The sequence below is a fragment of the Leptinotarsa decemlineata genome, unplaced genomic scaffold (genome assembly GCF_025532065.1).
Source record: "Leptinotarsa decemlineata unplaced genomic scaffold, Ldec_3_MD MMD2_tig00026314_RagTag_RagTag, whole genome shotgun sequence".
Lineage (NCBI taxonomy): Eukaryota > Metazoa > Arthropoda > Insecta > Coleoptera > Chrysomelidae > Leptinotarsa > Leptinotarsa decemlineata.
Genome location: NW_027412684.1, coordinates 6963634 through 7083184, shown reverse-complemented (window position 1 = coordinate 7083184; position 119551 = coordinate 6963634). Strand labels below are relative to the sequence as shown.

General features: G+C 35.3%; 4 protein-coding genes across 7 annotated transcripts; 1 reads left to right on the top strand and 3 right to left on the bottom strand.

Moving 5' to 3' along the window:
* Window positions 1-7703: 7703 nt before the first annotated feature.
* Window positions 7704-93938, bottom strand: LOC111502404 (acyl-CoA synthetase bubblegum family member 1). 2 transcript variants are annotated; one of them, XM_074181722.1, is made up of 10 exons: window positions 93765-93938; window positions 69595-69649; window positions 62050-62257; window positions 60101-60235; window positions 31190-31388; window positions 31030-31131; window positions 26386-26786; window positions 21214-21650; window positions 17266-17667; window positions 7704-7870 (listed from the first exon to the last, which is right to left on the bottom strand). In XM_074181722.1, the coding sequence occupies exons 2-10, from the start codon at window positions 69614-69616 to the stop codon at window positions 7797-7799; spliced, it is 1980 nt and encodes a 659-aa protein (XP_074037823.1). In that variant the 5' UTR covers window positions 69617-69649; window positions 93765-93938; the 3' UTR covers window positions 7704-7796. The 2 variants fall into 2 exon arrangements, with proteins under 2 accessions (XP_074037823.1, XP_074037822.1); XM_074181721.1 differs by lacking the exon at window positions 93765-93938 and having other exon boundaries at window positions 69595-69771.
* LOC141485300 (uncharacterized) lies at window positions 48059-49400 on the bottom strand. Its single transcript, XM_074181723.1, has 2 exons — window positions 48955-49400; window positions 48059-48891 (listed from the first exon to the last, which is right to left on the bottom strand). Exons 1-2 carry the CDS (start codon window positions 49392-49394, stop codon window positions 48180-48182), a joined length of 1152 nt encoding a protein of 383 aa, XP_074037824.1. The 5' UTR covers window positions 49395-49400; the 3' UTR covers window positions 48059-48179.
* Window positions 93939-105226: 11288 nt separating the features above from the next.
* LOC111502405 (supervillin) lies at window positions 105227-114637 on the bottom strand. Of its 2 annotated transcripts, none has more exons than XM_074181442.1 (2): window positions 113484-114637; window positions 105227-105642 (listed from the first exon to the last, which is right to left on the bottom strand). In XM_074181442.1, exons 1-2 carry the CDS (start codon window positions 114474-114476, stop codon window positions 105523-105525), a joined length of 1113 nt encoding a protein of 370 aa, XP_074037543.1. In that variant the 5' UTR covers window positions 114477-114637; the 3' UTR covers window positions 105227-105522. The 2 variants fall into 2 exon arrangements, with proteins under 2 accessions (XP_074037543.1, XP_023012249.2); XM_023156481.2 differs by having other exon boundaries at window positions 113564-114605.
* A 1779-nt stretch (window positions 114638-116416) lies between these two features.
* Sbat (LSMD1 domain-containing protein Sbat) lies at window positions 116417-118366 on the top strand. Of its 2 annotated transcripts, XM_023156482.2 has the most exons (3): window positions 116417-116517; window positions 116665-116864; window positions 117992-118366. In XM_023156482.2, the coding sequence occupies exons 2-3, from the start codon at window positions 116667-116669 to the stop codon at window positions 118295-118297; spliced, it is 504 nt and encodes a 167-aa protein (XP_023012250.2). In that variant the 5' UTR covers window positions 116417-116517; window positions 116665-116666; the 3' UTR covers window positions 118298-118366. The 2 variants fall into 2 exon arrangements, with proteins under 2 accessions (XP_023012250.2, XP_074037825.1); XM_074181724.1 differs by lacking the exon at window positions 116417-116517 and having other exon boundaries at window positions 116524-116864.
* The last annotated feature ends 1185 nt before the right edge of the window (window positions 118367-119551 follow it).

Genomic DNA, 119551 nt, shown 5'->3' with positions numbered 1-119551 from the left:
CAATTACGGTAAATGGAACTTCCATTTTGTGCGTTTACAAACTTGAGTTTCTAACAACTTAACCATGCCACACAGTCCCCTACGGCTCATAGGAATGATTGATTATCTACAGCCCCCTACGACTCTAAAGAATTATTCTCCACAGTCCCCTATGACTGTGAGGAATATATCTGATAGACCAGAGCTTCGGAAAGGATATACCGAAATATATCCCGTAGGGTCCAATGAAAACATTGAACTTGATGTTGTGAATTGATAATCTAATATTGAATGCAAAATAATAGATAATAATGATGGACAAGATATGGAAGCCTAAATATGAAGATAAAAATATCTACATACAGAAAGTCAGAGAAGTCAGCTGTCAAGAGAGTAATATCTGAATTTTAGACTTTTCACTCTGGACCCGAAGAAGGAAAGAATGAATATTGTAGTATTGTTAAGTCTGGGAATCGTGAGAAAGAAGTGGTCATGAAAATTGTTATCAGTATTCAAGAAAATATACTTTCTTATCAGAAACTTGAAGGAATTCGACACAATTTTTAATACCTATGCAAATAAATATCCGTAAGAATTCCAGAGTATAAGAATAACACTCTGCACGATGAGGATGGTTCAAACAGATGGCACAACCCTGAATTGGTGCCCTGAATTGGAACACCTCAGGAAGACAGCGAGAACGACCTTTAACAAGGCAAAACGTACAAGATTTGAAGAGAACGGGGGTATATATCAAGCTTCAGAGAGTTCAAAAAAGTCTGGAGACGAAAGCAAAGAGAAGCCTGGAGAGCCTATTGTGAGGCAGTCGAAGACTTCCCACTAACTTCTAGGCTACAGAAGGCACTCTCAAATGACCACCATAAGAGTATCGGTATCCTGACGAGGGAAAATGGCGACAAAGCCGCCAACCTCTAGGATAGTGCTGAGATTCTTATGGAAACTCACTTCCCAGGTTCTGTCTTTCCTGGAACGACGAACTGGACGGATGTACCAACAACACCCTCACAATACGACTGGCTATCTGCTAGTGCAGTAATTGATGAGGACAAAATAAGATAGGCTACATCGGGCTTTTCCCCCTTCAAGTCACCAGGACCTGACGGTATAAGACCAGCCCTACGTCAGTGGGGACTGGACACTCTTATGCCGCACCTGGTTGGTATATTCAGAGCCTCTCTAGCTCTGAGGTATATTCCCAGTAAGTGAAGAGAAGTAAGAGTAGTATTTATACCCAAACCAGGTAGGATGGACAACACCCTACCAAAAGCATTCCGACCAATTAGTCTCACATCGTTTTTCTCAAAAACCAGGAAGAGGCTATGTGAGCGGTACATAAGAGATGAAGTACTAGTTCACAACCCACTTCATCCAAATCAGCATGCATATACTCCGGGAAAGTCTACTGATTCTGCCGTTCACCATGTGGTTGGCAGAATCGAGAGATCATTGGACAATAAAGAATCCACCCTGGGTATATTCATAGATATCGAAGGAGCGTTTGATAAAACAACGTTTCCAACAATTACCCAGCAACTCCACTCCAGGAATGTACCCCTGGTAGTAGGAGAATAAATACTCAAGATGCTCTCTAGTAGAGCAATAGGTATGTAGAAGACATCACAGTGAAAAGGCTGGTCATGAGGGGATGTCCACAGGGAGGGGTCTTATCACCCCTTCTCTGGAACATAGTTCTGGATCCCTGATTAATAACCTTAACAAAAATGGATTCAACACAATTGCATACGCAGATGACATAGTTATCTTGCAGACCGGCAAATTTGTAAACACACTATGCGATAGAGCGCAGGATGGGCTCAAGTTGATAGAAACATGGTGTAAGGAACACTCACTGTCGATCAATCCCAAGAAGACTGAAATGGTCCTGGGCTCAAAACCTCCCGAAATCTTCAAAAGCAAACTAAATTTCTCTGAAGAGGTAAAATACCTTGGTACTATCCTCGACAGGAAGCTAACATGGAACTCTCATCTACAAAGTTGATCAAAAAGAGTATACGTGGCTTATGAGCAATGTCGGAGGACAGTGGGACGCGCATGGGGTCTTTCACCCCGTGTGGTCACCTGGATCTACACTGCAATAATTAGACCAATGTTAAAGTATGGAGCCATTGCATGGGGACCGAAAGTTCTACAAGCAACGGCCATCCAAAAATTATACCAAATACAGCGAATGGCTGTATTTGGCTTTAAACATCACAGGAGCCATGAGAACAACACCAACCGCGGCAATGGAATTAATCACGGGTCTGACCCCTCTTGATCTGTACGTTAAGGACGTTGCGTTTATGTCCATGGTACGATTGCGCACGGCTGGTGTGAACCTCGAAGTAGGAATGGGTCAATTGAGGCTGGGCCTGTGGCGGGAAGCGCTTACTGCGCAACCTCTGCTGCAGGCAACAAGCGATGCAATTGAACCCAGGTTTGTGTTTAATAAACCCTACAAAATACAAATAAAGCAGAACATAGACTCAGATGATACAAATGCAATATGGATTTACACAGACGGCTCAAAAACCAAAGAAGGCTCAGGGTGTGGAGTGTACTCCAGATCACTAAGCTTAAGAATTAAGTGGGGAATGGGAAGAAATACCAGCGTGGTCCAAACAGAACTGGCTGGTATCTCAATGCTACAAAATAATTAACCAAGAAAGGAATTTCTGGCAAAAACATAACAATCTGCACTGACAGCAGACAAGCCCTATTAGCCTTGAACAGACAGCGTGTTATCTCAGGGCTAGTACTAGAGTGTCACCAAGATTCAGCCAAAGCCTCGGTAGATAATAACATTATCCTGAGGTGGGTTAAAGGGCACGACAGGAGTAGAGGTAATCGCATTGCCGACTTTTTAGCCAAGGAAGCGGCTGGACTAAGAATTTTAGGACCCAGTGGCACCTACGGCCTGATGACTTCGACAATTGCGGAACTAGTCAAGTGTTACATCCATGATCAATCCTTAAAGAGATGGCACGAAACCAAAGGATGTAATCTTGCCAGGATCACCATGGGTGACCCTGGGAAGCTGGCGCCGAAAATATATTTGGCAATGACCAGAAAAAATCTACGCCTAACAGTAGGATTTCTGACTGGTCACTGTCAACTAAGGAAACACCTCCATAATATGAGGCTGGTGGACCCACTTCTATGCAGGATGTGTGAACAGGAAGATGAGACTGTCAAGCATGTTCTGTGCGATTGCCCGGAGTTATCGTCAATAAGAGAGTGTGTGTTCGGCGAGTCTTGGCCTAAACCTGCCGATATAAAGGAGATGTCTTCCAGTGACCTGTCCACTTTCCTGGAAAGGACAGGATGGACGATGACCTAGGAAGACAACTCCTCGGGAGGATGTACAATGGGTCACACGTGGCCTAAGTACTGTGGGCTTACACTCACCCTCCCTACTCTACAGATACAGATACAGAACACTTTGCACGAATATCTGGCATGCTTGACGGTCATACTTCTCTGTGATCGCTTCTGCATTACAAGAACACAGTATATTCTGGACCAATTTTCTCAGAATATTATTGAGTAGTTCAAAATTGAATGCATGTGTGTGTAGTAATACATTTTCATAAAATGGAGTGATTCAAAATCTATGAGAGTCCATAGTATAAAACAGTGATTGGCTATTCTGTTGCAGATGAAGGCAATTTGATGGATCCAAGTTACTTGTTGGTCCAGACAAATTCCCAAGAATTTGGCCACATTACTTTGATAGACTGTCCGCCCAGCTTGACACTGGTTTTTATATCCATCGTGAGAAAAAAAATCATATCATCTTTGAAATTGTTCAAAGGTAGACCGTTGTTTTTGCATAATATATCCATAGCATAAGCTGCATCAGTGGCAATATTAGAGAGAGTGTTGAGATCATGAGAGTGGACTCCAAATGATGTGTCTTCTGCAAAGCAAGTTTTGAATACGAAAGGATTGAATTCGAAAATTCCATTTATGACGGAAAGGAAATGATTATGACTACTTTGAGGGGAGGGACGCCTGTGAGAACTTTTCTAGAAGGAGAGGCTTATTTTATGCCATTCATCTGAATGAAAGTCTCTTGTGATCTTTGAGAAAGAAAAGATTCGATCCAGTTAAGAGCAGGACCTCTAAGGCCGCAATTTCGAAGCTCATCGACAAGCAGTATGTGGTTTACTCTGTTGAAAGCTCTAGAGAGATCTAAAATCCAAAGTCATTTTTGTGGAGAAAATCGGAGTTTTTTATCGACCTTTCATTGAGATTTTCTTAACTGCTTTGACATTTGTAGAGAAAGTTTGAAAATGAGGATTACAATTTTGGAGGAACGTTGAGCTTCTGAAAGGTGAAAATCCAAAAAAAAAATGATGTAATATGCTGAGAATTTGATCTTTTGAAAATTGTTTGACTTAACTTTTTCAGCATTGGCTAAAAAATCGTTTTTGTTTTACAATGACCTTTTCATAATTTCCTCTAGAATCAAATACATTTCTAATGAAATTAACTAGCCAAGGCCTAAATGAACTCTTCTGGCATGGCCCTATTCACAGAGTGTTCAATTCGATAAAATTGAGAGAAAACAAATCCCATTACTCCTGTTCCTGAAAAGCATCACCCGATTAAATCATTAATAGGGAATGGAAACACAGTATTTTCATGAAAATTTTACTGCATTTTTTGTGATTCACTTGATCGAAGTAGGAGCTACTTTTTGTTGAATAAACCTATTTCCTGTACTTTTCAAATAACTCTTTTCAAAAAAATCCATCGTAATAAAGTATATAGGAGCTCCATTTGAAAAACAAAAGTTTGATAAGTTAAACGTTTATAAGATACCCGGTATGATGGTTGTAATTTTTGTAATATAACTCCCCCACTTCCATTTGAAATATTTTTTCTTGAATAGGGAGGCCGGTATAGTCAAAAAAGTGATAATTTTGTATATCGAATCGACAATATCCAATGGAGTATATTTAATGATCGATTGAAAATTCAATCGCCTCTTCAGAGAAGTAATTCCTACAATTTCAAAAACCGACCCCCATAAAACAGTTCATACGTTTTGAAATAATTTTTTGAAACAATTTTTAACGGTAAAAAACACAAAATATTTCAATTCATTCATTATGAAATGATGTTAATCTGAATTTAGGTATTCTCGTTACCTCTCATAGATAATATTTTCAAGATTATATAATCATTGAAATACTGAGAAGATCCTCCAACTTTATTATCGTGGTTAATACGAATACAATAGAAGTTTTTCAAGTATTTCGATTCGATATCATATGGGTACAGGTGTAGATAACTTTTTATCTGAGTCGAAGACATTAAATTTCATTGGATTTATATTCTATTACGAAAATAGATTGGATGAGTCAAAAAAATGTAAATATAATTCAGGGATTAAAAACAAATTTACGTTACATACATTATTTGAAGTAACTCACTCTTTAATTGTTACCCACTGTAGAATATACATTTATTACAAGTAAAAATCATATACTTGCCTGATGTTTTGAGATAATTTTCAAATTCACTGGAAGAACAAAAGCAGTCATCAGAAAGAATTTTGTATCTGAATTTGAAAGGACATTTCAAATGAATAATTGAACAAACGGCCGTGTCAGCTGGCGACTTTGTCTGGATGACACGATCTACTTTATTCAATACAATATCCTATCAAAAGCATTTAAATGTAATTTTGTAAATCATGCCCTAAAGAAAAAAAAAGCTGGCCGCCCCTGGTAGCCATAAAACAATTGTGACGTAGCTGAGAGCGCGCGAATGTTCGCTGCCGCTACCGACTTCGATGGAATTCCGAGGAATGTTCCAGCGCCGTGGATTGCTAAATGTAAGCGTTATCCAATCTCCCATGGAGACAGTCAATTGGGAAGTTACAGTGCGGTAGGCGAAGCGACCTAGTAAGGCGATAGACATTCGAATAATAGTTGAAGTGTTTGTTGAATTTGAGGTGAAATAAAGTTGAGTTTGATTATTGTTCAGTGAGGTCAATTATTGGTAAATACACTGGGAAATACGTAACAATAAAGTAGGTGATACATCGGTTGAGGCTTTCGAGGCCGAGATTTTCAGTGTTACTATCTCCATTTGTGTTTGGAATTTCAAACTACGCAGTTAGCAATTCCAAACTACGACGGCCTTAAAACCCCAACGGAGATGGAAACATTGAGTAAAGTAGGCATTGCCAAGACGAGTGCATTATAAAAAAGTTATTAGATCTGATAGTGAAGCAAGTTCCTCAAGATAGGGCGTGTAGACACGCCTCAACTACAAACCCTACCTTATCTATACTTCTGTTTCTCCGTATCGATGAGTCATAGGAAGCTGAAATTTGGTATATACGTGCTTCTTAGGTCTCAGATGCGCATTAGAAAAATATTTTCGAATATTTCATTTGGGGCGCTCCCATGGTGGTAAAAGGGAGCATTTACATTATAAAAATTACTTTTCATCAGTGTTTCTCCGTATCGCTATATTTTCGGAGGCTGAAATTTTGTATGTATGTTCGCTTTATAATGCGTCACGGTTTCTACATGTCCTCAAATTTCCGGTGGGTGAATTTATGCTTCTACAACAGAATTGCACCCGTGCAGAGCCGGGGCGGCTCGCTAGTATTTAAAATATGTGGCGTCACCATTTTATAGGAAGTACAAAGATCATATAGTTACCTTGGTGTTAGAATGTACAATGAATCACCAGAAATATACAAATTCTACATCCACCGTATAAACTCCATCGAACTGCTAAAAAAGATAATGAGACAAATAGACATAAAATACATTCACATGTCGAAAATTGAATACTGCTGCCTATTTTTTTCTATTTTTCTCTGTAAATATATGTGTTACTATGTAAGTGTTTGTAAAAAAAATCATATTTATTTTAAATCTTCGAATTACTGTTTTACTCAAATGATAAATGTAATTATTTCTTTGGGAAAAATTCTGTATAGTACGAGAAATAAAGACCCATGCGCAATCATTTGGTCCTAAATGGGGTTTCACCGTTTATTTGCAAATGACACCCAAAGTTTTTCATCCCATTATTGTAAAGATTCTACTGTGAATAAACTTATTATTATATACTGTTCACATATTAAATTATTTTATTATAGAGCCCTGATGATGGATTTAATAAAGTTCAAAACGTTGGCATAAAACCAAATTGTATGTCTACGAACATTTTTGATCCCTTTCCCAACCAATAGGAAAAAACCGCATTTGAAACTCATTATTATTATTATCACCGTAGTGTGCGCTGGTCAGGCCATATCCCTCGAAGTCCCTATACATTCGAGAGGACGCATCAGCATTATCAACCAATGACCACTGCCCACACCGTGGGGTAAGTGATCATTGGGTCCGAGAATTATGTTCCCTGAGCAAGCGCGGTGAGTCAAGAATGACAGCCTTCTGCATCTGTGAGGCTAAGATTTCTGCCTTAGTGCGGCAAGCCAGTATGATATATTATTCTAGCATAAATGCTGGAATAGAATATATCAAATATATCAGGTATATCAAATCATTTATGCTAGAATAATATAGGTATAAATTACTCGGATTTAAATGTAATCAGTTAGTTTTGAAAATGGTATAATAGCCGAAACCGGTCAACAATAAAGAAATATAGTGGAAAATAGACAAAAGTGTGTTTTTGTAGTGTATCCTCAAAAACAATAAAACAACTGAAACGAAAAAATAACTTTATTGCAAATATAATTTTCACCTGTTTCGTATCCAAATATTACAATGTTTATTTATATTAACAAGTGTTCCCATCGCTTAAGCGTATATTTTTTCTATGATATCTGAATATTTCTGTTCGACAATTCTTCTCTTCACTTTCATGGTAGGACCTGAAATTGAAAATGTGTGGTAATTAATGGTTTTCCTAAAACTTCCAACTGGTTTTGGTTCTCAAATTATGCAATTATACAAATGTTTTCAAGTTAATTTCAAAAGAGGTACTCAAAGATTATCTTAATCAAATACGTAGCTAACGGTGATTTTTTTGCGAATTGGAATATCAGATCTCTTGATAACTGATAAAATTGAAACTCAAAGTGAAATAAACAAAATTTATGGATTCAGATTGAAAGCTTGTTGACAAGATGTAAGTTTCCAGAAAACAATTATTGTATACCGAGATAACACTTCCGTTCTATTTTTCATGAATTTGGAATTTCGGTTCTATCTGCGATTATATTTGTTGTACTCTTCTAGAAATATACAGTAACAAACATGAGTACCTATACCCTACAATGCAAAACACATAGTCACTCTGCAACATTATGAAGACCTATTTAGGTTTTAGTTGAAAGGGTCATATTATATTGTTGGGGGTGACTAATTTTTGTTTCTTAAAGTTACTTCTTTGCATGATCTACACATCTATGTATAGAGTTACTTCTTTTAAAATTGATTGCCTCCTTCCATTCTGTGGAAGATTCCCACATTTTTTTTAATCAAGATGGAGTGGTAGAAACCCTTTCAAATCAAACAAGATTCCTCTTGGCTGGGATTTAATGAAATAAGTAAATGAATGTCATTACGATGTCATCGATGACATAAGTAGATCAAACTTACTCCCTGACATAAAAAATCGTAATTTATGATTTTGTGTGTTTTCTTATAAAGTTATCTAGATTAGAACTGAAGTGTCTTAAGGCCAAACATCGATGTCAACCAGTGGGGATAACACTCTTCCATGTAAGTGAAATGTTTACCTTTGTTTCAGTATATTGTGTAGAACTCCGGTGAATGATATCTGATTAAATCCCATAACGAATGTTTGGAACAAACTGAGTATAGAAAAGTGTTTTTTGTATAATTCAGTGTTCATATAAAAGTATTTGTTTCGAAAGAATTTGTCATTCGTGTAATTCAATGTTTATATGGAAGTAGCTGTTTCAGGAGAGCTTTTTTTTGCCCCCCCTCCTCTGGCATCAAACCGGAATTTATTTTGCCACAGAATTTTGGAATCAACCGAGTTACTATGTTTTATATTGATATTTTAGGGCTTTTTCCTCCAGTTTGTGTCTGAAAGTTACTTCTTTGCATGATCTACACATATATGTATAGACTCACTTCCTTCAAAATTGATTTCTTCTTTTCTCTCCTTGGAAGATTCCCACATTTTTTGTATCAAGATGGAGTAGTAAAAAGTCAAAAACTTTTCCCCAAAAATATTCAGGTTTGTAATACCGCCAAACAATTCCTTGAATTTAAATTCACATTTACAAGATCAGTATTTGGAACAAAGAAGTACAATGCCTACAAAAATTGTAATTTACGTAACAAGTCCGGAAATTTTTTTTGGGAAGAATCCTGCAAGTCTGCGAGTTAAAAAAAAATTGGTCGTGTTGCGTGGGTACACTATTTTTTCGACAGCCGTGTAAAATAACAAATCAATGAGAAACATTTCTATATTTCGTGCTATTTACTGAGCTGGAAGTGACACCGGTAGACGCCTGGTTAGAATAACTGATCTATGATCAAGGTCAAGAATAGCTATTTAAAATTAGGGTTGGCGATAGAAAAGTAAAAACTGAGGGTTGTATGTATTTTTCGATGACACATCATTAAAAAATTAAAACAAATAATTTTCCCAAAACAATTTTTAAAAATGTTTGGGGTATAGCACCCTTATCACTCAGAGGAGTCTATGGCAACTAACACTGTGACACGAGGATTTTATATGAATTCAATTAGTTCGGACTTGTCTAATATGATATGAAATTATTTCAAATCCCTAAAAGAATCATTGAAATTGAAATAAATAGCTAAAAATAACAATTATATTAAGCAAAAAGACACCTGAAATGAAATTACAATAATATAAAATATAAGCACTAATTGAAAATTGAACAATAAAAAGAAATAAAAATCAAAAGATTTCAAGCCAAGTTATTTCACGACGTGGCAAGTCAATCAAACAATTTTAAATGCTTATAACCTGACAAATTTCTATATTATTAACGATATATTATAAAAAAAACATTTCAAATTCTTCTACTGGGGAAGGAGCATTTAAAACCTTTTTAATTTTTGGAATTGTGAAACACTCGCAAAGTAATATTGTTTGATATGTCGTGTTAGATTTAGGTAGATTGTTGACTGGAAACAGGGAGTTAGGGAAGGCTGTCAAGATAAATCAGAGCTAAGATCATGGCAGAGTACACGTTATTAATAACACATAGTTGACTGTTTTTTTGAATCTTCAATGATTCTTGTGCCATCCAGGTGAGCAAAAGCTAACAGTCGTTGGCATACAATAAAAATGAGTTCGAAAAAATGGGAAAAAGCATCTGGGAAAGTAAAAAGACTACTAATTGTAAAAACAATTGCTCCCCTGGCTAAAACCACGAACGGCGTTGAATTATATCCGACAGGGGTCAGTGCAGGATTCATCACAGAAGTTATTCCTGCATATGCTGTTGGCGATACAACTGCCGCAATAGATTTCCAATTGTTGGAACACACTTGCAGCACACAGGTTTCGAGCTGTTTGGCCACTCGTCAGTGCAAGGTAGTGTATATTATCAACATAAAGTCGATGATTTCCGATAATTGAAAATCAAATTCCTTCAGAGTATCATTCCTCGAACTAAGCTAAAGCATACAACAAACAACAGGTTTGTCGTCGCCCCATCTGCCTGTGAACGAGATAACCAACTGCATATCCAAAATTCACCCAACTGAAAGTATTTAAATCCATATACCGACTAGTGTTAACATTCGGCTGTGAAACATGGATACTTACAGAATATCAAAAGAATAGGATCCAAGCTCTTGAAATATAATACATTAGACGAGTGAAAGGAATTACGAAGAACGATAGAATAAGAAATGTGGACATAAGAAAAGAACTCGATGTACAGCCAATGCTAGAATTTGTAGAAGAAAGACAACTCAACTGGTGGGAACACTTGTATCGAATGAAAGAGACAAGACTAACTGGGAAAGTTTGGGAAGCGACAATCCAGAAGAATAAGAAAAAGGGTAGACCAAGGAAAACATGGGATAAAACAATAGGGTACATTCTGGAAAAAAGAGGAGTAACATGGGCAGTAGCGTAGCATTTAAGTATTAACAGAATAGAATGGAAATTATTTTGTAAAAAGACTTGTTAAGAAAGGTGTAATTTGTGTTTTATATAACTCACCCTACACCATTGTATGGTAGAAGGGTGCTTGATTATTTGAAAAAATCAAACGTTTATAATATACCAAATAATACTTGTGATTAAAATTATATTGGAACAACTTTCATAACATTATCAAGCAGAATAACTTCACACAAAAGTGATATAAGATTAAACAAAAATTTATGTGCACTAGCTCAACATCCTATTGAAACAGGACACAAAATTAAATTTGATCAAGCAAAAGTTTCTATTCAGAAAAAAATATGTCCAAAAGGCTTTTTCACGCAATGGTTTTTATCAACAAAAAACCTAATGATATAAACAAAAAAGCAGACATCGAAAATGGATATAATTTACAATTATTTACTAGACATAGATAAATCTCGGTAGTATTCTCAATTTGAAATAATCACACGTATAAAATTCATTCAATGACTATTTATGAAATAGAAATATTTTCAATGATAATAATAGGGGAGCACAAGCGGGGATTTCGGGATTAACTGAAGCGCGGCAGATTAATATACAGGAGGATACCTTGTAGCCGGTTAAGGACCTTCACCAAATATGAGCCTCATATATAAGGCCGCCCGTGAAGGATAAAGGATCAGATTAGTAAAAAAAAATTGATCATCAGAAATTCTCGAGCGCGTCAGATTGAGGTAGGGTGAGTTAATTACATGCTAAAAAGTGTATATTCCAGTAATCTGACAATTTGAGAGTGACGTAAAGAAAGGGGAGGGAAGTAAAGTTGTAAAAAAAACGTCATCTCGACTTTCTCGAGCGTAGCAAATTTTTTTTTATTTTGAAGAAAATAATTCAAGGATATCGAAAAATAGCAAAAATTCGTCGAGAAAGTTTAATGCGTGCATCTGCGTGATGCCTATATTTCCCTCTTCGCGTTTCTATTCCTTTTTCAATTTTTCTCTATCTATTACTCTCTCACTCCGTCCCAACTCTGAATTCTGTTGCCATGACGCCATCACAGCTGATCACAGAGACTCGTTCGTGATGAAGATGATGATTAATTAATCAATTAATTGATGGATGTAGCCGTTACTACGCGGTAGGAAATCATAATGAAGAAAAGAGAAATGGTACTTTCTATTTTTTTTACCACTTTTATTCGTAACTAACGTTACTGCAGTTTTCAAACTTATATATTGTATAAGTAACTGCAGTAACGTTACTTACAAATAAAAGTGGTAAAAAACATAGAAAGTTTCATTTCTCTTTTCTTCATTAATTAATCAATTGATTATAAAAAATTAAATTTTTTTGAATTTTTTTTTTTAATTATTTTTTTATAATTACAAGTGTTCTACCTAAAAAACATACACTTATTTATTTGCATGCTAATTTCTGAGCATTTCAATTAATCAAGTTCAATGATTAAAAAAAAATTTAATTTTTTTTTGTCAGATTAGGCGTGTCCCTATAGATAATCGTCAGATTATGAGACAGCGCGTCTAAAATATAAAGATGAACCATATATATCTTAATCTGACGCGCTTGAGTATTTCAAAATGACGATTTTTTTGCATATTATAATAATGGCCCCGAGTTTGCGTCAGATCAAAATCGTCAGATTATTGAACGAGAGCTTTTTTTGGTGCACTTAACACCCCCGTAGAAAATCTGACGCGCTCGATTAATTTTTTTTCATTTTTAACCCTTACGTACAACCACCCACATCATGAAAACGATCAGATTAACATACCATCATCATTAAAAATACGTAGGACATTGATGGTATCAATATCTGACGCGCTCGAGTATATCCATGCAACAGTTTTTTTACATATTTAATAATCTATAGCAGCTTCCCCCACCGATGAAAAGGTGTATATTATATAACATTTTTTTCTTCTTATCATCTAAGCTTTGCATCCTAATAGGTCTCTATGACGCTCGAGTAAATCCCCATCTTGCATCGTGGGCTCCCCTGCTATAATGTCACTCATGTTATTACGGTATTACATTACTAATATCAAATATCTGAAAATTATGACATTATTAACATCAATGCGCAAATTTTGTGAAAACATTTTTTCGTCAATATTCAATTTTCAACTGTGAAACTCAGATCACTTGTAACATTTGTCTATTTTTTGTAGTTCTTTTCCATTGTATTTCATTTTACCGTCCTGACGAAGTCTCTATTCAGAGTCGAAAGCTTGGCGATTTGTGAAATGGAGTACCTAAGTTTGTTTTTTGAACTTGTTTGACTGAAAGTCCCGATAGTCCCTATCTTCCATATACCTACTACCTTCAGTCGTCGTTAATCAAAGAAAAAAAGTGGTTTGCTGAATTTGAACAAGGTGAAATGAGCACCCAGGACGATTCACGTAGTGAACGCTCCAAGAAGGTTAGCCGTTACCGACGAAAACATCAAAAAAGTCTAAAAATGTTAATCGAGATAGCTGAGGCTCTAAAGATATCAAAGGAACATGTTGGACATATCGTGCATGAATATTTGAGTTTGCGGAAGCCGCGCGAGCTCACAATCGGTCAAAAACAACATCTAATTGATGATTCTGAGCAGTGTTTGACGGTTTTCCACCATGAAAAACCCGAATGTGTGCGTCGATACGTGATAATAGTTGATTGACGAAATCGTGGAAAAACGGCCCCATTTGAAGAAAAGGAAAATGATGTTTCATCAAGTCAATACATCGTGTCATAAATCAATCGAAATCATGACAAAATTGCATGAATCCATATCTGACCCCCCGATTCCTGTTCCCAGACCTCAAGAGGATGCTGGCTGGAAAGAAATTGACCGTCGATGGAAAGGTAATCGTCGAAACATAGGCCTATTTCGAGGCTAAACACAAATCGTATTATAAAAATTGTATCGAAAAATTGTATGACCGTTATATTAAATGATTAAATCCATGTTAGCCTATGCATTTTTTAGCCCAAGTGTTACAACAAACTGTCAGTAAAAACGTGTAGGAAAATGATATGAAAAATAAGAATCGCATTTGAATTTCCATATTTTTTATTGTGAAAGAAAGTATTCATCCAAGAATAAGAAAAGTCTTGCTCATATTCTATCATCTATTGCATTATTATTTATCAAATACGATTACATAAGTCATTGAGGTGACATCTGAATTATTATGGAATTCTGAAGTGTTTATTTCATTGTGTATCATGTAAATATCATGTGAATAACCGTCATTTTTCATTTATCCATATGTTGCTTGATATAATTTACCTTCGTTATCAAATTGCCTGTATTTATCAATTTTGGAATCGTGTGGAAAAACATTCATTTGGAGAAAATATTTCACGTTATGATAATAACGACAATCATTCTCATATTGAAATTCACAAGGTACCAAAAGACAGGACCGAAATAAGTTGACAATGGGTATTATTATTATTATCCATCATATTTACCCAGGTCGAATGACATGTGCGAAAGTAGCAATTCACGATGGATATGAATCGCTGGAGATTTAATTCATTTGGAAAAACGTTCTTAGGAAGTTTATTCCACATAAACGCAGTTCTCCAAATGGAAGAGTTATTAAGTAGTGAATGTTGAGGTAGACTGAGTTGAACCTCAAAACGATGAGCAGCCACAGTCCGTAGCGTATTTCTGATATGTACCGCTCTAGGTGGAATCAAGTGTGTCAAGTCACTTGAACACCTCCCGTGAAATCTCCAAACTTTCTTAGATGTTCCAAACTATTCAGGTTGCAAGTTATCTTCAAGTCTCCAATCCATGTAAGTTTTCTGAATGGAATCTTACAGCTTCAGGTTATGCTTAGGGGCGGAGCTCCATACAAACAAATGAGAATAATACTCCAAAGAAGGTCTGATCTGATCTTTACAAAGCATCAGAAGTTTCTGAGGTGTGTACAGTTTTCTGGTTCGGAACAGTGTTTCAAGCTTTTGACAGCGACAAGATTGTGCCTAGAGAGATATTGGTGTCCATTCTAACCCCCAACAAATTTATCGAAGCAGAAAGCGGAATTGTCTGTCCTGACATTATTATATCCAGTTCGTAGACATTTATATTCTTGGAGAAAACCGATGCCTTGGTTTTTGTGGCATTGAATTGAACCTGGTTGGTTTCACTCGAATTCGAAATTAGTTCTAGATCCTCATTGAGATATGCAACCTCCTGCTGCCGGAGAAAATGTGCATCCGCAGCCGATGTCCTGGAACCCAAATGGAATGACAAGTGTGCTGTCGTCAGCGAAGCAATGTACTGGCTTCTTCGTTTTTTCAATAAGTTGTTAAAATACAATAAAAAGGGGTTTGGTGACAATATAGATCCCTGGTAAACACCAGCAACGATGGTAAGAGTATTCGAGAGATATCCATCGACTGCCACTTGCAGGGAATGTTCTTTCAGGAAGCTGGAGAGCCGTACACAAAAATGATCCGACAAGCCAAAGCATCGACTTTTGGCCGGCAAACCCTCATGCCACACATGGTCAAAGGCCTCAGAAATGTTTATTGATTGCATTATTCCAAATATGGGTGACATACGATAGAAGGTTGCCTGTTGATCTTTGTTTCCGAAAGCCATATTGATGATCGCTCAAGATGTTGAAGCCTTTATTCATGACTTTTGATATCATTGATAGCAAAGCGACTAGTCTGTAGTTATTTGGGAGAATTTTCTTGCCCTTTTTGAAAATAGTCTGTACGCCAGCAAACCTCCAACAAGAAGGAAAAACCTCCTCCTTGTAAGACAGGTTGAAAAGTCTGTAAAACACTGGTGTGAGTTCATTGGCGTACTTTTGAGTACGATGACGGGCACTTCAGCAGGAACAAACATTGAGCTGTTTCAAAATTCACCTGACTAGAAGTTGTCGAAAAGTAATTTCTGGCATTGTGGATTCTAGTGTGGAAATAGTGGGTGGTGCCTTTCCCAATAAATGTTCTGTATGGGCTTGAATTATTGGCAAATATTAATTTAGGCATCATTTTCTATCGAATAGCGGAGACGTACTTTATAATTATCCACAGTTTCAATATCAAGTGATTCCATCAGTGCAGTTATTTTTGAGTGAAAAGCACGTTCTCATCAATATTATCGAAAATCATGGAGAAGGCTGTTAATCAACAGTATATTTAATATTTCAGATGCTCCAGCAACTGAAATAAATCAATAGATGACATGCTTACATATGTACCCCACCTTTGGAACAATCTAATCAGAAACACTAAGTTGCGGAAATTCCGACTTTTGAACTCGAAGTTTCGATTTCGATCCCGAAATTTCCACTTTAAACTAAAAATTTCGACTTTATTCTCAAAATTTCGATTTTAAGCCCGAAATTACAAATTTTATCTCGGGATTTAAACACCAGTCTAGGAATTACGACCACAATCTCAAAATTACGACTTTAATCTTGAGATTTTGACTCGATACTCAAACTTTTTCAGTCTTTTATTCAGATAAACTATGTTATATAAAGTGTTTTCTCCTAGAGTTATGACAGAAATTTTGGAAAAACTAGTTTTGAATTTCTTATTTGAGTATTCATTATTGTCATCATTTGATATAGTACGCGTCAACTGAGATGAGTCAGCACAGAAACGTAAAATCGTTCTGTCTTGAAAGACTCCGCCCGCTTGAGTCATATTTCGCCAATGTACTATCGACATCAGTTTGTGTGACCAATAGCTATTTTCTGGGGCGGGTACAATTTGGTTTTAAATGCGCATCAAAATCTTGTCTTAGTTGGCGTGTACTATACTCATTTTGAACTGTATCTTTTGTTTCAACCACCAATAATCAGAACAGCTTAACGAATTTTTGTCACATCAGAAGTAAGAGAATCGTATCTAAAGAACTGTACTTTTACTTTAACTATTATTTTCAAATCATTCGGTTTTTGAAGGAGCCGTTTACTGCTTTAATATTTTTGATTCGGCAAAAAACCCTTCCTGGGGCTGGAACATAAAAACGAAAGCACAGGAGATTGTTTACCCTTCTGTGACGAAAGCAGACCAGTTCCATTCTATCACTTATTTTGAGTTTACAAAGTTACAATCAAGTTCTCTTTTGTCTTAATCGTATTTTCCAGATTTCCTTATTACCAGATATACCGTTAGCTCTCCACCTTTGATACTCACCTAATTCTCCTGTAGGTATGGAAAAATCAGCCGGCAGAACAGCCAACTTTCTTATCCTCTGCGCGTTAGAGGTAGCCTGCCTATTCACCCTTTCGATACCTTCGTTCAACGCATCCAGAAGTTTCTTATCTGGACCGCCTGCCAATACTTCCTTCACGGTTTCTGCTGGGCATCCCAGACTGCTCAGCCATTGCCGAACAGACCAGAGTAATTTGTCATTGGGGGCACCAGTATCGGGATCCACTTCTGTTTTCAGAGTAAGAAGCACGGAAAGGAATTTTCTTTTGTCGCCCACCAAGAAGGCGTTGCTGATTTGAGGTAATTCAGCTTTGACTTGTTGTTCTATGGGGACGGGAGGAATGTTCTCCCCACCTGCCGTTACGAGAAGTTCTTTCAGTCTGCCTAAAAAAATGGAATTATTAAATTTTTTTTCAATTTTTTTCAGGCAATTTGAACTAATATAAAACTAACGTTAAATGTCACGAGCTGTTGGACATAACGAATCACCCAGTATTCACAATTTAATTTGCCAATGTTTCGACGATAGACTTTCGCCATTCTCAGGGCTACAAAATATCGAATTAGAAGGATGAAAATGAGAAATGAAACTTCCTATGTTGATGTGAAACATCTATAGTCGCACGTAAAATCGATTGCTGGCGTAGCGACGAATGCCACGGCGACGGATCGCCATACGCAAGCGACTGTGCGATACTCTTTTCACTGATTCGGCGTTTCGCTATCTCTCTCGCCACAATGAGCTTGGATACCCATAGTGTATACAGTTGTGTTTACTACAGTATATAACCTATTTTACTGAATAAATAATTTTTTTAAATAAAATATGCCTGACAGTGATAATTCAGAAAATGAAAGTGAGCAGCATTCTGCAAGTCAGTAAGTTATTTATATTCTTATATTTTATATCTGTATCTGTAGAGTCGGGAGATTGAGTGTAAGCCCACATCACTTAGGCCAAATGTGTCCCATTGAACATCCTCTTGAGGAGTTATCCTCCTAGGTCATCCTGTCCTTTCCAGGAAGGTGGACTTGGAAGGTCACTTGGAGACATCTTCTTTTTATCGGTAGGTATGGGCCAAGAATCGCCGAACACTCTCTTATTGACAATAACTCCGGTACTCGCATAGGACATGCCTGACAGTCTCATCTTCCTGTTCATACATCCTGCATAGAGATGTGTCCACTAGCCCCATATTATGGAGGTGTTTTCTTAGTTGACAGTGGCCAGTCAGAAATCCTACTGTTAAGCGTAGATTTTTCCCGGTCATCGCCAAATATTTCTTCGGCGCCAGCTTCCCAGGGTCGCCCAGAGTGATTCTGGCAAGATTGTATCCTTTGATTACATCCCATCTCTTTAGGAACTGATTATGGGTGTAACATTTGGCTAATTCCGCAATTGTGGAAGTAATCAGGCCGTAGATGCCACTGGGTCCTTGAATATTTGGTACAGCCGCTTCCTTGGCTGAAGAGTCGGCAATGCGATTACCTTTACTGCTGTCGTGCCCTTTAACCCACCTCAGGATAATGTTATTATCTACCGAGGCTTTGGCTAAATCTTGGTGGCACTCTAGTACTAGCCCTGAGGTAATACGTTGTCTGTTCAAGACTAATAGGGCTTGTTTGCTGTCAGTGCAGATTGTTATGTTTTTGTCAGAAATTCCTTTCCTGGTTATTTCTTTTGTGGCGATTGAGATACCAGCCAGTGATCTGGAGTACACTCCACATCCTGAGCCTTCTTTGGTTTTTGACTCTGTATTCTGTTTGATTTGTATTTTGTAGGGTTTATTAAACACAAACCTGGGTTCAATTGCATCACTGGTTGCCTGCAGCGGAGGTTGCGCAGTAGGCGATCCTCGCCATAGACTCAACCTCAATTGACTCATTCCTCCTTCGAGGTTTACACCAGCCGTGTGCAATCGTAACATGACCATTAACGCAATCTCCTTAAGGTACAGGTCCAGAGGAGTCAGGCCCTTTTATATTTTATAATTAAAGTGTGAATTTCTCTGTGCATTAAGTTGGCGTATATTTGGTCAGTAAATGTGTCAGTGAGTGTGAAATCTACTCTCTTGGTAGAATAAAATTAACACAATTCTTTTAGCATATAATAGTAATAAATCATATTAATTGATTTTAATTTCATTCTCATGAAGACTGAAAATTGTATTTCAAAATCAGCTGACAGCGAGTAGCGCACGAATGTTTTACTTATTTGTTATCAACAAGAACATCAGAAAATGAATTAATTAATTTTCTATTATTGATATTATAAATGTCAGATCATTAGTAATATATTGCAATAACTATGTAACTTTCTTGAATTTGCACATATTTTTTGTAATTATTACAGTACCCAACAATCATTACAGGGGTCACAAAATATTATTATTGAAACTGGACATCACTGAGATCAGTTGAACACAATACATACTATGTCAATAAAATCTTACATGTTATGTAAGATTCTATTAATCCAATAGTATCAGAATAAACTAATTTTTATTTTAGTTTCTATCAATACTTGTATATTGTTCAGAGTAAAAAATAATAATGTTGTGTCCAATACTTTTGTAACATACTTCAGTTATCATCGATCAATTGTCACAGTAATACCGTCATAGGCACCATCGAATATAACTATTACCAAAGTAATCGATAGAAAAAAATTACTTATGATGTACTGTTTGGAACCTTTGGTGTAGTAATGAATATTACTGGAGTTTTTCCCAACACCAAATCGTTATTTTTACACCTCGACACGTGTTTCGATCACCAAGTGATCATCTTCAAGAGGAAGATGAAACTAGAAACTTCTCAAAACTAAAGATATTTATGCTATTCAGGTACATCATACAGGTAGGTAATCAGTAATACCACCCATACAAGTGTACCACCCTAAATTAATTTTACAATTGGCCTTTCTATTATTTTACAATATGTCCTTATGTATGTTTAAATGTTACAGCCATATATAGAACAATTTTCAGCTATATAAAATTAGTTTCACAATATTGCCTATCTAAATATATTTACAATGTGTCTTTTTGTAGTATTCAGTAAACCTAACAATATTATTTCAACAAGCTATATAGTATGCTATTTGGTATTGGTCCGTTATCGGTATTCATAATATTATTATTATATATATATATAGCTGTAACATTTAAACATACATAAGGACATATTGTAAAATAATAGAAAGGTCAATTGTAAAATTAATTTAGGGTGGTACACTTGTATGGGTGGTATTACTGATTACCTACCTGTATGATGTACCTGAATAGCATAAATAGCTTTAGTTTTGAGAAGTTTCTAGTTTTATCTTCCTCTTGAAGATGATCACTTGGTGATCGAAACACGTGTCGAGGTGTAAAAATAACGATTTGGTGTTGGAAAAAACTCCAGTAATATTCAGAAAAAATTTAGTTGAAATTTGAAATAAATTTTTATATCTAATGAAAATAAATATTTATTAAATAATATCTTTTATATCATTAAAACTGCAGTTTCGGTTAAATCGAGACAATACAAATTGACTTGTAGATCTTGTCCAAAATTGTATATCGGACAAACCGGAAGAACTTTTCTTGGAAGAATAAAGACGTGAATTCATTTTGCAACGAGGAAATTGGTAATTAGGACAGGTCTTTGAAGTAGCTAAAATGATAACTCAGATAAATGTTTATTTATTATTCTCCAGTCTTATGAGTTGTTCCTAGATATTCAAATAGTTTAAGCAATGAATTTGGCAGGTGGTAATATTCATAATGATTCATAATACGTACAAACAGTATTGTGACGCCCGAAGATGATATTGTATAGCGAAACACGTGTCGCGGTTTTGTAAACTTCCAAGTGGAAATATCACATTAAAATGTGTTTTTTGAATACGAAATTGGTTCAATTTTGTTTACTAGCTTTACTCACCTGTGATGTACACGAACCCTTTCTCATCAATTCGACCTAAATCACCGGTATGCAGCCACCCATCGCTATCCAAAGTCTCCGCCGTCTTTTCAAGCTCGTTCAAATATCCCATGAAAACGTGCCTGCCGTACATGCAAATCTCGCCCTGTCCGTTTTCTTCATTGAAGAGTTTCGTTTTCACCCCTGGTAAGGGCATACCGATGGTATCCAAGTTGGTAGCGCCCTCAATACAGATCGTATGCGCGCCGCTGGCCTCGGACATTCCGAAACAATCCATTATCGGTATGTCGATGCTGCAGAAGTACTTTTTGATGTCGTTGGCTAACGGAGCTGCGGCAGTAGCGTAGAAAGTGCAGCGTCTGAAGCCAAGGGCCTCTTTGATCTTTGAGAATATCAACGAGGTGGCCAGTCGATATCCATACGAATTTGACTTTATCCTGGAAAAAGGCGTTTTTAAGCAAACTTTATTGTGAAATTTTCACCAAACAGAAAGCAAAGGTCAAACAGTCACTGTGACTGCTATGAACAAGAATAAATACGTGCGAGAAAAACCCTATAGTATGAATATTTCCGTAAGCTGAGTTTGGTAATGAATCATTTTCTGGTAACTGATCCATTGGCGTACATAACTGAGTCGGCTGAAAAGTAAAAAATGTAATATTCAATGGGGAATGTTCCTCAATTTGGGTTATTACAGCAAATGCAAGTTTGAACAAAATAAAGTTGAGTTTAATTCATGACTTTTTCAAATTCACTTCGAAAAGTATTCAAATCGATGTTTCAAATGTTGGGTTTTAATTTTTAAAGGGATTTGTTTCTAATTCACATATTGGCAACAGCGCCTATATCAAGTTGAAATCATTTATACGTACCTAGATATTTTAATGTAAAAAAGGAAAATTATCTTTATAAATCAACAATTAAGGCAAAATATGAATTATAGTTCAATACCACCTCCACAAGCCACATAAACAACAGTTGTTTTGTTATTTATTTATATAGAGGAAGATAGGTTAGGTGCACAAAATGTCATATGTCACAGAATGTCTCGGAACTCGGAACATAAGTAAACAGAACAGTACGCCTCTGAAATATGTCATCTTTGTTTCTCTCATACAGGTAACAGATTCATTGTCCTTCATTAGCTATAACCGAGTTGCCAAATGGTGAAATAGAAACGAATCCCTTTAAATGTTGAATGCATTATTTCATTCCTCTTTTTTAAGTATTTAAATAATTTTTTAAAGAAAAAGGTTGAAATAATAAGTTCAAAATGCATTGTTTTAGAGTTTTTTTATGAAAACTACTTGATTTTCGTCCGGAGGAACATTCCTCATTCAATGTTGTTGTATAATTTAATATACCGAATCTCAAAAATTGTATCTATACTTATAAATGCGAAAGTCACTCACTTAACACTCACTCATTCATCTCTGTTTCTCCATACTAGTAAGTCCTCGGAAGCTGAATTCAGTTCCTATATAGGTACTCCATAGGTCTTAGATGCACACTATAGTCCGGTCAAATTAGACCAAAAAATAAGAGTAAAGCTACCTAAATTCTCACCAAGCTGAAAATCAGCAAAATTTTACGAAATATGATTGAAAATAAATTTTGAAATTTTCCCATCTTTCCCCTGTATGGAAAAAAATTATTCACGGTCAAAGGTCAAAAAAATTAGTGTCTCGCGATTTTCAGCATAACAGTAAGTTTTAACATAAAAATACTTCAGGCAAAAATTGTATATCATAAAACTATCTACAAAAAAATGTATCAATACTTTTTTCCTACGAGCCACCTTTTCTGAGATATAACGATTCAAAAAGTTGTAAAAGTTGTAATCGACATAATATACCACGCCACGGATATACATTTCTGTAGTTGTGATGTGTGTTGAAATATTTTTCTATCGGTCATTGTAACTTACCTACACTTACAATATAAAATATACATTATGAGTTGTAACTATAAGAATATCAGGTAAAATGAAACCCCTGTTCAACTGTATATTACCAAGTTCAAGTGTGGCTTTGTTATCAACTAGACCCTACAGACTGGGGTTGGAAGTTGGTCAACAATTCATTAGAACCAGTCCAAATTTTACTTCCACCTGCGCCGGAAAAACTGCTGAACACAATTTTTTGCAACTGCAAAAAGGGTGCAGTGCTAAATGTGGTTGCAAAAAAACGGTCTGTTTTATTCTCTGGCATGTACACACTGTCAAGGCTGATCGTGCTCTAATATTGAATCACCAACCGTGGAGGATCCGTTTGATTCCAACGAGGCGACATGTGATACATCGCTATTAACGCAGTTTACATGTACTTAGGATGAAGAAGAACAAGAACAAGATGAACAAGAAGATTAAGAAGGAGAACAAGAAGAAGAATTTGAAAGTTACGACTCTGACGATTACATTTTACTACTTTTTTTAACTCAAATTGCTTTTATCTTTTCAATCTCTGCTAGTATCCATTATTTTGCAATAGTTTCAAATTAAACAGGATCACAACTGACCCTTGGAATAGGCCTACTGGGAAACCACTTTAAAAAAACGCACAAAGTACACTACTTCATGGGTGGCGTGGAAACGTGTGCATATTATGATGATTACAACTTTTTGAATCGTTATATATTCTCGAAAACGGTGGCTTGTAGGAAGAAACTATTCATGCGTTTTTTGTAGATCATTTTATGATATACAATTTTTGCTTAAGGTATTTTTAAGATAAAACTTACCGTTTTGTTGAAAATCGTGAAAAACTCATTTTTTTGACCTTTGACCTTCAATAAAATGTTTTCCATACATGGGAAAGATGGGAAACTCTCAAATTTTATTTTCAATCATATATTAAACAACCTTACTGATTTTCAGCTTGGTAGGAATTTAGGTAGCTTCGAATGTCTAAATTGACCTAACTATAAGAAAGGATTTTTAAATAATCAACTGGAGAGACCCCCGTGGGAGTAAAAAGGGCTCCTTCATTTATGAAAATTACTTTTCATCACTGTTTCTCCGTACCGCTATATTTTCGGAGTCTGAAATTTTGTATGTAGTTTTTTTTATGTTGTAGATGTAAATGTGGATGTAGATGTAGATGAATATGTAGATGTGCAATAAGGAAAGATTTTTAAATATTCCAACTGGGGTGCCAGTCGCGGAGAAAAAAGGAGCGTTCATAAAACAGTTACTTTTTCTTCACAGTTTCTCCGTACTGGTATATTTTCGAAGGCTGAAATTTTGTATGTTGCTTCGTTTTATATTCTAGATGTGCAATAAGGAACGATCTTCAAATATCCCAACATGGGTGCCATCCACAGGGAAAAAAGGTAATACTTTTATTCGAAAGGACTCAACCCAACATGTTGTAAACTTCACAGTAGTATGCCAGTCATATTGTTTTCAACGATTGTGAATTTTTCCCCTGCCTTTTCCCCTGCCTCATCATTACAAAATTTATGTATTTTATCGCGCGTTTTGCTAACGAAATTATCATCAACAAGAGAGTACTAAGACTAGGTAATAATTATGAAAAACATTAAATTTATATACTTTGATTCGTTTAGAAGGTTACTATTTCGAAAGAAGTTCCCTTTCATTTTCAAAATCTCAAAAATGCACTACTACCGAAAACCTTAACCGGAAACAGATATATTTCCTTGTTCTTGTTTCACTCCATTTCATTACATGATCACCAGTTGATAAAAAACTCACCTGGAACGCTCACTTGAAAAAATGTTTACACAAAGCCGGACTGTTCCTATGGACATGTCGAAAGATTTGTGGTAAAACTTGGGGTTTGGGTCCCAAACAAATCCATTATGTGATGATTGTCAGACCAATGATCGCTTATGGTGCAATTGCCTGGTGACCGAAGGCTGTACAGAAAACGGCCCAGGCGAAGCTCTCTGGCTTACAAAGACAGGCTTGTCTGACCATCAGTAGTACCATCAGTACCACACCGTCAGCGGCCATGGATATCCTTCTAGATCTACCTCCTCTCCAAATTTTTCTGGAGAGGCTACATAGACTGCACATAGACTTGTGCACATTGCCAATTGCACAAATCAATTTAATGCAGAGTGCAACAGACTGTTAGTTGACACTGGAAGTCACAGTATTCTGGAAATGACTTCTGACTTATGCAGCTTCATCGGACCAGAACCTGTCATTGGCATCGCTTTAGGCTTCGCCAAACAAAGATTGAACACCTGGATGGCAAGATGAGTTATGAACTTCTGGCAGAATCTTCCAGGATTGGCTCACTCCAAGTCGTTTATTCACCCTTCGAAGCTTGATACCAAACAGTTGTTGGACTACAGTAGGGATGAACTACGGTGTCTAACAGGCCTTCTTATAAGTCACTGTCATTTGAATCATTATATGCAGAGACTCGGGCTGTCAAAAGACAGTGTGTGTCGCCTATGTTTGGAAAAAGATGAAACAGCAGAGCACATACTTTGTGCCTGCCCCGCTGGAAACCGAATCAGGTTTTTACATACAAACTACTCGGCTTCGTTAAGAAGCTGGGTTTATTTGGTCGAGTGTGAATAGGTGTGAGCCACAATAAACCCTTGGGGGTTGCGGTGGAGAGTCGAATAGACCCACTCGCTTTGGACCTAATCAGTTGATAGCGGAGAAAATTTCAAAGTCAACTATTGATCACGCAATGTAATTTAGTGAAACAAAAAGTATCACCAAGAAATATCACTTAAGAATGAGAAAATTCAAAGAATCGACATATATTCTTTCAGCATGTAACAACTGTATTTCAACCAACTCTGTGGAAATGGACCCGTTCCTGACTACCATTGCTGAGGCAAAACGTAGAAAAAAGAAATTATTCCAAAATGAATTTTCGGAAAACATCCTGTATGGCAAGTAAACTATCGAATATTACTTTTTTTACGTTTGTCAAGGGAATTTACTATTATTATACCAGTTTCCGATTGACGCGTTTTTCATAAGTGAAATTTTTAGGTTTTCAGAACAGAAAGGGATTACTAGTCGAAACGTCAACCGTCTGAAAAAAGCTGATTACATTAATTTCATGTTTCTAGTCTTCAGTTATTTATATTACGTAGTAATTTTTCAGGATGAACTTCTGCGAGCAAATATAGAATGTTGCTACACCCGGTATATTGAGAACTATCATTAAAAAGTCCACTCACCCATCCATCGCATCAAGATGATGCTGCAAAGCTTGTCCCTTAGCCCACGAGGCAATGGCTCTCTTCAAATATCCGTTTTGACCAGCTACCTGCATCATCTTTTCGTAGATCTTCTCGTAGACTCGCGGAACTCCCAAGAACTTAGTAGGTTGGACCTCTTTGAGGGTATCCACCAGGCTCCCTTTCAACGCATCCTTATCTGCGAAATATATAGCTCCAGCAGCCAATATAGCGATGTATATGTCGACCGTTTGAGCTGCGACATGACTGAGGGGAAGATAACTCACTAGGGTTTCGTTCGTTCCCTTCTGAATTCTCAGTCTCTCCAAGATCGCCAGTGCATCCCAGGTGAAGTTATCGTGACTCAGCATCACTCCCTTGGGGTTTCCAACAGTTCCTGACTGAAGAATAGGACGTGTAATGGTAATGGGTAATGGTAATGTAATGTAATAGGTAAACAATTCGGTAAAAAGCTTACACTGAAGTGTTACTTGAATATATAAATAGGATTCGTTTTATTTCGCATTCATTGATATAGGAACATGGCACCATCACTGCAGGAAAAATCAAAGGGTTCCTACACAGTGGAACCCGGATGATCACATAATCGTCTTTATTATTTTCAAATTATTAATTTTTCTCGATATATATATATATATATATATATATATATATATATATATATATATATATATATATATATATATATATATATATATATATATATATATATATATATATACAGGCTGATTCACGGTGGATGGCACATTAGACGTTTCTGGTGAACCAGACAACGGATCACTTTGAAAATTTAATGGAGGGCATATTCGGACATTCTCTAGCCAACTAAAATATTTTCGACAATGCGGTGTTGCCGCTTCTATTAGAAAGCAGTAGCAACTTTAATTTTTCAAATGGAACACTCTGTATATAATATTATTTTTGGAATCTCCAACAATTGCCCGACAACTTTTCTTGATATTTCCCTATACCTATCTGTTACCGTTTTCGAAATAAAAATTAATTTCAATTTTTTTCTTCGAAAATCATGACTTCTAAAAATGCCGATATCTTTTAGTTAAGAAGTACTATGATATCGAAATTTGGTTTGGAGTTAGGTGATACTTGAACATTTCCCACACGTCAGCCTAATCTCCGTTACTTCAATACAGGGTGGTAAAAAAATACAGTTTTTTCGTTTGCTTGAAAAAGTTGCTGAAATTTGATTATTTTAAATGGAACACCCTGTATATTATTGAAAATTCGGAAAGCTGCTGAACAAAACTATTCAAACGAAGTTCTTATGAATTTGTTTATTATTTTTGGACAGTGTGACAAAATTATCAGCAGAACATGTAGAAAGTTCAATGAAATGTATCCGAATCTACCGCCAATGAACCTCAAGAAATTTATACGAATTCAGAACAATTTCAATATGTTTGGATAAACTTTAAAAGCACCAAGAAACTTGCCTCGTCCCGTTACTTTCGAAGACAACCAGATTAATGTCTTGGCATATTTTCACGCATTTCCCGAGTCATCGATAAGAAGTGCTGAAGAAGATTTGGGTATAAAATATTCATCGGTTCAACGAATCTTGCGAAGACATAAAATGCATGATTATAGTGATCCGTTGTCTGGTTCACCAGAAACGTCTAATGTGCCATCCACCGTGAATCAGCCTGTATATATATATATATATATATATATATATATATATATATATATATATATATATATATATATATATAATATCCTAGATATTATTGAAAATGAAGGGCGGAGTTTATTTTTGTTGAGTGTTAAACACCCTCAAAAATATTCTTCCACTCAACCCAAAAACAGAGATGTGTTCTAATTTGATATAACATTTTAGTTATTCATTGCGCATGCATTCCCCACTGAAAATTATCCATTCCAGAATGGAATTGTAGAAAGGAAAGGAAAAAAGAAAATTACTTAACTATTATTTCAACTTGGAATTGCGTTCTTTAATGTTCTTCAACATTAACTGTTGCTACACACTGCATATTATTTACGATCACTTCTATATAGTCTCGGTCACAAGATCCTTTTTTTAGAACTTCTGTCCAAGGGCACCAAAAATTATGAACCAGGGCTCATTCGATTCGGAATGACCTCTAGCAACAAATTGACAAATTTCAAAAAGGGCTCTAAAAAATTGCGAAACTTATAAAAAATTTAGTAAAAAAAGGGGGGGTTTCAAGCAATAAATTTTTTCGAAAAATCAATATGCAGACGACACTACAATCATTTCTTCTAGAAAAACATGGCAACAAGTATATCAAACAGCAGCAAATGGTTTGAAGAATATACAGATATGGCTGAACTACAATCTCCTCAGTTTGAATCTGAATAAAACCAAATTCATTTGTTTCATGCTTCTCAAAAACGATCAACCAATTGACAATGCCCTAAAAATACATACCTCTGAATGTCCACAAAGGAAGCAATATGATTGCCCTTGGATAAAAAATGAATCAAAGTTAAAATATTTTCGTGATGTAGTTCTGGATCAGATAGGACGAACATACCATATATGTTACAAAGCGACTACGCCAGCTCACTCACAAAATGTATAATTTGAGAGAAATCTCAAACATTAAAAATCTAATGGCGGTATATAGATCTTTAGCAGAATCAATTATTAGATATTGTATCTCTGAGTGGGGTGGCACATTTGACTGCAACCTGTACCGTCTTCAAGCCATGCAAAATAGTATATAATAGTATAATTCCTAGGAAAAAACTCTTACTCAACAGAACAGCTCTATAAAGAAACCAAGTTGTATAACATAAGATGTATTTACCTATATTTGTCACTGTCTTATATGGATGTATAATAATAAACATCTTTACTATAGCAAAAATATAAAAAATACTAGATCTATCGAAAATTTAAATGTAGTAATTCCCATTGGGATAAAAAAATCTGTTTTTCCGTTAACCAGCTGTCGCACCCCTACTAACGACAACCCTCAAAAGTCGAAACTTGTGCAATCTGAGGATTAACGAGGTCTTACTTTTTAACGTGTGATTCCTAACATAATAAAGGATAACTGTTATGATAATGTATGTATGTATGTTACATCGAATTGAAAATAAAATTGAATTTAATTGAAATTCATCACTGATAAAAATTTCCTCAAATAAATTTCAAATACCTTATGAACAATATATTTGTGTATAACAATTTTTTAAACAAATAGAGCCAAAAATTATGAAAAATCATTTTTATTTAAGTTTAAATAATAAAAATACGAATAAATTTCAATATTGAAAAAAAAATGTTTTTATTGCGTTAATTGAATTTTTCACTTTTTAACTCTTTGATTATCAACAAAGTGGAAAATAAAAATTTTTCAATTTTCCCAACAGGAATCTTTTTTGAAGGCTTCCATGAAAAACTCCAAGTGAACAAAATTTGAGAGTTTTAGTTTAAAAATCATCAGGATTTTTATGTGAAAAACTTGTGAAAAATTAGTTAATTAACTAAAGTATATCTAATGAAATAATCACGGGAAAAAATGTTTTCCATGGATTTTCGTTCATTCAAATGTCTAGAAGGTATGTGAATTTTTTTAATAATGATATTTAGTGGGTTAAAATAATTTTTATTGTTCAAAGGTCCGTATCGGTCAACGCGTACGGACGCGCATTGCCTACTTTTAGCGCTATTTTCGCCTCTAAATCAAAATTATAAATATTGGTGATGGAGTTCCGGGAGGTGGGATTTTTTTTAGTAAATTTCCTCCACTTTAAGGATATTCTTTCAAATTTCAGATATCTAGGCTATTTTTCTTCTGGTTTACAAATAGTAATCTGAAATACGTTTTGAGATCAGCTGTGATATAGGTATCAATAAGTTCAATATATTGGGATTCATTATTGAAATTTATACAAGCACAAAGGTTTTTTTTAAATCAGTAAATACTACAACTGAGGAGAAGAGAAATGAAACTAACGTTGCTGCAGTTTCGTCCTATTATTATTGTATGAGTTTGAAAATGTCCGTATAGGACGAAACTGCAGTAACGTTAGTTACAAATAAAAGTGGTAAAAACATAGAAAGTTTCATTTCTACAGAAGCGCAGAAGGGCCACATATTTTTATTATTTGTTTCTTGAAAATTACGACTTTGAATCTCGAAATTTCGACTTTAAACTCGAAATTTCGACTTTAAAGTCGATATTTCGAGATTAAAGTCGAAATTTCGGGTTTAAAGTCGAAATTTCGAGTTTAAAGTCGTAATTTCAAAATTACGAGATTAAAGTCAAAATTTCGAGATAAAAGTCGAAATTTTGATGTTAAAGTCGAAATTTCGAGATAAAAGTCAAAATTTCGAGACTCAAAGTCGTAATTTCCAAGAAATAAATAATAAAAATATGTGACCCTTCTGCGATCCGTACATTTCTCTTTTCATCATTATGATTTCCTACCATGTAGTAACGACTACATCCATCAATTTACTAGAACTGAGGTAGTGATATGATATCTACTAATCCTGTACATAATCTTCGATATAGTTTATCACCCATTTCAGGCTGCCAAAAAGTATGAGATTAAATCTAAACGAATACAATTAATCCTGAATTATATGAAATATACCAAAAAAAGTATTACCGTATAAACCAGCGTGCAACATTGATTAATACCAATATGCTTCAACGCATCCTCTAATAAATCATCTGTCTGCTGTTCACCAATTTCCATTAATCTCTTCCACTGCAACACAAAAACCATACATTTCATATTGACGCAGAACAGTATTAGTAATTCTTACACTGATAATATCTGGATGGTTTGGGGGTTCTCCCGTATATTGCACGATAGTCTTGACGTTTGGCAGCCTTGAACGAACTGATAGAATTTTTTCCAGCTGTTTTTCATCTTCTACAACTACTATATTGGCATTACTGCTTTCTACACAGTAATAACATGCCTCAGAGGAGTTTGTTGTGTAGATACCTACAGCTATTCCTCTGAAAAAAAATATTGCGAATTAAACAAATACCTTATGATTCCCTGAAAATTGGATATTCAATGTACAACATATATCGAAATAATCATTAGCCATGCAAGGTTCATCTGTCAAGACATTACCGGAAATTGATCATTTTAAATGCCCGCGGGAAAGGATTGTCGAAATTATTTTTGTAGATAGGTTGGCACGACTGTCCTCTATACTCACGCCGAGTTTGAGCGCCACCCGCCATTTACTTTGTTTACAGTACTCAATTTATTAATGAACCTCAAACGTGTTTTGCGATTTTTATAATCTTGTGATGCACTGTTTGGAATCTTTGGTGTAGTAATGGATATTACTGAAGATTAACACCTTAACACGTGTTTCTTAACACGTTATCTTAACAATCGGAGTTAATGATGAGAATGTGAATTACATTAAAGCAGCATAAACAATGAAAGAGCGTATTATAATGAAGTTAACGATGTTTCAGCAAAAAAAAACGAACAACCTATCCTAATTGATATTCATACGGACTATTGAAATTCACAAATTAATAGCAATACATTGCCAAGATAAATAAACCACTGAATCTTTTATTCAATGAATAATCCACATAAAAAAATTATAAACATTTATATACAGGGTCTTCCAACAGAGCATTTCGAACCTTGACAATTGATAACAGCCATCTTGTTGAAGCTATATCTGTCAAATTAGTTATCATTTATAGCATTCGACAACACGTGCACATATTTTTTTTATCGAAATGGGTGTTCTGTTCGGACAACGTACAGCGCGCTTCGCACATTTTACGGATGCCATAATCGTCCAACTGGTTCAGTGAACGATTGACCAATACCCGTACGTCGAGGAAACACAAGATCTGCTGAAAATATCGGCGCTGTCTGTGAGAGTGTGCAGGAGAATCTGAGGCAGTCGAATTCGCGTCGCTCATAAGAACCCTGCCTCTCGCAGACCACAAATTGTTGAATTTTGTGTCGTGATTTGGGCCTGCACCCAAGAACTGAAGGTAAACGACCATATAAAACAACGTGTGTTCTCTGAATTATCAAATTTGGGACAATACTAACCCACATGGGATATAAACGCGCCCAATGCATGCCGAAAATGTCACTGTTTGGAGTAGATTTTGGGCTGGAGGCGTCATCGATCCACATTTCTTTGAAAACGGCCAGGCCATCACTGTCAACTGCGAGCACTATAGGTCGATGCTTACCAACTTTTTTTGGCCGAATTAGATGCCAAACAGCTCATATCACATTGGATAATCTGTACGAGCGATTTTAGGATATGGTAATCTCACGTGGAGGTGATGTGAACTGGCCACCGAAATCGTGCGATTTGACTCCGTTAAACTTTTCCTTGCGGCGTTTTTTCAAGTTGCAGGCGTATGCAAATAAGCCACAGACCACAGCGGTCTTCAAAGCTAACATAATCCATGCCTGATTTATGTGTCAGAGTCAAGGAAAATTGGACGTTTCGGATGCGCAGCGCAGTGGCGGACATTTGAAAGATGTTATATTCTACACATGACATCAATAGGTCTTTCAAATGAATGAAAATTTTCAGTGATATCTCATACATACTTTGATTTATTTAAACTAAAAAGATAGGAAGCGCTTAATGAAAGACCCTATACAGGGTGTTTCAAATTCGATCCTCACCATTGGGATCTCGGAAACTATGAGAGATACGAAAATTTCGTGAAATGATTTTTATTTTTTTCTGGCTTTATTTTTCGAAGGATTTTCGAAGGATTCAAAAATAAATTGCACTTCCACATTGCCACTTCCTCCGTGTTTTCAGATTTGTTATCCGACGTTTCGTCTTCCGGCCACCATCATCAACTTTATTTTTTCTTATAGGCACTACATTGGATTCTTTCTGTTTTGAATAGAACCAGATGTATAATTTTTTTTGAAAAATTGAAGATATTGAAAAAAATTAATTCTTATCAAAATAGGCTTTTACTTTGATGTTTCTGAATTTGACTTTCAATTTATTACACTCAATGACATTTTGTTATTGCACAAGTCTTTGAATTTTTGGCGAAAAATTGCTTTTACGAATGAAGAAAAAAAAATAATATGATACAAATTCATTACAAATACGATAGAAACAGTGTTAGGACATCGGAAATGTATTTAAGCTTGTATCCCGAAAGAAGACAACCACATCGAACTATGTTCAAGTTATTGGATCAAAATCTCACCGAGTTTGGTTCGTTTGAAAAGCCAATGAAAAAATATGGAGACAGAATCAACAATGAAATTTTGATAAATGAGGTGTGTATGAGGTAAATTAGACATTGTGTCCTTTTCAATGAAAATAGAACTTTGAACAAATAACCATAATAAACTGAAATGTAAAGACAAAAGTAAATCATAGCAAATGCTCAAAATGCTGGCCTTGTTCATGATAACACAACTGTGTCCTTCTTCGAATATTATTCACTGCACGATCAATTTGCCTCCTCCTCAATCTTCCAAACTATCTAACAATATTGTGTTGAAGTTCCTTAATATTGTGATATTCCCTCTGACCATAAACTCTATTTTTCAGTGTATCCCATAAGAATGTATCCATAAGGTGAGATGGCCAGCAAGGTCTGGAGACCTTGCTGGCCATCTCACCGGCCCATTATTCCCTATCCATTTACAACCAAACCTTTCAGTCAGATAATTAGATACTCATCTGGTAGTGTGCGGTGGAGCACCATCATGTTGAAACCAGATGTTGTTATAGTTAGCCAAAAGTAGATCAGAATTCCGTCAAATAAATGAGGAACCAAAATTCTATCTCCGTAAATTCCTGCTCAAAAGTTAATACTAAATCGCACTTTAGGCCGAATTTATCGGAACTGCCTGAGGTTGTTTATGCTTCAAATGTGTTCGTTATTTCGGTTGAATATCCCACAATTCGTAAAAGTGCTTTCATCTCTCCAAATTACATTTTCCAGAGAATCTGGAAAATCAGGCCTTCTTATTAGCCAATTACAAAATTCTAATCGCCTTTCGGGATCTACTGGATGCAATTTTGAGATATGTGTATTTTGTAATATTTTAAACTGCTTTTTTTGAGACTTGTATGACACTTGTATGACAAATATTCATTTCGAAGGGAATTTGACGTGTAGAGTAGTTGTTTACAGCTGATTCTCGGCCTCCCCCCACCACTATGACGTATTAATTGCTTTTTTTATTGGTTGTTGTTTGGTGAAGTTTTTTTGTTGTGCAGTGAAGTCAAGGCTTTGTGACCTTGAAGTGTCTGGTGCATGGATCGTTCAGATTTTTTTTTCATATGAGATTTTGTGTGTTTATGTGTGTGTGTAGGAGAATGCACGGTACAGGGTTTCATCATGTGCTTGTTTGTCTATGTACAAACATACGTCTGCATACTTCGAAGATCCTCCAAGTAATAAATGCTCCATCGGTGTTAGGGCACCAAGTTAGTAGTGGAGTGACGTCACAGCAATAACCGTTCAACGGCTAGAGAGCGACATGTTCACTCCACGACGTGTGGCAGAGTAATGCGTATTCATCGGTCTGCCCTCACCTCTCCCGAAGCGATGAAGATTCGCTCTAGCCCCGCTAGACACAACGGCAGCCGAGGACTGTTTGCCTAGCGTCTACCCTCTCCGAGACCGCAACGACCATTGCTTGCTCGTACCGGCAACTGTTATCGCATCAAGTTGGGAGATGGACTTGGCTGTGACGTCAGGCATCTCTAGTGGATAGCAACTAGCAATGTGAATCTTTCACGGTTTCATGGTGGGGGTGACTCACACTGTTTAATATAAAAGAAATGCCTGGCACACTATGAAATCAGTAGACGAATATATCTGCAGCAGTTAGCAATTGGTAGAGTGTTATTCAGTTCGTAATAGAAGGAAGACGGTGAGTGTATTTGTCTGTTGGAAATTGTTTATATTTTCATATATATTTTCATCATGTCCGTTTCAAAAGTAGACTTGAATAAAATTAATAATTTGATTGTACAGGAGGTTGAAATACTAGAGCAAAAGGCCTTATCATCATTGCCAATTGATGAAGTGTACATAATTAAAAATATGTCAACTTATTCTACACGATTTGGTAAATCAATTTTATTAACTTTGCAAGATGTGAGCAATGATAAATTATTTAAAACATGGCTACCAAAACGTATTTCGTTGCAATTCAGTGATGACGATATATCTTGTATCAACTCATCAGGTGGTAAATATACGATGATGTATTTAGGACAGAGCCAACAAAGTTTTGCTGGCATGAAAACGCGATCTCTAGTCAAATTCAATATGATTGAATAATAGTAATAATTTATAGTGAATTTCTTTAGGTCATAGCTTACAAAGTTTTTTTGGTGTGAAAACGATAACTCTAGTCAAATTCAATATGATTGAATAATAATAGTAATTATAATGAATTTCTTATTGTTTTATTAATATTCATATATTAGATGATAATTATATGGAAATATAAACATTACTAACTTAGTTGAATACACTCACTTTGTAACTACAAGTAAAATGGGAATGTGAGTATTATATCACTGAAAAATTGGAGGTTGCTTATTGTTTTTTTTATTCGATTTCAGTTCCACCATTTAAAGATGTGGATGCAGTACGCAAGTCAAGATTGGGTCGATATTGTAGATCTCAAATCATCGGTTCAACATTTGTCGTCTAAATTGAAGGTGTTGGGTGATGGAGCCGAACATGCAAGCGTTTATGATATGAGTGTATGCTATGATGAAAAACAAATCGAATTATGCCTTCGTGATGCTGAGAACTATTGGAGTGGTGCAGAAGTTTGCAACAAATTTTTGGATAATGAATTGGAATTGTGGCAACTTTGTGAGATTATGATTGAACTGAACCTAAGAAGATTCCTGTATAGCCTCCAACCATACTTGCCAGAATGGATTATTCATCACTTTGAATTGAATGATGAAAATCGAGAGGAAATTGAAGATGGTCGCGAAAATGATGATTATGAGGAAGAAGTTATTTTAGATAGTCTGTATGTTCCTGTGAATCATAAATAATGTCAAATAAAAAACTTTGTATTATTTTCATGTTTTATTTATTTAAATCTGATGAAATACAATAGAAAATGATTACAAAACAATAAATATGATATAAAATACAATACATGATATAAGTCAGTTACAAATAAAAAAAAAAAAAGATCATAAAACAGTACATGATAGAGTGAAAAAAAGTGTCAATATCTGCTATGAACTGAACCATCCAATGCATTGTATGTTAAAACTGTATCATGCAAAATTAATGCATATACTTTAGTGTTGTCTGGAAACTTGGTCTTCCTCGTCTCAAACTCAATCTTTATATCAATAGTTGATGATTTTGTTGCATTCGGTTGATGGGAACAATCGATGACGAATAGTGGATTCTCTCTAAATTGTCCAATGTCCATCAGAGGTTCACTCATATCTTTATCATAATAACTTCGCTGGAAACTCTCAAAAGCATAATAAGCAGGAGCATCAAGTTTTTTATCGAAATTCAAATTCCAACGCTCATATGGATAAACTTCAGAATTCAAGTATACTCGAATACTATTGATATCAGCAGTTGTGAATTTTGTAATATCTTGTGTTCTATCTTCAGATGTGGTAGTACTTTGGAATGCGATGATGACAAAACGAGGAGTTTCCAATGCGTTAGTTGTTTTGATGGCCCATATGTCTGAAGAAGTCCCACGTAATGATGGTAGTTCATAGAGGTCCCACATACGATACGCCAACTTGATTTTGGCATTCAGACCGCTTTTGTTTATTCTACTCAAAAGTTTGAGCTTGTGTTTATCATCTGGTACAATATGCCTTATTTTCCATTCGATTTTATTTATTTCCAAATCAGCATCAACCTCACCTATATATGAGTTTTTGAATGATCGAGCGATAATCAAAATCAATTCCTGTTTGGCATTCAAGATACTTTTGTTGTAATCTTCAGCAAAACCCATCAAATATTTCAGTGGTAGTTTTCCACTAAAAACATGACTGTTTGTATCCAAGATATCTTGCTTCAATTGTGAAAGTCCCCAACCAGATGTCAATAATGTGTTAGCATGAGATTGTCCAAATGATATCATGGTTTTCATTGTAGATGTTATCCCAGGTTTTCTAACAACAGCCACTTGTTCACCTCCCATTTCATAACGAATTTCGTCAAAGAGAAATGCAATTGCATTATTCGAGAGATAGCATGTTTTCGCTACATCTTTGGGGGTGAATTTACCTTCTATGTAAATGAAGCTCTCGGCAATATCTAGTATAACATCTTGATTATTGATTGCAATTCTGATTTCATCCGAATTCCTGAATAGCGGTGATCCATAGGGCTTATATGTGTGCTCATGTAAACTTATGAGAGAATGATCGAGCACTGGTTCATTGAATATATTCAACTTTTCATTGTTTGTTTCGAGCACCATTGTTATTTTCTCACTTTCAATCCAATCGATTTCAAAAATTTAAGATCACTCACAGACAGAGCGTTATGTGCTAACTGTTTAGCATACACTTGTGGAATGAGCTTCTTTTTATGCACACCTTTCTTTTTGATAGTGCAACTCGTTTGGGATTGTTCAATGCGATTTTGTCTATTATAAATGAAACCCATAACAACAGTTATTCGATTTTCTTCAATTCCAAAATAATGAAAATCTCTTCTTCACTTCCAAAATCGATAAGGTTATTTTTTTCATCCAAAATACGCACTGTAATGTTGTGAATCAATTGACGACCTTCTGGACTGACAGGCATATATATAATACTGTGTGGTTCTTTAGTAAGATTGTAGCCAGGTTCAACATCAATATCGAATGAGAAAAGAATGTGGGATTCTTCACCATTTATATATGAACCAGATATTATATTGCAATCTAAGCGGATAAGTCTCACAGTTGTAATGTTTATTGGTAATGATGATTCATGTATCTGATTTGGTGGAAATATTTCATGAGCGAACCCCATCATTTCTGCTATTGAATTTGGATGTGTCAGATCAATTTCATATTTGGATCGCATTTCACATTTGAATGTATTATTATTGGCGTGTAGATAGAAAATATCATCTGCAACGACATCATTTGGTTTTTTATCATGAAACAATCTGAACATGATATGTTTCTGTATGACGGCATTGATCTCTTCTATTTCATAAGCACCACATGGAATTTCAATTGTCAACTTTTGGGGTATCGATGAGTTGTCATTACTGATTCTAAAACTAACTAAGTTATTAGCTTCAGTTATATTATTGATTGTATTGCATCCATAGAATCCAAAAGTCCTAATCCATAACGACTGTTCCTATCCAATTCAATTGGTGGAAAAAAATCCGCACTCAAGACACTTGTCCCGACAGCTTGTAGCTCGAACTTTCGTGACATGACTGATGAATATTTTGAAACACATTTCAATTTATTATTGTACACAGCAACAGCACATTTGAGACAATTTACACTTTTTGGAAGGTGTTGTATTGTAATAAGTATCATTTTTATTGATACCAATATTCACATCCTCTATATTACAAATACAACACATAGATTTCCGAGGTATAGGACCGTCATTAACATCCGATTCTGAATTTTGATCGTGGTGGTGGTGCTCATAACAATATCTATGTTTCATTATATCGATGTCATCTTGCAGATGCTTAGGCAACTTTTCCCAAACATATGCAATCTCATGTGCAACACATGCAAGTATCACTTCCTTAGGCATATTTGCAAGCATCACTTTATCCATTTTTTTCAAGGTACCATATTTTGAAAACATTCTAAGTGAAAACCCCATTCCCTTGATAGCCTCCCGATCCAGTTTTGGTGTTGAATCCATTTTTATTTGGAAAATTATTTAGAGAGAAACTGCAAGCACAAGTGACCACAGAGAACTGTATTAAATTTCTGTTGTCGATCATAGTTATATTTGATTTTTACATTCGAACATTTTCGAAAGAATCGAGTCAATTCCAATGGTGGGGGTAGATCTCCAAAACTATCGAAATATGTGACTTCTTTCCCACATTTTTTATATGCCACCCAATGTGTTCCTGGTCCACTTATTCCATCTAAATTAACAATAGCTGTCTCGTTTTGTTTTGGACCTGAAGATGGTAATCTATCACGCATAAAAACACCACGAAAATGTGGAATTTTCATTTTTTGTGCATAATAACTGAGATCGAGATCAGTAAGAGGCCTCTGAGGTAGGGGTTCAATTAGTTTTTTGTTTTGTTTGTGGCTTTGTATGGTTTTAAATATAGTCCTAAACCTTTACGGTATGGTTTGAGATATATTCCACTTCCGCGTTTGCCTAATGCTACAGCCTCCATGGTTTTATTGTGACGATTGGCTTCCATTAAAGCCGCTCTGCTGGCTTTTGCCGAATTCACGGCCTTGGTAATACCAGCAGCAGCTCCCGCCAAACTTCCTAGTGCGGATAGTCCAGCAAAAATTGGTATCAATGGTAAAAGTCCACCGATCTTGGGAACAGGAATTATGCGTGGTGTGCGGATTTTCTTCTTTCCACCGGCAGCTTTAAGGTATTTACGTGCCGCCTGCAATGCCACAGTGATAGCTTTTTTGCTATTATTCGTCACAAATTGATTCCCACCAGCTTTCTTCAATACATTTCGCACTTTATGGACTATCCCAGCACCAAATGCAACTTTTTTAATTTTATTTTTCTTCGTTTGTTTCCTCTTACATTTTTTCTTATTGGTACTACAACCCATGCCCATATGTCTTTTCGCTTTCATAATGTTGGTGACAAGTAATGCAGCTGCTCTTTCCCCAATACTCGCGTCCTTCGATTTAACCCTATCCCAAGCGCTGTATTCAAGTTCTTTGTCGGCTAAATGTCTTGCTGCAAGATCGGATGGATGCTTAGAATATTGAATATCGTGTTTTTTGCATTCAATATCTAATTTATTGATTCCAGGGTCGTTACGAGCTAAACGTTGTTTCAATTTTGTACCCGGTCCACAGTATTGATAACCTCCGGTAGATGTAATTCGAAAGGAAGTTTGTTTATTAAATCATTAACAAAACCACAACCTCTTTTAATTTTACGATCACTTTCAATACGTCCGTATCGTTTGATGGTACACATTGAAATGAATAAGCTAATAACATTTATATAGTCTCCAACCACGGCACGATGCGCATTGTAAAACAGAAAGAAAAGTTTGCTGTAGATAATCTAGATGAGAAATTTGGTTGTGGATTGAATGGACAAAGGGTATTCAGACATGGTCCACTACTTCCATCATCAGTTCGAGGACTCATTATAGGACCTTCAAATTGTGGAAAGACGAATGCAATGATATCACTATTAACACATCCACAAGGACTGAGATTTAGAAATGTGTATCTCTATTCGAAATCACTCAATCAACCTAAATATCAGTACTTGCGAAGTGTTTTGGAACCTATAAAAGGATTAGGTTTTTATACATTCAGCAATAATGCAGAAATAGTGGAACCCTCCGACGCTAAGCCTAATTCTGTTTTCATTTTCGATGATGTGATATGTGAAAAGCAAGATATTATTAGATCATATTTCTGTATGGGACGTCATAAGGATGTTGATTGTTTTTATCTAGCACAGACATATTCACGGGTACCCAAACAGTTAGTGCGTGACAATACCAATTTCATTATAATGTTCAAACAAGATGAGACGAATTTACATCACATTTATTCAGATCATGTTTCACCCGATGTAACATTCAAACAATTCCAATTGATGTGTGTTAAATGCTGGGAGGACCAATATGGATTTCTAGTCATTGATAAGGATAGAAAAATAGATGAAGGTAGATATCGCAAAGGATTCGATAGTTTTATATACCCATGATCTTGTTTTTGGAACTTATTCGATCACTGAATATTGTAGTGGTCACTTCACCAACGAATTAAGCTTTAATTCAAAAAAAAGGGCATTATGAATACAAAAAAAGATCCTGAAAATAAAAACAATGAAATAAATTTGAAACGTCAACTAGTAGAGACAACAGAAGCTGTCAGGCAGAAATTCAACTCTATCAAGAATGATAATATTGAAAATCGTACGACACTTGAAAGATTGTATGAGCCCATAATGAAACCATTGAATGTTTTATCATCAAACGCTACTTCTAAATCACCAGTGTTATCACCAAATCATGGAACTGTTCAATCTACTTCAAATTATCCCATGAGTACTCCAATAGGAAGAAAACAATCTTTTGGTAGTGTATCATCTGTGAATAGTGACACGAGCACACTTCAAGACGATATGAGAACAACTCTATTCGAAACACCATCATCGTCCCACATCGATTCCTCGGATCCTGACATCTCACCTGTTATGAATGAAAGTGGTGAAGATGTTTTGATGAAACATTTGAATAATATAAAATCTAGAAATCCAGCATATGATGGAACATTTGGCGTACGTATGGATCCAATTACACAAAAGCTGAAAATGGGAAGTCTAGTGGTAAATTTCAAAGATGGAAACATTTCATTTTGGGATGCTAATAAAGTGAAAAAATATGAATGCGCAGGTAGTCCAGAATTGTATGATATGATTTTTTTGAAGAATCCACAAGATGTTGATAATGAAGAAACTCGTCAAGTATATTCCAAAATATTGAAAATAACGAATGCTCCATATAAACAATATCATCTGAAGAATGGTTTTAAAAATACAAATTCTAAAAAATTTCGTGAAGTTATCAAACCTCTATTAGACTCACGACAATATCCAATAAGAAGTAGAAGTAAAATTGGTGGAGCACTCAAACGAGTGAAAATGGAGAAAATATATAATTCTAAACCTGTGAATTATGTGTACTGGAATTCACCGAAAGAGTTAGTTGCTCGCCTACGACTATTGGTAGCTTCAAAGTCAGCCGGACATACCGGACATGATAATGAAATAATTTCAATAATTGAAGAATTACGTGAAGAAGGTATAATATATTAACATATTCACATGTAATGATCACTGTCACATCATCATTCAATGCAGTAACATTATCACCTTTTCTCTTTAATCATATTGAAATAGAATGACTAATGAAATAAGTGATGTCAAACGACAAGTTGTTAATGAATTACATAAACCTGCAAGACGTAATTTTCGTAGAAGAATAACCACCATCAAAGGTTTTGCAGATCTATGGCAAATAGATTTAGCTGAACTGCAACCTTATGCAAAAAGTAATGAAGGATACCGATATATACTTGTAGTGATAGATTGTTACTCCAAATATCTGTGGACTGTAGCAGTTAAAGATAAAACAGGTAGTACAGTAACTAATGCAATGAAACATGTACTGAAAGAAGCCAAATACTCCCCCAAACACATACAAAGCGATCAAGGGAAAGAATTTTTCAATAAAAGCTTCTCATCTCTCATGCGAGAATATAATATCAATCATTATTCAACATTTAGCACAAAGAAGGCAGCTATAGCAGAAAGAGTGATTCGTACAATAAAGGCATGGCTCTACAAGGAATTTTCGATGAGAGGTCACCACAAATGGCTTGATATTCTTCCAATTATAACTAGTAGATATAATAATAAAGTTCATCGTACAATAGGTATGGCACCCATCAATGTTGATTCAACAACAAAATTAAAATTCAAGGGTATCAATGGAATTGGAGGAAGACAAAGTAAACCCAAATTCCAATTAAATGATATTGTACGTATAAGTAAATACAAACATATTTTTGAAAAGTCTTACACTGCGAATTTTACCACGGAGCTATTCAAGATTGTTAAAATTAATAAAACCATCCCAACGACTTATAATCTTGAAGATATGAATGAACAGCCGATTAGAGGATGTTTTTACGAAGAAGAGTTATTACGAACCGAGAATCCTGACGTATATCTGATTGAGAAGGTGTTGAAGAGAAGAAAAAATAAAGTATATGTAAAGTGGTTAGGCCTTCCTAGCGAACAAAATTCTTGGATTGATGAATCAAATATGGTTTAAATGTATATAATAGTGACTTTTATGAATAAAGTAATATTAAAGTTCATTATTGTTTTCATTTCAATTATAAGTATGTGAACTGAAAAATATTGCAGCGGTAAACATTGCCCCAGCCATTCGCAATGTTCTGTGTATACCAAACCAAATTAATTGTATACTCCATTCCCGCTTATATTTTTCAACTCACGATATTGAAAACACATTATCATTCCCAAAACTAATCGCCGTCACTTTGAAATGCAGTATCCAACTCTTTTTGCCAATTATCTCTCACTGATAATGCTGTCTCATAAAGCTTAGTCGACTCCTCAAGCTCAGCCTGAGCTTGCATTCTCGAACGTTGATGGAATTGCTTATCTTTACCAATTTTTGAACGGAGTTCATCAGCATCTTTAGACATTCTAGCCAATTCAACCTTCGCTAATGCAATCTTGGCATCTAATGCTTCAAGAGTTTCATTATTAGCATTAATAGCTCGCTCACTCTTTTCAAGTTCAGCAATAGTCATCTGTGCCTTTACAAGACGGCATTTTGCTTTCCTTTTCATTTCCCCAAACCGATGGAGGGGGCTGAAAGAAGATAGCGGTTCAGCTTTCAAATCACTCTTCATTTCTTTAGGAGTACCTTTTGGCTTCCTCTTCGATCTGTCACTTTTCGTTGCGGGTTTTTTCTGTCGCACAACACTTTTGGATTCTTTCTTTTCTTTAAAGTCAGTGACAATCGATGAAGATGCCTTAGTAACCTTCCTCTTGATTGTTCTAGATTTCTTATCAACACCAAGAGGAAGGGTAGATGAAGAGTGTTTGAGTGATGATAATTGCGAAACGATCGGATTTTCAATAATAATTTGCTCATTTGGTTCTGGCACATCTGCAAAGTTAACGAAGTCGTTAATATCAAAATCATTTATCGAATCTTGACTCGATAAATGTAATACTGGAATATTTTCAAAATCAGTCTGATCGATATCAACAAGTGGTGAACCATCTTCAGCAATCAATAGCGGCATAGAGCTCATGATTATTAAGGTCTGAGGAATGATATGTGATAGCAATAGAATGTGGATAGGAAAGGTGATGATGTTACTGAGACCTCACCATTTATAGAAGAAAATAAACTAGCGCATGCGCTCTTTCATCAACTGGCACATGCGCTCTCTCACTAAACTATTCACGCATGTAACAATCTTTGTCATTTAAGAGGAAAACTTTGTGTTGCATGCATGTATTTTTAAATGTTAGAAAATAATACAAATAAATTCAAAATATATATATATTTATTAATAATAGAGGACAATAACGATAATAAAAAATGAAAAATGTTAATATGTCTCTGTGGATGTGGAACGTTCTTTGACTCTATTCCTCAATAGTTGTTGCTCGTGCGTCAAACACCAACATTGAAAAAAATGGATTCTCCTATTGGGGTAGAGTTGACCAACCTTCTCACACAGATCCCAAGTACTTCTACATGCATTGCATACATGATTCCAACAATTCATGGAATATGTATCACAACGCAAACAACGTTGCAGTGGAGTTGGAACGGCAGCACAGGTACCACAAATATTTCTACAGATACCTATATTGTTAAATATTATAGGTTCGGAACACTTCAGACACTGTAACTGTTGTTGACGATAATCCGATTTTGTTCGCTTCGGTGGATGAGAAGGAGGCGATAGTTGAATCCGCAACACGCAATCACTACACATACCAGTACATGGATTGATTGAATCCTTAGGTCTACTTATTTGACAAAAGTAGCACACAATAGCCCCTGCAATCATCATTGGGTAGACACACACTTTTGGTTTTTCATTCCACTCTTTTGGAAACGGCATTTTACTAATTCGATTAGAAATATAAAGAGATGACTTACAGAAACTCTGAATGCTCTCTCCTATACCTACGATCTCTATTTATACAAATCAACATCATGTGGAAGTATAGTGGGATAACTTCTCCTACTATTCCACTCTAAACGAGTCAAGTGGGAGTCGCATCACCTCCTATATAAGTTGACTTGCAAACCTAGAGTTCATTCATTCACTCTCTACAACTGTGAGCAAACAACAACAAGATGAATTCTGCAAAAATAAATGCTGCATTAAATAGAATAGCTGCTGTTGATGAAAACAATTGGATAGACGAATCAGATGATGAGGATGTCAATGTTCCGCTAGAGGAAGTAATAGTTGAAGCAGAAGATGTTGGAGTCGATGAAGATGAGATAGACGAAGTTGAAAACGAGGCCAACCAAAGCGACGAAGATGATGACGTGATGGAGTTTGAGAGGGTCATGGATGAAGAAGGAGATGATGAAGGGATAGAAGCTGACACAACTGAAGGTGATGGTGCTATGAGGATCGGTATGCGAACACTCAATGTCAGTGAGACACTGGAAGATCCCTTGGATTTGTATTGTGCATTGGATGCATACGTATTGATCAGCACAATAGATGGAGAGAACAAAAAACTATGTTGGTGCTGCTTTCGGTTTTATTCGCATAGAAACAATAATGGAGGGTGGTATGCCCATGTCAACACCCACAACACTGTCTCAATTATGGAAATGGGACAGAATTGGTGTGAAGCTTGCGAGAGGCCACTAACAAACTTCACCCGAGTATCTACATGTATTATATGTAATAATGTCCAACCTGTGGCACAATAACCGTGGACCTACTGGTCAAAAAAAAAACAACAGCCCTTTTCAGGGCTACATTATTCACACAAACAGTAGTTAGTTGTATTAGTATTCATAGATTATGTGACAAATGAATACTTTGATTAATAAAAGTCTAAGTTGGAAATTTGTTAGTCTTTGAATATCTATACATTATATGACAAATAAATTACTACTTTGACTGAAAAGTCGAAATTTGGAATTTGATAGTCATTGAATATCTATGCATATGATGAGTACTACTTTAAATGAAAGTTGAAGTTGGCATTTGTCAATCATTCATATGCATATAATGATGAATACTTTCACATACATATATTTCGTTTGAGATTATAATGTTAACATAATGTTAACAATGGTATGAATCTGTTTCTGTTTGAAAGTATAATGGTAGCTCTGAAAAGAGCTATTTTTTTTATTGTTTCAGTCTTTAATTGTAGCCCTGAAAAGGGCTGTTATTTTTTTATTAATCCATGCAATGATATGGACTAACGCTCCTCATCATCAGAAACAATAATTATGGTATCGTCATCTGAATCAGATGATATACTAATGATATCATCCTCATAGTAGTCATCTGAATCAGATGATATACTCATGATGTCGTCGTCGTCATAATCAGCTGAATCAGATGATATACTAATCACATCATCCGCATTATTATCGTCAACAGCATCTATGTCGTCCTGAATACCTTGTTCCACTCGTTCTGCGAAATCATCAGGAAGATCATAGATTCGCTGCAGAAATTGAGCGAAGGTTGTACTCAAATGATCAGACGTTGAATCTATTTCATGTACTTGGATGGGTCCTGTACTCGACATTGTGGAAGAATGATATAGAACTGGGATTGTTGCTATATTTATATTGGAAGAAATGAAATGGAGGGGGTGAAATGTAGAACAGTGTTTGAGATTCGAAAACATCAAGAATGAAACTCTGAGCGATTATTAGGAGAAATTCTAGTGATTATTATGGAAAAAAAACTAATAAGAGGGAGAGGAAGGGAGGAAGACACTGCCCCAGCCTCGCAGTGCCTCGTGTACACCAACCAAAAAGTGTGTACTCCGTGGAAGGAAAGGAAAGGAAATGATGGACGAGTAGATGATTATATGTCATCATCGGAATTGAGGACATCATCATCGATTAGGATTGGGGATGGCGGAGGACTATCCTCGATGAGGATAGGGGATGGTGGAGGACGTCTAACGTCAAGCTCGTCATCAGCATCATCACCAGAGTCGTCGTCGTCATCATCGTCGTCGTCGCTACTCATTGGGACAATGTCATCATAAGCAGGGTCCCACCATCCGTCAGGATCTGGATATTCCGAGTCATCCAAGTGTCCTTCGTCACTGCCAGTGACATGCTGAACTTGCATCCTGATGTCGTGATCCCGGTATTCGTATGGCGGACTGTGGGGTTCCGTGGTGGAAGAGACAACCTGTACCTGGCTGTTATCCCAGTAATTGAAGTTGTACCCCTGATCCGGGCAGCTATAGGGTTCGGAGGTTGAATCGGGTTCCATCTCGATGCTAGCTGATCAACTGAATGTTTCATCAGATGATTTCTACTTTTATACTTTCGAGAGGGAGTGGGAGAGGAGTGGAACATTGAGTAGGGGTAAATTGTAGTGTGACATAAGACATATTCAATGAGTAGGGGTAAATTGCAAAGTGACATAAGACATATTCAATGAAAGAGATACTTGAATGGATAAAATACAAATGAAATATACTTGTCGATTTCACTATGAAACATGTCTATTTTTTTATTTTTTAAATTTTCTTCACATGAAATTATTTACAAGTGATTAGAGAACACAAAAATTGATGTGAGGTATTTGTCTAGAAGAACTTGGAATTGAAATAAAAAAATAATAATGATAATAAGAGGAAGTGAAGAAAAATGCTCCAACCATCGCATTGTTCAATGTGTACCAAACCAAAAAACAGTGTACACCCTTTATTTCACTTCCTTTTCCTTTATTCAATATAAACTTAACAAATATAAACTTAAAACTACCATAATTAAATACTCCTAACTAACCTAAAACTAATCTTACATTTACACTTCATCTACAAAAAGAGTGTCCATAACTGTCACTACTTTTTTGTACAGCTCTATCGAAGAGGTCTTTGCTTTACACCTTTCCTGCAGAGATGCATAATTCCGATCTATTTCGGCCATTTCCTTTTGGAGTTCCCTCCGTCGGTTATCCATTTCAGCCATTTGTCGCTTCATGGTAACCAACTCGGCCTCGCTAGATCGGGCAGCTCGTTCTGCTTTCTTGCATCTCTGCAGAAAAACACTCATCTTTTCACTAACCTCTCCGATAGGCTGTGGCACCAACACCTCAGGATCCGCCGGTGTCGCTGGCAGCGGTGGTAGTCGCGTCACCAACGGCGACAATATCACCAACTCCGGAGAAGGACTCCTCGGAATTTCCACTGCTGCTGGTGCTGCTGCTGGTGTGGAGGCCCTCTTACGAGAGGTCGAAAAACTACCTGCATAAGGATTAGTCCTATTGCAAGTAGCTCGGTACTTTGAAATAGGACCAACCTTTGCTGCAGGTCGTTGGCAAACCTTCTTCACAGCCCTGACTTCCTCCTCCTCCTCGAATAAGTCAGGGCTAGAAGATCTGCACCTAACTCGCGAACGCGAAGTGGTTGGCTGGTCAACCGTCACCGCTCTCGAAGATGCTGCCTCCTCCTGGTCAGCGGACACCGGCAGAATAGACGCCACAGCATTATTCACCTCCTGTGTATTGGTTGCCATTCTGAAAAAGAAGAAATAATACAAAGTTAGTTGATATAAAAAATAACATTCCTAATTTACTTACTCAAATATCAAGTTGGTCGTTGGAACGTACTGCCTTGTTGTGGAGTGGACTGCTCTCGATGAGATGACTTCTCGAACTGAATGTTGTGGAGTGCTCTCCGGAGGGTATCGACTTCGATGCGTGAGCGGTGGGAAAATGGTGGGAGCGCACATGCGCGATGAGGGTAGGGGTGTACATGCGCAAATGTTGGGAGTCGGGGGGCGGGGCTTCGGGGAGGGGAGGGGCGGGGCTTCGGAAAGGGGGCGGGGCTTCGGAAAGGGGCGGGGTATCCGAAAAGTTGGTGGCGACGGGGGGGGGGGGGGGGGGGGGGGGGGGGGCGTGGCCCTAACGGGCCCCGCCCACTGCCTGGGCTCCGCCCAGGTGGGTGGGGCCTCCGGCCCCAGGTAGGCGGGACATCTGGAGAGACATCTACGCCCTCTTCGCGCGCGCGTTCGTAACATAATATGCAACCGAACACCTAACCTAACGTATTAACGTATTAACGTAACCTAACCTAGTACGCTAACCTACCGCTATGCAACCGAACACCTAACCTATCGTATGTATTAACGTAACCTAACCTAGTACGCTAACCTACCGCTATGCAACCGAACACCTAACCTAACCTAACCTAACCTAACCTAACCTAACCTAACCTAACCTAACCTACAGTAACTATTAACCTAACCTAACGAGGGAATACTAACCTAACACCTAACCTAACGTAAGTATGCAGCTAACCTAACGTAGCTATTAACCTAACCTAACGAGGGAATACATTCACCATGTTGGTTCCATTAATACATCATCAGTTGGTTTTGGTTTTGGTTGTATTATTCTATGATTTGGATTAATGTTCAGTCCTGGATATCCCAGTCCACCTGATGATGATGGCCTGACTTTATAGTTTCTCTCCAAAACTTCTTTATGGTTTTTCTCCAATACTTCAACTCTCTGTTCCAGTACATCATACTTTTTCATTGTAGTCCCTGTTATGTTTGACATAGCATCAAATTTTTTATTTGTAGACGCTGTTATGTCAGACATTTTTATGTCTACATCACTTGTAAGTTTGTCAAATTTACGAGTGAAAGTTATCCGAGCCTCTGCAATTTTATCGTTAAATGCTTGCCGGGCGTCCCGAGCAATATTGCCTATTGTGGATTGTATTGCAGCTTGTAGGGCTAGAAGTATAACTTCCTTTGCTCCATTAATTTCCCCCTCAAGATATGATACAGTTACACAATCACTCTTGTCAATTGGTTCACTTGTATTTTTCAATATTTTCCTTTGCATGTCATAATGACCATCTTTTGTTAATTTAAAACCATTCCCAGGAGGACCTCGAATGACATTACCACCCCATTTTCTTTTTCTACCAAACTTATCGATTGTTTTAGACATTGTGCACTCTACGATGATTCTCTTCAAACTGATATTTCTGTCATTTACATTATACTATATATTGCAGTAATTGATTAGGGAAATAGAAATAATACAAATAAAATTTTAATCATTTTATATTCATTACAGTAATACATATACATACATACATAATACATTAATATCACATTACTTCTATCATATATTATTAATTATAAATGGCTACATAAATATCAATATTGAATTTTCCGGTTTTGAAGATATTGAATGATATTTCAATCATTGATCTCGGCAGATAATAAATTAATCAATTGATCCAATGGAGTCTCCTGAGATTGTGATTGTTGAATAATATTACTTATCCAACGAATGTTCTCATTTGGATCGTTTTCATAAAATTCAATATCATTATGACCCCAAGGAAGAGTGTGGGTAGTATTCGGAATGATAAATCGTTTATCATCGTGATATGATAATGCAACTTTATTTTTTAATTCAGTATACATATCATGTAACACGCTTCTAAATGAATTCATCTTTCTGAATATCATACCACCTTGTTCGACGATTTTTTGATAATCTTCGCATGTCAATTCATTCTTTATTACAGATCGTTTAACCCCTTTGGCTTTCTTAAATTCACCATCAACAGATTTCACATAATATGCTTTAGCACCTGTACCATAAAAACTCATGATTGGATCATTTGGAAATTCATCTTTGAAGTTACCCAAGACTGAACTTGTTACTGGAATATTGAATTGGTTAACTATACTGTAATTGGATGTATCAAATCTACTTATGTTAGTTTTTATGAATTCATAAAAATTTTCTGTGTTTACTTTAAGAATGAGCGAGTCGGTATCTGTGTAAAGTAAAGAGACATTTTCATCAAAGTGTTGTTTGATGCATCCATAGAAAAAGTCATACATGACTGTTTTAGATAATTCTAATATGGAAAATCCCAAATATAATGGTTTATCGTAATGAACCTTCACTCTACCCAATTGAATGGCAACGAAATTATCAGTGAAAATTGAACAATTTTTGAAATTTGGTTTGGCTATGAGAGTGCTGGCACCTATATTTTTCTTTATATTTTCCCAATGTGTAACGAGTCTAACATCAATTCGATTATCTACATTCTCCATTGTCTTTCCATACACCGCATTATTCATTAGTTTATAGAAATCTTTAACAGATTTGTTGTTAGACCTATTACGCATTTCAGTATTAAGATCTATATAGGATTTCATCCAGCATGATTGTTTGAATTTCAATACTCTATGTGTATTCATTACAATCAATCCATTTTTGACAGCTTGCTGTAGATTCCTATAATGAACAATATATTTTCTTTTATCATTCAAATTTGGAATTAATTTGGGAATTTTCGATTGTGTACGAGGTGGTATTATTTTTTCGACTAAAAATGGAAGGTCAGAATGTTTATCATGCAACTCTTGTGGATAATGAATGTCCACTTCAAATACATACCCATACGGACTATCAGTACTCACATCCATCACATCGAGATTAAGAATTTCATTTGGTGTCAACCATGTAAATTCACTTGTTGGTAGAGGTTGTGACATACTGTGACCGTATAGATTTGTTGCATCTAAATATGTAATGAATGTGGAAGGTTCGTTGGGATTATAATTGGGTAAAAATCTATTATTTGCTATATGTTTCCTCTCGCTACATTGACTAATTCCACCTCGTATACCTTTTTGAAAAAAGTGAATCATATCAATGTCAGTTAGTAATTCCAATTCAACATTAGTGAACTTCAACATGGCATCCCATGATAATCCAGGTGCAGTGTAATATTGTGCCGGATCTAAGTTATATATCTCTAAACTTGTGGTGCGGAAGTTTTCAAAAATATCACATAGTAGCAATACATCCGACTTCAAATACAAATCAGAGTATTCCCCCAAATTCTGACACTCGAATAAATTCCAAACTTTTCTAGCCCTATCATAATCAGTTTCCGATATATGTTCACAATTGAGTGTGTCATAAAACTGATTTTTTGTCGGAAGTAATGGATAATTCAATTTGTCAATGTCATCAACAAAACTATATGGAAATACACCTTTCTGTCTCATCAAATTGAATTTCTCAATTTGTGGGAAATGTTTGTGCATCTCCAAACATTGATCGGAGGTCAAGTTTGCACCCAACTTCTCCAACGAATTAGTCATAAATTTATAACTATCGATAAATCTCATTTTGAGATAATTCTTCCTAACCACACCATCTTTATCGGTATAGCTGTGTGTAAAGAGATGCTTCGTGAAAGATATATATTTCTCTTTAGTTTGCGGGATAACATCAACTTTCTCTTTATTCCTATACAATTCTTTTATGAATAAATGACAATCATAACCACTTAAATTATGAAAAATGATAGGTATGAAGTTTGGTATTTTGAAATTTAAATTACATTTCGAGTGAGCGGCATGTGATCTTTTCTTTCCTGTGACATGACAATGATCTCTTACTTTGACGTCACCATCAGTAAATGCTTTATTACATATACCACAAGTTCTGGCTGCAACAAACTGTTCTTCTTCTTCGACAGTTTGTGTATCCATTGGTTTAGGGTTTCTGAGATGATTTTCATGTATCTCTTTCAAATCATCTTCAATGCTACTCACAAATTTCTGAGCTGCATCTACACCCCTATATGTAACAAATTTTGTCAAATCATCATTATATGAACACTTTATCAAATAAGCAAATGAATATGGGGCATGTTTGAATGTTTTAATCGTGTATGAACTTCCAGGATTTGGCTCATTCACATGAATCGGTTTAAGCACTGATTCAAAATCAGCATACACTACAAATGGCACCCTCATTTGCCTCTCAAAGTTTTCAAACATTAGTTTATTTTCCGCAACCATTCTACCATATTTATTGATCTTTAAATTAGTAGTTGGTGTTGTGGTACTAATGTGATTACAATCATACATATTATGACGTAAAAGCAATCTCTCATCAGAAAAATATATCAAACATCCGTCACAAAAATATTTTTTCTGTCTATGAGCTGATAGTTGATTAGAAACTAATCTTGAAAGATCTTTGATCCAACAATAGTGACCATTACCGGAGTCATCAGTTATAAACAACAAATTGACATGTCTCCGGAGTCTTCTCTGTGAGTATCGCAATGGACCAATCACTTCATACTTCATTTTACCCTTCTCAAATGTACTCTCTAAACCGTAAACATTAATTGAAATATCATTCCTATCTTCGAATATTTCGATACTCTTATTATTAACTTTAACCGGAAAATCCATACCTGTGACATCTAAAACAGTGGAAAAATGTGGATATGACGTAAGTTCGGACACTCGACTATCTGCAGGATATAATGCTGATGTTATAGCCCAAGCAAAACAATATTGATCTTCATTACGAACATTCACAACAGCTTTCTTCCATTGAATACATTGAGGCAGCTTCACATATGAACGTCCTTCCAGTGGACTGTATTTATTAATGTTGACCTCGAGAAACAATATTTTTTCACAAGTCCAACCTGAATTATAAAAAAAAAAAAATATTACTATTCAATCTTATTGAAATTTTTAAAAAATAAATACCTGAGTCACGATCCTGGAACTCAGTCGTTTGTGCCACAATTACATCACGGAATCCATCAAAAACAGCATTCAAATCTGAAGATTGGTCCACTATTTTATTTTGGGAATTAAATGACTTCGTGTCCCTCGAATCATCAGTCTGAAGAATATAATTCCCAAAAACTTCCATATTCACCTTGATGCTTTTATGGATCCTGATGGCTGATTCCAGTAATTCAATGACCTTCTGCCTAATCTTATTGAAAAATGAAATGTAGTCACTGGTTACAATCGAACTCTCCACCCTGTATGTAGCAATGCGGCAATTGAATGCATTCGTTATAATTTGAACACCGTCAGACAATTGAACACATGCATTATTTTTATGACTCATGGTTCTTCGGTGAGAATTCACTTGGCTCATAGGAATTGTCACATTACAACAATTGCACGTATACATAGGTGTTGCATTATCCACTCTCACCCGTTTCACTGCAGGCCCTCCTTGGCAACTCTGGAGCTGATGCCGACGAAGATTATCACTACGAGTGAAAGATTTACCACAGTCACAGGAATACATTTTATATAATAGTTCTCACTAACTCACTTGATGTAAACTGACATAGCCAACACTCGTACGCTTCTTAAATACACTCTGATAGGACCCGTCAAGACGTCATAGCCAACCCCACTTCTCAACTACATGCGCCAAGATTACCTCCCAACTGAATGCGATAACAGATGTCGATATACGAGCAAGCAGTGGTCGTTGCGGTCTCGGAGAGGGTAGACGCTAGGCAAACAGTCCTCGGCTGCCGTTGTGTCACCATCGATAGCGGGGCTAGAGCGAACCTTCATCGCTTCAGGAGAGGTGAGGGCAGACCGATGAATACGCATTACTCTGCCACACGTCGTGGAGTGAACATGTCGCTCTCTAGCCGTTGAACGGTTATTGCTGTGACGTCACTCCACTACTAACTTGGTGCCCTAACACCGATGGAGCATTTATTACTTGGAGGATCTTCGAAGTATGCAGACGTATGTTTGTACATAGACAAACAAGCACATGATGAAACCCTGTACCGTGCATTCTCCTACACACACACATAAACACACAAAATCTCATATGAAAAAAAAATCTGAACGATCCATGCACCAGACACTTCAAGGTCACAATGCCTTGACTTCACTGCACAACAAAAAAACTTCACCAAACAACAACCAATAAAAAAAGCAATTAATACGTCATAGTGGTGGGGGGAGGCCGAGAATCAGCTGTAAACAACTACTGTGTAGATTTCCACGGGTCCATGTTTATCAGCAAATTAATAATTTTTAACGAAAAGGACACACTGTCTAACTTACCTCATACATACCTCATTTATCAAATTTTCTTTGATTTCCTGGTCTATTCTGTCTCCGTATTTTTTCCTCGGCTTTTCAAATGAACCAAACTCAATGAGATTTTGATACAAGTTTAAATACATTTCCGATGTCCTAACACTGTTTCTATCGTATTTGTAATAAATTTGTATCATATCTATTTTTTCTTCATTCGTGAAAGACATTTTTTGGCAAAAATTCAATGACTTGTGTCATTGAGTGGAACAAATTGAAAGTCAAATTCAGAAACATCAAAGTCAAAGCCTATTATGATAAGAATTAATTTTTTTCAATATGATAACTTATAATACATATTGAAAAGGTGTAATCTGGTTCTATTCAAAACAAAAAGAATCCAATAAAAGAAGAATCCATAAGAAAAAGTAAAAATGATGATAGTGGCCGGAAGACGAAACGTCGGAAAGCGAATCTGAAACTACAATTTATTGCAATTTATTTTCGAATCCTTCGAAAAATGAAGCCAGAAAAAAATAAAAACCATTTTCCGAAATTTCCATTTTTCAGGATATCTCCGGATATACTCGGAATTTCAAAACTTTCTCAACGGCATATTGTTAGTCAGGTGAATGCACTTTTTTCCCCAATTAACCATCTTCATATCTCTCATAGTTTCCGAGATCCCAATGGTGAGGATCGAATTTGAAACACCCTGTATAATCTTCCCCAATCTGAACAATACAGAAAATCAAATCATTAGAGAAGCATACATTGAATATCATAAATATATTTCGAATATTTTCAACTCGCGTATTTGATAATCACAGGTTACTATGAAAATGATCGATTGCAATTCATTTTTCGTAAAATATTGCTGATTTCATTCGAGACTCTGCGAGTAGTCAAAGTACAATCTTTTTTCCATAAAATTGTGGGTTGGCTTCGAAGTGGAAACAATAAAAAAACGGGTAATGAATAATTACTACATGCTAAGTGACCGATGGAAAAACTATAAAAATAATATATTTTAATGCTATAAAAGCTCATTTATAAAGTAGTACGTTCATTAACTAGTGCCTCATTAAAATAATTTAACGATAACAAATAAAACTACACCAATAAATTTCGCAACTTTGTTCACTTGAGATGGCAGACTCAAATGTAACCTTGACTACTCCACCCTCCAAAGCTTACGCTTTCTGAATCCACCTGTCGCCGCCGTGTTGAAGATATTTCGAAAAATTTGCTTGAGGCAGTAATTGACAAACTGAAGAACTGCAAATACTTCAGTCTTGGTTGTGATTCCAGTACGGATATAACTTCTATGTCTCAGTGTTCATTATTTGTTCGGTACTGCACAATGGATTATACGAGAGGTGGTGATTATATCGAAGTTCTTAAGGAATTTGTGGGAAAACACAGAATACCTATAAAAAGTTGATATCCGTCAATGGTGGGTGTAATTAATGGTGTGATTGCTTTAATGAAGAAGGAATGGAATTTACCGAATCAGTTGCCTATTCATTACTTGCTGCATCAAGATACTTTGGCATGTGAAATTTCGAATAACAAATTGAAAGATGTAAGCATTATTAATGTTATACGCGTGCGCAAAGACCTTCTTGAAGAATCACAAGCTAATTATAGCGATGTTATTTTACATACTGCCGCCAGGACGTTAGGTATGTATGGTATGGTATTGGAATGTTTCTTTCATTAAAAACGCAGAAAAAATAATTTTTTACAAAAAAGCGGCAAAGAATTCCCTCAACTACAGCAAAATGAATGGTAGACAATTGTAGCTTTTTTTACCGACATTACTATGAAATTCAATATTCTTAATTTCAAGATGCAAGTAACTCACATGATAATTGGGCAAATGATGAATGAAGTATTTGCATTTGAAAACAATCTGCAATCATACTGCTCTATATTCCGAAGTTTCTATTCTCGACAGTATTGTCTATCAAAGTATGATACCCTATTTGAAAGAATATGTAAGACATTCAAACATATTTGAAAGCTAATTTTCACCGTGAAAAGCAGAAGTACATTGAATTTTGGAAAAATGCACCTAAGAAATATAAATCTGTAAAAGACTGTGCACAATTTATTTTCTCAACCAATCTCTGTGAGCTAGTGCGAAATGATTAATAACGAAATGAACTGATTACATATAAGTGAGCAAACACTCTTACAGAGTCTTCACATTAGGTCGCGCAGCTGCCGCAAGACTTCCATATTAAAAAGTGACGCGCGGCTGTCGGGCGACTCAATTTGCAGCCGTCACATACTCTGCAGCCCGGTGCTGACACCCGCATTGTCCTGTGTGTCCCTTGGCTAGAAAAGTGTGATGACCGCTGCTCCAAGCTAACACTCCAACCTCTGGCGGAAACACGAAAGACGGTAATAGAAAGAAGAACAGAGAATTTTCATAATGTACAGTCCGAACTGTACAAAACAATGAGCCACCCAGGCACTTTCCAAAAGCGTGAACCCCCCAAAAAAAGACCATGGTTACTGTATGGTGGTCAGCGGCTGGTGTGATTCACTATAACTTTCTGCAACTGGGCAAAACCATCACAGCAGATACCTTTTGTGAAGAAATCAACTAAATGTACCAAAAATGCGTCAGCAGCAGCCGAAACTGGTCAGCAGAAGAAGTCTGATCCTACTCTACGAGGATGAAGGATCTTTAGGTCAGATGGTAAGAATACGGCTCTGTCAAACTCTAAAAACCTGATTTGGTCCCCAGGGGGCAGGCACAAAGTATATGCTCTGCTGCTACTATACTCTAACAACTTCTTGGTGTCAAGCATCGAAGGGTGAATAAACGCCTTGAACTGAGCCAATCCTGTAAGATTCCACCAGAAGTCCCTAAATTTTCTTGCCATATAAGTGTTCAATCTTTGTTTGGCGAAGCCTAAAGCGATGTCAATGACAGGTTCTGGTCCGATGAAGCTGTTTGCAGCATCATCCTTTGCAAAGGAGTCAGCAGCCTCATTGCCTTCCAAGTCAATATGGCCAGGAAGCCAGACCACCAACTACCATCTCTCTAAGCACTTGGATAACTTTCACATCGGTAGAAATTGAAACTGAAATTATATTGAAATAATGGCAACATATGCGAATTACAATAGAACGAATAAAATATTTGGAAAAGTTGGTCGTTGCTGAAATTTCAAGATATAACCTTCGTCCTCGCAGTCAACGTACATACCACTGATGATGTCTGCTGCTGTAGCAGACGAAACGTTTGGTACTTTAGGTTCTATTCGACTAGGACCTACCGTTTCTTCAATTTATCGGAATATAATTAGTGAAGAGCTAACTTCAATAGAATCTGGTAATTATATATTGAATATAGTTTGACAAATTGATATGAAAAAAAAATTGGAAAAGTGCAGATTTGTGTGAAGGAAAACTATATTTTCCACAGGACTTTCAGATCTTTTCAAAAGTTGTAATATTTGATAAACTGCAGGATTATAAGTGTTATTCAAATTTTCAGATATCCATATTGTCTGAATACTTTATCTGTAACCTACGATAAACAACTCACTTCAACGGTGGGCTTTTGATAATTGATAAGAAAACGTGGTAAAGATCCGAGCTAACACTATTGCATAGGATTACAATTTGAAAGAGTTTAAAGACTTGTATATTCGCATACCACCAGAGTTCTGTAAAATAAAATGTCTTGAACTACTGTAATTGATTTTGACCTGTTGACTTCCTCCAGGAAGTTAAATTTACGATACTCACTCTGAAATAACGTAGTTTCAAGCACAATGCAACAAGCAATGCCTAAGTGAATCATAAATGCCTTACTGCAGGAGTCATCTCTTACATAAAACGTCATAATGGCCACGCCCTATGAATTGAGTCATAGTCCTTCTAATATAATTCACTTAACTAATGTATAGTTGTTGAAGTTTATCTATTCTTGTATTCTGTAATACTGAATATGCGCCATCAGCTTATACTCTCCGAGAAGTTACGGCAGTGAGTTACGATTCGGACCATATATACATTCTATTTGATATTGAAACAGGTCCAAGACCAATAGTAGAATATGGTGACTCTAAAGCTACTGATTAGAGTGCTTATAAAAATTTCCTTCAATCGTACTTTGAAGACGGATTCACTACAATTCACTTTTGTGATGGGATGAATGGGGTAACGGAACAATTTTGAGAAGCAATTATCTAAAACAGATAATCAGATGATCAATACTTTTCTTGCTAAGCATTTAGGCTTAGACAAGAGTTCTCTTGTCTAAGCAGTCAGGTAACTTGTCGGATAAGACCACTCATTTTGAATCGGACCTAACCTAACCTTGTTGACAGGACTCTATCGGTCCTGTTTGGTAGAATATTGGTTAGCTGTGAAATTGCTTTGCTCAAATCTGGAAATAGTGTTCTTTCACTTTGTCGTAGGATGTTGGATATTCACTATTGAAATAATTTTTACCGACACTTCACAAACAGCTTACATCGTGGATGAACAAATTCGTTGAAAGGAAACACTTTCGATTGTTGATGTTGTTATCGTTGTCAAAGTTGGTATTAGTATCAAGTATTGTTATTTGAATCGTTTTTCCAAACATTTTTCCATACTTTCTGTGATGTTTTTATAATTCTTGTTATGCTCTCTATTCTTATTGATGAATTTGTATTATTAATCCTTCGAAAGGTTGCATATTTCACTTATTTCATTTTCTTCAATTTACTGCCTTGACTATAATGAGATGATAATAATATAATTGAGAAGGCTCATAGCCCATTTTAAAACTGAGAAAAACACTACGGAGAAAAATAACGTACAAAATACTTACTTACCCTGCAAATATAGCAGCTAAATCAGATATAAACCATTCTGGACTATTGAATCCAAGTATGCAAACTGCATGCCGGCTCTCCAACCCCAGGTGCAAAAAGGCTTTCGCGCATGTTCGAACCCTACGAAGATATTCCCTGAAATTAATAATAATTATATAATAATAATAATTACTATACTGGAAAATATATAAAAATATAAAGCGTTTTGTGTTATTGAATAATTCATCAAAGTTCATCAAAATATTTTGGAATTTTGGGAGATCATTGAGGTGTTTGAAGGTGATTGGCAATGTTTCATGATATATTTCATTAGTGTTAGTATCCACAATCGCCTTCGAGTGATGACTGGACTAATTCCTCCGAGAGATGACTATTTATGGGTCATTCGAGTACTTTCACTTTTGATCCTTTCCTTTTTCCGCTTCATCGGTTTAGTGGGAGATGACCGTTTGGCGAGAGTTGGCAATTTTTCGCTTGATAAAGGGTTTCCATATGTTGCGTATCTCTACGCTAGCTTGTCTAAATACATTGTTGGACAACATGTTTGTGGCTTCTTTGCATTTCCTCCTAAACCAATGTTCCCCCCTGTGTATTTACTCAGCTTGGGACCACTCGATGTTATGTTGATGGGTCCAAACATGCTCTGCTATTCCTGATTTGCTGGTTTCCCCTCGCTGTGTGTGTTTATTCTGCTCGACAATGCAAACATCCAACGGCCTCTTAGTTTCACCGATATAGGATTTTTCGAACTCACAGGGTATCCGGTAAATGCAATTCTTGGAAACACAGTCCGCGTTTGGTAGCCTGGTTTTCGTGAGGCTGCTACGGATAGTGTTTTCGGATCCGAAGCAGGTTCTGATATTGTATTTGGATTCAATTATTCTTATCCTTTCCGATAATCGTCTGATGTAGAGAAGTACAAGTGGTTGTGACGGCTTCTCTTCCTTGCGGAACTCCTGATGTCTTTTAGCTAAAGACTGTTCCACTATCGCTTTGGAGTAGCCATTCCGTTGAAGATCAATTCTGATGATGTCTAGTTCCTTGTCGAGACCTTCCTCCGTATTATTAGTATCGGTGAAACTGAAAGGCCATTGAATGTTCGCATTGCCGAACACAAGAAACACACACAGTGAGGGAAAACCAGCAAATTAGAAATAGCAGAGCATGTTTGTACCCATCAACATAACATCGAGTGGTCTCAAGCTGGGGAAACATTAGTTTAGGAGGAAATTCAAAGAAGCGGCATACATGTTGTCCAACAATGTATTCAGCCAAGCTAGCGTAGAGATACGCAACATATGGAAACCAATAATCAAGCGAAAAATTGCCAACTCCCGCCAAACGGCCAACTGCCACTTAACCGGTGAAGCGGAAAAAGGAAAGCGGAGATAAGTGAAAGTACTCCAATGACCCATAAATAGTCATCTCTCGAAGGAATTAGTCCAGTCATCAACCGAAGACGATTGTGGATAGTAACAATTCGAAACGTCGTGAAGTAACTTGGCTTGGAATCTCTTTTTATTTTATTTTAATTTTTTGTTCAATTGTTCTATTTTTACTTGTATTTTATTTCACTATTATTTTATTTCAGGTTTTTTTGTTTAATATAATTGTTATTTTCAGCTATTCATTTTTAATTCTTCTTTTTTTATTAGTCCTTTCGGGGATTTCGAATCATTTTATATAATATCAGACAATGGAAGTCCGAACTAATGAAATTCATCATTGAGTGTGTTTTACTATCTTAGAATATTAATATTCCATATATATTAATATTAATATGACACTTTGACTGCAAGTAGATATCAACCTATTCAACACATTTTTTTAATTCTCTTTCGAAGAGGGTGATTTTTGACAATCAACAAATATTTCGCATACATACTCATGGTTCCATACTCTCTGTTAATACTAAACAACACCAAAGAAACTCAAACGATTCAACTTACGAATAGGTTATAGTCTCCCATTTTCCATTAACTTTTTGAGCTAAGGCTATGGCATCAGGAAATTCCTCAGCTGTTCGTTTGAGGGCTCCAGGCACGGAAATCGGTGCAGTAGTTTCGATGGCTTTTCCATTTTCAGGAATCCGTAATCGAACACAGCCTTCGGGATTGTTAGTCACATAATCTTCCGCAGGTAAAATCTGGTCAGGTCCTGAAATAAAAATCAAAATGGTTGTGATCACTGAGAGACTAAAAGGGAGATATCAACAAATAATTATTATTTACAATTGTTTACAATTATTTATGATTTAGTGGATTAAGTCTATTTCTTTGTCAAGATTTATGAAAAAAATAACGAGCAAAGCTCACTGAAGCGAGATTAATTCTACTGTTAACCATAAAAAGTTTAATTTCATCGAAAATATCTATTTTTCACATTTTGAGCAGTTAATATGGTCTGTACAAATGGTTTTTGGAACATGATGAACACAATTTTCACCGAAATGTATATTTTGAGATAAAATTGATTTGAACTTAAAAAAATTAACTAGGAAATTCATTTGAATTATTTTATCAACTATCTTTCGGTACTTTCTGTCAAAATGTGAAGTGAACCCCCTTTATTGACGTCGGTTCCAGGCCGGAGTGGTTCCGGATAACCACGTAAAGCGGGCCATGTAAGTGAATTTAAAAATCCAAAAGTTTCGGAGACTACTAGTGAAAAATGTTGTGTTAAAAATGATTGAAAAAGAGTGGTAGCTTTGCTTCGAGCAAGACCGCTGCACCCCCGGCGAAGCTCCTGTCAATTATTGACAGAAGAAGCCGGCAAAATCCGACTGAAAACAGTGAGAGAGGTGCAATTTTTTGCAAACGGAAAAAATTATAAAGTTACGAATACAGAATATTTTTCATTTATGAATTCCATACAAAAACAAAAAATTACAGAGTAGTTTAGCAATACCAACTTTTTTTTGATACCTTTTTTATGTTATGAAAATCACTTTGACCTATATGTCCCAAATGTTTATGTTGCCATATATTAAGCAACACATAAAACCTACCTTGAGTATGCTAGTTAAAAGCTGAAATGGTTTGAGGCATGGCAAAATAGCACATCACTTCGATGTCTGAAGAAGGGGTCATATTCTTTACTAAATTAACAACTTGTTTCCTCCTCTAAAATTTTGAAAGACATTTCAATATAATCGCTGTAGAAATACACGATAATCTAACGACATTCGTGTTAATGAACGAATTGATAATGGATTGAATGTGGTAGATAAATATTTACGTAGTTGAAAAATTATCCATAAAAATGCACCTGATATTTTTTGTTCACATCAAATGGTTCAGAAGTAGTGGGAGTATGAATTCGTTTTATCTGTCGTTGCGAACTTCATTTCATTAAACACTCATTATTATTGTCATTATTATTTTATTCATCTAGAACATTGATGAATTATTCATCGTTTAGCTACCTATTAAAATGTTCTATTGGATCATCGTGAATCTGTTATCGCTTTTTCCGTTCAATTTGCATTTTTTCTAGTCATTATAATCACGATTATTTTCTAGTTTTTGAGTTTCATTGAAAGTTCATAATGACCGTATAATGTTGAACGAGGCAATGAAAAAAAAAATAAAACTGAAATCAAACGAAGCTCAGTACAACTAATTGGAGATATTCTTGCTTGACTCACATGACCCTAGTATGAAGAACTGAACTTGATATCGTATAATAAAAAGGCCATAGAAAATTTAAAATTGTTTCATAAAACAAAACTAGTAGTGAGAGAGTTGAGAAAAACATGTATAACTGGAAATTATATAGCTACGCAAAAAAATATAGTGAGAGCAATGTGTTTCACAAAATATGGAGACTCATGTAGGGATCTGTTCACAGATTTGGATATTTAAACCATTATTTCACTTGTGTTGTGTATGTCAAAACTCATCTCGACAGATTTCAATCAAAAGATATTCTTCGGCTCGCCAAAGAATATACGTAAGATCCAACTATAATTTTATTGTTCCCCACCATAAGTTGATGAAAGCAACTAACGACCCTCTGATAATGGCCATCAGATTGTTTAACATATTGCCAATCTCTCTTAAACAGCTATCAAACCTGCATTCCTTAAAAAAAATGTTAAAAACTGTTACATACATGTTTTCATACTTCTATTCAATATTCTCATATATGTACTCTTTTATGTATGTTGTATATATATATATATATATATATATATATATATATATATATATATATAAATATTTGTATTATGTATTTCTTCATTTTTCCATGCTGTAGAGTCTCCGGAAATAAAGCTGATTTGTTTTTATTTGAATTCAATTTTACGTTATTATCATTATTTTAATATTTCTCACCGTGCTGTTTTCTGAAAACATTTTCTTAGTATTCGATTTTTAATATTCAGTCCGCGATATTACTGTGCTTGCCTCCATTTGTGACTGTATCGCACACCCCCCGTATACTATATTCCGTCAAAAACGGTCGGGAGTGCGAGAGAAGATACCACAACCTCGAATATTGGACAAGCCGCCAAAATGAGTTTGATGTGTTTTTGTACACATTTAAATTGTTTATGAGGGTGGTACATGCTGACCATTTATGTTAACGATTAACAGCGAAATGCCATGAAGTGAGAGTTGTTGCAAGAGAGTTAGATACGATGAGGAACTATTTATATTTCGGGAACTGGTAACACTAATGTCAATAGGTAGGTAAAATGTGGCAACACCATAATAAAGTACGATATTTTCAAGCATAAACGTACTCGCAACGTTTTGATCTACAAGTGTTATTTGTTTTATTATCAGTGAGTTAAGAAAATCAATTTGACCAAGAGAAAGTTGTCGATGTGGATTATCTCAACAAGAATGTGTCGCTGAACTCAGTTCTCAATATGGCGATAAAGCACAATCAAAAATCACAGTGTCGCTGTAAAGTGAATTCAATCGTGGTCGCAGTTTGGTCGTCGATGAATTACGTGAAGGTCGTCAAAAATCTCTCGAATCTCTCAAAAAAAGGCTCGCGTCAATGAATAAAAAGTTCGATCATGGTGGTTCGAAAGACGTATATAAAATTATGACAGGTGACGAATCATGGATATATGCGTATGAGCCGCAAACAAAACAGCGATCAACCGTCTGAGTATTCCAAAACAAGCTGAATCCAACAAAAGTTGTTCGTGGAAGAAACACAGTGATGGCCACTGTTCCGCTTGAGTAACGTAGAACGGTCAATTCTGAGTGGTACACGACCACTTGTTTGTCGAAAGTTTCGGATAAATTCGTGATACTAACCACCGAAGACAAATCATTTTCCATCATGCGGGCTCTCACACATCTCCTCAAACAGGTGAATTTTTGATCAGTCAAAACATCAAATTGATGACTCATCCTCCGTACAGTCCTGATTTGGCACCCAATGACTACTTTTTGTTTCGGAATATCAAAGGTAAACTTCGTGGTCAATGATTTACGAGCGCCGAAGAGGCAGTTAAAGCGTTCAAAAACCATGTTTTGGAGGTGTCTCAAGAGGAATGGAAAAACTGAAGGAAAATATTTCTTTTGCTCATTCATTTCATTGCTCATTCACGTTATGGAGTTATAGGCGAGTTGTAGAGTTATAGAAATTCATATCGTCCTTTATTTTTGGAACCAAAGGTTCTGACCTTGGTATGTCTATTTTTTCCGAACAATGTGTCCCATTGGCAACAAAAAAATCGAATCAGTAACACCTTAACATATAATGGTTGTTTCCAAAGTTATATCCGTTTCAATGTTATGTGTTTTTGTAGCTCCATATTGCAATATGGAAGTGGTCGACCTATAGTAATCTAGGACAAGGATTTGAGGACCTTGGTGGAGACTGACCCATCACAACCAATGCATGGGATGGCGGAAGAACTGGGCGTCAGCTCCCATGCGGTTTTTGATGGTTCAAAACGTATTGGAAGGATAAAAAATCTCGATTTGAACGATTGACAAAAAATTTCACGTTTCGAGGTCTGTCATTCTTTACTTTTGCCCAACCAAATCGATCCTTTTTGGATCGGATCGTCACGAGTGATAAAAAGTGAATCCTCTATGACAACAGAAGATGTTCAGGGCAGTGGATGAACACCGATTATCCTCACCCAGGCATTCTCAAAGACGAAAACCCACCAAAAAAGACCATGATTACTGTATATTGGTCAGCGAATGGTGTGATTCATCATAACTTTCTGCAATCGGACCAAATCACCACAGCAGAGTCCTAATGTGAGGAAATCGACGTATTGTACTGATAATTGCTTCAGCAGCAGCAAAAGAGGTCCGATACTGCTCCACGATAACGACCATTCGCATGTTTTACAACTCATCGTCCAAAAATTCAACGAATTGAGCGTCTTAGTTCTGCTTCACACATTACACTCCCCAGACCTGCAGCCAACCGACTACTAGCTTTTCAAGCACTTCGATAGCACCGGTAGGACCTTCGACAATGAGGACCAGACAAAAACAGCACCCAAATTTCATAGTGACGGAATCAATCGACCTATATCTATTAAAATAATTGAGTACTCACCGAGATATTACAGTTTGAAGTAGACTTATAAAAACGGACAAAACTTTTAAAAAATCCTAATGATAGTACACGTAAATCACATCTTATTTGTTTTCCTAAATCTACCCCCAACACTTACCTACATAAAATTAGAGCAAGACGTTATACAATATATATTCAATGAATAGATATTCACACGACAAGAATGATATGCGAGTGTTATTTATACAGGGTGTTTATTATGTACAGGGACTATTCAAAAGATATTTTAATGATTTTTGATAGAGCGCTATGTTTCGAATATACGGGGCGGAAAGAGATCTCGATAGTAACAATTTTGGTAATTTCAAAATGAGGAATGTTCCTCGATTTTGGTCATCACAGCAAATGCAAGTTTGAACAAAATAAAGTTGCGTTTAATTCATGTGTTTTTCAAATTCACTTCGAAAAGTATTCAAATTGATGTTTCAAATGTTGGGTTTTGATTTTTAAAGGGATTTGTTTCTAATTCACATATTGGCAACAGTGTCTATATCAAGTTGAAATAATTTACACTATCCTAGATATTCTACTTCAAAAAAAGAAAATTATCTTCATAAATCAACAATTAAGGCAAAATATAAATTATAGTTCAATACCACCTCCACAAGCCACATAAACAACAGTTGTTTTGTTATTTATTCATATAGAGGAAGATAGGTTAGGTGCACAAAATGTCATATGTCACAGAATGTCTTGGAACTCGGAACATAAGTAAACAGAACAGCACGCATCTGAAATATGTCATCTTGGTTTGTCTCATACAGGTAACAGATTAATTGTCCTTTATTAGCTATAACCGATGTTGCCAAATGGTGAAATAGAAAAGAATCTCTTTAAATGTTGAATGCATTATTTCATTCCTCTTTTTTAAGTATTTAAATAATTTTTTAAAGAAAAAGGTTAAAATGATAAGTTTAAAATGCTTTGTTTTAGAGCTTTTTTATGAAAAGTACTTGATTTTCGTCAGGAGGAACATTCCCCATTATTAACGTAGCCGAAATAAAAGTATGGCGTACTACACTGAACCTACCAAGTAATAAAGACTCCGTTGGTACCTATCAATAACATACCGATTACTACGAACAGCTGAAGATATTCAATTTGCTGGGCGTAACGCATTCGGAAACGATTCTGGTGTTTTTGAAAGATGAGTTCGGGAGTCGATGAGGAGAAGATTGGATTCTTGCATCCGAGCGGGGGTACTTATTTTCAACAGTTCTTGTAGATTAAGAACATGACATGTAATTTTTGGTAATAAATTGTTATTGCTGAAATCCTTTTTCGCTCCGTATCTTCGAAACAAAGCGCCATATCAAAAATCATCAACAAAGGGCAGAATATTTTTAGAATATTCCAAGGAATGGTCCCTCTAATTTTTTCCGCGTGTTTATCTGGTATCTGTAGAGTAGGGAGGGTGAGTGTAGACCCACAGACAAGACCAGAAAAGAAAACAGGTCACTAGGAGATATCTCCTTTATATTGGCAGGTGCCCGGCTTCTTCAACCTTCTTGGGGTTCCCTCCGTGGAGGTGCACAAGTGAAGGAGCTTTCCTGCAGGGGCAGCCGGTTCCTTGTCTTTATTCAAGGCGGATCTTTTGGCGCCCGCCGCAGGAAGTGCCCTCGCTCTTGGAGGTGGAGTAGGGGAGGAGGAGGGTGCACTTATAGTTGCTGCCACTCCTGCCTTTATCGCTCTCTTTCTCCTTTTGGCCTCGGCGCCGCAAATGCGCTTACGCCTTGGCCTTTGTATTACATCACGAGGTGATCTGCTATGTCCAGCCTCATTCCAAGCGGAAGATTGGGGTGGACATTTCTGTTCATCCCCAGCCACCGCCTTAGATTGAGGTGAGCACTGCTGTCCAGCCTCGGAATTGGTTCTTGTTTTTAATGTTTCTGTTTTTGTGTTTGTTTCATTCATGTGTGTTGCCACGAGTAGCAAGGGAAGAGTTGGTCATCTTTGGCAGAGCCCCGCATTGCGCATTACCAGAGATAGGCTGATTACAATAAGGTGACCGCATATCACCCTGCGGCCATTCAGCTGTCGGCATGATTCCTTACTCCTTAGCTTGGGCCTTACACCCTAGTTCCGCATGTTTATTAATGTTTAGTTAGGTTGTTCTTGTAATTTCTCTATTTGTTCCTACACTTATTTTATTCATTTGCAACTAGTTTGTAATTGGTTCACTGTTTCTCATACAAATTTTATATTGAAAGATATGGCCAATAAGACATTCAAATCTTTGGGTAATGAAGCTTATTTTGAGTCAATTTGAGCTGATAACGAGTTTAGAGATTTGTACTATGGCACTGCTTATGCTGTAGGTGTAATTTCAGAAAAAAATCAAGTCACTATATTTTCAAGAATTTTTGTTGCGAGTACATATGAAGACAAAAAGAGGCAAAGAAAAATACATATGTAGTGGAGAAAACGTTACAATATTTCTCCAATATACCTCCTCCATCGATATAAAAAATCGTCTAGAATTTGTAGAATTATATCAATTCACTTTTGGATACAAGTGGTTGTTGGTCATGTATTAACAGATTTCGTACCTGTCAAGCCATGCATTCAACACCATCCAAGAGATTATAACAAATACCGCCGATAGGTCTGACGCCACTGGATCACACCATAAATCCGAACGTCATGAAACACATCATTTTAAACTCTTAAATTATGTAAACACTATTGCCTAATACATTTGCTTGTAATGTCAGTCAAATAATTAACAGGTCCAATGTTCATTACTTATCAAAATTTTTCAAAACACTACGTCAGTGATTCGACGCGCAACGTAATATGTACCTACGAAAATGTTAATGACCCTGATGACTTATCGCGAGACGTTAAACCTACTTTCCTACATTCCCGGAAAGTAGGTAAAACGTACACACCACGAAGTTTTCGTTCATAGCTGAGAATAATTATTTACTCACCGTTTGTATACTCCTGCGTCATATTCTCTGCCAAATATCACATCAGTCCAAGACCCTGAAACACCAAATAAATTTCGAAGTATAAGTATACAGCGGCGAAAATTATTTATTCTGAGAACCGAACTGGCTTATAACGGAACATCTCTAGCGCTAGACCGCCACGCCAATAATAACTAGTGGTTAGACTTGTATATGTAGATAAAGCTGAACATGCTTTATCAAAAACCAATAGTCGCGTGATAATAAAAATCTAGACATTTTTGCGTGCAAAGTAATAATGAGCGAGATCAAAAGTTCAGTATTTAATTGCTTTTTTTCAATAATCTATGCAATGAAATCGTGTAATTAAGAATATCATTTTGCAGTTTTGAATGTTTCAATGGAGAACAATGTAAGTGCACTTATGAAGTTTCTTAGCAGAAGGTAATTGTCATGTATAGATACATATTACTCGTAGTTAATAAGTAGATCTATGCAAACTTTGTACTTGTGTATTTGAAGGATGAAGAAAGAACTCAAATTTTTATCTACGCACCAAATGAATAATATATTATAGTTTTGTTATTAAATGACAGTATATCCTCTGAACAGATGTGATGATTGTTAGACCAATGATCACGAGTGAGGAGCCTCTGTCATTCGTGGATTGGAGTCTTATGTCGATCTCATAGTTGATGTTTTTATAAGAGGAGGTGTCATACCTTCCCTCAACGTCAGTGACCACGGAAATCCTTCCAGACCTGCCTCCTCTCTACATCTCTCTGAAGAGAGAGACTAGCTGGACAACATACCTGGGTGGTCCGAAAAGTAACCGGCCTGACCTAGAGATGGCAGTAGTTGTTTGAAAAATATCATTGTATTTGAAAGTACACAGTCTATAAAGCATATGATAGATAGATAGATAGATAGATAGATAGATAGATAGATAGATAGATAGATAGATAGATAGATAGATAGATAGATAGATAGATAGATAGATAGATAGATAGATAGATAGATAGACATTTATTGATCATACACCAATTTACATTGGATTGATAAGTCAAAAACAGAACAATGTTAAAATAATAAAACAAAAAAAAACACTTCCAAAACATTTTCAAACCAAGCAACACTGAAAATATGTAGTACACAGTTCATTGACAGCCCGAAATGAAGTCTGAAATACTACAAAATGCCCTAGATAACAGATAACATTTGAATTTTGTTTTGAATCTGAACAGGTTAGGCTGATTCTTCAAGTAGCACGCTCAAAAAGTTTGCCGCAGCATATTTTGCGGATTCTTTATAATTCGAGTAGTTGACAATTTCCAATCTGAATTGGTTTCTTTGACTGGGTAGTGGTGGACATCCGCATTTTGAATTTTGTTTTGTTTTGAAAACATCTCTGCAAGATTCACGAAAACCCAAATGGAATATATGTCGTATGATTCTTTTCTGTGCTATGAAGACTCTGCTGCTGCCAGTAACGGGACCATAAACTATAATTTAAATTTCTCAACGCAAAGAAGCGCTTATTCAAGGTGGAACATAATGACCCAATGCATTTGTCCCATTTGAGGTTTTCGTCGACGATTGTACCCAAAAACTTGGAGCTACTTTGAAATGTTATTGATGAACTGTTTATATCCAGGTTTTCACCGATAGCTCTTCCCGTAGTCGATATGTGGTATTGAACAGCAACAGTCTTCGAGTAGTTTATTATTAAATTGTTCTTCTGACATCACTGGTCGAATTGATTTAATACGTTTTTTGTTATAGCTACTAGTTCACCTCTGTTAGGGCCAGATATCAAAATTGAGGTATAATCTGCGAGCATGTGAACCTTTCCATCTTTCACATGTTCGGGAAGGTCATTTGTAAATAACAAAAAAAATGTTTCAGATTTGAAGACGCTGCATTGTTTAGTATTTGTTTGGCAGTCATCAATAGCGAACGTTTTTTATGAATTTGGGAAAATGGAGAGAATTAGCCATCGTTATGTGGTACAATACTTTTATTTGAAAGGCATCTGCCCAACCAATATAAAGCTAAACTGGATTTTACTCGGGGTGAATGTGCTGCTCCGTTAACAACAGTAAAATATTGGGTAGGAGAGTTCAAACGAGGCCGTACGAACAGTGGTCGACCAAATGAGGTGACTACTCCAGAAACGTTGATGAAAATCCACAAAGCGGTACCGAATGATAGTCGACTGAAAGTGCGCGAACTAGCAGACTTGGTAAGCATTTAAAAGTGAGGTACATCGTATATTATCTGAAAATTTAAACATAAAAAAGCTGTGTGCAAGATGCGTGCCGCATTTACTCACACTTGAGCAAAAACAGTGTCGTCCCGATGTTTCAATTGAGTGTTTAGGGAAGTTTCACAGCAACAAAGCAGAATTCTTGCGTTGTTTCATAACCATGAATGAAACATGGGACCATCATTTTGCACCCGAGACAAAAGAACAATAAAAAAAGTGGGCTTAAAAGGCTGAACCGTCCCCAAAGAAGGCGAATACCGTTTAATCAGCAGGCAAGGTCATGGTATCGGTTGTTTGGGATGCGCGTGAAATAATTTTCATTGATTATCCTAAAAACGTTGAACTATCAACAACGAGTATTATGCGAACTTATTGCAACATTGGAGTAAATAAATCAAGCAAAAACTGCTGCATTTGGCTAAGAAAGAAGTGTTGTTTCATCAAGACAATGCACCAACTCACAAATTCATTATTTCAATGACCAAAATGAACGAATGAAAGTTTGAATATACCCTATCCGCCAGATTTAGCCCCCATGGATTATTTTCTGTTTCTAAATTCGAAAAAATAGCCCTGTGGTCCAAGACAATGAAAGTTGCCGTATTCTGGGTATAACATCCGAGTTACAGTTGACTAAGACATTCTTTCTCAAGTACTTCGGAGCCGTCCCACTTGTGCATTTCTTCCAAATCTTTGGGAAACACTGCAGCCTCATAAGCTTATCAATGTTATTCTCCCAATTTTCTCATGACACATATTTCAACAATCTTATATCCTGTTCTAGTTTGTACAGATCCCTCATAATGAATGTATATTATATTCTTGGACATAATTTGGGTAATCCATAAATTGTTCGCCTCTTGTGATCCAGTGTTCTCACATTCGCCTAATATATAACGAGATATCTGTGGCCGTTTGTTGCATTGCCTGCAGTGGAGGTCTCCGTTGTAACGCCCTATTTTGTTGAAGTGTTCTCTCAATGGACAGTGTCCAGTGAGTAGCCCTGTAATTGTTCTGAGCCGATCCCTGCTTTATTGAAACAGTTCTTGAGTTCTCTTCTTGGACGGTCCTTTCATAAAGGTTTCCCCGTGTTTGTTTCTTGGTATGTTTTCCCAGTATTCCCTATGTTTCTCTGAGAACCACTTTCCATTCTTGTTCCGTACCAAAAGTTTTGATACCCCCACACCTGGTTCAGTGCCTATATATGATTTTAATGATCCATGTCTAGCACAGCTTTTTCGTTGCCTGCGATGCCCGAGTGTCCTGGCACCCAGTCAATGCTTTTCTGACCGCCAGTTTCCTCAGTTCCTCACAGCAATCCCAGACCGGCCTCGATGTCACTTCTGGGTTAGTCAGTGCCCCAACTACAGCCTGGCCTCCTTGCGTATTGCAAGGCCAGTTACACTTCAGCCTGGAAGACTGATGTATACCGACCGAGTGAGTAACTGAAATGAAGATTTCTCCCCGCACAGTGAATTCCAGTTTCCGTTCTATGTTCGGTTTTGAACCGCGACATGCTCTGTACAGTTCCAATCCTCTCAGTAGAGAAGACTGGATCATCTGGAAGAAAAAAATGCTAAGAACAGGTAGTTTACAGATGGATCAAAACTCCTTCAGGTTTTGGTACATATTTTTGAATAATTGAGCTGATCTGGTGGCGCTTGATGTTCTTCTGGAGTCCAAGTTGGTAGAGAACTGTCAAAAAAAATTCCTCAATAGAAAAACTCAACAAATTGTGTCTGGTCTGGATTCCACACTGACCTGAGGCTGTTGACTCCCCTGCAGAGAAGGGCATGGTCTCATCGAACCAGAACCTGTCATGGGCATCGCTTTAAACTTAAACAGCAAGACAAAATCCACCATAGTTGGCCCAGTCTAAGACATTCAAACATCTTCCGGGGCAGCCCTTCTTATGTCTCGAAAATGATAGAACATCGTGTCTTTTCGAGATTCGTTCCACCAGCTTTCACAGAGTTCCGTTGGATTATATAAACATTACCACGATGTAGGAGAGACAGTCTAGTTCGAAAAATACATTGCGAATTGAGCTGATAAGGCGATAGACATCTGAGCATTAGTCTGAAGTTCAGTAGTAAGAGTTTTTGTGTTGTATTTTCAGTGTGGTAGTCACATCACATTTAGCTCAATTGTACAGTGTGGTAAATTATTGTCGAACCTAAGGGGAAAAACGTAACCATATTGAGTATGAAGGATCTGGTTTCCAGTGTTTTTGGCAGACTTTCACTCTTGCCATATGACCTGAAAGGTTATTCAATGAATAACCTGATCACGGCTCATTTATTGATCCAGTTTGAATTGTTATGAGCCACGATAAACCCTCGTGAGTTGCAGTACCTAAAGGGTTGAATAGACTCACTCATTTCGGATTTACCTACCTAGACTCGTGAAAACCCAATAATCGCGCGAAATAAAACCTAGAATTATTGTATAGCTCAACATATAATAAAGAATATTATTATCTTGTTTTGCAATTACCTTGAATTGAAACAATATGATAGAATCTTGCAACCATGTTATCTCTGGGTAAATATGCAGGGTATGTAAATAGAGAATGATGTGATGCAGAGGCATCTAAGTTTCAAATTATTCAAATTAAAAGAAGTCGATGCTATAACTATATCTATATAACGGAAAACGGATGGAAAGATAATATTGAAAATTATCGTCCTATAAGGAAAATATCAATAATACCAAAACTATTTGAACGCTTAATTTATAAATATATATTTCATTTAATTAAAAACATTATTAAACCTGAGCAACATGGCTTTTTTTAAAATCGATCTCTTGAATCGAACCTATTTTGTTACTCTGAATTTTTACATGATAATTTGGATAATAAAATTCAAGTTGACACTATTTACACAGATTTTAGCAAGGCCTTTGACAAAATTAGTCATAATACACTACTTCGGAGACTTGCTGAAGTCGGTTTAAGTGGTGCGATGCTAAAATGAATCGAATCATATTTAAAAAACAGAACTCAATATATCTTTATAGACGGTTATTCATCTGAACCTTATCCAACACCTTCTGGAGTGCCACAAGGGTCCCATCTAGGGCCCTTAGTCTTTATTATCTATATTAATAACACTAAACATTGTTTTAAAAATTCCAAATTCTTAATGTATGCTGATGATCTGAAAATTTATCTTCAAATAAAATCATTGTCAGATTGCTTGAGAATTCAGAGTGACATAAATAATTTATTTGAATTTTGTAAACAAAACGAATTATATCTCAATTTTTCCAAATGTAGTTGTATATCATTCACCCGCAACAAAAATATTCTTACATATTCATATCACATAAATAATATCTTGCTGTCACGAGTTAATACATTTAAAGATTTAGGAGTTATTTTTGACTCCAAACTTATTTTCGATAAACATATAGATTATGTAATAAATAAGAGCAGTAGCGCTCTGGGATATGTCAAGAGAAAATGTAAATTCTTCAATCAAACAAAATCAATACAAAATCTCTATAATGCTTTTGTATTAAGTAAGTTAATGTTTGCATCAACCATCTGGAGTCCACAGTATAATATATACATCGATCGATTGGAACGTATTCAAAATTGATTTTTAAAACTCGTTGCTTACAAACAAGGTATTCGAATTACTGAAAACAGTGATACTTTGCGAATTAGACGAGACCTCCAGTTAGTATCGTTGGAACATAGGCGTAACATATCAGATATTTTATTTTTACAAAAAATAATAACAAACAAAATAAATTGTCCATCGTTATTATCAATCATTTACTTAAATGTTCCAAATAGAACAATGAGAGCACATGCATTATTTAATTTACCTTTCAAGAGAACAAACTGTTCGCAGAACTCTCCTCTATGTCGATGCATTAAATGCTTATTGCCAAAAAAATATTGAAAGATTATTTTCATAAATTATAATTAACACATTTCGTCAATAACTATTAATCAGTTTTTATTGTTATTGAATTTGATTTTAATTCATCCCTTACTTTAGACACTGTGTACATGTGTAGTATAGATATTACTCTAATTTAATAGTAATTTAATTATGTGGATACTGTAGTGGATTTTTTTCTGTTTGTATCCCGAATATATAAATATAAATATATAAATAAATATAACTAAAACTTTTTTATTTTATTTGAAACACTTCATATATATGTTAATTTCTTTTTCTTCAATTCTGATGTAAGTATATCAAAAATGGTTTATGTCTAGGTATTGACCTTTTGTTTTTTTCAACTAATAAAAAGTCCAGTATTTTGAAAGAATCTCGGTAGTAGTGAAAAATTTGCCGAGTCTCATCAGTATGGGCATGAAAAAAATCAGTCAAGTTTCCATAATTTCCGAAATTTCTGTTTTTGAAAAATGATCTGGTTACCCTGATTAAAAAATATATAGAAATATTCCAAAAACGATAATACAAAATATACGTTTTCATCATGGATGTATCATTCTCATCCTTATTATGATGATGAACTCGAATCTAAATTGGGAAATATAATTAAAAAATCACCAGATGCACAGATTGTTTTATTTGCCAACTTACTGTAAAATCAATAAGGAACATGAATTGAAACTATTTTGCATATATAGACCATCATTAATTCAATTCGCTCAAATCCAAAACAATAATCGCGTGAAAATGAATAAATAATTTGTTTTGCGTGCAAAGTATTAACGAAGGAAATTGAAATTCAGTAATTGTATTTTTTTCATTAATATATACGCTGTCTGTTGATTTCTCTCGGAAAAATTGTTTTCAACAATTTCTATTTCGTCCCCTTCAGATTTAATACATTTGTACCAGCGTATTCTAAATCTTCGAATAACTTCTGGTAAGCACTTTTTGGTATGACCTTGAGCTTTCTCAGCAATGGTTTTTTTATCTCCTCAATCGTTGCAAAACGGTGTCCTTCAATCTTGGGAACAGGAAAAAGTCTCAGGAACCAAATCTGGTGAATACGGTGGCTAAGGAATGATTAAGGCATCCATTGTCGTATACCACTGTCAACAAGTGTTTCTGTGTACTTAAATCCATTTTTACACAAAATTTGATGCAAATTCTCTCATCCATTTTTTTCGATTGTAGAAATACGCCGAACACGCAAAACACTTTTAACTTTTATGTCGCTCACCAACAAAAACTAAACATGCTAATAAAAAGCAGATACTATGTGAACATATGTTCGAGGCGCGTGTACCAACATAAAAAAATAAAAATATCGCTAATTTAATCAACGTAGCCCGTGAAATTTGAACATTCACCTTATTTCTTTAACACACTGAAATACACGATTTAAGTTAAGAATGTCATTTCCTGTTTTGCGTTTGCCTAGGAGACAAAAGGATATCTCGCAACTATGTCATCTTCAGGTAAATATGCACGATGTTTGAATAGAGAATGTAGGACATTCACATCTGAAGTTTCAAATTAGCCGAGGTTATTTTTCAAATGTACATATTAGTATACCTACATGGTAAACAAGTGCTAGTTAGAAGTATTTCAAGTACAGCGATCTGAAATTTAGGTCGAACCTATCTGGTTTTATCGAAAGTTGGTTGTTGACACGTTGGTACGTTGATATGGTCTGTATTTTTTCAATTCAGAGACAATTGCAATGATATAACCAAAGATATCAGGAATTCGTTTGGAGTTCAAGAACCACACTCAATATCAAAAAAAATGTTTCGGCAGGAATTAACAATGACGTGAAGTGAAGGATAACAATATCATCTGAAAACTATTGGAACCTATGAAACATTTCTCTCTATGTATATATTTTGGGTGGTCGTTGCTTCCTATCTTCAGGTGCATTCGACAATGCTCCTCCTGTTACGTAACTGGCTGTTATATAACAAAAGCTTCGTCGGGAGACAAAGACTGTCTTGCAGTTTGCAAATCTGTGTCCGAAATGAGGTCTACTGTGCTTGGAAATAAAACTATCGTCTTCTTCATAAAATATTATTGTTACGATCCTACTCCCACGTGGACATCCGGTCTATCCCGGCTTCCAACCGCGGCGTGAATGGGAGCAGGTATTATACAGGGCTATTCAAATTCGTGTCTGTACATGGGGATCTCGTAAACGATAAGAGATAGAGTGTCGGTTAAATTATGGCAAAGTTGCGTATTTCAGAATCCTATTCAATGATGTAAAGAAATCGAATATAGCTCTCTTGGTTCTGGATATATACAGGAAGAACCAAAAAATCCCAAATTATTTTTTGGCTATATCTTTATTCGCAGACATGAAAATCTGTCCACATTTTGCTATTGGCACTTGATGTGGGTTCTCAGAATATATCCATGAATCTTTCATACAGAGTGTCATCTGACTTGGGCCACCCCCATATTTGAATTTTTAAATACGGACCTGTAGTTTTTGTTGTAGTTTTTGGATCGTAGACGTTCACTTCATACTGAGAAATTGATTTAAATTTTATATTTCGTGATTTTTCGGTAATATTCGATTATAATTTTGTGAATTATTCCATTTTGAATTATGGCCCTGGAAATTGGTTGACTGAGTTGAATAAAAACACAATAGCAACGTTCACGTCTCCCTATGTACCGTACAGTTTTTCGAGTTTTTTTCCATTTTTAGGTACCTATTCATATTTTTTCCATTGCTCTGAGCGTTTTCTGAAATGAACTTCGACTAAGAAAACCTTTAATGATTATCTGAAACATAACTACAACAAAAATATATTATATATAGTTTGATGAGCAGAAAGAAAATGATAGCAATAATAACATCCGAAACGAACACTATAATTATAATAAAAATTGAAATGAAGTAAGTAATTTATATACACAAAAAAATTAATTGTGAAATAAATGTTCGAATTGGAGTCCTTCCATTTCGCGACAAATAATGGGGCAATAAGATGGTCTGCAAGATTACCAGATCTATGTTGGACTATTTTCTATGGGTGAAATTGAAAAATAGGATTTACGCTACCAGAGAGATATAAAATGTAGCAGACTCGAGATTGAGGATTTTGAATGATTTCGCAACAATGCAGCAAATAAGTGTATTAAGGGCAATAAATAATATGAAGAACCGAATTTAAAAATGTCTCGAAATGGAAGGACTCCAATTAGAACATTTATTGCATCAATAATTTTTTTGAGTACCTATATGAATTACTTCATTTCAATTTTCATTACAATTAAAGTGTTCGTTTCGAATATTATTATTGCTATCTTTTTTTTTTTGTTCATTAAAACACATATAATATATTTTTCATTGTAGAAAACGCTCAGAGCAATGGAAAAATATGAATAGGTACCTAAAAATGAAAAAAAAACTCTCAAAAACTCTACGATACATAGGGAGACGTGAAAGTTGCTATTATGTTTTTATTCACTCAGTTAACCAATTTCCAGGGCCGCAATTTAAAGGGGAATAATTCACACAATTATAATGGAATATTACCGGAACAACCCGAAATATAAAATTTAATTCAATTTCTCAGTATGAAGTGAACGTCTACGATCCAAAAACTACAACAAAAAATACAGGTCCGTATTTAAAAAATTTATAGATGGGGGTGGCCGAAGTCAGATGACACCCTGTATAAAAGATTCATGGATATATTCTGAGAGCCCACATCAAGTTTCGATAGCAAAATGTGGACATATTTTCAATATGTCTGCGAATAAAGAAGCTATAGGCAGAAAAATAATTTGGGATTTTTTTTGTTTTTCCTGTATATTTCCAGAACCAAAAGAGCTATATTCGATTTTTTTACATCATTTAATCTGTTTAAAAAATCTGTTTTTCCGTTAATCAGAATAGGTCTCTAAAATACACAACTTTGCCACAATTTAACCGACACTCTATCTCTTATCGTTCACGAGATCCCCATGTACAGAAACGAATTTGAATAGCCCTGTATATATATATATATATATATATATATATATATATATATATATATATATATATATATATATATATATGCAGGCTGATTCACGGTGGATGGCACATTAGACGTTTCTGGTGGACCAGACAACGGATCACTTTGAAAATTCAATGGAGGGCATATTCGGACATTCTCTAGCCAACTAAAATATTTTCGACAATGCGGTGTTGCCGCTTCTATTAGAAAGCAGTAGCAACTTTGATTTTTCAAATGGAACACTCTGTATATAATATTATTTTTGGAATCTCCAACAATTGCTCGACAACTTTTCTTGATATTTCCCTATACCTATCTGTTACCGTTTTCGAAATAAAAATTAATTTCAATTTTTTTCTTCGAAAATCATGACTTCTAAAAATGCCGATATCTTTTAGTTAAAAAGTACTATGATATCGAAATTTGGTTTGGAGTTAGGTGATACTTGGACACTTCCCACACGTCAGCCTAATCTCCGTTACTTCAATACAGGGTGGTAAAAAAATACAGTTTTTTCGTTTGCTTGAAAAAGTTGCTGAAATTTGATTATTTTAAATGAAACACCCTGTATATTATTGAAAATTCAGAAAGCTGCTGAAATTTGCTTTCTTTCTATGTATATCATACCTATACCTAACTAGTCAAGTTTCGGACTTATAAACATTTATTTGTGAAAATGTATTTGGTAAGCAGGCCATGATTACTATTTGACAGTAGCGTTGTGACATTCTCCTAATAATATCAACATTTTCGTCACTTCAGAAGTTGCAAATACCTTCAAAACGATGGAACAAAACTATTCAAACGAAGTTCTTATGAATTTTTTTATTATTTTTGGACAGTGTGACAAAATTATCAGCAGAACATGTAGAAAGTTCAATGAAATGTATCCGAATCTACCGCCAATGAACCTCAAGAAATTTATACGAATTCAGAACAAATTCAATGCATTTGGATCAACTTTGAAAGCACCAAGAAACTTGCCTCGACCCGTAACTTTCGAAGATAACCAGATTAATGTCTTAGCATATTTTCACGCATTTCCCGAGTCATCGATAAGAAGTGCTGAAGAAGATTTGGGTATAAAATATTCATCGGTTCAAAGAATCTTGCGAAGACATAAAATGCATGATTATGAATTCACCAAAATTCAAGCAATGAAGCCTCAAGATCCTCAACAGAGAGTAGAATTTTGTGAAATGTTGTTGACAGGCATTCAAGAAGATCCACTTTTTTTAAATAAAATTATTTGGACTGATGAATCGAAATTTTCGAGAGAAGGGATTTTCAATAGAAAAAATCGTCATTATTGGTCCAGTGAAAATCCTCACGTCACAAAAGAAGCCGGATTTCAAGAAAAATTTAGTTTTAATGTCTTCTGCATGTTGATGGACAACAAATTGAGGTACGTGATATACGAGGAGTCATTAACATCCAGAAGCTACCTGAATATTTTGGAGAATACTGTAGACAGTTTCGTGGATAATCTGCCACTCGAAGATTATCGAAACTGTTGGTACCAACCAGACGGAGCTCCTGCACATTGCACAAGAGAAGTGAGCGCAGAACTGGATAGACTATTTGACGATCGGTGGATGAGGCGCTTGGGACCATGGAATTGGCCAGCGAGATCACCCGATCTTAATCCATTAGATTTTTATTTGTGGGGAATGTTTAAAGAAAAAGTTTACAAAATACCCGTGCGTTCGAGAGATGAATTGTTAGAAAGGATTGCCCAAACATTTGAAGATTTGGATCCCAATGAAATCAGATCTGCCACCACGAAAGCAGTCAACACCCGCATTTTAAAGTGCTTAGAAGTGAACGGCCAGCGATTCGAACATATTTTGAAATATTCCACGATTGTTTTACTTTTTTATAATTATTCATATCAATATTTCCAATTTCAAGTTTCTTGGTGCTTTTTTAAAGTTTATCCAAACATATTGAAATTGTTCTGAATTCGTATAAATTTCTTGAGGTTCATTGGCGGTAGATTCGGATACATTTCATTGAACTTTCTACATGTTCTGCTGATAATTTTGTCACACTGTCCAAAAATAATAAACAAATTCATAAGAACTTCGTTTGAATAGTTTTGTTCCATCGTTTTGAAGGTATTTGCAACTTCTGAAGTGACGAAAATGTCGATATTATTAGGAGAATGTCACAACGCTACTGTCAAATAGTAATCATGGCCTGCTTACCAAATACCGAATGGAAATACCATTCTGAAGGGACATTTTCACAAATAAATGTTCATAAGTCCGAAACTTGACTAGTTAGGTATAGGCATGATATACATAGAAAGAAAGCAAATTTCAGCAGCTTTCTGAATTTTCAATAATATACAGGGTGTTCCATTTGAAATAATCAAATTTCAGCAACTTTTTCAAGCAAACGAAAAAACTGTATTTTTTTACCACCCTGTATTGAAGTAACGCAGATTAGGCTGACGTGTGGGAAGTGTCCAAGTATCACCTAACTCCAAACCAAATTTCGATATCATAGTACTTCTTAACTAAAAGATATCGGCATTTTTAGAAGTCATGATTTTCGAAGAAAAAAATTGAAATTAATTTTTATTTCGAAAACGATAACAGATAGGTATAGGGAAATATCAAGAAAAGTTGTTGGGCAATTGTTGGAGATTCCAAAAATAATATTATATACAGAGTGTTCCATTTGAAAAATCAAAGTTGCTACTGCTTTCTAATAGAAGCGGCAACACAGCATTGTCGAAAATATTTTAGTTGGCTAGAGAATGTCCAAATATGCCCTCCATTAAATTTTCAAAGTGATCCGTTGTCTGGTTCACCAGAAACGTCTAATGTGCCATCCACCGTGAATCAGCCTGTATATATGGCTGATGGAGTTGCTAATAGTTAAACATATCTTTCTCTCGGACTAAGTGGATGTACGACAAAATCAAACTGTTGTTTGGATTAAATATCCTGGTCTGACGGGAGTAATATACCGAAACCGGTTGTAGGCGATCTACTCGATGATTCAGCTATACGAAAAAAAAGTATCTACATGACTATTCTCTGTGCGGTAACTCGTGATGTATTTTAATGTCCATCGTGGTATTAGTCAAAGGAATAGTTGTTTTTCGACAGTATTTTACCAGATCTCACAGTGCAGACAGATTGGAAGAGGTGAATATTTCGAATTTCTTTTCGGAATATTCATTTCATCAATATTCCATAAGATTGTAGCTCTGTTAAATATTTCCTCAACCAAATAGCAACACTTCCCTGGTTGAAAATTTCGGATTTTACATGGACAATGCAGATTCCTCATATGCTCATATCGCACTTAGTTACAAGTCTCATATCGCAAAAATAATGTATTCATCAAGGCATTTGACCTTCAACCAGAACTTATCAAATTTGAAATTTCCCAACAGATAATCTGACGTCTATATTTATTCTCAAAGTGAACTTGAATTAGATGTTCAAGTAGTGATCGAATATTCAGATTCATTATTCAGGGTGACCAATGATAATGAAGCAAGGCTGAATTCTAATAGTTGGCGTTTAAACAAAATCGATCAGACCCGTCGGTATATTTTCAACTCTTTCGGGGGATAGAGGTCAACCCTCGAATCTCAGGTGGGATGGGAGGTCGTCTGAAAGGTCATCGAGATTTGGCTCTTCTTATTTTCCACAATGGATTCCATATACCCCAGAGATCAAGTGCTTGATGCGCCAAAGTATTCAATGTTCGTGAAGAAGACCACTTATATCGGTGTAACCCTATGTAACTACATGATAACGAGTGTCGTGTAGTCCACTTTTTTCATTATTATCCTATACGACCATTCTCATTATAACAGTCACTAATAATACTCCTTATGCTTCGAGGGATATTGTATCAGTTGTAGGGAATGAAAAGTGACTAATGTTGGAACTGTTCATGTCTCACCCTCAGGCTCATACCGGCTAATAAGCGTGATGTGGTTCTTTTCAGCCATGAGAGCAAGACGATACTAATTGTGGGGTTTTCAGCTCTTGTTGAGATAAATATCTTTCGAAAAGAGAAGGAAAAACGACAAAAATATTAAAATTTTCTCTTATAACTCCGCAGACTCTAACCAGATCACTCTTTTCAGATGAACTATTTGAGAGCGACATTATTTTGTTTCCAAGAGCTCACCCTGTATATTCTTAGAAGCTCTTACGTTCTGCTTCGAATTGAAGTGTATATACTACACACATATATTTTCAACATACTTAAATGTTTATGAACATCACTTTCTAATATTATTCTCGACTTGGGAATGTTGTCAGCCATCCATTCATTATTCAGCTTTGGGTTTTTTTAACATGATACAACATAACACTCAGTTTTGCGACCAAAAAAGTCAAGGATCACAGTGGAGTTGATTTATACTGTGATGCCATGTGATCCATATATCTCATAAATTATAACTAAAATGAACGCTTAAAAATTTTCTGATGGTAATAACGTAGGTATTTCAATTTCAGTGAACCTACTTAACTGATTGATTCGGCCGTTACTTGATGAAGATCCATAGTAATTTCAGAAACTACACCTCACGATTTGATCTCCACAAACTTTATTTGAAAAATATATCACAATATGTTTAGCTAGCACAGTAGCTTTCTCAAGCGATTCAAATGGTATGATCACAGCTTACTATAGTAAGTAAGCTGTGGTATGATTCTAGACTTTTGTGATGACATCAAATAGAATGTTCTGCTGTGCAACACATTTTGACTTGCCAGTGGCGTCCTTTCCGGATTTGGACTGAATCATTTCAAAGAGAAAAGTAACACGCTACTAATTTTCAAACGGTTTCATTTAGCTTGTCCTGTTTGTTTGTTTGTTTAGGTCAAATTTAGTTATTGAAGTTTGACCCCCTTCCTGTTGACAGAATGATCTTATATTTGGTACACACATTTAGTTTTAATGACAATACAATTTAATAAATTCTGTATCATTGTAAATCTAAGATGACCGCTTGACTAGAAGAATAGTGTTACACTTTGAAAAAGATGCAAATTCAAGATGGTCGCAGCTACAGAATGGTGGATTACATATTACCTTGTAATACTGAGGCACTCAATGAACTAAACAAAATGAGAAGAATTGAGTAACAAAATTAGAAACTGAAAACTTGAAAATAAAATAGGTAAGTAAAAAATTATGTCAAAAGATTTTATTGAAAAAAAATTTTATTATATTTATTCATGTTACGGTACGCCCAACGATTTTATTATTTTTTTATCTGATCAATACCGTAGGTAGCTGGGGAGAGTGGTGTGATGACTGCTACCTAAGATCTTCCAAATTAATTTTTTAACTTTTTATTAAAACCGTTCATTAAAACCATTCAACATTCAATAAGATTATTTGTTCGACAAACGATTTTTGGACAAAAATCAAATTCATTCATCCACACTTTACAAGAATTAAAAATACTAAAATTACAAAAAAAATATACTCCAGTACCGCACTGAAAGTAATACAGTTGAATGAAGGACATTTTCCAAATCAGGGCCCATATTAGCCTCCCCCTCAGAACGGGTCGGGCCGAGCTCGTGAGAAAGAAAGAAAAATTCAAAATGCTCAGTTCTATGGTAATTTCCCGATATATTCGATCGAACCGTTCACTAATAGAATAAATAGAATACCGTCGTATCTTATTGTCCAGGACATATATTTTTGTAATCATATCTTATATATATTTGATGATATGATGATTAAAATCTGATCATATCATATAAGATATGAAAGACGCGAAAAGTCTAGTGTCTAAGTCCTAAGTCAGCAGGTTTTCAGGAAGACCACAGAATGATGGATCATTGTACAATCAGGATATAGGATGCTGGACTTTCAACGATAATTAAAAAACCGCCATTGAAACGATGCACGTTGATAGTGCGTGTTTTGAGTTTTCTATCGTTTTACTAAAAAGCGTATTCATAAGGCGAGTCGTGAAATTCACTTGGTACTTTTGATAATAAAACATTTCTGGAAGGTTGTTCAAGGTGTAGAAGGCTCAGGAAGTAGAGGTGTTGTCAATCTTTTCAAATAAATCATCAAAGTGGAATATTTGAGATAGAAGATGAAGAGATGAGAAAATTAAATCTTCAATATTGAAAACTCGAATAGATAACTTCGTTTGTATTATTTTGTTCCGTTTGAAGGCATGAATAATTTATTGCAGTTTAAATATCTGTCTAAAATAATGAAACCGTCTCACCTGACAATGTTTATACATGACCTATTATTGGAATCATTTTTGATCAAATGTCAAATTTTATATCCAAAGTAGTGTGGCTATTCAAAATAATTCAAAAATATAATCCCAAATTTCTTTGAACATTCCGATTCTGCATCATGATTTGTTTAAATATTGAATTTTATGCTTTTTCAAGGGTATATATTATTCAAATATCGAAGGTAAAACCTTTGATATACAGGGTGTAACAAAAAGGTAGGTCATAAATTGGACCACATGTTCTGAGGACAAAAATAACTCGATTGGATATAACTTACCTCAATGCAAAAGTGCAACAAAAAATGTTATAAACTTTGAAAAGTACAAAATAAAAATCGTTTTTTTCCAGTATTTTATGAACTGTTTAACAATTTTCAATGAAAATAGATCTATGGCTTTCTTATCGTAACGAAACCACAAAATCTCTTCAGCTAATTTATGGGGGCATTGAACCCCTAAAACCCCCCAAACCTTTCTATGTGTTACAGTTGAATTATTATTGTGACACCATCGATATAATACATCACTTTTTTAATTTTTTTTGCCACCAAGCAATTTTTCTAAAATCCAGTTTCTATCGAGATCTCTCTTTCAATATCCTCTAAAAATTCTTTATTTGGCTGTTCAATAGTTGTAGTTCCCAAAGATACGTATAAATAACAGACATTGCTTTAACAATTACATATTGTCATTAGTGACCACATTCGTTCCATAGATCATTTTTAATTTTTCTTCACCTCGTGGCACTTTTTCCAAAATCCAGTTTTTATCGAGATGCGGAAAAATTTAATTAACAAAAAGTAAGTATTCATGTTATTCGCAGGTACAAATAATAAGTACAAATTTGTGATATTTCCCAAAATAAATGTTCAAAATGGCCTCCATTTTCCTGAATACACATTTGGAACCGTTTTGAAAAGGAAATCCGAAGTTTTTGGAAATCGATTTGCAGTTGTTCGCCGATTACTAAAACCTGCTGGAAACATATAAACAAAAAATTTTTAGAGACATGTGAATATATGCCTTCTCCGACCGATCTCAATAATCATCTTGCGACACAAGATGACAAGATGCCAGATCAAACTTCTATAAAAAAAGGTATTCACTGAATTCCTCTTGGAATCTAATATTACTGTGCAGACTTCTTTCACATTCTACCCAACAAGCGGAAGTGAAATATATGAAATACTGAGGAATCTAAAGAATTCTTCTGCATCGGATATTTATGAACATAATATATAAAGAAAAAATTGAGTCTCTTGTTAGCCCAACTACTCATATCATAAACACCATTCTGTGTGACAATATTTTTCCAGAAAATCTCAAGATAGCGAAAATAATTCCAATCTTCAAATCAGGGGACAGGGAAGATCTGAATAATTACCATGGAGTAGCTCTCCTACCTATTTTAGCAAAATTAGCTGAGAAAGTGATTTACCTTAGAATAATTAATTATTTCGAGGAGAACAGTTTTTTCTCAGAACATCAGTATGGTATCAGTAAAGGAAAATCTACAGCTGAAACAGTGTGAAGATTTGTTGAGTTTGTAGCCGATGGGTTTGAAGCCGCAACTCCCTCACTGGCGGTTTTCGTTGACCTCCGTAAAGCGTTTGACTGTGTCAATCATACTATACTAATTGACAAGTTAAAATTCTATGGATTTTCTGACTCCGCAATAAAACTGATGACCTCATACCTTCAAAATAGATCCCAAATAGTTCACTGTAATAATCAGAGCAGTTCAAGCCTGATCATACGCAAAGGTGTTCCACAAGGAAGCGTTTTGGGACCGCTATTGTTCTTGATTTATATTAATGACCTACCCAAAAGCATAAACGCATTAACAACCTTGTTTGCCGATGATGCTACCTTCGCAACCAGAATCGAAAAGAATTCCACAAGAGTTGATGGAATGATGGAATGGAATGTTTCACTGTATTATGACTTACGGTCTAATCAACTGGGGCCAATCTTGCTACACTCAGTCGATATTTATTATCCAGAAAAGAACCATTAGAGCTCTGGCCGGTATAACTCAAACTGAAAGCTGTAAACCATGGTTTATTAACTTCAAAATACTGGCACTGCCATCAGCAATTATTTACAACGAACTAATCTACGTAAAAACGCACATGCATTCGTACACACTTAATGGAGATTCACACAATTATCTGACTAGAATGAGATCCCGTATCGCTATTCCAAATAACAGATTAACCTCTACGAATAAAAAATGTATTGGTATCAGATTATTCAACTCTCTACCAGACTTTATCAAAAAAGCTCCAATAGCCATTTTTAAAACAAAACTGAAAACTCACTTACAATGCTCTGCGTATTATGACATCTCTGAATTAAGATTTCCTCAATGTTAGTCGATAAATTGTGTGTAACATTACTGAACCCATTTTAACAAACATGCAAATAAATTTTGAAATTTGGAATCCAAAAAAAGTGACGTGAAAATGTACAATTATTATTGTGAAATCCAATATGTATATTTTATTTATAAACAAATTTTAATTAGTTTTAGGATTAGGTGTAGTCAATGACTTGTCAAAACCCTATGTCGTGTATTACTGACCAATAAAGTACAATACAATACAGTATGCTCTTCTATGAAACCACACAAGCAAAAGTCGATAGGGTTTAGATCTGGACTTCTGGCTGTTCAAGAAATAGGTGCATCAGGGCCCCTTCCAATCCAACGTGCAGGGAACAAACCGAAAAGATATTCCCTTACTTCGTTATTGAAATGCGTTGGAGCTCCATCTTGTAAATACCACATATTTTGCCCTACTCCTGAATTTACCTCTTTCAAATATTCTGATAAATCACTTTGTAACATTTGAATTATTATTCACAATGCCTGAACAAACATTAACTTTGAGAGTCTTTTGGTGATGAAAAGTGTTTTAACGTGAGGATTTTCTTCGGGTCTTTTGTGTGTGTTATGGTGATTTTCAATGCCATTGGGATTTTTTCCGCATAAGGCCCTGCAGCTGATGCACTATTCCCTTGGCATTCACCTGTGATTACCAGAATTACTGATAATTATCTGAAACGTTGTTTTAGCCTGACCAAACTAACCCAATATCTGTCATTTTTGCAAACGGAAAAGCCATTGTAACAGAAAGTTTAATTTTTCTCAACACTCTTGAAATGTGCAATAATCAAAAGCTGTATGTAATTGTGGAAGCAACTGCGTTATTTATCCATATAAATTGCAAGTATCGAACTGCAAACTATTGAATTGTTAAAGGATAATGAAAAAAAGTCTGCATCTCGATAAAAAATAGCTTCTCGAAAAAGTATAACAAAGTTGAAAAATCCAAAAATGGTATATTGAACCAATGGGGTAACATTAATAATTTATTTATAATGCATAGAAAAAATTTAAAGGTTTGAGGGATTCAATAGCTGAACAGATTTCGTGGAAGAAATCGAGTTTCATTCACCTGAAACCTTTTTGTTCGCATATTTGCATTAGGTAAGTCATGTCCAATCAAGTTATTTTCGACCCCAAAATATGTGGTTCAATTTATGATCTACTTTTAAGTTACACCCTCTATAACTCGCACTTCATCCTTTATTCAGTGTAAGTTTTTGTTTCTACTACATACAAATTTGTATACTCCTGAATGTCTGAATTTCAATAAATTGGTGGATTTAGCCGTTACTACGTGGTAGGAAATCATAATGAAGAAAAGAGAATCAAAACTAACGTTACTGCAGTTTCGTCCTATAAGGACATTTTCAAACTTATACATATATTTAAAAATGTCCTTATAGGACGAAACCGTAGTATCGTTTGTTACAAATAAAAGTGGTAAAAAACATAGATGGTTCCAATTCTCTTCTTTTCATTCTTCTGAATTTTCTTTTTCTTCTAGTAAAAAACCTTTATTGATTTCTATTCGTCCGTTAATACACAGGGTGTATCTTAAATGATGTCAGTCATTATAGATGGTGATTACTGTTCAAATTTAATGGAAAAAAGTTCATATGAACGTGTGTCCTAGCTTGCTTCGTTTCCGAGTAACGGGGTGTACCGGTTTTACGAAAAATATTGTTTTTTCATTAATAACTCACTTATTTTCGTCGATTTTGATTCAATCACGTGTGTTTGTTATGAGTAACAAGGGGCTTTTTTGATGAAATCAGATTTTGAATTTTAATTCAAGTGGTATCGCAGAGGGTTACTTAATTGATATTTATGCTAAAAATCACTGTACGCCACTGTTTTCTCTAAACTTATATTATTTGAAACTTTATCAAATCAGAGTCAGCGGAATAGAAATGGTGATAACGCATCATTCAAGTTCAAAAGTGTGTTTCCATATTCCTCGTCATTTGAGCAAACTTTGAAGTGAAAATCTGTCTAGTTAGTATTTCATTCGGACACCTTAGGTAATAATGAAAAATAATTTTTAATCAGGTGCTCAAAATGAGAACCTTGACTTGCAATACAAGCATCAAGTCCCCTCCTCGTCGAGTGCCGCACATGTTCAAACATTCCTGGGAGTTACGTATGACATCAGAAATATGCATACTTCTAGTTCTCATCAACAACTGGTGTTACATAAACACGCGAATTGAGAAATCCAGAAAAAAATTAATCCAGGTTTTTCAAGTCTGGAGATCTAGGTGGCCATAGCTGAGATCCCTCACGACCTATCCACTGTGGTGAGCAAAAGTATCAGTTGAATATTCACGAGCGGTTACACTTCAATGAGCAAAGGTACATCCTCTAACAAATCTGGCAATGTTTCTTCTAGACAAGAATCCAATATATTGCTTTGCTAATGACAGCACACTTGTTTCGTCATTCCATTTGGATTCAAGGACATCGGCGGCAGATGCACATCTTCACCGGCAGCAGAAGGTTGGTTGCATATCTTAATGAGGATCTAAAAGTAATTTCGAGTTAGGGTGAAAATAACCAGGTTCAATTCAATACCACAAAAACACGGGCATCGATTTTGTCCAAAAAGGATATAACAATGTCAGGCCAGACAATTCCACTTTCTGCTTCGATAAGTTTGTTGGGGATTAAAATGGACAACAATATATCTACAATCATGTCGCTGGAATTGCAGAAGCCGCTTCTCGAAAGCTGGGAACATTGTTCCGAACCAGCAACTTTTGATGCTTTATAAAACTCAGATTATACCTTCTTTGGAGTATTGTTCTCACGTATGAAGCTCCGCCCTTAAGTATACCCTGAAGCTACTGAATTCCATCCAGAAAGAGCCATCTGCCTAATTGGATACGCGAACATCACTTGCACTTGTTAGTCTGGAACATCGAAGTGGAGTGTTGTTTCTCTTCAATAGATACTTTCACGGGAAGTGTTCAAGTGACTTGGCACATTTGATTCCACCAAGAGCGGTGGAATCATATGTCGCGTATTCGAAATACTCGAATGACTGTTCATCGTTTTGAGGTTCAACTCTTCCTTTTGGAGAACAGTGTTACTATCTGCATTCGGATTTAAAGGCTGTCGTAGTTTGGAACTGCATCTTGATGATTCACCGATGAATTGGGGATGCAATTCCAAACTACGATGGCCTTCAATCCCAAATGAAGATAGTAACACTGAAATTTTCGGCCGCGAAGGGATACAATGAATTTGTATGCAAAACCTTCTAAACACTTCGATGACTGACATTGAACTGTTCAGCAAATTTTCGGGTACTTGTTGAAGAACTGCCGTCAACTTCTTGATGAATTGCTTTCCCTAATTGTGAGATTGTCGCTGAACAACACGTGTTTCGCTATACAATAGCTTCTTCGTATAGACACCCCCGAAGAAATTATTATATAGCGAAACACGTTTTTGTAAAACTGTTAATTGAAAATTTCACAATGAAGTATTTTTCAAATACGTTATGGATTTTCATCAAGTATCGGCCGAATCCATCGCATATTTATTTCACTGTTTGATCCGGGTTATTCTGTGAGTAAGAGGCTTGCCTCGGATACAACATAGGTAATCTTGCGAGTGAAGATTTTGAATATATTACAATTGAAGAAATTATTTTTCTAACTTAGTTCATTTTTTTAAAAGCTTGTCATCAAACACATTTTCTGATAAAAATATATAACCACCTGATATTAATCACATCATTTAAGATAAACCCTGTATAATGAATGTGAAACTTTCAAAGAAGGTGAAAACTTTGAAAAATATCAGTAAATGAAATTTGTAATCATTGAAAGCTGTGTAGTATTTTCCGTGAATTATATATTTTTTCATTATGAATGTACAAATTGAAGAAAAAAAAGTGATTTCTGTATAATTTAGGGTTCCTTATGAGGAGTAGTTGTTTCAGAACAGAATCATTAGAGACTCTTCCGAATCCTTATCTTTTACCTACATCTGAATTAATTGAGCAATTAATTTTCTAATGATGTGGAATTTATATTTAAACATTCATTATTGATATTTATAATTTAAGATCTTTAGTAATTGAAGGGGTTATATTTTAAGGAGTGATTAATTTTTGGAAAAGAAAGTTTTTCGCTTTCTACTACTCCATCTTGATACAAAAAAATGAGGGAATCTTCCAAAGACAGAAAGGAAGTAATCAGTTTGAAAATAAGTAACTCTATACATGGATGTGTAGATCATGCAAAGAAGCAACTTTCAGACACAAACTGGAAGAAAGCCCTTCTGAAATAGATAGGAAAAATTATTTCGAAACAAATATTTTTACATGAACACTGAATTATACAGAAGATACTTTTCTCTACTCAGTTTGTTTTCGAAACATTCGTTATGGAATAAAATTCAGATATAATTTACAGGAGTTCTACTTTAAATTAATGGTAACAAATTGCACTTACAAGGAACACTGTCATCCTCACTGGTAGACATCGATGTTTCGCCATAAGGCACTTGCCTTAGTGCTCTTCAGTACCAAAATGAATAACATTATAGAAAATACACACAGTTCATTCATGAATTACGATTTTTTAATGTCACGGAATAAGTTTGATCTACTTATGTCATCGAGGACATCGTAAATCCCAGCCAAAAGGAATCTTATTTGAATTGAAGGGGTTATATATATTTCTTTTTTGTGTCTGAAAGTTGCTTCTTTGCATGATCTACACATCCATGTATAGAGTTACTTATTTTCAAATTGATTACTTCCTTCCTATCTTTGGAAGATTCCCACATTTTTTTCTGTATCAAGATGGAATAGTTTAAAGTCAAAAACTTTCTTTCCCAAATCTTTAGTAATATATTGCAATAATATAGTTTACTAGTATATTCAAGCCACATTAGAATTTTACCAATATAATAGTATCAGAATATATTAATTTTTTTTCAGTTTCTATTAACACTTTTATATTTTTTTACAGTAAATAATAATAATGTTATGTTCAATACTTTCGTAACATAGGTACTTCAGTTATCATCGACTAAATGTCACCGTAATACTCTGAGAGGCAACATGGAATATAACTATTACCCAAGTCACTAATCGAAAGACTTGTGTTGTCACAATCAGGAATAAATATTAGAATTTTTGTATTTAATGCAAATGAATGTTTACTATATGAACAATCATCATTTTCTGGAAAAAAAAATTATTTTAACATTATCACTTCCTGTCGAATTCTGTTCTTTTATGCATATTCCTTGCATATTACTTAAATTTACTCCGAAAAACCTATTGATTTACCTTGTTTATTATACCAATAAGAAAACTGAATCAATAAGTAGATTAGGTGCTTACCAGTAAATTTTTAATTTTCTGCTCCAATAACACTGAAGCACTATAAATGACTACACCGATTAATAGCAAACCGAACAATCAGATTGCATCTCCGAAATATCTTATCACATTTTTACTTCAACCTTGTTGACCTGGGACTTTGACTCGAATCTTTTTCCCTGAACGCTCATTAAAAACGAAATAAAACAGCAACACTGCCTTTTAGTTCATAAATATAACACACTTGTATATATTCATGGAGGTGAAAGAAAATCACAATTACGATGACGTTAGTTCTACCGATATCAGCACTTTCACAGAAACAAGTGAAATCATAAAAGATGATAAGGCTAACACCTGTTTTATGTCAGCAACAATAGTTTTTATGAACAATGAATCAGGTTGAAATGAAAAGAGATGTGCATGAATTGCGTATTTTGTCAAATATCAGATGTTTCATTCCTAAATGTTGAAAATCTGTAAAGAAAATTGTTTTTGTAAATGTTCATTTTTCTTCAAGCCAATTAGGAGGTAAAACATACGGGGTGGGCCAATAAAAACAAAACAAGAACAATTTTTCGATGCGGGCGTTTGGAAAAATTCCGTCCTGTCTCTTTAATCAAACCTAGACGGAGCGATACCCCTTTTGAAAAATCATCGATTTTTTTTCTCAGCTTTTTTTTTACCTGATGCAGTAAATATAAAGATGAAAAATGAGAAATAAGGCTTTCTGTGTTTTTTAGCACTGCGGTTACTGCAGTTTCGTTCTATAAGGACATTTTCAAACTAATACAATAAACTGAAAATAATTCATAATGTTAGCCCTTATACAAATTTGATTTTGACTACAGTTCCTCTTAGATTATCACATCTAAATTATTTTATTGACAAATTTAATGACAAACTTGGTAAGTACATTACCAGGTTAGACAATTATATTAAGACGAGAGCAATATTAGTAGATATTAACGATGGTAGACGTGTACTTACTAAAAATATGTTAGTTTCTAAATTAACTAGTATAATTGTTAATGGTAGAAAACATAGTAACTTAGTTCATATCGAGATAGGTGAATATCCAAATAGAGATGAGGTATGCAAGATCGCTGATGATAAGGATATAATTGAAAGTAATTTTTTAGAGAGAGCCAAAAAAACCGTAGAATACAACGCATAACGAAAGAGATGGACTGTTTTCTTCTTTACATGAATTCGCAAAGTCTTCTAGCACATTTTGATGAAATAAAGCATTTTGTTGATGATAAAAAACCTTTATTAGTCTGTTTATCGGAAACACATTTAACAACTGATATATACAATAGTGAAATTGATTTAAGTGGTTATGTAATTCATAGAGTGGACAGTAGTAGTAGACACACTGGTGGTGCCCTCATTTATATAAAAAATGAATTACAAATCTTGACTATTTCTAAAACGTGTTTTGAAAAGTCCTACTGGTTAATATCTGTAGAATTTGTGTATCATAAAACTACTTTCTTAGTTGTCTCAGTGTATAGATCCCCAAACAGCAGTGGTGTATTATTTTTAGACTTTTTCGAAAAATGGTGTGATGATAATTTAACAGACAAGAATATGAAGATTATTATTGTTGGAGATTTCAATATTAATTGGTATGGTACGAATACGTACACTCAGAGATTGATGGCTGTGATAGAGGATATTGGTTTTGAAAATAAAGTTAAAGAGCAAACGAACATAACAAGTAGTGGGGGTACTTTAATTGACTTAGTGTTGTCAAATTGTGACACCAATGTACAAGTACTGGATTTACCTAGAATTGGTAACCACAGAAATATAATAGTAAATCTCGATGAAGTTGTTTCAAAAAATGAAGTAAAATTAATCGAGAGTAGAGGTAGGACTTTGGATTATCATGCAATCAATGAAAGACTAGAGAGTATAGAATGGGATTATAGAACCTATGATATTAATCGTAAATATAAGTATTTGGTTACCACAATTTTAGAAGCTGTTGATACAGTTGCCCCTGTGAGGCAGATAAAAATATTACTTCACTATCAAGAATGGTGGAATATTATAGTCAAAAATGCGACTGCAGAGAGAGATGAAAGCTATCGGATATATGTCAATAATCGTATATCAGAGAACTGGGAAACCTACCGACAAAAACGAAACACTGTGAAGGTTATAAGACAAGAAAAAAAGAAATATTTAGAAAATAAAATAAATAGTAATATCGGTAATCCTACTAAAATGTGGCAGACTTTGAAGAAATATATACCAAAGAATAGTGTTTCTAGCACATATGCAAGTATTGAATTCGATGATGTTATTATTGAAAATGATAATATCAAAATGTCAAATAGTCTTAATGAATACTATGTCAAAAGTATTAACGATATCACTGATTCAATTAAAATACCTCAAGACGAAATTCCTCTTATAGTTAGTCCTGTTTCACATAAATTGAGATATTTCAAGATGATTACCATTGTGAATCTCAAGGAAATAATATTTTCAATGACATATAAAAATAGTACAGATGAAATATCTACAAAATTGTTGAAAGAATGCTTCTCAACCATCTCTAAACCACTTTTGAATATGATAAATTATTCTTTCGAAACTCATAAAGTGCCTGATGAAATGAAAATTGCAACAATTATCCCAATTCCCAAAGTCCCAAATACGAATAAAGCTTGTGAATTGAGACCAATAAATATGATACCAATTATAGAAAAAGTACTAGAAAAAGCGGTCTACAATCAAATTGTGGATCACTTGGAAGGTAATAAGGCCCTTACATGTGTTCAGTCAGGGTTTCGTAATAAACACAGTTGTGAAACTGCTCTGCAATGTGTGCTCCACGATTGGAAGAACACTTTAGAAAAAAATCAAATAACAGTGACCGTTTTTCTGGATTTGCAAAGGGCTTTCGAAACTATTGACAGAACCAGATTATTGAAGAAATTGGAGTCAGTTGGAATTGTAGATGCAGCATTACAATGGATTGCAGACTATTTGAATAACCGGAAGCAAAAATTAAGACTTAACCATGTTACATCTGGCACACTCGATAATAATATAGGAGTACCTCAAGGTAGTGTTCTGGGTCCTTTATTGTTTCTAGTTTATATAAATGATATGGTTGAGGTGGTGAAAGAATGTTGTATACACCTCTTTGCTGACGACGCTGTTATTTATTACACTGGGAATAATCATTCAACATGCTTCAATGCAATCAACGAAAGTTTAGAGGCCATTATTGAAAATGTATAGGGAAGTAATGAAAACAGAGCCAAAACTTTCAATCGATGGTGTCCAGATAGAAATGGTTGAGACATTTAAATATTTAGGGGTTTTGGTTGATCGTCAACTGTATTTTAATGACCATGCAAAAAATGTTATAAGAACAATTGCCATGAAAATTTATTATTTGAGGAGATGTTCTCCGCATCTCACTCAGTGGAGTAAACTTATAATTTATAATACACTTATTCTTCCTCATTTCAACTACTGTGCAACAGTGCTTTATCTGGTAAATCAAAATGTGCTAAGCCGTTTGCAAAAATTGCAAAATCGAGCTATGCGAATTATTCTTTGTTGTGCACGTGACACGTCAATAAATTCTATGCTCGATACTCTTCATTGGTTACCGGTTAAGACTTATCTATTATATCACTCCTTAATATTCATTCATAAAATTAAAAGAGGTATAGCACCTGAATACTTGCAGAATATCTTAGTTCTCAATCAGGATGTTCATCAGCACGATACTAGATGTAGAGGTAATCTTCGCGTTCCTCTGGTTAGCAGAACATACAGCCAAAACTCTATTTTTGTTAAAGGTGTAACCATGTACAACAATATTCCGGTTTATGTAAAAAATACTGAGAGTCTGAGTATATTTAAAATCAAACTCAAGAAGCACCTATTAACGGATGGAATTATATTGTAGTAACATTTTTTTTTTTTATATATAAATGTTGTGTGGTTCATTTTATCTATTATATTTGTTTGTAAGTTTATACACATGTGTGCGAGTCACCTATTTTATCATTGTATATTTGTATATTGTTCACAATGTTTTTATTAGTTTCATGACTAAATAAGGATCTATATATATGTATATATGTGTATATATATATATATATATATATATATATATATATATATATATATATATATATATATATATATATATATATGTATGTATATATAGATTGTAAATATTTTACTTTGTTGACTTCAGTTCTATAGAACGACGCGACGTTTAATTTATTAATTTCACTTATAAGATTTTACAATATATTTGAGGTGAGATGTAAATTAGTAATTAATTATTTTTAATATAAGTATATTACAGCTTAATGATATTGTACAAGTTACAAAAAAAAAAATTCTATAATTTTTAGATTGTATCGATTTCTTTAAAATTGTTATTCACTTATATGTATAATTTATTAGTCTTTGACTAAATAAAGGATTTATATATATATATATATATATATATATATATATATATATATATCTATAGACCACTGTAGGTAATAACAAAGGTCGGTGCATATTTTAAGGAATTTTGACTGGGCGACATACGGGACTGCAAAAGTACCGGGGATCCACCCCCGGAAAAATTTTAAGGCCGTTTTAACTCTTAATTAATATAGTCCGTGAGGTTTTGAATACCGGGAACTCCCTACTTCAATTAAGGATCCCAGGTCCTTCCTAGAAGAATGTGGTAGGTATTTTGAAAGCATTATTTTGATTACGAGTTTTTATATATTTCAATTTCTTAAAGTACTTGTAGGAATATTTTCTTGGGAAAACAAATATTTGTTTCACGAAAAATTAATTACGATAAGGTTTAATTTTATTTTTACTAGAATGAAATATTTTAAGTAGGTAAACAATAAATTGCGGAACACAACACATAATGTTTGCTGGAAAACACCTTATTCTTATTACCTTAATACAAGGTATTTTGCAAGAAAGTGTGCAATTGTAAAAATGTACAATCATACTTGAAGTTTTCTTTGACAATTAATTTGGTTCACTCTATGACGTATGAACCCATTTTTGAATCGATACCAGGGGCCTAATTCATAAAGATAGAAGTACAACTTTACAGCTACAATTCCAAAAAAACTTGACATTTGTGCTCCCATTGGTCGGTTTCAAGGTTTTTTTTTATTGTAGGTGTTGAATTGATCCTGTAGCTTTATGAAATATTCCCATGTAAGCTCAAGCTACTTGGTTTACATTTTAGTTTAGACCAGGCCATATTATAATTTAGATGGTAAGTAATTGAATTGTAAGAAAACGTAAGCTATTTCATTGAAAGAAACAAACGCCATCTGCTTGCTTGTATAATTGAACAATAAATAATACAACACATACAAAATCTTAAAATTAGTATATTGCACAAAAAAACAAAATCCTCATTTTCTTACTTACCTCTACAATAAGCGATGTGGATGTAGTGTTCGTCAAGTAGGCTATAAGTATCCAACCATATCAAGATCAAACACCTTTTTCGTCTAACAAATTTGATAACTCAAAGTAATTAATAGAAATTGAACGCAGCGAAATCAAAAATCCACACTTATACTTTAGGCCTATACAGTACACACACGTACATGCATCCTTTATGTCTGTTGTACTCTTTTAAAAGCAAAATAATTTGCACGAGGCCATTTTTTTATTATTTCGAAGAACTGTATTTAAATTGAAATTTTTACTACCGTAAAAATTTGCCGGCACCTGCTACGTTCACTGGGCGACAAATTCATGGAACTGGGCGATACTTTATATGTTATTTTATGCACTGACAAATGTACCTAACTTCATTGAGTACTCAAATTTTGTTTACCTGTAACAATGTGGGTACGCTAATTAGGAAACCGGTGTGTGAACAAGATCGATTTGATTATTTAACAGGTTACATTTCCAATGCTTATGCTTATGAAATCCAAGGATTCCAAATAATTGAGTTTCCAACCCTTGCTCGCATAGTGCAAAATTTTCTTATCGTATAGATTCGGGAACTTGTGATCACATTCCAAGGAATGGCTTGAAACGTCTAATAATTTTTACCTACTCTGAAGGATCTTTCATGTTTTGAAAAATGTCGGCCACATTGTTCCGCGTAAACACTATAACACTTCGGACACTTGAGCTTTACCTATAATCTCTAGATTTCTAAATCTTGTCCATTTATCTTTGGCATCAAAAAGCAAATTAGATAACCTAGCATGTAGTCTGAATGCTACTTCCACATTCTGTTTTCTGAAAAAAACCCGCAACTGTCTCTTCTTTTACCAAAAGCCTTATAGAATGAAACTGCAGTAACGTTAGTTAAGAATAAAAGTGGTAAAAAAACATAGAAAGTATCATTTCTCATTCCTCATGATGATCTCCTACCACGTAGTACGGGCTACATCCATCAATTTATCAAATATAAAGAAATGATATTTTGAGTTATTGACAAATTAACATGAAGAAAGATATAATATGTATGATAGTTGTCATAACGGAGATAAGAAAAAAAGTACTACTTGGAAGTACAAAAACTGTTATAAAACTGAAATAGAATAAAGTATCCCGTTCATTGATGTTTCCGAAGGCTCATAATATTGTGTCAGAAGTGGGATTATTTTAAAGTAAAAACTATAGTCAGAAGTTCTTTCTCAATCTGTTCCCATTTTTTTTCGGAATTTGTAAAATACCTGGAAGCGAAACCAACAGTATGACCTGATTGGCGTTACACCTTCTGCTGAAATAATTTGTCTGAGAAATTTGGCTTGTTTCAATTTATATTGTAATTTCTTGAAATTAAATTTCACATTATCTATTGCTCTATTTGAAACTTCGTTGAATATATCATCACAAGATTTTCCATCAAAACCTGATATGATTATACCGTCGAAATATATGACTACCCCTGGTATATTGCCAAATATTTCGAAGACATTTTTTTTGGAATATTTCTAGAAGACTAAAAATCACAAAAGGAGCTCTATTGAATCTATATCTTCGAAAATATGAATTGATATTATAGATATCAATTCATATCAAAGTTGGATAATGAATATTATCAACGTGTTAGGAATCACACGTTAAAAGGTAAGACCTAGTTAATCCTTAGCTCGCACAAGTTTCGACTTCTGAGGGTTGTCGTTCGTAAGGGTGCGACAGCTGGTTGACGGAAAAACAGATTTTAAACAGATTTTTTGAACAAAAATATTACTGTGATGAAACTGCTATAAAGATCAACCTACATTAAAAATATGAGATAATCTGAAAGATATAATCATTTCAAGGTCCTTCAAAGTAGTTGATAAAACTGGAAAATGTTCAGATGAAACAGAAAATATTAGAAAAGGCTCAGTTTAATAGTTCTCTTGATAAGTTGCCTTTGATATATGATTATGAATTCGATAATGACACTGGTCAATCTCTTTCTTGTGATTCTAATCATCTGAAGCCAATCGCAATGACTTTGAAGAATCATTTTCAAAATGAACTTGTTCTATTGAGATCAAATAAGAAGAGAAATCATAAAAGGCCTACCTATTTTAGTATGTTACTAATTTAGATTCAGATGATGATTAATCAGTTCATATTAAAATTTGCGATTTGTTTTCGTGATTATTAATTTCACTATCATTAGTTTCAATTTTAGTTTTGTTTAAAAAAAAGGAAAGGCGTTATATATTCATTACCCTGTATAAATAGTAAGCTATAGTCAACTATAGTGGTTACAATAACGAAGATAACAAGAAAGAAGGTACAACTCGAAAGTACAAAAACTATTATAAAACTGAAAGAGGAAAAAGTTTGTTCCCGTTGCTGTTTTCAAAGATTCATAATAAGTACCTACTTCCAACTGAAATTTTTGAAATACAATTTTTTGGAAAAAGGGCGAAATACTAGGAAATATTCCACATCAAATAATATTCACTCATTTGTAATATTATTGGTTTGTATGATCTACCTATACTAAATCGCAACTTGACATTAGTATAGCTCTGAATTGATTTCCTGTGTATTTCTAAGACTTCTACGGATGTAGCCGTTGAAACGACATCACAGGTCTAATCGAGAAACGGGCTTTATGTGGCTGTTTGTTGATTCATGATCACTGCCGTACATTTATCACTTTCGTTTCTGACAACCTATTAAAGCTCTATTAACTCCATTCTTTCCCAAAAACTATGGATATGCGGTTGGTTACCTCGTTCACTGTTGTTTGTTGTCCGCGCTTCAGCCTAGTTCGAGGAATGATACTCTGAAGGAACTCGATTTTCAATTATCGAAAATCATCGCTTTATGTTGATGATAAGACACTAACTTGCACTACAGAGTGGCCAAACAGCTCGAAACCGGTCTGCAAGTGTGTTCCAATAATTGAAAATCTATTGCAGCAGTTTTATCGCCAACAGCATATGCAGGAATAACTCCAGTGAAGAATCCTGCACCGACACCTGTCAGATATAATCCGGCGCTCTTCATGGTATTAGCCAGGGGAGTACAGGTATCATTCCATTAACCTACAGGGTAGGGAGTTGAGAGTGACCTGAACGAATTGTTCCTTTAGATGATTTGATTTACAGCCAGTCTTCACTATATGTGAAAAGAAGTATATAAGTTGAGCTGTGGTTCTTTTACCAAACTTGAACAAAATTGAATTGAAACGAAATACAATGTAAGTATAAATGCCTTCCTTGAATTTCTGTAAAAGCTAGAAAAATTGCAAGACATCCTGTTGAGGCTTTTGATGGGATATTTATCTTTTCTGATCTACGGTGCGTTTTTTATTAATGGAATTTTCGTTATTCACTTCTTATATAGTTAGTGAAATAAAATCAAATCGAATTAACGCATTTCTGCCTAACAAACGAGATCAACATTATCGAATTTCCCTGATTATCACTTCAATTTTTTTTATGAAATTCCAGTCTCAGGTCATTGATTGATGGAATGAATAAAAAGAAGGGGTAGGGTGAAAATAATACTTCAAAATGTACAAAACACATAATCTTCTGAGCCAGTGTGTCGAAACAGCTGTTAGAATTAAATGTTAGTGTTGTGTAAATTGTGATGAAGTATTATTCTCGCCCTATCCATTCAATTAAAAATAATTTACACATATTAGAAGCCGAAACTGTAGGACAAATAAAAATGAATTATTTAGTATATTTGTCAGTTTCACATACAGGGCGTTCCAAAGAAAAATTAACCCCCCCCCTGTAAGTCAGAAACCGACGTGTAATCGAAAATTTCAAAGAACACGTCAATTTTAATTTCTAGGAGGACTAATTCTGATAATGGAAATCACACCAGAAACTTCACCTCTTGCGGCCAGCAACTACCTCCCATATTTTTTCCAATGACATAAATCATTCGAGAGGTATTTTGTGCCTCTATTTGATCTGTATTTTTTTATTCGGTTCATTCGTTATTGAGAAATTGAATGTTGAACGTTTTAATTGAGAAAGAAAATTCCCTGTCGTTTATTTTAATGAGGAAATCAACAACAAATAATATCAGTGGAAACAAAATCAACGGATAAATTGTTCAAAATAACCTCCACCTAGTTCCATACAATAATACAGTCTACTCTGGGAAGCGTTCCGTACATTATTCAAGATGTCCGAAGTCAGCAATCGGCATTCCCCAACAATTCTCTGTCTAGTAGAGTACACTTTCGACTTCAGGTATCTCCACAGAAAGAAGTTCATCGGTGTGAGATCGGATGATCTAGCAGGCCACTCCACTGGACCCCTTCTGCCGATCCAACGCATTGGAAAACGTTCGTCCAAAAACTGTCTCACCCGAACATAAAAATATGGGAGTGCACCATCCTGCTGGAATGTTATTTTATTTTCTACTAAATTGTCATCATTTTCTGAAATTTGTGTAATCAGAGGATCTACACAGTCTTGAAGTGTGTCTTCATTGAGATTACCTTCAATGAAGAATGGTCCAACAATATTATTAATAAGAATGCCAGCCCAGACATTCAATTTTTGTGGTGTTTGTGAATGTGTTTTCATCACCAAATGAGGATTCACGTCGCTCCAGTAACGACAATTATGTCTATTCACTTCACCATTCACCATGAAAGAACTTTCGTCTGAAAAATGTTTTGCGACAACTAGATTCAACGAAAACTAACAGTGTCGGCCATTTCAAAACGTTCACTGATAATTAAATAAATTCTACAAATCTAGAAGACCTGCCTCAGAGAATCGTTCAGGAATGCCGATTTCTGACTCCGGACATCTTCAATAATCTAAGGAACGCTTTTGAAAGTAGACTATATGGAACTGGATGAAGATCATTTCGAACACTTTATTAGTTGATTTTGTTGCCATTGATAATCATTTTGTAATAAAACTTTCAACATTTAAATTCTCAATAACGAATGAACCAATTTCGAAAAAAATTACAGAATTACAGAAGTAATATAGGGACAAAAGACCTTTCAAATTATGTATCACTCGACTCCCCATGTCATTGAGAAAAAAAGGGGGGACAGTTGCTGACCGCAGGGGGGTGAAGTTTCGGGTATGATTTCCATATCAGAATTAGTCCCCCTCGAAATGAATATTGACGTGTTCTTTGAAATTTTCGATTACACGTCCGTTTCTGACGTACAGGGGGGCAAAAAAATCTCATTCAAAATATTCCTGTTATCATAGAGCAAGATAATCAGGTCAAGAAACTAGGAGGCATCGGTTCGTTATCCACTAAAAAAAAAATTTTTGTTCAAGAAATTACGGAGGTGACTTCAAAGACTTTATGATAAATAAATTCTAACCATGATGATAATTATGCACTTTCCACAAATAAAATGTTTATTCTATTTGAGTATGTCAGTCGGACGGTAGCCGGTCGGTTCAACGTGGGTGCTTTGTTCACTCACTCAAATCGACCGCCGTGTTGGTCGGTAGTTCAAACCCCAGGCTGAACGATCGATTTTCACTTGCTGTCACCAAACACGTTGAAGGGTAAAACCTCGTTAGTCCTTAGCTCGCACAAGTTTCGACTTCTGAGGGTTGTTGTTCTTGGGGGTGCGACAGAAAAACAGATTTCAAACAGATTTGTGAAAATTGCATCATTATTATCATGGATAGTGTTATTAATTTTCATCAAGTAACGGGCCAGTATATTCATTATAAATAAATTCATTTATTAATTATGGTCTTTGTGCTATTACCTTCACTGGATCTGCTGAAAATTCACTGGGTGATCATAAAGATCAAAGAATCTTCATATCATTCATTCTACCCAGAAAAAATGTGAATTTTTTCAACTTCTGAGAACGAAGTTAATGCAATCAAGGCTTTCCCAATATATAAGAAGGGTAAGTAACTGATTCATTTTCCTTGAAAACAGCTCAAGCTGAACTTCGCCTTTCATCATTATTTTTGTTTTTGTATATTTTGTATATTATTATTCCATTCATAATCTAGGCTATTAGTGAGTAAGCAAAATTAGTTAATAATGGAAATTATATTCAAACCAAAACTGTTGCTACAATATTCATAATGAAATTTCACCAAAATAATACTTTCATCACGCAGCACTAATACTTTCAGGTTGTTTCCTTTATAAGAAATGATCCGTGTTATCTTTTCCAAAATAGCTCAAACTGACCGTCAAATTCACTCAGTGTTCCAATAGGGAAAAATATTCGTGAACTGTATAGGTTCCGATCTAGCCTCGACATATGAAATAGAAACAGTTTTGCCAATGATACGTTCCTTTAGTTTGGCATACCCATCAGCAGTTATCTTTGCTTGTTCAAACACCCTAATAAAATCATCTGGCTCGTCGTCTTCGCCCTTTGTTGTACTTCGTTGTCCTTTCCATAACCAGATTTCTGTATTATTGTCGAGTAGAAAAAGTGCTGTAAATGGAAGATATTGGTGAAAAATTGAGTCATCGAACGAGTTTCCATTGAAACTGTTATTAGGTTGTTTCAATAGTTTTGTCCGTTTTTATGAGTCTAATTTTTTTTCTATACGAATAAGGTAAAGTACCCGTCATTTGAGATCATTATAAGGACTTCTCCGGAGGCCCGCATATCAACCGCTATATGGGATGACAGGTGATTCACACAGTGAAATCAGGTTCGGCTGCAGGATCAACCTCAATGTTATATTCTGTGAGGTATTCTATGACTTCCGGGGAGAATCCGCTGACTCCTGCAACTGCTTTGAGGGGAAGTGCGGTCTCCTGGTGCAACCTTTCTTTGGGCGAGGATGTCTCCAGGGTGCCCAAGTTGTAGTTCTTCCAAGAGTCCAGTTTCTACTGCCTGTAGACAGCACAGTAGGCAAGATCCGAATATTTCTGCAACTCAAAGCTGGCGGGTCTATCCCGAAACACGCACATTAAGCCAAAGGGGTAGTCGTATTTCCCCTCTTTGTGCCGACGCTTCTCCTCATTTTGGGCCATTTTCAGCATGAAAATTGCGTGATTGGGATTCGCTAAAATCGACGAGAGTCGATTTTTCCTGCTCCTGATTGGTGATGGTTCTATCGATTAGAGAATTATCGAAGTGTTTGAAAAGATGGTAGTTGGTTGACGAAATATCTGGGTATTATGTTGGGTGGGGCAGAAATTCGACGCCCAATTCTTTCAATTTTCGGTTAGTGAGCAGGATCGGACCTCTTCTGTTGACCAGCACTGGCTGCTGCTGAAGCAATTTCCGGTACATTACGTCGATTTCATCACAATAAGACTCTGCTGTGATGATTTGACCCGGTTGAAGAAAGTTATAGTGAATCACACGATTCGCTGACCACTATAGAGTAACTATGGTATTTTGGTGGGGTTTCGTGTTTGGGAAGAGCTTGGGTGGCTCATCGGTGTCCATCAACTGTCCTGAACATCTTGTCATGTAGCAGAATTGGACCTCTTCTACTGACCCCAATGCCGGCTGCTGTTGAACCAATTTTTGGTACATTTCATCGAATACCTCACAATAGGACTCTACTGTTATGGTAAGGCCTGGTTGCAGAAAGTTATAGTGAATCACACCAGCTGCTGACCACGATACAGTAACCATGGTAATTTTTTGGATGGTTTTCGCCTTTGGGGAGTGCCTGGGTAGCTCATCGGTATCCAACCACTGTCCTGAACGTCTCCTGTTGTCGTAGAGAATCCACTTTTCATCACACGTGATGATTCGATACAGAAAAGGATCATTTTGGTTGCTAATGAAGAACAGACCTCGAAACGTGACAAATTCTGTCGATCTTTAAAATCGTGGGTCACCTCCTTTTCGAGCTTTTTGACCTTTCAAATACGTTTTAAACCATTAAAAACCGCATGGATGCTGATGCCGTTCTTCCGCCATCCCATGCAGCGTTTGGTTCAATTTGAAGTCGTAGAGAAAAATTGGCCGTAATGGCTTCACGATTTCATATAGTAATGAACTGAAAAGAGGCGAAAAAAATGGAAAAAAATAACAGTACAAAATTCTCCACGTCAGAGTAGAATAAACATGTATTGAGATAAGCAGCTACAAAAATACATGACATTGAAACGGACAAAACTTTCGAAACAACCCAATATAATATTGTTTAGATATAATGAAATACTAGGTGATACCTATTAAAACTCATGCATTTGATATTCACCAACACCATACATTTGTTGAAGCAGCAATCAAAAAAAATTGAAGAGACTTTCCATATAGCATACGACGTAGGTACTGTTGACATACATATTAGATCCATTTTACATTTTTACGTCGTAATGAGTACGTAAATTCATGCACTTACCGGGTTGAATGAATGTACTCGGTACATACATAATGAGTCCATTTTAGGTCTTTATGTCCATGGATCTTAGTACCTTAGTTTGAAAATAAGTTTTTCGTTAGTCCTTAGCTCGCACAAGTTTCGAATTCTGAGGCTTGTCGTTCAGAGAGATGCGACAGCTAGTTAACAGAAGAACATATTTTAAACATATTTCTAACATTCGTTCCTTGTAGGGATCTATTATAGTTCGCTTATTTTGAACAACATACTTTTTATCGCAATGATCACCGCCCAACTTCGTTAATCCCTTACTATATCCCGTAGTCTTGTATGTCGAGATGTTCCACACTTGTTGAAGTGCACGAATAGTTTTTAAAGCCACCTTCATATTCAATTTTTCAAATAATCTGAACAAATACATAGGCGTATTTTGGAAGAACTATAAATTTTGAGTCTTCGTCTTTCTGAAAAATGTAAGATTCACGGAGACACTTTGATTTTTGTTTTCCTAATTATTATGAATCATCCACTAGGTTTGAAGGATACCCGTTAATCTATCCATGTACCCAATCCGCAACATCACGAACACCTACAGAATGTGATGATATTACCTCGATGGAACTGAAAGGCAACATAATGTGCGGATTGAAGGGCACAAAAAGGACATCCATCAAGAGCCACCAAATCGACACATCTGGAGTTACCAATACATGAAATAGTGCGAAACTAGTATAATCGGAAGTTCATGGAAGCCGCACAGATACGAATTAAAACACATTCAGATAGACCAGAAAAGAATTCAGAAACGTTTGAAGACTCTCAATAATGAGGAAAAGTGTACCGAGAAAAAATGTTTCAAAATCAGCCTTGCTTCATCGAAATTAGTCACTAAGCCGATCGTGGATACCAACATTGTAAATAACTTGAAATATTTTTTCATTATTCTTTCACGTATATTCCTGACTTTTATTGAGTTTATAACATTCGTCAGGAACTTCATGATTCATATCATTATCTCTCTGTATCGTTTTATTTCTTTATCAGTTCAAAATGTCTATCCAATTATTTGATGATGGTAGTAAAGGTGGCTTCATTGTGGCATTTCATAATACAAAATGTGTTTTTCATAATTATTTATATTGTTTATATTATTTTATATTTATATTATTTATAAGTATTTATATGAAAATATTCCGAATCGAACCAATTATCTTCTCCAGTCTCGAAACTTGATCACCAGTAGCATTGACAGATTTCGAACACCAGTTCTTGGTGAAAAGATTTCCAGACACATAAAGCATATTCGAGATCCAAGATTTAGCATTGCTGGAGATATTTACCTTGTTTTGGAAACTTTGTTAATATACTTACCTATTCATTCGGTTATAACTCAGCCCCATTTCTTGTTTCTCAACATGGGAAACCAGGGCACCGCACACTTAAAACTTTAGGTATAAATTTACCTATATATGTCTTGTAATTGATCAGAATTGAAAATTAGAACTTCAGATTGACTAATAACCCTATAAAGGCTTTTTCCCATATGGTACATGCTGGTCCCACCCGGCATCGCCCGGTGAGATACCATCGCAACGGCTTAGGCAGCGATGGCACTGCAATAAGCAGTGGACTTGCTCAGATTATAAATGAGCCAACTAGAATACGTGTGATGCACTGTTTGGAACCTTTGGTGTGATATTGAATATTACTGGTGGTTTTTCCCAACTTCCAAGGGAAAGATCAAACTCTTGAAGATGATCACTTGGTAATCGAAACTCGTGTCGAGGTGTTAAAATAACGGTTTAGTGTTGGGAAAAACTCCAGTAATAGCCAAACAGGATTTCTGACCGTGATGGAGAATATGCTAGTCTTCTGGACACGAGTGTATACCTAACAATCAATCCAGAAATTTTACAGTTACTGTAAGGCCTCCATTGGGATCTTCTGACCACAAACTCATTTCAGTGTTGAGTAAATTACCGATAAATGTTGGGGAACAATCTGAGCCGCGCAAAGTTTGAAATTACAGACCAGCTGAATGGGAGAATCTTCAAAACCATTTTCGAAATTTCCACGAGCCAGATGTTTTCAGCTCTGAAGATACATCAACTTGTGCTTCTGAAGTAACGGAAGTTATTCTATCGTCCATGGATAAATATATTGTTTTTTCAATGAAACGACCTTCTAACAGCAACCTTGGTTCAACAAAAATTGCTAGCAAACTGTCGCCTCCAAAAATCTCGTCTACCGCCAGTAGCGCAAAAATCCCAATGCCAAAAACCGAACTAGGTTTTTAATTCTCGCAACAGCTGCAAACTTAGGAGGATAAATGAAAGCAAAAAGCTTCACAATCAGAGAATCAGGGATAAACTGCTTGCCAATCCCAACGGGTCTAGATTCTTCCGATCGGTAGCTAAAGCTTCTAATCAAAACTTCAAAAAATCCACAATTCCACCAACACATCGGATGGTTCAATTGCAACAACATACATAGAAAAAGCAAATTTACTAACTGAACAATTTGTGTCCCACTCCACAGTCGATTTTCTGGGAAAGGCACCACCCACTATTCCCACACCAGAATCCACAATGTCGGAAATTACTTTTCGACAGCGTCTAGTCATACGAATTTTGAAACAACTCAATACCAACAAGGCGTATGCCCTGATGAAGTGCCCGTCATCGTACTTGGAAAGTGCGCAAATGAAGTCGCACCAGTATTTTGCAGACTTTTCAACCTGTCTTATAAGAAAGGCGTTTTTCCTTCTTGTTGAAAGATTTCTCGCGTTCAGCCTTTTCCCAAAAAGGTAAGAACCATTTTCCAAATAACTATAGGCCAGTCTCTTTGATATCAATGATACAAAAAATCATGAAGAAAGTCGTGAACCACCATATCCCCAAATATTTGGAAGGCTTCATCAACATCATGAGTGATCATCAATATGGTTTTCGGAAACGAAGATCAACAGGCGACCTTCTATCGTATGTCACCCAAATTTGGAATAATACAATCGAGAAACATGGAGAATCAAAAGCTGGTGCGCTTAATATTTGTAAGGCTTTTGCCCGTGTGTGGCATGAGGGTTTGCTGGCCAAACTTCGATGCTATGGCTTGTCGGATCATTTTTGTATATGGCTCTTCAGCTTACTGAAGGAACGTTGCCTGCAAGTGGCCGTCGATGGATATCTCTCGAAAATGCTGGTGTTCCCAGAGATCTATTTTGTCTCCAACCCTCTTTTTATTATATATCAACGACTTATTGGAAAAATCCAAGAATACAATATATTGCTTTGCTGACGATAGCACACTTGTTTCGTCATTCCATTTGGATTCCAGGACATCGGCTACGGAAGCACATCATCACCGGCAGCAGGAGGAAGCATATCTTAATGAAGATCTAGAAGTAATTTCGAATTGGTGTGAAAGTAACTAGGTTCAATTCAATGACACAAAACCCAGGCATCGATTTTCTCCAAAAAGATAAATGTCTGAACTGGTGATAATAATGTCAGGCCAGACACTTCCGCTTTCTGCTTCGATAAGTTTGTTGGGGGTTAAAATGACACCAATATGTCTTGGCACAATCATGTCGCTGGAATTTCAAGGGCTGCTTCTCAAAAGCTTAGAGCACTGCTCACACCTCAGCAACTTTTGATGCTTTATAAAGCTCAGATCAGACCTTCTTTGGAGTATTGTTCTCATGTATGGAGCTCTGCCCCCAAACATATCCTGAAGTTGCTAGATTCCATCCAGAAAAGAGCCATTCGCGAACATAACGTGTAATTTTAACAGCGTAGAACATAGAAGATAGATTGGACATTTGTCTCTATTCCATAGATACTTTCACGGAAAGTGTTCGGGTGACTTGACACCCGAAAGACTACAGGAAAGATGTTCCTGTAGTGCTTGTGTTTTGTTTTAAAAAAAAATCTTTGGAAGAACAGTGCCCGACAACTGTGCCGTAATTTTGCCGGCATTACGATCTGATCATTCCACTTAGCCAGCTCAGTCTATTTTTAGAAGATGAGTTAGAGGGTTCAATGGGTTTTTCCGTTAAATAGGTATTGTCCCCTCAAAAGTCGAATTTTGTGTGGACAAGTTACCACTTTTTAATATGGAACAGTGGGGCAGGTATGTACCTAGCTACTTAAAAGACAACACAAAACAAAAATGCAACCTTAACTTTGAAGTGATTACATAAACCAAACAAACGCAATTGCAACGTTTCTTCATCAAACGTGTCGCACCAGTGTGTGAGGCGGAATTAATTCATTTTGTCGCGTAATATTTTCGATTTTGCGATAACTGGAATAATAATTTTAATTGCATGGTGTATAGAGCAATTATAATGTGCATGAAATATCGTATTTGTCGAAATAGCTCTCTGATCACTTTTTGAAACATTAAGAAGGGCTAACCTTAAAATATAAGCATGTGCTATCGCGGACTTTTCTGTAAATCTCTAAAAGAAGAACAATATGTATTGAGTTGTTTTGTTGAATCTCAAAGCGTTTTCGATTACATATCTTCGGCTTCGCACGGATAGAACCACCGTCCCACTTTGTACAGATAACATCGTTATATTTCGAAAACATTTGTTTGAATTTATGGAATCCTCTAAAATTCAGAAACCAGTTATTTGAATCAGCATATATCTATAGTTTGTCTCAAATTTTGATTAGTTGTGTCTTTGTGCACTCCAGATGCTCAAGATGAACTCCGCCTTTTTAGTTTGCATAGGAAATGTTGTAGTGTATTTGATAGACCTTATCCTTTTTGTGATCCTGTGTTCTACTTAATAAAGAATATTATTATTATTATAATTTATATAAAATATTGATGAATTATAAATATAAATCGTCCTCTTGGATCACTCCTTCCATTGGGGAGTTCGTATGAAAATCTGTTCAGTAGTTTTCGAGTTTAATGCGTTGACTGTCAAGTGGCATACACATATTCACAACTGCTATACCAAATCTCTAAAGAAATAAACATGGTCTGATGACTGTATAATAACCTCTCCCAGCTTTCCAATACAGTAGTATCTGGCAAGTCTGTTGAGAAACCACTACTTTCCTGGTTAATATATACCCATTGAATATTTGTGTTTCCCCATAGACAAAATTCACCTATTCAGGATAGATATAACCAATACAGCATTGACCTCTACTACTGAGCTTGACTCCATATACTCAATAAAACTTATAGAAATCAAATCATTCTGTTGACTCTGTTGAGGAGAGATGGGTGGAAAAATTTTTCATTCTCCCCTCTAAATCATAAACTCCTGCCAGAAACAGGACACTACCCCTGCCGGAAACAACCTCTTTTTTAGCTGATACCACGACACTACCATTGGATTGAAAGCTTCATCACCGAGAAAACTGTTACAGATCTGTTTGTTAAAATTTGCATATCTAGTTTGTTCGAAAGCAGGGACTTGCACAATCGATTGGGTGACCAGTTTCCAAGTATCACTCACCAATGAAGGTGAGATTATTTAAAACAGCATTGTACGAAATTTCCATTCGATTTTAAATTGAAATTAGTGTCAGCTCCATTTCATGAACAGATCCCCAAACATATTAGAGTCACCCCATGTACCAGTATAACAGAAATCAGTCAGATGATTGTAACTAGTACAGGTACATATGGCAAAAAAAAATATTTCAAATGATTGTTCATATCTCACAGCTTTACTACACACTAGGATCTGGAAATGCTTGCAAAAAAACAACTACTTCCCTGACAAATAACATGATGGACATCAATGTGGCTTCACTTTGCAATGCTTTCATCACTAAGTAAATTTTTGTCAACTCAGTATTTTCAATATTGATATGAGTTGATGACTGACTTGTCTGTCTTTCTGCCTCTTCACTTTTTTCCCTTTTTATCCATGTACATATTTAACTTATTTTTTATAGAATTTCAGTGAGATTATAGTAATATGAGGAATAAAAAAATGTTAGTCTGAACTGACAGCATATGAAGGCATTAGTAGTTGAGAGGCTGCTATGGCTAATGATGAGGAACAGCATAGTTTGTGTTTCATCAGCTCACCTGGTTCTTCAGCACTGTAAAGATGAGACTGCAAAAATGGAAATGCTGCCACATGACCAGTACTCCTCAAAGAATACTGAACCTCAGTTGCTGAAAATTGTTCTGTAATAGAATTGAAATAGAAAAGCCGTGGAGTAAAATCTAACTTTCCCTCTAGATGAAAGTATTCAGTCTGGTCATCTTTAAAAATTATGTCATTGTTGCTTTCATCAACATGTTTAATTGTAAAACGTTTCCAGTTATTATCTATCTGTTTCAATTCTGATGCCAGATTCAGACACACTGAAGAGTTATTCTCAATCGTAGCTCCACCCTGCCAAATATAAATGAATTTTTCTTGAGGAACTACAATTAAAAAAATTGCCCTGCTTCTCAAATTCTTCTTCAAAAATTGTAACTCATATAAATGAATCTCTTTTGGCAATTCTCCTCTAAGCATGAAGAGTCGAGATTTACATGGATCAAAGTTTACTTCGGAACCAATAAAAACAATAACATGTTTTGGAAATAATATGTGAAAAAATATAGGTGGTTCACTCCATTGACAAATTCTTTCAACAACTGTATTCTCATTATTGAAGGTAGGGGGCAAAGGAGAAAGACCTTTAGAAGATTGACAACCTCTCCAATAATAAAACATTGTTTCTTCCTTCAGTTTTGTATCTTCTAAAACGAATTCAAAAGTCCATTGAATTAAATAATTTTCAGTATCGAATAGGATACCGTAGCTGTTTTTATCTATAGGTACCAATTCATTATCAATGATTTTCCAGCAAACAAACAGTTTTGTTCTTTTTACTTGAAAATTTGTCATAGATGTAGAATTTTCCATTCCTCTACCAAATTTGTGATAATCGATAATGAGACACGGATCATCGTGGCAGCTTTCAAACATTTCTTCAATAACTGACATTTTCAACTCCACTTCTGCACAGAATTTTGTTTAAATCTAATTCACAAGCTCTATCCTTCAATTCAATTGAACTTCAATCTTCAGTCCTGTATCTTAACACCAATAATGTTTTGTTTATCTTCCTTTTTCATTATTTCCTACATTGGCTATGATTATCAGAACCTTCCGGCCAAATCTATGTCACATATATGCTTCATTTATAATGGAAGGCTAGATCATGCTTATCCAAATTTTTGCATTTTTATTGCGAATTGCATCTGTTATTTCTTTTCAGTAATAACAAATCACGACTCAAAAGCTGTTTTGTCTTTTATTTACGATAAAAAACACATACCGAAAGAAAACGATAATATTATTGTGTTTACTTATAATAATAATAATAATAATAATAATAACAGTAACCTTTATTAACCATATGTGTATGAAATCTAACAACAAAGTAATAGTATGGTTGAAAGGAGCCCGATCAGTCAAGACTGGTCTTCCTCGGCAACCTGGAACTTACACTCTCATAGGCATCTAGTTGCCTGTTGTTGTTAACTTGTCTAACTAATCTTAATGAGCTGAAGTCTATAAAATGGTTTTGTTGCAAAATATGATGGGCGACTGCTGATTTTTCAGGTCTTCCATATTTTAAGTGTGCCATGTGTTCCTTAAATCTTACTTTAATAGATCTTTTTGTATGTCCATAATATTTTGCATCGCAGTCCATACATTCAATTTCGTAAATTCCAGACTTTTCCGAATTCTCAACTTTGTCTTTTGGACTTCCCAAGAGGCTCTGTAGAGTATCGTTTGTTTTAAAAAAATTACCGATTTGGTGTTGGGAAAAAAACTCCAGTAATATTCATTACTACACCAAAGGTTCCAAACAGTGCATCATAAACGTCTTTATGTTGTTGATAGACACTAAGTCCACGTAAATTGAACGTTTGTTGGGTAATTGAAACTTTTGGCTTGAATATCCGCGTTTTATCTTCACTTTCTGGTAGGTTTTCACCGGACAAATTATACCTGCAAAAGTTATATGATATTAGGATTGTAAATAATGAATTGGGGATCGGGTGTGGGTGTAACCCCCCCTGCTATTATGATTAAATACCTAGAAATAACAAGTTACTCATAAATAGTAAAGTTTTTGAGAAAATTATATTGGATTTATAAAGTTACTCATCGTTGAGAAGTATAGAAGTTTCTTTATATTCGCTCAAACCACTAAAATTTTTTTTATTTTATCAAGTTGTTAAAGAAGAAATGTATGGAATAGTGAAAAATTCGAATGTCAACATTTTGAAGATGATTTATTCTCACATATGTATATGAATATTCTTTATAATTATTTATGATTTTATGTTTCGAAGACTGTTTCAGAACTTTTCCATAATAGTTTTGTTTGACAATAACTTTCCAGGCATTTTATTAAAATCAATAATGCTCCTCTTCGATTTTTTCTGTGGTAAAATTTTCCTGGCTTTCCTCTTGATGAACCTTCGCACTGGAATACATTTATATGTCCTATGAAAATATAGGGAAAAACATTATTTTTTCATTCATTCAAATAATTGATGAGGTCCTCAGACATCTCAAAGAGTTGAAATTCATCTAAACTCATTTCATAACATCAGAAAGGTGTTGAAAAATTTGGAATTTAGCAACAGGATAAGTGAAAATGAATAAAACTGTTACAGATTTTTTGGCTAGGAAGAACAAGGACAATAAAAATAAAAAATCAAAATATACTGATGATAAATGATGAAAAGTGCAAAAATTAAAAGAAACAGGAAAAAAAGTGGAAACTGAACTGAAATCTAAAACAATTATTGATTGCTACCGGAATGCTTTCCGTTTCGAAAATTTGTCTCATTCTCAGACGCAGCCCTCTCTATGTTTTTTTTCTTTTTATTGCTTACTCTTCTATGACCTCAGAAGAGTCAGAACCATAGAGTCAGAACTGCGTGTCAGCACAGTATAGAAGTAAACATATGTACGGTGGTGTAAGTAAGAAAAAGAAGAAGATTGATAACTAAAAGTTGTCATTCAGGTTATTTGTTGATATTTTATATTTTATTATTGTACAGTAAAACCATAGTAAAACCTGCAGAATTATATTTCTATTTTTTTTTTCGAATACCATGCGTTATATAAAATTCTCATTCATCAACTGATATTTATATAGTTTTATCAATAGTGATGGAGGAAACTTTGCCCGGCACCAGCACTGGGGTTCAACATAAAAATGTATCACCAGTACCAAAACTACTGGGAGACCCAGTGGTTGTTCCTGTTCTCCAGGCTGTTTCAGTACCGGATGTACTGGCGGTGCCAGTAGTTGATCCCATTGTAGTTCATGTTCCTGAGGCTGCTACAAAAAATGAAAAACCTTTGAATGTATGTGAACAAATCAGGATAAAAACTTAGTGGAGAGTGGGGTAATTTCGAACACTTGAGGACTGAAATAAAATCAAATCAGTTTCAAGTTACATTAGTAAAAATTCACACTTAAACTAATTACTCTTATGTTCTTAAAAATTCACTTGAACTAATTCCCCTTAAGCTCTTATAATCAACATAGATGCATTTTCTGAATCAGCTTATATTCTGATAAAAAATAAAATCTTTGGTGTGCCGATTTACGGATAGTAATGGGATAATCAGGAACATAGGAATAATCATCAACATAGACTGAATGGTTCAATAATCACAGAAAAATCACCTTGATATATGTATCAGCTGTTAGTACTGTTTGCCTAATTGATGTTGATGCTGATCCTATTAGAAAATTAAATTAAAGAAGGAACATATTTTCTGGGAGCGCTGAATGTTGTAGTTGTTCAAGTGTCTTTTTCTCACCACTTTTTTGAAATGCTGCTGTTTTCAGCCTTTTGGTACTAAAATCCTTGAACTTATTTGAACATTGAAAATACTTGTCTTGTCAACATAGTACAAGTAATTAGCATCAAAGTGATGTTTGTGTGCAAAACTTTTTTAAGTCTTCGAAATTGTATTTGATTTCATGTTTATCTGAAATATGTAGGATTTGAATAGTTTTGAATCAACTATGGTGCATTGATGGGCATAAAACTTATGTTATTACATAAATTACATATTTTATCAACCTGCCCAGCTAATGGAAGATTTGTTTGAAGGTGGTTGACAATGAAAGATGTTTGCATCCTATGAGGTGTGTGAAAAACCTAACAAACCAAAATTGATGCATGTGGTAATTATCAACATTCCTGATTACCCTTATCCAAATTGTCCTCCTCTAGCCGATACCCACAAAAATACTATACTATATTTCCTTTGAGATTATAATTGCATGACATTTAAGAATATTGTGGCATCAGATATTGAATTACTCAGAAGATAACTCCCTCACTTTACTGTTCACAACTTTAGAATTCAACTCACGATTGCTTTATTGGAAATATCTTCCATCATTTATAACACTCCTAAACCAAGCTGTCCATTATTACCCCACCCTACCAAACTGTAATGTTTCTACTTCATTTCAGATGTCCGCGGGAGCTTGTAAGCTTCGCTCTTGGTTAAATAAATCCTTCAGGGTGGAAATGACAGATGGAAGAATTCTCATAGGAATATTTCTGTGCACTGATAGGGATGGTAACATAATTTTAGGATCATGCTCTGAATACTTGCCAATAGAAAAAGGTAAATCTCTAAATGAAGAACCAAGAATGTTGGGGTTGGTAATGATTCCTGGTAAACATGTTGTTAGCATTAAAATAGATCCAAGCGAGTATGTGCCAGGAGTGAAAAAACTCCTGAGTAAAGATGTGAATCCTGAAGAAGTTATGTGATGTACTATCCTTAAGTATTTATTATTTTCAAGTTGACAAAAAAATATACGGTCAATTTTTTGTGACCGATGAATTAGTTTTTTTTTATTTGTCCTTTGGTCTTTGACAAAAATTAATATATTTTCAAATTAAAGTATATTCTGCTCGGGATACTGCAGTTATTAATTTTAGGACTATCATTATCTGAATTTATATAAATGATTTCTCGAAGTATATGAAAATTGTTTATATCATCCTATTAGCAGACGATAATGCTCTTACACTTTCTGGCAATATGTTAGAGTGGAACATGAATCAGGCCATGGATGGTGAAAATGAAAATTTTGGTTTCTTTACAACTGGCTCTCTGTACTTCCATTACTCGTTACGTACCTGGGAGTATCGCAATATTGAAAAGTGTTTCATCTGACTTAGGATCATGCAAATGAATTACATTTCTCAACTGTTTGTTGAATACTGCTCTAACATTTTCTTGACATTTACTTCATAGTGTCTAATTCACTTATTTTAGGAAATTACGAGTTGTCGCGCTTCCCAATGTTATAAGTCTATGCCGAGTTCAATAACACAAATAAGTTTCAAATTTAGTAACTTTATTCAATAATTTAAAGTAACAACCGAATACTATACTTCAATTGCCTTAATGATTATCGCACTTTTTCACTGTCGCTCAATCACTTTTCTGAAATAATCCGCCTCCCTAACTGACTATAATCTGCAGCTCGACATCCCCTCTTATCATTATCTTATCATGTTAAAGAAAATGAAATTTGGGCTGGTAGGATGGTCGTCTGCTACTGCGGCAGACATCGTTGGAACGTTGCTAAGACTTGGAGGTATAATCTATGCACATACCACTGATGATGTTTGACGGCAGTACCAAATGTTTGGTACCACGGCGGTTCCATGATCACGGCCTACCAGCCCAGATTTTGTTTTCTCTAATCGTGACTACGTCCATGAAAGTTCATTTTTTATATCCTTAGAATCATTCACATTCATTGGAGAAACTTGACAGATTGCCTTGGAGTTAATTAACGTCAATGTACCGAAGTCTGATCGATATTTTCAGAAGCAGTACATTGGGGGGTGGGGGTTAACGGCATAATATGATTTGAAGTTTCTATTAACCTCGTCCTGGTCGATCAGTCAATGTATGTATAGACCTAGATACTACCTTCGTCCTCGCAAACGACGCCTACAGTATTGAAGATGTCTGCCGCAGTGGCAAACGAAACGTTAAGTACTACAAGG

Coding starts and splice junctions, on each gene's coding strand:
- Sbat (XM_023156482.2), top strand. CDS start 116,667: ATGGAGGAAACTTTGCCCGGCACCAGCACTGGGGTTCAACATAAAAAT. Junction 116,865..117,991: donor AAAATGAAAAACCTTTGAAT/GTATGTGAACAA, acceptor ACTTCATTTCAG/ATGTCCGCGGGAGCTTGTAA.
- LOC111502404 (XM_074181722.1), bottom strand. CDS start 69,616: ATGACGCAGGAGTATACAAACG. Junction 31,132..31,189: donor ACCATCCAGATATTATCAGT/GTAAGAATTACT, acceptor TTTGTGTTGCAG/TGGAAGAGATTAATGGAAAT. Junction 7,871..17,265: donor CATACCTACAGGAGAATTAG/GTGAGTATCAAA, acceptor TTTCAATTTCAG/GTCCTACCATGAAAGTGAAG.
- LOC141485300 (XM_074181723.1), bottom strand. CDS start 49,394: ATGTTACGAACGCGCGCGCGAAGAGGGCGTAGATGTCTCTCCAGATGT. Junction 48,892..48,954: donor ACGACCAACTTGATATTTGA/GTAAGTAAATTA, acceptor CTTCTTTTTCAG/AATGGCAACCAATACACAGG.
- LOC111502405 (XM_023156481.2), bottom strand. CDS start 114,476: ATGTCAGTTATTGAAGAAATGTTTGAAAGCTGCCACGATGATCCGTGT. Junction 105,643..113,563: donor TTACAGTGCTGAAGAACCAG/GTGAGCTGATGA, acceptor TTCCATTTACAG/CACTTTTTCTACTCGACAAT.